This window comes from Nomascus leucogenys, chromosome 8 (genome assembly GCF_006542625.1).
Source record: "Nomascus leucogenys isolate Asia chromosome 8, Asia_NLE_v1, whole genome shotgun sequence".
Taxonomy (NCBI): domain Eukaryota; kingdom Metazoa; phylum Chordata; class Mammalia; order Primates; family Hylobatidae; genus Nomascus; species Nomascus leucogenys.
This window is the reverse complement of record NC_044388.1, coordinates 82,383,565-82,526,739: the sequence shown is the minus strand read 5'-3', so window position 1 is coordinate 82,526,739 and position 143,175 is coordinate 82,383,565. Positions and strand designations below refer to the sequence as shown.

Genomic DNA, 143,175 nt, shown 5'->3' with positions numbered 1-143,175 from the left:
TTCAAAAAATTAATGAATCCAGGAGCTGGTTTTTTGAAAAGATCAACAAAATTGACGGACCGCTAGCAAGACTAATAAAGAAGAAAAGAGAGAAGAATCAAATAGATGCAATAAAAAACGAAAAAGGGGATATCACCACCGATCCCACAGAAATACAATCTACCATCAGAGAATACTACAAACACCTCTATGCAAATAAACTAGAAAATCTAGAAGAAATGGATAAATTCCTCGACAAATACACCCTCCCAAGACTAAACCAGGAAGAAATTGAATCTCTGAATAGACCAATAACAGGTTCTGAAATTGTGGCAATAATCAATAGCTTACCAACCAAAAAGAGTCCAGGACCTGATGGATTCACAGCCGAATTCTACCAGAGGTACAAGGAGGAACTGGTACCATTCCTTCTGAAACTATTCCAATCGATAGAAAAAGAGGGAATCCTCCCTAACACATTTTATGAAGCCAGCATCGTCCTGATACCAAAACCTGGCAGAGACATAACCAAAAAAGAGAATTTCAGACCAATATCCTTGATGAACATTGATGCAAAAATCCTCAATAAAATACTGGCAAACCGAATCCAGCAGCACATCAAAAAGCTTATCCACCATGATCAAGTGGGCTTCATCCCTGGGATGCAAGGCTGGTTCAACATACGCAAATCAATAAATGTAATCCAGCATATAAACAGAACCAAAGACAAAAACCACATGATTATCTCAATAGATGCAGAAAAGGCCTTTGACAAAATTCAACAACCCTTCATGCTAAAAACTCTCAATAAATTAGGTATTGATGGGACGTATCTCAAAATCATAAGAGCTATCTACGACAAACCCACAGCCAATATCATACTGAATGGGCAAAAACTGGAAGCATTCCCTCTGAAAACTGGCACAAGACAGGGATGCCCTCTCTCACCGCTCCTGTTCAACATAGTGCTGGAAGTTCTGGCCAGAGCAATCAGGCAGGAGAAGGAAATAAAAGGTATTCAATTAGGAAAAGAGGAAGTCAAATTGTCCCTGTTTGCAGACGACATGATTGTATATCTAGAAAACCCCACTGTCTCAGCCCAAAATCTCCTTAAGCTGATTAGCAACTTCAGCGAAGTCTCAGGATACAAAATTAATGTACAAAAATCACAAGCATTCTTGTACACCAATAACAGACAAACAGAGAGCCAAATCATGAGTGAACTCCCATTCACAATTGCTTCAAAGAGAATAAAATACCTAGGAATCCAACTTACAAGGGATGTGAAGGACCTCTTCAAGGAGAACTACAAACCACTGCTCAATGAAATAAAAGAGGATACAAACAAATGGAAGAACATTCCATGCTCATGGGTTGGAAGAATCAATATCATGAAAATGGCCATACTGCCCAAGGTAATTTATAGATTCAATGCCATCCCCATCAAGCTACCAATGACTTTCTTCACAGAATTGGAAAAAACTACTTTAAAGTTCATATGGAACCAAAAAAGAGCCCGCATCGCCAAGTCAATCCTAAGCCAAAAGAACAAAGCTGGAGGCATCACGCTACCTGACTTTAAACTATACTACAAGGCTACAGTAACCAAAACAGCATGGTACTGGTACCACAACAGAGACATAGATCAATGGAACAGAACAGAGCCCTCAGAAATGATGCCGCATAGCTACAACTATCTGATCTTTGACAGACCTGACAAAAACAAGAAATGGGGAAAGGATTCCCTATTTAATAAATGGTGCTGGGAAAACTGGCTAGCCATATGTAGAAAGCTGCAACTGGATCCCTTCCTTACACCTTATACAAAAATTAATTCAAGATGGATTAAAGACTTATATGTTAGACCTAAAACCATTAAAATCCTACAAGAAAACCTAGGCAATACCATTCAGGACATAGGTGTGGGCAAGGACTTCATGTCTAAAACACCAAAAGCAATGGCAACAAAAGCCAAAATCGACAAATGGGATCTCATTAAACTAAAGAGCTTCTGCACAGCAAAAGAAACTATCATCAGAATTAACAGGCAACCTACAGAATGGGAGAAAATTTTTGCAACCTACTCATCTGACAAAGGGCTAATATCCAGAATCTATAATGAACTCAAACAAATTTACAAGAAAAAAACAAACAACCCCATCAAAAAGTGGGCAGAGGACATGAACAGACACTTCTCAAAAGAAGACATTTATGCAGCCAGAAAACACATGAAGAAATGCTCATCATCACTGGCCATCAGAGAAATGCAAATCAAAACCACAGTGAGATACCATCTCACACCAGTTAGAATGGCCATCATTAAAAAATCAGGAAACAACAGGTGCTGGAGAGGATGTGGAGAAATAGGAACACTTTTACACTGTTGGTGGGACTGTAAACTAGTTCAACCATTGTGGAAGTCAGTGTGGCGATTCCTCAGGGATCTCGAACTAGAAATACCATTTGACCCAGCCATCCCATTACTGGGTATATACCCAAAGGACTATAAATCATGCTGCTATAAAGACACATGCACACGTATGTTTATTGCGGCACTATTCACAATAGCAAAGAGTTGGAACCAACCCAAATGTCCAACAACGATAGACTGGATTAAGAAAATGTGGCACATATACACCATGGAATACTATGCAGCCATAAAAAATGATGAGTTCGTGTCCTTTGTAGGGACATGGATGAAACTGGAAAACATCATTCTCAGTAAACTATCGCAAGGACAAAAAACCAAACACCGCATGTTCTCTCTCATAGGTGGGAATTGAACAATGAGAACTCATGGACACAGGAAGGTGAACATCACACTCCGGGGACTGTTGTGGGTGGGGGGAGGGGGAGGGACAGCATTAGGAGATACACCTAATGCTAAATGACGAGTTAATGGGTGCAGGAAATCAACATGGCACATGGATACATATGTAACAAACCTGCACATTGTGCACATGTACCCTAAAACCCTAAAGTATAATTAAAAAAAAAAAAGAATTGGAGGAGAAGGATATATTCGCTATATGATACAAAATGGAAAACACAGACATTAAATCAACATTATTAAACAGATCATTTATACCTTTATCATTTATCTGACTTAGCAGTACTAATAAAGATGTTTTATAATTCTCATATTTCTTGACATTTTCTAATATTTAATAAGCAAAGATTTATGTGTACCAAATCTTCACTGTGATATCTCAATACCTTTATCATTTTATCTTAATACTTTCCACTAGTGCAATTTAAGTATAATTCTTGCTTTCTTTTTGTATGCATTTATTTAATATATCTTTGTCCCTTCTTTATCTCTTTTTTATTTATGTATTATTTTTGAGACAGGGTCTTGCTCCATTGCCCAGGCGGAAGTACAGTGGCATGATCATAGCTCACCATAGGCTCAATTTTCAGGGCTCAAGCAATCCTCCCACCTCAGGCTCCCAAAGTGCTGGAATTACAGGCATGAGCCACCAAGTCTGATCCCCGTTTTTATTTTTTATGTTATTAGACTTTACATGGGTCTCTGGCAGATGACCAAAACCTGGATTCTGCTTTCTGACTCATTTACACCTATTTAAAAAATGTTTGACCTAATTACATGGCCATAGCTGATATAACTAGCTTTCCTTGTGTTATCTTGTTTATATTTCCCTTTCCTATGTTTTCTGGTTAGCTTAAATTACTAGTTTCTTTTCTCTTCTCGAGAACAACAAAACATATATAACCTCATTTAAATTGTATCATTATCTGTAACCATTCATATAGCTTTTTAAAACTACAGAAGCAAGTGGAAAATGGTAATATTTTAAGTCTCCCCCTTTTGAGGCAAGGGATTTAACTCTTATTTATCATAATTTTCCCTAGCTTCTTACAGACTCAATCTAAAATTTTAAACCAAAGTATTTACTTAATTTTTTTTTTTTTTTACTATATGAAAATCCTCTTAAAAAATGCTTGACTAGGAACCAGGGCAAGATGGCCAAAAAGGAACAGCTCCAGTCTGCAGCTCACAGAGAGATCAACACAGAAGGCGGGTGACTTTTGCATTTCCAACAGAGGTACCTGGTTCACCTCACTGGGACTGGTTAGACAGTGGGTGCAGCCCACAGACAGCAAGCTGAAGCAGGGTAGGGTGTCACCTCACCTGGGAAGCACAAGGGGTCTGGGAACTCCCTCCCCTAGCCAAGGGAAGCCATGAGGGACTATGCCATGAGGAATGGTACACCCTGGCCCAGATACTATGCTTTTCCCCCACAGTCTTCGCAACCAGCAGACCAGGAGATTCCCTCCGGTGCCTATGCCACCAGGGCTCTGGATTTCAAGCACAAATCTGGGTGGCCATTTGGGCAGACACCGAGCTAGCTGTAGGAGTTTTTTTCATACCCCTGTGAAACCTGGAATGCCAGCAAGACAGAACCATTCACTCTCCTGGAAAGGGAGCTGAAGCCAGAGAGCCAAGTGGTCTAGCTCAGCAAATTCCACCCCTACAGAGCCCAGCAAGCTGAAATCCACTGGCTTGAAATTCTCGCTGCCAGCACAACAGTCTGAAGTTGACCTGGGATGCTCAAGCTTGGTTGGGGGAGGGGCATCCACAATTACTGAGGCTTGAGTAGGCTGTATTCCCCTCACAGTGTAAACAAAGCCACTGGGAAGTTCAAACTGGGTAGAGCCTACCGCAGCTTGGCAAAGCCACTGTAGCCAGACTGCCTCCCTAGATTCCTCACTCTGGGCAGGGCATCTCTGAAAAAAAGGCAGCAGCCCCAGTCAGGGGCTTATAGATAAAACTCCCATCTCCCTGGGAGAGGGCACCTGGGGAAAGGGGCAGCTGTGGGCACAGCTTCAGCAGACTTAAATGTTGCTGCCTGCTGGCTCTGAAGAGAGCAACAGATCTCCCAGCACAGTGCTTGAGCTCTGCTAACGGACAGACTGCCTCCTTAAGTGGGTCCCTGACACCCGTGCCTCCTGGCGGGGAGACACCTCCTACCAGGGTCAACAGACACCTCATACAGGAGAGCTCCAGCTGGCATCTGGCAGGTGCCCCTCTGGGAGGAAGCTTCCAAAGGAAGGAACAGGCAGCAATCTTTGCTGTTCTGCAGCCTCCACTGGTGATACCCAGGCAAACAGGGTCTGCAGTGGACATCCAGCAAACTCCAGCAGACCTGCAGCTGAGGGGCATGTTAGAAGGAATACCAACAAACAGAAAGGAATATCATCAATATCAACGGAAAGGACATCTACACAGATAACTCATCTGAAGGTCACCAACATCAAAGACCAAAGGTAGATAAATCCACGAAGATGAGGAAATGCCAGTGCAAAAAGGCGGAAAATTCAAAAAACCAGAACCTCTCTTCTCCTCCAAAGGATCACAAGTCCTCGCCAGCAAGGGAACAAAACTGGACGGAGAATGAGTTTGACAAATTGACAGAAGTAGGCTTCAGAAGGTGGGTAATAACAAATTCCTCTGAGCTGAAGGAGCATGTTCTAACCCAATGCAAGGAAGCTAAGGAAGCTACAAACCTTGAAAAAAGGTTAGAGGAGTGATAACTAGAATAACCAGTTTAGAGAAGAACCTAAATGACCTGATATAGCCGAAAAACACAGCACGAGAACTTTGTGAAGCATACACAACTATCAATAGCTGAATCAATCAAGCAGAAGAAAGGATATCAGAGATTGAAGATCAATTTAATGAAATAAAGCATGAAGACAAGATTAGAGAAAAAAAGAATGAAAAGGAATGAACAAAGCTTCCAAGAAATATGGGACTATGTGAAAAGACCCAACCTATGTTTGATTATTGTACCTGAAAGTGACGGGGAGAATGGAACCAAGTTGGAAAACACTCATCGGATGCTATCCAGGAGAACGTCCCCAACCTAGCAATACAGGCCAACATTCAAATTCAGGAAATACAGAGACCACCACAAAGATACTCCTCGAGAAGTGCAACCCCAAGACACACAATCATCAGATTCACCAAGGTTGAAATGGAGGAAAAAATTTTAGGTGCAGCCAGAGAGAGTGGTTGAGTTACTCACAAAGGGAAGCCCATCAGACTAACAGCGGATCTCTCTGCAGAAACCCTACAAGCCAGAAGACAGTGGGGGCCAATATTCAACATGCTAAAAGAAAAGAATTTTCAACCCAGAATTTCATATCCAGCCAAACTAAGATTTATAAGCGAAGAAGAAATAAAATCCTTTACAGACAAGCAAATGTTGAGAGATTTTGTCACCACCAGGCCTTCCTTACAACAGCTCCTGAAGGAAGCACTAAATATGGAAAGGAAAACCAATACCAGCCACTGCAAAAATGTACCAAATTGTAAAGACCATTGACACTATGAAGAAACTGCATCAACTAATGGGCAAAATAACCAGCTAGCATCATAATGACAGGATCAAATTCACAGATAACAATATTAACCTTAAGTGTAAATGGGCTAAATGCCCCAATTAAAAGACACAGACTGGCAAATTGGATAGAGTCAAGACCCACTGGTGTGCTGTATTCAGGAGACCCATCTCACATGCAAAGACACACATAGGCTCAAAATAAACGGATGGAGGAAGATTTACCAGGCAAATAGAAAGAAAAAAAAAAAAAGCAGGGGTTGCAATCCCAGTCTCTGATAAAACAGATTTTAAACCAACAAAGATCAAAAAAGAGAAAGAAGGGCATTATATAATAGTAAAGGGATCAATGCAACAAGAAGAGCTAACTATCCTAAATATATATGCACTCAATACAGGAATACCCAGATTCATAAAGCAAGTTCTTACAGACCTACAAAGAGACTTAGGCTCCCACACAATAATAGTGGGAGACTTTAACACCCCACTGTCAATAATAGATCAATGAAACAGAAAAGTAACAAGAATATTCAGAACTTGAACTCAGCTCTGGACAAAGCTGACCTAATAGACATCTACAGAACTCGCCATCCCAGATCAATAGAATATACATTCTTCTCAGCACCACAGGAAGAAGTCAAATCCCTGAATAGACCAATAATAAGTTGTGGCAGTAATAGCCTACCAACCAAAAAAAGCCCAGAACCAGATGGATTCACAGCTGAATTCTACCACAGGTACAAAGAGGAGCTTATTATAGCATTCCTTCTGAAACTATTCCCAACAATAGAAAAAGAGGGACTCCTCCCTAACTCATTTTATGAGGCCAGCATCATCCTGATACCCAAACCTGGCAGAGACAAAACCAAAAAAGAAAATTTCAGGCCAATATCCCTGATGAACATTGATGCAAAAATCCTCAATAAATACTGGCAAACGGAATCCAGCAGCATATCAAAAAGCTTATTCACCATAATCAGGTCTGCTTCATCCCTGGGATGCAAGGCTGGTTCAACATATACAAATCAATAAACATAATCCATCACATAAACAGAACTAATGACAAAAACCACATGATTATCTCAATAGATGCAGAAAATGCCATTGATAAAATTCAACAGCCCTTCATGCTAAAAACTCTCAATAAACTAGATATAGATGGAACGTATCTCAGAATAATAAAGAGCTATTTATGACAAACCCACAGCCAATATCATACTGAATGGGCAAAAGTTGGAAGCATTTCCTTTGAAAACTGGCACAAGACAAGGATGCCCTCTCTCCCCACTCCTATTCAACATACTGTTGGAAGTTCTGGCCAGGGCAATTAGGCAAGAGAAAGAAATAAAAGGTATTCAGTTAGGAAAAGAAGAAGTCAAATTGTCTCTGTTTGCAGATGACATGATGGTATATTTAGAAAACCCCATAGTCTCAGCCCAAAATCTCCTTAAGCTAATAAGCAACTTCAGCAAAGTCTCAGGATACAAAATAATGTGCAAAAATCACAAGCATTCCTATACACCAATAACAGACAGAGAGCCAAATCATGAGTGAACTCCCATTCACAATTACCACAAAGAGAATAAAATACCTAGGAATCCAACTTACAAGGGACGTGAAGGACCTCTTCAAGGAGAACTACAAACCGCTGCTCAACGAAATAAAAGAGGAACCAAACAAATGGAAGAACATTCCATGCTCATGGATAGGAAGAATCAATATTGTGAAAATGCCATACTGCCCAAGGTAATTTATAGATTCAATGGTATCCCCATCAAGCTACCAATGACTTTCTTCACAGAATTGGAAAAAAACTACTTTAAAGTTCATACGGAACCAAAAAAGAGCCCACATAGCCAAGACAATTCTAAGCAAAAAAGAACAAAGCTGAAGGCATCATGCTACCTGACTGCAAACTATACTACAAGGCTATAGTAATCAAAAGAGCATGGTACTGGTACCAAAACAGATTATCAGATATATAGACCAATGGAACAGAACAGTCATCAGAAATAATGCCACACATCTACAACCATATGGTCTTTAACAACCCTGAGAAAAACAAGCAATGGGGAAAGGATTCCCTATTTAATAAATGTTGTTGGGAAAACTGACTAGCCGTATGCAGAAAACTGAAACTGAACCACTTCCTTACACCTTATACAAAAATTAACTCAAGATGGATTAAAGGCTTAAATGTAAGACCTAAAACCATAAAATCCCTAGAAGAAAACCTAGGCAATGCCATTCAGGACATAGGCATGCGCAAAGACTTCATGACTAAAACACCAAAAGCAATGGCAACAAAAGTCAAAATTGACAAATGGAATCTAATTAAACTAAAGAGCTTCTGCATAGCTAAAGAAACTATCATCAGAATGAACAGGCAAACTACAGAATGGGAGAAAATTTTTGTAATCTATCCATCTGACAAAGGGCTAATATCCAGAATCTACAAGGAACTTAAACAAATTTAAAAGAAAGAAACAACCCCATCAAAAAGTGGGTGCAGGATGCGAACAGACATTTCTCAAATGAAGACATTTATACCACCAACAAAGATATGAAAAAATGCTCATCATCACTGGTCATTAGAGAAATGCAAATCAAAACCACAATGAGATACCATCTCATGCCAATTAGAATGGCGATCATTAAAAAGTCAGGAAACAACAGACGCTGGAGAGGATGTGGAGAAACTGGAACGCTTTTACACTTTTGGTGGGAGTGTAAATTAGTTCAACCATTGTGGAAGACAGTGTGGTGATTCCTCAAGGATCTAGAACCAGAAATATCCTTTGATCCAGCAATCCTGTTACTGGGTATATACCAAAATACTGTAAATCATTCTCCTATAAAGACACATGCACATGTATGTGTCTTGTGGCATTGTTCACAATAGCAAAGACTTTGAACCAACCCAAATGCCCATCAATGATAAACTGGATAAAGAAAATGTGGCACATATATACCATGGAATACTATGCAGCCATAAAAAAGAATGAGTTCATGTCCTTTGCAGGGTCATGGTTGAAGCTGGAAACCATTATTCTCAGCAAACTAACACAGGAACAGAAAACCAAACACTGGATGTTCTCACTCATAAGTAGGAGTTGAACGGTAAAAACACATGGACACAGGGAGGGGAACATCACACACTGGGGCCTGTCAGGGGCTGGGGGGATAGGGGAGGAATAGCATTAGAAGAAATACCTAATGGAGATGATGGGTTGATGGGTGCAGCAAACCACCATGGCACGTGTATACCTATGTAACAAACCTGCAAGTTCTGCACATGTGTCCCAGAAGTTAAATTAAAAAAAAAAAATGCTTGACTATTGCACTTACTTTTGTGGACAAATTTATAAAATTATTTAAAATCAACTCTACATGCCTAGTTTCAACATTCACGACCAATCCTTGCATTACAGGAACTCCTGTTTTTAAGCTAATTTTTTTCAGTTCCCATTGTTTGGAATCACATTTCCAGTAATTTCTGTAAGAAATATATGTAAGACCCCACATATATAATAATGTTTTCTTCTTGCTTACATACATAAATACCTGGCTAAATATAAAATAGGGGCAACTTTGTTTTACCTTTTAAATGCTGCACACAGTTTTACTCTTTAGTTACATTTGAGTTGCACAGAAGTCAGAGACCAACTTGATGTTGATTCCATTAGAGGAAACCTGAGTAATCTTATTTGTGGCCAGGTGTGGTGGCTCACGCCTATAATCCTAGCACTTTGAGAGGCTGAGGCATGTGGATCACAAGGCCAGGAGTTCGAGACCAGCCTGACCAACATGGTGAAACCCCATCTCACTTGAACCCGGGAAGTGGATGTTGCAGTGAGCCGAGATCACACCACTGCACTCCAGCCTGGGTGACAGAGCAGGACTCTGTCTCAAAAACACACACACACACACACACATATTTGTTTTTCCTGGATGCTTACATGATTATTTCTTCATCTGAGAAAAATGAAAATCCTACTAGTGTATTCCCTTCTCATTAAACTCACATACAAAGTGCTGTTTCTTTCCTAGACAAGTAAAATTTTCTATTTTTTCCATTTATCTTTGCTTCTGTCTTCTTTCTCTCTCCTTTCTTGGAACCCACATTGTAACCAAATTGTATAGACTGAATTTGTGTGAAGATACTATTAAGCACTACCTCCCGTGTAATTTTTAATTCGTGAATCATATTTTCAAAAGAACTGCCTACATTTATCTTCTCCACTTCCTTGCCCTCTATTTATTCCTGAGTCTACTCTTGCAGTTAGTTTCCCAACCATCTTATACCTTTACCTTCATCCCTGCTCCACAGAAACTAGTCCTGTGGGTGGCCCCAAAAGTCAATAATGCCAAAGTAAAGGGAATGTTTTTTTAGTTCTGACAGAGCTTGGGTTCTCAGCATCATTCTCCCTTGGTTTCCGTGATGCCTCCTTGCCCACATATGTGGCACTCTTTCCCAGTCTCTTTTCCTCCTCTGCTCATCTCTTAAATGAGGGCTGGCACAGGATTCCATCCCAGTCTCTTTCTACTCACCCTCCAAAAAGCAATCTTGAAACTGACTACAGGCCCATAGACATTTATTCCAGAAAAACGGAAACTGACCCTTCTGATCTTTAAGCTTGAAGCTTACGCTTGTTTTATCTGAGATCCTTTCTCAGGCAAAAGACCACCAGGCCTCTCAAAAAGTATCAAACTGAAATTCACCAGATTGTCGCATCTCACACAGACAATCAGAGGCCAGGCCCCTCATTCATCATGATTGCTTCCTGAGTTCCTGTTTTCCCCCACAGTTACATTTCTTCCCTGCTATATAAATCCCTCATTTTAGTGGGTCAGGGAGACAGATTTGAGACTAATCTCTCATCTTCTTGGCTACAGCTCCCAATTAAAGCCTTCTTCCCTGGCAATACTCGTTGTCTCCCTGTTCGGCTTTCTGTGTGGCTAGCAGGAGGACTTTGGCCAAACCCCTGGTGCTTCAGTAACACATTTTTGTGGCTGGGTTGCTGTGGTCCAAGGAGTCTCAGAAGCCCTCCTAAGCAACTGCCCACCAATTTTGGCTGGAAGTGAGTTTTGGTCTCTGTGGCCCTGCTGCTGCCAGCCCCAGCTGAGTTCCTGATTGCTAGGAAGAATAGCCTTTGAAATGTGACATTGGCATCTGGATAAGTGAGTGTCCTTTCTTGGCCCAGACAGCAAGACCTGCTCCTCTCAATTTGGGAAATTTTAAAAGGAGCTTCCATTTGCAGGTTAAACAAGCCCGACTGACTAAGAAAGGGAAGCACCCTGACTCTTTCAATATGATACTCTAGGGAGCATGTTTGCAATTTCTGTGTTTGTGTCTGGCCAAGTTAGTGTCTTTTTTGGGTACCAGACAGTAGGATTGGGTCCTCTCAATTTGGAAAATTCCTAAGAAATTTCTGTTTGCAGGTTAATAAAGCCCAATTGAGAGAGAAAAGCACCTCGACTATTTCCGTCTGGACACTGTTAGGGCTTGTCTATTGCTACAGCAGTTGGATTGTGTTTTGGTGATTGTGTGGAAATTAGAATTCAACAAACAAATATTCTTTTGTACTACGTTTGCCCCAATATTCTTTGGAATCTGGAGTTGGCTGTTGAATGGGAAAGCCAGGTAGAGTCCCATGTATTCTGGCTTTTATGCCACTGTTTTAAGCAGGGTTGGGCCTGGGGAGTAGTTTCCACATGACGTTCTTCTGTAGTGCTGTTTGGCCCCAGGGTTCTTTGGAATCTAGCTTCTAAAAATTGAACTGCCATGGAAACTGCTTTACCCCAAATTGTGATTCACAGCCTTCATTGGATTACCGATTGGAGCAAACAAAGTTTAGCCATGTGGACTTGGTTGCAGATTGGTGAGTTTGTATTGCTATCTCATGGCTAGAGTTCCAAGATAAAAGCTGTTGGATCTTTGTGTGTGTATACATGTTTAGATGTGTTTATCTCGATGTACATTAACTATGTTATACACTATACCTATCAAATTGGCTTATAAATAAGAGTGCTCATAAATTAAGTCCAAAGTGTTTTTCAAGTTCACATGACTTAAGTAAATCTTTAATAAACAAGCTGTCTTTAAAATTATTGATAAAGGCCGGGCGCGGTGGCTCACGCCTGTAATCCCAGCACTTTGGGAGGCCGAGACGGGCGGATCACGAGGTCAGGAGATCGAGACCATCCTGGCTAACACGGTGAAACCCCGTTTCTACTAAAAATACAAAAAATTAGCCGGGCGTGTTGGCGGGCGCCTGTAGTCCCAGCTACTCGGAGAGGCTGAGGCAGGAGAATGGCGTGAACCCGGGAGGTGGAGCTTGCAGTGAGCTGATACCGCGCCACTGCACTCCCACCTGGGGGACACAGTGAGACTCCGTCTCAAAAAAAAAAAAAAATAATAAAAAAAATAAAATTATTGGTAAAATAAAAATAGAAATGTCTTCAGAGTTGTCAGCATACATTTTTGTCTCGGTTTTATATTTGTCTCAGCTAGATAATTTGAGGTATCAGAGTTTGGCAGAAGGTTATACAGCTATAAACCCAGTGAATATTTGTGTGAATTCTTTATAAGACTAATTTAATGCTGTTAGTTTAATGAAAACAGCTGAATCTTCTGAGTTATTGATAAAAATGCCCATGTATTAATTTTAAGGTTCTTATTTAGGTGAACACCTGACATTCACAGGTTATAAAATAGTTAAGAAGGAAATGATGCAGAAATAATCTAGATAAACTACTAAAAATAAATAAAATGTAAATGGTCAAATGCTGTAAATGAACTTTTGGCATAATCAGAAATATAATCATTGGATGTTTGAGTCATTTCCAATTAAGAAAAGGTTATGACATGATGAACATGTTTCTAAAAATTGTGGAATGATTCTCATCTATAAAATACTAATATCTGCTAGGCAGCTCAAGATTTCTTGCTTCCTAGGTTTTTACTGAAATTTAAGGTTGTTACTAAGGATAAGAATTCTAGTTCATAGGTAATTCTATATATAAAATGTGCAAAAGACAATGTGTTTTTATTCAGAAAAAGTAATTTTATCTAACTCAGAAGTTATCTAAAGTTTATTAATAATTCAAATTATAGACTTGAAAGGTTACTTATGAAACAAGGTAGAAAAGAACAAGTAGATGAGAGAGATGTGGAGAAAGTTATGAATATGAAGATGTATTTTTGGTAAGGAAGTTTGTAAAGAAAATAATTTTGTATGACAAAGCATCTTATAATGGTAAATTTTTTGTCCTAAAGTAAAATGACTGTTAAAAAAAAAAAAAAAAGAAGAAGAAGAAGAAGAAAAAGAACGAAAATCCAGGACAAATCAGAAAGTCTAAGCACATCATAGGTGGTGTCTGTAAGTCATGTAGTTTATTTCCTGTCTCTTTGTGTGTCTACCTTTATGCACAGACAGAGAAAATACAAAGTTTAAAAGGCTTAAATAATATTCTCTTAAAACCAGATAGAATATTGGAGAAATTTGGCTAATTAACACTGCTCATAATTAAAGCTCTTAGTCTTGATGAAAGTAAAATAAGAAATATTGTAAAGAAACACATTGGCAGTTTGGCAATTCTTTCTTAATATAGTTAACCATGAAGCCAGATAGAAGCCAGATATAGCAACAACCAAATTTCACCTACATGCTTGCATTGCTTCACACTGTATTTGCTCTTCTGCATAGATATACTATCATTAAAGTATCATACTTACTGGTCACATACCTAAAGTGATTTTTTTTTTTTGACACAGATTCTCGCTCAGTCACCCAGGCTGGAGTGCAGTGGCATGATCTCAGCTCCACCTCCCGGTCATGCAATTCTCATGCCTCAGCCTCCTCCAGAGTAGCTGGGATTATAGGTGTGTGCCATCATGCCTGGCCAATTTTTGTATTTTTAGTAGAGATGGGGTTTTACCATGTTGGCCAGGCTGGTCTCAAACTCCTGGCCTCAAGTGATCCATCCACCTTGGCCTCCCAAAGTGCTGAGATTACAGGAATGAGCCACCACACCCAGCCTACAGTGAATTTCTTAATTGCACAAAATATATAGTGGTACTGGTGAACTTAAAGACATCAAATTGTGCATCAGGAACAAAGTATTCATCATGTGTTTTTTTGGCTCTAGGTAACACTATAGCCTCCAAGTTAAACTGAGTAGAAAATTTTCAGGTTGGTTTCCTGTTTGTTTTTTCTTTTAATTTGCATTTATTTGCTGTTTCTTCTTCTTTAGGTTTTACTTATATATACATATTAATAAAACCATTGATGGTTTTTAGTTTCTAACGTAAGGAAGGCTTTTATTTGGTCCCATGAATAGTCATTTTGTTTCCTATGCATTTCCAGTAACTCATCATTTGCTCTACTTATCCAAAGTTCCTAAGCTACCTTTTTCAAGCTTCCAAAAATTGATGGTGGACACCAGCATTTAAAATTTGTTTGGTTTTGCTTACCTCTAATGAACTAGAGAGCTATAAAAAGGTTAAAGTTCCTGGCAAAAAATAATAAAAGGTTTATTCTTCTAAGTTCTGAACTGAAATAGTACATTATTATTGGTTATTTGCAAAAGTAGGTGAGAGAAATGTTTAAATGGTATTTATTTCCAAGGTAATTCAATTCAATCAACAATAGCGGGAGGGGGGAGCCAAGATGGCCAAATAGGAACAGCTCTGGTCTACAGCTCCCAGAGTGAGCGAGGCAGAAGACGGGTGATTTCTGCATTTCCATCTGAGGTACCGGGTTCATCTCACTAGGGAGTGCCAAACAGTGGGTGCAGGTCAGTCAGAGCAGCGCACCCTGTGGGAGCCGAAGCAGGGCTTCACTCGGGAAACGCAAGGGGTCAGGGAGCTCCCTTTCCTAGTCAAAGAAAAGGGTGACAGACGGCACCTGGAAAATCAGGTCACTCCCACCCTAATACTGCGCTTTTCCAACGGGCTTGGAAAATGGCACACCAGGAGATTGTGTCCCGCACCTGGCTCGGAGGGTCCTATGCCCATGGAGTCTCACTGATTGCTGGCACAGAAGTCTGAGATCAAACGGCAAGGCGGCAGCGAGGCTGGGGGAGGGGCGCCCGCCATTGTCCAGGCTTGCTTAGGTAAACAAGCAGCCAGGAAGCTTGAACTAGGTGGAGCCCACCACAGCTCAAGGAGGCCTGCCTGCCTCTGTAGGCTCCACCTCTGGGGGCAGGGCATAGACAAACAAAAAGTCAGCAGGAACCTCTGCAAACTTAAATGTCCCTGTCTGACAGCTTTGAAGAGAGTAGTGGTTCTCCCAGCATGCAGCGGGAGATCTGAGAACGGACAGACTGCCTCCTAAAGTGGGTCCCTGAACCCCAAGCAGCCTAACTGGGAGGCACCCCCCAGTAGGGGCAGACTGACACCTCACTTGGCCGGGAACTCCTCTGAGACAAAACTTCCAGAGGAACGATCAGAGAGTTGAATTTGCAGTCTCACGAAAATCTGCTGTTCTGCAGCCACCACTGCCGACACCCAGCCAAACAGGGTCTGGAGTGGACCTCTAGCAAACTCCAACAGACCTGCAGCTGAGGGTCCTGTCTGGTAGAAGGAAAACTAACAAACAGAAAGGACACCCACACCACAAACCCATCAGTACATCACCATCATCAAAGACCAAAAGGAGAAAAAACTATATAGATGGGGAGAAAACAGAGCAGAAAAACTGGAAATTCTAAAGAGCAGAGCACCTCTCCTCCTCCAAAGGAATGCAGTTCCTCACTAGCAATGGAACAAAGCTGGACGGAGAATGACTTTGACGAGTTGAGAGAAGAAGGCTTCAGACGATCAAACTACTATGAGCTACGGGAGGAAATTCAAACCAATGGCAAAGAAGTTAAAAACTTTGAAAAAAAATAGATGAATGTATAACTAAAATAACCAATGCAGAGAAGGGCTTAAAGGAGCTGATGGAGCTGAAAGCCAAGTTTCGAGAACTACGTGAAGATTGCAGAAGCCTCAGTAGCCGATACGATCAACTGGAAGAAAGGGTATCAGTGATGGAAGATGAAATGAATGAAATGAAGCGAGAAGGGAAGTTTAGAGAAAAAAGAATAAAAAGAAATGAACAAAGCCTCCAAGAAATATAGGACTACGTGAAAAGACCAAACCTACGTCGGATTGGTGTACCTGAAAGTGACGGGGAGAATGGAACCAAGTTGGAAAACACTCTGCAAGATATTATCCAGGAGAACTTCCCCAATCTAGCAAGGCAGGCCAACATTCAGATTCAGGAAATACAGAGAACGCCACAAAGATACTCCTCGAGAAGAGCAACTCCAAGACACATAATTGTCAGATTCACCAAAGTTGAAACGAAGGAAAAAATGTTAAGGGCAGGCAGACAGAAAGGTCCGGTTACCCACAAAGGGAAGCCCATCAGACTAACAGCTGATCTCTCAGCAGAAACCCTACAAGCCAGAAGAGAGTGGGGGCCGATATTCAACATTCTTAAGGAAAAGAATTTTCAACCCAGAATTTCATATCCAGCCAAACTAAGCTTCATAAGTGAAGGAGAAATAAAATACTTTACAGACAAGCAAATGCTGAGTGATTTTTTCACCACCAGGCCTTCCTTAAAAGAGCTCCTGAAGGAAGCACGAAACATGCAAAGGAACAACTGGTACCAGCCACTGCAAAAACATGCCAAATTGTAAAGACCATCGAGGCTAGGCAGAAACTGCATCAACTAATGAGCAAAATAGCCAGCTAACATCATAATGACAGGATCAAATTCACACATAACAATATTAACTTTAAATGTAAATGGGCTAAATGCTCCAATTAAAAGACACAGACTGGCAAATTGGATAGATCAAGACCCATCAGTGTGCTGTATTCAGGAAACCCATCTCACGTGCAGAGACACACATAGACTCAAAACAAAGGGATGGAGGAAGATCTACCAAGCAAATGGAAAACAAAAAAAGGCAGGGGTTGCAATCCTAGTCTCTGATAAAATAGACTTTAAACCAACAAAGATCAAAAGAGACAAAGAAGGCCATTACATAATGGTAAAGGGATCAATTCAACAAGAAGAGCTAACTATCCTAAATATATATGCACCCGATATAGGAGCACCCAGATTCATAAAGCAAGTCCTGAGTGACCTACAAAGCGACTTAAACTCCCACACAATAATAATGGGAGATTTTAACACCCCACTGTCAACATTAGACAGATCAACGAGACAGAAAGTTAACAAGGATACCCAGGAATTGAACTCAGCTCTGCACAAAGTGGACCTAATAGACATCTACAGAACTCTCCACCCCAAATCAACAGAATATACATTCTTTTCAGCACCACACCACACCTATTCCAAAATAGACCACATAGTTGGAAGTAAAGCTCTCCTCAGCAAATGTAAAAGAACAGAAATTATAACAAACTGTCTCTCAGACCACAGTGCAATCAAACTAGAACTCAGGATTAAGAAACTCACTCAAAACTGCTCAACTACATGGAAACTGAACAACCTGCTCCTGAATGACTATTGGGTACATAATGAAATGAAGGCAGAAATAAAGATGTTCTTTCAAACCAATGAGAACAAAGACACAACATACCAGAATCTCTGGGACACATTCAAAGCAGTGTGTAGAGGGAAATTTATAGCACTAAATGCCCACAAGAGAAAGCAGGGAAGATCCAAAATTGACACCCTAACATCACAATGAAAAGAACTAGAAAAGCAAGAGCAAACACATTCAAAGGCTAGCAGGAGGCTAGAAATAACTAAAATCAGGGCAGAACTGAAGGAAATAGAGACACAAAAATCTCTTCAAAAAATTAATGAATCCAGGTGCTGGTTTTTTGAAAAGATCAACAAAATTGATAGACCGCGAGCAAGACTAATAAAGAAGAAAAGAGAGAAGAATCAAATAGACGCAATAAAAAGTGATAAAGAGGATATCACCACCGATCCCACAGAAATACAATCTACCACCAGAGAATACTAAAAACACCTCTATGCAAATAAACTAGAAAATCTAGAAGAAATGGATAAATTCCTCGACATATACACCCTCCCAAGACGAAACCAGGAAGAAGTTGAATCTCTGAATAGACCAATAACAGGCTCTGAAATTGTGGCAACAATCAATAGCTTACCAACAAAAAAGAGTCTAGGACCTGATGGATTCACAGCCGAATTCTACCAGAGGTACAAGGAGGAACTGGTACCATTCTTTCTGAAACTATTCCAATCAATAGAAAAAGAGGGAATCCTCCCTAACATATTTTATGAGGCCAGCATCATCCTGATACCAAAGCCTGGCAGAGACACAACCAAAAAAGAGAATTTCAGACCAATATCCTTGATGAACATGGATGCAAAAACCCTCAATAAAATACTGGCAAACCGAATCCAGCAGCACATCAAAAAGGTTATCCACCATGATCAAGTGGGCTTCATCCCTGGGATGCAAGGCTAGTTCAACATACGCAAATCAATAAATGTAATCCAGTATATAAACAGAACCAAAGACAAAAACCACATGATTATCTCAATAGATGCAGAAAAGGCCTTTGACAAAATTCAACAACCCTTCATGCTAAAAACTCTCAATAAATTAGGTATTGATGGGATGTATCTCAAAATAATAAGAGCTATCTATGACAAACCCACAGCCAATATCATACTGAGTGGACAAAAACTGGAAGCATTCCCTTTGAAAACTGGCACAAGACAGGGATGCCCTCTCTCACCACTCCTATTCAACATAGTGCTGGAAGTTCTGGCCAGGGCAATCAGGCAGGAGAAGGAAATAAAGGGTATTCAATTAGGAAAAGAGGAAGTCAAATTGTCCCTGTTTGCAGATGACATGATTATATATCTACAAAACCCCATCATCTCAGCCCAAAATCTCCTTAAGCTGATAAGCAACTTCAGCAAAGTCTCAGGATACAAAATCAATGTACAAAAATCACAAGCATTCTTGTACACCAATCACAGACAAACAGAGAGCCAAATCATGAGTGAACTCCCATTCACAATTGCTTCAAACAAAATAAAATACCTAGGAATCCAACTTACAAGGGATGTGAAGGACCTCTTCAAGGAGAACTACAAACCACTGCTCAATGAAATAAAAGAGGATACAAATGGAAGAACATTACATGCTCATGGGTTGGAAGAATCAATATCGTGAAAATGGCCATACTGCCCAAGGTAATTTATAGATTCAATGCCATCCCCATCAAGCTACCAATGACTTTCTTCACAGAATTGGAAAAAACTACTTTAAAGTTCATATGGAACCAAAAAAGAGCCCCCATCGGCAAGTCAATCCTAAGCCAAAAGAACAAAGCTGGAGGCATCATGCTACCTGACTTCAAACTATACTACAAGGCTACAGTAACCAAAACAGCATGGTACTGGTACCAAAACAGAGACATAGATCAATGGAACAGAACAGAGCCCTCAGAAATAATGCCACATATCTACAGCTATCTGATCTTTGACAAACCTGATAAAAAGAAGAAACGGGGAAAGGATTCCCTATTTAATAAATGGTGCTGGGAAAACTGGCTAGCCATAGGTAGAAAGCTGAAACTGGATCCCTTCCTTACACTTTATACAAAAATTAATTCAAGATGGATTAAAGACTTACATGTTAGACCTAAAACCATAAAAACCCTAGAAGAAAGCCTAGGCAATACAATTCAGGACATAGGCATGGGCAAGGACTTCATGTCTAAAACACCAAAAGCAATGGCAACAAAAGCCAAAATTGACAAATGGGATCTAATTAAACTAAAGAGCTTCTGCACAGCAAAAGAAACTACCATCAGAGTGAACAGGCAACCTACAAAATGGGAGAAAATTTTCACAACCTACTCATCTGACAAAGGGCTAATATCCAGAATCTACAATGAACTCAAACAAATTTACAAGAAAAAAACAAACAACCCCATCAAAACGTGGGCGAAGGACATGAACAGACACTTCTGAAAAGAAGACATTTATGCAGCCAAAAAACACATGCAAAAATGCTCATCATCACTGGCCATCAGAGAAATGCAAATCAAAACCACAACGAGATACCATCTCACACCAGTTAGAATGGCCATCATTAAAAAGTCAGGAAACAACAGGTGCTGGAGAGGATGTGGAGAAATAGGAACACTTTTACACTGTTGGTGGGACTGTAAACTAGTTCAACCATTGTGGAAGTCAGTGTGGCGATTCCTCAGGGATCTAGAACTAGAAATGCCATTTGACCCAGCCATCCCATTACTGGGTATATATCCAAAGGACTATAAATCATGCTGCTATAAAGACACATGCACACGTATGTTTATTGCGGCACTATTCACAATAGCAAAGACTTGGAACCAACCCAAATGTCCAACAACAATAGACTGGATTAAGAAAATGTGGCACATATACACCATTGAATACTATGCAGCCATAAAAAAGGATGAGTTCATGTCCTTTGTAGGGACATGGATGAAGCTGGAAACCATCATTCTCAGTAAACTATCGCAAAGACAGAAAACCAAACACCGCATGTTCTCACTCGTAGGTGGGAACTGAAAAATGAGAACTCATGGACACAGGAAGGGGGACATCACACTCCCGGGACTGTTGTGGGGTGGGGGGAGGGGGGAGGGACAGCATTAGGAGATATACCTAATGCTAAATGACGAGTTAATGGGTACAGCAAAACAACATGGCACATGGATACATATGTAACAAACCTGCACAGTGTGCACATGTACCCTAAAACCTAAAGTATAATAATAATAAAGAATAAATAAATAAAAGAAGACATTTATGCAGCCAAAACACACATGAAAAAATGCTCATCATCACTGGCCATCAGAGAAATGCAAATCAAAACCACAATGAGATACCATCTCACACCAGTTAGAATGGCCATCATTAAAAAGTCAGGAAACAACAGGTGCTGGAGAGGATGTGGAGAACTAGGAACACTGTTACACTGTTGGTGGGACTGTAAACTAGTTCATCCATTGTGGAAGTCAGTGTGGCGATTCCTCAGGGATCTAGAACTAGAAATACCATTTGACCCAGCCATCCCATTACTGGGTATATACCCAAAGGAATGTAAACCATGCTGCTATAAAGACACATGCACACGTATGTTTATTGCGGCACTATTCACAATAGCAAAGACTTGGAACCAACCCAAATGTCCAACAACAATAGACTGGATTAAGAAAATGTGGCACATATACACCATGGAATACTACGCAGCCATAAAAAATGATGAGTTCATGTCCTTCGTAGGGACATGGATGAAACTGGAAACCATCATTCTCAGTAAACTATTGCAAGGACAAAAAACCAAACACCGCATGTTCTCACTCATAGGTGGGAATTGAACAATGAGAACACGTGGACACAGGAAGGGGAACATCACACTCCGGGGACTGTTGTGGGGTGGGGGAAGGGGGGAGGGACAGCATTAGGAGATATACCTAATGCTAAATGACGAGTTAATGGGTGCAGCACACCAACATGGCACATAGATACATAGGATACATATGTAACAAACCTGCACATTGTGCACATGTACCCTAAAACTTAAAGTATAATAATAATAATAATAATAATAATAAAAAGAAAGAAATATAAGAAGCCAAGGGAAAAAAAAAAACAAAAAACAATAATGGTTTCAAATCTTTTCCTTTAATGAGGCAAAACTGCTATATGGGTACAAAGTTTTAATATTCAGAAAAAAATTGGCTTTTTCTTTAAGGAAATTATATTGATTGGGCTTTCTCTCAAACTAATTTAGTTGTGCTTACCATTATTAAGATTAAATAACATTTACTTGGATTAAGTTGTAAAAAAAATTATAAGACTTTCTAGTGTTTTTTAATCCTAAGCCATTTATCACTGATGGGCCTTCACGTGTATACTTGAAAACAAAATATGTACATACAAGTGTTACGCCAGTTTGAAGATTCTAGTGGTGTAAGTCACCTAAATCAGTTGTCAGTACTGTATCCAGAAACCAATCTTGGAAATGTATGATGAGGCTCTTGTAAAATAGCTGAAAAGAAATTACTGTGTGCTGATTGTCAGTTTGTCCTTGTTTTGCTGTATACTTTTTAAATGAATGATTTATCCTCATACTGAATTTCCAAAACTGATACTTGCAGTTACCATTTTTTTTTTAAATGATGGAAAGAAAAGTTAACTATCTTACTTTGGTAAGTTTGGCACAGGACCTACCACATTTTTGAGGCTCTAGGTCACAGTTTTGTCACTAGAATGCTAGCAGATAAATGCAAGGAGCAACCTAACCACTTTAATACAATGGATTGTATATTGGGTTGAAGTGTTTCAGACAGTAACTACTGGACACCAAATCCCAGGGTTTTATTTTGTGACATATTAGAGAGAATGATGGGGTTTCCTGCAGTATAAATACACTATTAAATAATTCTTAGGAAACAATTATTTAATAATTCAAAGGCCTTTGACTCCTGGGTCCGAAAAAGACACCAATACCTGCTAAATCTTGAGCACTGACACCAAATGAAGCCTCGTCTTCAGACTCAGGAGAAGGTGACAATCAAAATGAACTGCTTCCATGAGACATAGGGCTAGAAATTAAAACATTCAATCCCTCTATGCCCAGGAACTATTGCAGAAAAGGTGAGCATGTGAGCTTGTAAGGGCTGATTTTGAGTTATAAAATTAGTTCAGGGTTTGTCTATAAATTAAACATTAACATCTAAAGCACACTGATGCAAGGCCAGTGTCTGGGCCCCTGTGTCATAACAGGGTTTTCTTGGAGCATTACTCTACTCTTTAATAGGAAATCGTAAAACGTAATAAAAAGATGGCTGAGTGTGGTGGCTCAGGCTGGGCATGGTGGCTCAGGCCGGGGGTGGTGGCTGAAGCCTGTAATCCCAGCACTTTGGGAGGCCGAGGCAGGCGGATCAGCTGAGGCCAGGAGTTGGATACCAGCCTGGCCGACATGGTGAAACCCCATCTCTACTAAAAATACAAAAATCAGCCGCGTGTGGTGGCATGGCCTGTAATCCCAGCTACTAGGGAGGTTGAGGCAGGAGAATTGCTTGAGCTCAGGAGGCAGAGGTTGCAGTGAGCCAAGATCACATCACTGTAGTCTGGGCAACAGAGCGAGACTCCATCTCAAAAAAAAAAAAAGTTTACAGAAATCCTATCTTACAGTCAAACTGATTAAAATTAGGTTTTTGAGGTTTTATTAAAATTAGCTTTAACATTAAAAATATACCATACAAAGGTAAAATTTGATGTTCTCTTTTGAATAAAATGTTTGTATAATATTGCGATAAAATATTTGTTTACCTTTTGAGTGAACTGTAGGCGGAAGAAAAGGAAGAGGGAGAGACTTTTAGTGGGCCTCATGCTGCCTTTATTAGGCCTTATTGTTTGGGAAACTGAGTCGCCTATCAAAGGGTAAATGTGCTTGTTTTATCTTTTTGGCTAAATGAATAACTATTTTATAGTGACCTGTGATCCTATTTTGTGATGTCAAGTGTCTTAAATCTTTGATAACTGACAGACTTCCCAACAGCAAAAATTTCAAGTTCTAAATTCAGGATTTTTTTTTTTAACCTCAAACTAACTTTTTTGTATATTAGCTTCCTTGAAGTCCAAGAGAGACTTCTTCAGTATGTTAGAATTATACAGGAAGCATTATCAAATGTGAGGTGGTATTTAACTTCCTTTGGGTTATATTTATATAGATGTGCTATTAATATGTGTTGCAGGACTATATGAGATTCCTAAAATTCTGATATGTCTTAATATATGGTGTCAGTTATGATGATTATTATGTTAAATTGTTGTATGCCAACAGAAAAAAAATTTCCTTGTCAACTGTGTCTTTATGGCTCTCCTAAGACTTTTGTCGTCACAATTGTTGTTTTGCATTGATTTGTTTCAAAAAGTGACTTATAATCAGATATAGTCCAGAGCTTGTTTATTTAGGGGACTTCATGAAAAGAAGTCTTGAATGCAGATTTCTGATAACTTTGGAGATTGTGCCACTGGAATACAGAAAACTTCTAGGACTCTTAGAGTCCTAGAAAACGTCCTACAGAAAATTTCTAGGACTCTTAATTAGAGTCCCTCTTAATTAAAAGGCTGACATGCTTATAAAGATTACTAACCCAATATGAAGCACAGCAGGAGTTGATTGCATGGACTGAACTAATGTGGGACTGAAATAATTTTTTATGGTTTTGTTTGAAAAAGTCTGGAGAATTTCGGTTTTTGGAATCTGGAGAATTTTTTCTTTTAAGCTCTTCATAACCTTTAAGAATACAGTATATTAAGTAGAGTATACCCTTGTAAACAGAATTTGAGGCATTTTCTCTCTCCCTAATTTCTCCAGAATTTATAAACTATTTGTGAATATTCTTAATTCATGGCAAAGTGTTTTCTTGCATACATTTAATAAAAATCTGTTTTCTTTTATAATGGGACACAGTTGGAGGAACAAGTTATTTTCCCAGGGCTTTGACTGAAATGGCCTTGTGAGAGCTTCCAGCAAAGCCAATTAGGAGAGCCCATATGGGCAATAATTTTTGCTGCACTTTGTGTGGGTAAATAAGCCAAGTATATGTAACTGAGGCTTATTTTGCAGGTAGGCCCATCCAGCTGTGATATGTCTTTGGTGGAAGTGGGGAACAGTAATGATACAGATTGTGTCTCAGAAGAAAACGATAGTATTAGATTAACTTTTGATTCCTGGATGGCCACGTGGTCACCCATAGTATAGAACTGCCCACACCATTCCTCAGCATGAAGCTGCCAGAAAGATTGAGGATCAGATTCCCCATGATCCAGGAATTGATAAATAGAAAGAGGGGGACTGAAACCAACACAATAGTCCCATATACAATTCTTTCAAATAAACACAAAAATCGACCCTCCTGATCTTAAAGCTGAAACTTATATTTGTTTTATCTGAGTTCCTTCCCCAGGAAAAGGACCCCCAGGCCTCTCAAAAGGTATAAAAGAACTGAAACTCATCCGATCATCACATCTAGACAATGAGACACCAGGCCCCTCATTTACATGACTGCTTCCTTACCCCTCCGGAGTCCATTTTCCAACACCTAGTTATATTTCTTTCCTTCTACCCATACCCCTAATTTCAATGGGTCAGGGAGATGGATTTGAGACTGATCTCCTACCTCCTCTACTGCAGCTCCCAATTAAAGCCTTGGCAATACACCCATAGAAGCCATAAAATAAAAGACTAATAAATTCAACTACATAAAATTCAAAAATTTACATGTGACAAAAACTCATCACAAATATCAAATGACAAACTGAGAAAAAGTATTTCTGATACATATATAAAGAGTTAATTTCTTAATATTAAAAAACACTTATACATCAATAAGTGATTTTTGCCCAATAATCTGTGAGCTACGAATAGGAAGAGATATTTCACAGAAAAGAAACAAAAAGGTGATTATCGTACATTCAAACAAATTTATAAATATATAAAATACAAATTTTCACTTCTCATTTCGACAAAGATCAAAAAATTTGATAATATTGAGTCAACAAGCATAGGAAGAGAGGCACCCTTACAGAGTTTTGGTGAGAATGCAAATTCATTCAATTGGTAGGCAATTATGCAATATCAACATTTAAAATACACATATCTTTTGACCCATTAATTCAACTCTTAGGAATTTCTCCTAGTTATATACTCATACCAGTGTACAAGAACTTATACACATGAGGTTCATGTCAGTGTTATTTGGTAGAACAAAAAAACTTTTAAAAAATATCCATGGATATGGCCGGGCGCGGTGGCTCACGCTTGTAATCCCAGCACTGTGGGAGGCCGAGGCGGGTGGATCATGAGGTCAGGAGATCGAGACCACGGTGAAACGCCGTCTCTATTAAAAATACAAAAAAAATTAGCCGGGCGTGGTGGCGGGCGCCTGTAGTCCCAGTTGCTCAGAGAGGCTGAGGCAGGAGAATGGTGTGAACTCAGGAGGCGGAGCTTGCAGCGAGCCGAGATTGCGTCACTGCACTCCAGCCTGGGTGACAGAGCGAAACTCCATCTCAAAAAAAAAAAAAAAAAAAAGAAATATCCATGGATATAGGATTGAAAATAAGTCATGTTATAGTTTTACCAAAGAAGACTGTACAAACATTAAAGAAAATTATATACAGAAGATATATTCATAATAATTAAAAGTAAAAGGGAAAACAGTATCTAGCATGTTTCCATTTATGAAGAAAATATATCAATTTATTTATGCTTCCCGTGCTAAATTAATTCTGAAAGATACACGAATATTGAGGAAACTCTCCAGGAAATTGGTCTGGGGGCAAAGATTTCTTTGTGGAGCAATACCCCATAAGCACAGACAGCCAAAGCAGCAACAGTGGACAAATGGGATCACATCAAGTTAAAAAACTTCTGCACAGCAAAGGAAACAATCAACAAAGTGAAGAGACAACCCCAGAATGGGAGAAAATATATTTACAAACTATTCATCTGGACAAGGGATTAATAACCAGAACATATAAGGAGCTCAAACAACTCATTAGAAAAAAAAATCTAATAATCCTACTGAAAAATGGACAAAAGATCTGAAAAGACATTTCTCAAAAGAAGACATACCTCAAAAGAAGACATACAAATTGCAAACAGGTCTGTGAAAAGGTGCTCAACGTCAGTGATCATCAGAGAAATGCAAATCACAACTACACTGAGATATCATCTCACCCGTTAAAATGGCTTTTATCCAAAAGACAGGCAATAATGAATGCTGGCAAGGATGTGGAGAAAAAGAGAACCCTTGTACACTGATGGTGGCAATGTAAATTAGTACAGCTACTATGGAGACCAGTATGGAGATGCCCCAAAAAAACTAAACATAGGCTCACGCCTGTAATCCCAACACTTTAGGAGGCTGAGGTGGGAGGATCACCTGAGCCTACGAGTTCAAGACCAACCCGGGCAATAAAGTGAGACCTCGTCTCTACAAAAAAAAATCCAAAAATTAGCTGAGTGCGGTGGTGCATGTCCATGGTCGCAGCTACCTGGGAAGCTGAGGCAGGAGGATTGCTTGAGTCCAGGAGGTTGAGGCTCCAGTGAGCCATGATCACGCCACTGCACTCCAGCCTGGGTAGCAGAGCAAAAACCTGTCAAAAAAAAAAAAAAAAGAAAACCTAAAAATACAACTACTATATAATCCAGCAATACCACTGCTAGGCATATAACCAATAACCAAAAGAAAGGAAATCAGTATATTGAAGAGATATCTGCACTCCTATGTTTACACAATAGCCAAGATTTGGAAGCAAACTAAATGTCCATCAAGAGACGAATGGATAAAGAAAATGTGGTACATATACACAATGGAGTGCTACTCAGCCATAAAAAAGAATGAGATCCCGTCATTTGCAACAACCTGGATGGAACTGAAGAACTTTACATTAAGTGAAATAAGCCAGGCATGACAAAATAATTTTGCATGTTCTCACTCATTTGTGGGAGCTAAAAATTAAAACAATTGAACTCACGGAGATAGAAAATAGAATCATGGTTACCAGAGGCTGGGAAAGGTAGTGGGGTGAGGAGTGGGGGTTTGGGTGGGAGAAGGGCAGATGGTTAATGTATACAGAAAATATAATTAGATAGAATAAATAAGACCTAGTATTTGATAGCGCAACAGGGTGGTTACAGTCAACAATAATTTATTGTACATTTTCAAATAACTGGAAGTATAATTGGAATGTCTGTAACACAAAGAAACGATAAATGCTTGAGGTGATGGATATCCCATTTACCCTGTGATTATTATGCATTGTATGCCTGTATCAAAATATCTCACGTACCCCACAAATATATACACCTACTATGTACAAAATAAAAATAAAACATTTTTTAAAAGAGAGATACATGAGGAAGAAAGATAGGAGGAGACAGGGATGAGAAAGAGACAGCTATACACCTCTTCTGCCTTTTAAATTTTGTGCCATGTATAAGTATGCTTACTTTAAAAAAAAAATAGTCTTACGGATTGAAATAAAATAGATACAAAGGCCCTCCCTCCATCAAGAGGCCTCTATCCTGATCCTCCAATCTTTCTCACAATTGCTCTCCAGTCCACCCTTCTATATTCTGCTAGAGATACACTGCATTTCTTACTGCCAAATGAACTCCATGGCCCATTCCCTAGTTTCAGTGTGAGCCGGTGAGTTTTTCTCCCACAGGGAAGAGTCATTTCACCCACAGCCTGCACTGTTAAACTTAACTTCAACTACCCAGGAGCCCTCTCTGATGACCATGATCCTCACTATGATTTCTCTTTTCTGAAATGGAATGTTTGTGGCCAGAGCCTTACAAATGAGTATATAAATCTATTTGTCCTGATTGTTGGCTCTTGCTTTGGATGAATTTGTCTTGTCTTTGAAACTACATTTTTAAGTATCTTGAAAGCAGAAAGCCAATGCGGCTCAAATGTCTTTGTATCCTCAGCACTCCCCAGCTTAGGGCTGAGCACATATTGGATGCTTGCCACATCTGCTGGGTGGACTGGATACTGAGGAAGGACCAAAGCCCCTTCGGAGATCTTGAGCCCAAAGGTTTCTTGGCCTGAGACCACCATTGCCAGAGCAAGACTCTCTCAAGGAAATTCAGGAATACTGAGGTATTGGTGGCATATCACAATATCTACAAAAGCTAGGCAGGTAAATCAATAGTCTGGCTATGGAAGTAATGGGTCCTGAAGCTGAATTGGAAAACACATGCCCTGCCTAAAAACTTACAAAATCCAGATTTGAGAAAAATAAACAAACCAAAAAGCATCCTCAGGCAAACAGCATACATCCAACCATGAACAGCAACTAGTCACTTGTGACCCACAGTCAGAAGTGGCCGCTAACCTATCTCTGCAGGCATTCATCTCCCTGAGCATGAATGTGCCTCCATGGAAGGTAGCATTTACAATCTCTCCTAACCCATCTGCAAGCTTGAGGCCACACAGACCGGATATGTACGACTACCTTGGCCTCTCCCTACCACCCTACCACATCAGCCATGGTCCCCTTCCTGCACCTCTGTTACCAATCACCCATTGCCTGAAACATCAAAGATCTCCATTTCCAAGCCATAACAAGACTCCGCCCTCCCTAAATTCATGTGTGTTTCTCAGGTATATTTCTAAAACTAGTGGGAGAGTTAGTGGAGGTTCCTCCGGCCTAACCACCCCTTCTCATGAGGTGACCCCTGTGCCAAAGCACTCAGTTTTCTGAGGACAGGTGACCATACAGTTGTGACGGAGAGAGCTGAAACATCAGGCTGGTATAGGGAGTGGAAAGTGAAGACAGACTAGGAAATAGACACTGCTTGTGGCACCTTCAGTCCCAGGCTCACAACACCCTCATCTACAGATTGAATCACCACATGAGCTTCCCTACTACATGTGCCTTATGACACAGGAGGGCTTTGTGATGCAGTCTGGTGGCCTAGTTCCATCCTCTGTGAGGTGGACATGACAAGGCCTAGCACTGGGAGTCATTAGGCACCAGAACCCTGAATGCCGAGATAGAGGGATCGCTGATCTCAGGCTAATGAGGTTTAGACCATGTTCAGCCCTACTTTTGTTCCGTGGGATGTTGGATATCCCTTATACATCTATGGCTCCATCTTCATCATTATTCTAATTATCTGGCAAGTGAAAAGGAGCCACCATAAATTGAGTCCGGAGCCTAAAAGGAGCTGCTGCCGGGTAGGGCTATGATCCTAACTGAACTAATTAAGCCTCAGATAAGAAGCTTATAAGTTCTTAGCATGCCCCCTTATAATCCCCACCCCAGAATTTTTATAGCATACCTTCAGTTCCCTTTGTGTAATACTTTTCCTCTCAGAGACTATAATTCCTTACCAGGCCCTTCCCGCAACATATTCTGATTGAAAAGCCAAGAACCTCTCTATTTGGCTTGGGTTGAGAACTAGATAATAAGAAGTCTATCTTGCTGGATCTCGGGAGATCTCTGAATATGGGGGATTTTTCTGGTTGGTGGGCTTCGTAAGCAGAAGTCCTTTGGTTGTTAGAACCATTTACCCTTTTGTCTGTTCTGCTTTTCCTCCTGTATCATACTCAGCACCCAGCAGGACTTATCTGGGAATCAGATGGGAGGTATAGAACTTGGAAAAGCCTCCAAGTGAATCCGAAATAAGCAGAGAAGGAAAATGGGGTAAAAAGGTGGAATAGGCAAAGGAAATCCAGGAGAGTGTATAAAATACAGATAGATATATAGAAAGGGAGTGGAAAATGTATGTAAGTTTTGTCTCATTTTGGACATGAGAAAGAAAATGGTGTCCTGGCTTCACATTCTAATGTTTTTGTCTTCTAAGTGTCACCATAAAGTCCGGCAAAGAGCTAGAGGTGCAGCATCAACAGGTAAAGTCCCAATCTCTCCTGTGACTCCCTTCCACTGCGGGTGTTTCCCATGAATCCTGTCCCTCTGTGACCTCTGGAGCCAAAAGCCAGGTTCTCTGCCACTGAAGACTCCAGTTCCCCAGACTGAAACTTCCATGGGTGGGAAATCATAACTTGAGAATGTTCCAAAATCCTGTACCTCAATGCCCTGGAAATGAAGAATTAAGAAAGTAGAGCAGATGTTCTTAATTGTATAACTTACTAGTTTTATGACCCTGTGGAAGTCATTTCATCTCTCATTCTTATCCACAAAAAGAGCAAAACACTGATAATCCTGCCTCACTCACATTGTGGTTGTAAAAATCAAGTGAAATTAGATATGGGACACTGTGTTATAGTGATGCTGTACTCAGACATGCCTTAGAGTACGGACTTTTCAGGATTGTAGTCTTTTCCTGATGAGAGTAAAGGCCTTACTACTCAGCTTCCTACAGGATGCCTATGAAATTATCCCATGCCATATAACACTGTCTCCCCGTTCCTCAGCTAGGAGATGTTCCCGGAAAGAAGCTGAGAAGCCACAGAAGCTGCTCTCCATCATTAAAAGGTGATCTATCGCTCTTTGCACTCTTTCAACAACCAGACTGGCCTATGATGATTTCTTGGCTTGGCCTGGGGCAGGACTAAGGAGAAAGATAATGGCTGGGAGGGAGACATACACAGTGGAAGCAGGGACACTGGTTGAGAGGGTTGCCAGGGAAGAGTGGGGTTCACATGTCTCAGGAGAGATGAGCCACCCAGTTCAGTTCTGTGCTAGGATAACAGCAGTTCTACAATTCAGGATTTTACTAGTGCATAATTCATAAAACATATTACATGGAGCTGCACTCAGCCATGAGATAAGTTACCCAGTTAAGAGAATGGGATTTGAATAAAGAAGTCATCCTTGTCTTATTCTCTTCATACTCTTTCAAGGGAATAAAGCCATACCTTTTCAAGGGAAAATACCTGACTCTGGCTAGACTCTGCTGACATGGCCTCCTCCGGTTCTATCTTCAGTGAGGCCAGTACTTGGGACACTCCTTAGACAGGAGTCTATTATATTATCCTCTCCTTAAGAGCTCTAGAGAACAGGACTGGTTCCCGAGAGATGCTGGGTATAATATTAGGGGTACCAAATACCCCAGAATGCAGAAGTCCCACAAGGACCTCATTTTCTACAGCTTGGAAGTACTGAATACAGGCTTTGGATTTCTTAGCCTCAAATGAGACTGGTCTGGGTTCTAACTGGTGATGTTCCTGGTGATGCCCCATCACCTAACCGCCTGGCTCCGTTCTCCTAGTTCAGCTTTTCAACAAGGTCAACAGAGAACTGACCCTAGCTCCCAGCCCTCTCTGAGGGCCATGCCCTCCCATGGGTTGTCTGAAGCCTTGCCCAACAAGCTCCAGACCATCAGCCCAGCCCACCACACCTTGCCAAATGGCATTTTCTTAGCAAGGAAGGCAGACAGGTAGACAACAAGATGGTATAGGCCCCAGGATTTTCAGGACTGGGAAAGGAGAGTGCCAACTCCAGCCCACACTCTTCCAAGAAGGCAGATGTCACTCCATCATTAATTTTGCCATGTTTCCCTTCCCAGCCAGGGCTGGCTTCCTCCAGAGGGAAGTGTGCGGCGAATCCTGTGTGCAGATCCCTGCTGCCAGATCTGCAATTCTGTGGCTCTGGAGATTCAGCAATTGCTGGCGGGTGAGAACAACCAGATCTCCCTGACTTTATCGGGGCCATTGCAGGGCTCCTCTTGCCTAGAGACGCTGTCTATGTCCAGTATGTCTTTAGATCAGAGTCTGGAATTTCATTCCTGGCACACCGGAGAGCTTTCACCGGCATCTGTAACGCCAACACCGTCACAATTAACGGATCAGAAATCTTTAACCCAGTCAGCTGCCCAGTCAACATATACACATGGCATACGAGATCACTGGGCTGATCACCTCCGCCTAGGGCCGGAATTTCAACTGCCAGATGTACTCACGGGCCCAAACACAATGGCTTCTTCAAGGCTTGAGAAGCTAAGGGCTCCACTGAACCAGGAGGAGATGATGCAGAGCAACCCCAGCTCTGTCCAGGGAAACCAAGGCCAGCATCACTTGAATTCCCAGGTCTCCTTGCTGTCCCTGAACCCAGAAACCCTGAACCTGATGCATCCGATGGCGTCACATATGGTCCTCCCTGCCCACCTGCCATTTCACTGTCCTGAAGTGATGAGGCTTCTTGACGTACATGTTAAAAAATGGATGCATTTCCAGAGGTGGGGGCTGCCCAGACGTGTGGAGGAGTCCCTGAGGCAGCTTATGCCAAACCCACCAGTGTACTACCAACCTGGAAATGCCCAGCCAGTTTCTTTCAAACTGAATAATACTTCTCAGGTCTCTCTTCATAGATTTGAGACCGTTTCCCTCCAGACCTGGTGTTCATGTGTGGCTGGCCAGCCCACCCAGACCTTCTGGGTTTCTGAATGGTCCATTATGAACCCAGAACAAAGACACCACTGTCAGCAAAGTCCACACCCTATGGCTCTAGCCTTGCACTCTCCAGCCCTTAAAGCCCTAAGTGGCCCCCATCCACTGTCTGGGGGACAAGATAATGACTCAAGGAGTGATCTCCAGCAGAAATACAGCCAGCTATTCTGTGGGCTCCCTTCTCTGCACAGTGAGTCCCTGGTTGCCACTTTCATGAGATCTCAAGGCCGCCCCAAGAAAGAAAAAGTGCCCAAGCCCGCCTTGAAGGATCCTTTTCTCTTCAATGAGCTCTCCTTCCCCCAGCTGCTCCCTAAAACTTCACCCCAGTCAGCCCCACCCTCTTCCCCACTTTCCCCAAATTGGGTGTCTCCATCTGAACATCAACGAGCTCAGATCAATGTCCCATTTCTGACTCTGGCCGAGTATGAAGCCTTGGAGTGGCACCTGCTACAGAGGCAACTCCAGCTTCAGTGGGGCTGGCCAGCTGCCCTCCAGAGGTCTCAGCACACCCAGTGCCTCCTGCAGCATGAGCCCTGTGGCAAAGCTCAGCCTCCTGAGACCATGACAGCTTCCCAGCCAGGGAAGTCCATCTCAGTGCTTACCAGGGAACCACTCTTCTTCCCGGAGCATGCCCGGAAGCTGCTGGAATTCCACATCCAGAAACAGTTGATTCACCATCGCTGGGGCCTGCCTCAGAAGATCCAGCAGTCCATCCAGTTGCTCCTTACTTCCACTGACCAGCAGATTGTGTCCTGCAGCAGCACAGCCCTAGCCAATGTGAGCATCCCCCAGACTGTAGCCCTAGAGGCCAACGGGGCTTGTGATGTGCTGTCACCCATTGTGGCCCCAGTGTCCATCCCCATGCCACACTTGTTAACCCAGGCCAAGGCAATATTGCAGAACCACTTCAACTCCAAATGTGAACAGATCCACCAGGGCAAGATCCCTGCCTGTGTACATAGGTCCTGGGACTGCAGAATTTCTGGGGGCCTGGCAGTGGCTCCTTTAACCTGCATTCCAGAAAGCCAGTTCCTGGTACTGCAGAGAGCAAGTGACCCAGACCTACATCACAAAGTTATGCCTTGGATGCCAACGGCCCTTGATCAGCAGCAACAGGCTTTACCAGGTGCTATCACTGAACACCCTAAGCTGCTCCGAGTCTTGTCTATGGAAGCCATTGAGAAACTGGAGACAACTTTACGGCACAAGCATCTGGCCTTCCTGTCAGGGCTGCCTGCTCTGTACTGTGTGGCGCTCCCCAGGGCCCTGGCCCCGGCAGTCACTAGCCAATCTATCATCACAGAGATGGTGCCTAGGCCTGTGGAGACGCTGCCTCTAGAAAGCCAGACACATCCTGCTATCCCCTACTCACTCCAGACACATACCTTGACAAAACTAAACTTCCACCTGAGAAAAAAGGTCCTAGAGATACAATGGGGAATTCCCATTAGGGCAAGGAAGTCCAGGGAACAAATTGCTGCAGCACCAGAGAACAAATCCACACAGAAGTCTCTTGAAAGTCTAAACCACCAAGGGGAGACATTGCTCCAGGAACTGCCCATCCCACCAGACACCCTTCCTGCCCCTAATCCAGAAGGGGTTCACCTTAAAGAACAGCTGGCCAATGACTTGAAGGCAGTGCAGCAGAACCAAAAGCAATCTACTTCCAAAGCTGTACCCCAGGGTTCTGCCCACTCGGTCTCCAAGATCTCACAGCGCAGTGGGGACATGACAAAGGCCCACATGCTTTGTGTTCGGGTGGACGCCAATGTGAACAACCCCAGCCTCGAGGAACCCTGGGGCCCTGAGCCCCAAAGCCCTGGCAAGAGCAAGGACCCAGCCCATGTCCCCAGGCTAGCAGGAAAGAGAGAGGACCCAGAGGAAACCAAAGCAGCCAGGGACCACAGAGAAGGGGATGCGGGGTTTGGGCGCTCCTCAACCAGAGAAGAGAGACGCCCTGCTGAAGACCAGAGGCCAGCAGGGATGCTTCCAAACAAGACACCCCGAGGGTCCTGGCGATGGAGCCGTAGCTTTCATCTTGCTGATCCCTGTCAACACAGCCCCCAGCACCACCCTCAGCTTAAGCTCCCACAGCTACCTCCACGAGTCCCTGCGGAGAAAGAATCTGACAGTGACCTGCAAGACAGTCAAACCGAGCTAACTGTCATCCTTGAACCAGCAACAATTCCTAAGAATGCCCAGACTGTGGTGCCCCAGGCTTCACAGGGTCAGCCTTTCCTGAGCCAACCAACTCAGGGTAAGCCTTTGCAGGGCCAAACTTTGCAAGGCCAGGTTTTGCATGGGCTGGTGATGCCAGCCCATACTCAAAAGAAGCCCAGCCTTCCAGAATCTAGCTTAACAAATAAAATTAAGCGTTTTCTGCAGCATATCATCCCCAGGACAAAAGGCAGAGGGCATGAGGACTCCATGTTCTCAGCTGCTGTGAAGGTGGCCAAAACGAGAAAAGAAAATGCTGCAAAGGTCCTGGCTCCAGCCAAGAGCCCTGTGGGGAGAAGTAAGACAGAGAAGCCAACGGGGTGCTCCAAGGCCCAATCTCATCCTGCTCAGAAGCTGGTGGGCCCAGCCTTCTTGGATGGTCCCCAGTCCCTAGACAATAAGCTCCAGCTACACTCCAGACAACCTGGCTCTGCCTCAGCCCTGGGCTACCCCCGCCACTGCCCTCGTCACTGTCCTCGAGAGGCTTGTGCCACCAAACCAGGGCACCCAACCTAGTTCCTGACCCTCACCTCAGATAGAAACTAAATTAGTCTGCTCAAGGAGAACACGCAGACTTTGGATTCAACTAATATAAGGTCTTACTATGCATTAGCCACTCTCCTAGGCCCTGGAGTTACGGGACAGTGGAAAATATTCTGGTGGGACGGATGGTAAATGTTCAGAAATCCAGCATGACCTTTAACTTCAGTGCACTCTAGATAAGGGCTTTTCTTTTTTGATGTGGAATGGTGACCCATCTGAAAGGTAAGTCAAAGCTCCTTCCCTAGAGAGGAAGGACTTTTTAGCCTCCCTCACACCTTCCCTTAACACAATAAAGCAGAGACAAGGAGCAGACAGACAATGTATTGCTGAGAAACATAGAGTGTATTTCTAGTAGCACCTGCCCCACCTGCACATTTATGGAAATGACAATACTGGTCCAAATGACAATACTGGTCCATAAATGTGCAGGTGGGGCAGGTGCCACTAGAAATACAGGTGGCTCCCCACCTGCTGCAGCCCTCCAGAGGACCAGTACTGTCATTTCCATAAATGTGCAGGTGGGGCAGGTGCCACTAGAAATACACTATATTTCTCAGCAATACATTGTCTGCTCCTTGTCTCTGCTGTATTGTGTTAAGGGAAGGTGTGAGGGAGGCTAAAAAGTCCTTCCTCTCTAGGGAAGGAGCTTTGACTTACCTTTCAGATGGGTCACCATTCCACATCAAAGAAGAAAAGCCCTTATCTAGAGTGCACTGAAGTTAAAGGTCATGCTTGATTTCTGAACATTTACCATCCATCCCACCAGAATATTTTCCACTGTCCCGTAACTCCAGGTCCTAGGAGAGTGGCTAATGCATAGTAAGACCTTATATTAGTTGAATCCAAAGTCAGGGCTGTGGAGACAGACAAAGCATTGATCATTGTAATGGGGCTATGAGGTGTGTGGTAGTGCCACAGGAGGAAGTAATCAGCTGGTGAGGAGCTGTAATCAAATTACTCTCAAAGTAATAAAATTTTATTACTCTCAAAATAATAAAAATTACTTTGAAAGCATCTTGTTTTCAACAATTAAATATTTGACTGTTTATTATGTGCCAAGAACTACGCAAAACACATCAATGAACATGACACAGGCCTTGACCCAGTGGAGCTCATGATCCCATGGGGTCGACAGTCTATTACTCCCAAACTGTCCAGTCAGATTATAAACTTGGAAGTCCAATATTCGTCTCAAACCATACAAAAATAAATGAACTAGTTTTCTACCCTTCACCACCACTCAATCACACATACCAAACCCACTCTATTCACGATATTTCTCACTTCAGTGAATGGCAGCTCCATCTTTCCAGTTACTTAGGACAAAAACAATGGTGTTATCCTTGATTTGTTTCCTAACCCACAGTAAATCCTGTTATCTCTACCTTCAAGCATGCATCGAGAAAATGCCCACTTCTCACCCTCTCTACTGCTACCATCACTCCAGTAGCATCATAACTAATCTCCCCATTTCATCCTGAGACCATTGGACCAACAGTTTATCTTCAACACAGAAGCCTGATGGTCCTCAGGGAGGGTCCTGGCTTCAGATAATACAGAGAGAGAGAGAGAGATAGAGAAAACCATGCAACTGGATAACACACCAAACAACTAAGTGTAAATGGAGACATCTAAGGAGTGGGCCCTGAGACTCTTCTATGTTAAGAAACTGGAAAGTAAAGGAGGGACTAGTAAATAGAGGAAACTGACAAGCAGTAGCCAGTGAGATGGAAGGAAAACAAGATGAGTGTGGAATACTAGAAGCCAAACAAGAAAGTTTTTCAAGGAGAGATTAACCGCATGAAAAGTTGCCAGTCAGCCAACTAAGATGAGGAGTGTTAGATTTAGCCACACAGAGATCATTCATGACCTTAAGAGGTGCAGCCTCAGGTGAATGATGGAGATGAAGGTGTGACTGGAGTGGATTCAAGAGAGAGTGGACAGCTGGGCGCAGTGGCTCACACCTGTAATCCTGGCACTTTGGGAGGCTGAAGCGGGTGGATCACCTGAGGTCAGGAGTTCGAGACCAGCCTGGCCAACATGGTGAAACTCTGTCTCTAGTAAAAATACAAAAATTATCTGGGCGTGGTGGTGCACACCTGTAATCTCAGCTACTCAGGAGGCTGAGGAGAATCACTCGAACCCAGGAGGCGGAGGTTGCAGTGAGCCCAGATTGTGCCATTGCATTCCAGCCTGGGCAACAGGAGCAAAACTCCGAGAGAGAGAGAAAGAGAGAGAGAGAGAGAGAGAATGGAAAGACAGCAATTAGTGTTAGAAAGGGTAATATAAACTCCTCAAGGAGGTCTGTTCAAATAAAGATACAGAAATATGAGGCATTAGAACCCAAAATGGCTTTTCAAAAAAGACTGGAGACATAGCATGGTGGATGTTAATGGAAAAAATCCAGTTGAGATGGATAAATTAACGACGCAGGAGCTCAAGGGGAGAACTGCTGGAACAATGTTGTGGTGCAGAAGTGAAGGAATGGGAGCAAGTCCCCAAGTTGACAGGCTGGCTTTGGCTAAAAATACAGAACTTCACTCGTGGTAGAGAGAAGGTAGAGTTAATGAGGGAGGACTTCATGGATTAGAAGAAAGGATTCCTCCACATATAAGGGAGTGTGGGCAAAGACCCAGAGGGATGAGTGAGGACCTGGGAAGGGACCATGTCTGTGGGAAGGGGGAACCGTATGGAGAACCAAAGCTGGAAAGCTGGAGGTGAAGAAAGATTCTGGAAGTTACCATGGAAAGTTTCTGTTAGGTCCCAAGCAGTTGGTTGTGAGTACATAGGTGGGTGAAAAGGTGATCAAAGCTGCTGCTGATATCTGTGCAGCAGGTGCTCTTGGAAGACTGTACCAGCAGAAGAGATCACAGAAAAAGCTCTAAATGCATGGAGCCTGCGTAAGAGCATGAGGCTGGAGATGGAGAAACAGGGCAGAGATGGCATCCTAGTGCTCAGTGAGGTGAGAGACCAGGGAGGTTATATGGGTGGGACGAGAGGATTGGGAAGCAGGAAGACAAAGAAGCTGCCCTGAGAAGATGGAAGGGACATCGATTTTGGACAGCTATTATCCCTCAGGAGGTGGCACCTCTGCATTCCCCTTCTGACCTACCACAGAGGAGCCAAGAGCTGGAAAAAGGGCAGGAAGTGCTGTGACTTCTTTATGACATGTTTGGAGGGACAGTGGGATGCCCCTGGTTCCTAAGGAAACCCAGGATCACTCGCCATCCCATCATCAGGAGGAGGTGATGGCAGGACTTGCTTCCTCTGATAGGACCCCAGCATTTAGCACAATGTGTCCACTGCTTGGATACAGAAGAGCCAGGATGGGAAGAAGCATGGATGTGTCCCTGCTCTCAATGCTGATTCTGTGCCTAAGGGATGGGGGCCCAGCCCATACATGGTCCCCAGGGCAGAGAGGCACAAGGCCCAAACCTGCTGAACCAACATTCAACAGATGTTTTCCTAAAGCATCCCCAAAGATCAAAGGAGGTCTTGTGACAGGCACATCCTCCCTGCCTGGTGGGAGCGGGGCAGGCAGCCACACAGCTAGAATGGAGGGAGGCCCAGAATGAAGGGAATTGACTCAGGAGGGTCACAGCAGCGTCAGGTAGGGAGCCAGGGGTTAGCGTGCATACATCCTGGTTTAGGGTGGAGCAGGTCCCTCCCATGGTTCCCTACAGGCTCCCACCTGCCTGAGGCCAGCATGGGCTCATGCCGCTAACTAAAGTCCCATGACACAGAACTGGGGGCAAAGATGAGCTGGAACTGATACCTTCAGGATTCTGAGTTCTCAGCAAAGTCGAGAGCTAAGCAAAGTCAGGGTCACAGCCTATGATTCATGCAGGATGCTGATGGCGGATGAAGCTTTGCTCATCCCATCCCATAACCCCAGCACAACCCCACCTTCCATCTTCCCCAGGGTGAAGAGAGGCAAGAAGCAAAATTCACATGTAGAGTACAAACTCAAGAATTTACTACTTCGGCCAGGCGCGGTGGTTCGCGCCTGTAATCCCAACACTTTGGGAGGCCGAGGCGGGTGGATCACTTGAGGTCAGAAGTTCAAGACCAATCTGGCCAACGTAGTGAAACCCCTGTCTCTATGAAAAATACAAAAATTAGCCAGGCATGGTAGTGTGCGCCTGTAATCCCAGCTACTCAGGAGGCTGAAGGAGGAAAATCACTTGAATCCAGGAGGCAGAAGTTGCAGTGACCCAAGATCAAGATCGTGCCAGTGCACTCCAGCCTGGGCGACAGAGGCAGACTCCATCTCAAAAAAGAAAAAAGAAAATTTACTACTTCAGGTTTGAGGGTAGATGCTAGGAATACATCAGTGCTTGCTTGGGGTCTTTGGTGAATGGTGAATGGTGAATGGCCCTGACCTTCCAGAGCTCTTCTCTTGGGCACTCCAGAAGGGCACTTCAGAATTGGCTGGAGGGAATTTCAGGAAACCGACCACCAGCAGTGGGAGGAGGGTGGCTTCTCCACAACATCACTTGTGTTCAACGCTGAGTTGTTGAGGGCAGGGACCGTGGCTGCTTCACTTCTGTACCTGCTCACTGCAGCCCAGGCAGGGAGGGCAAGGAACACAGGATGAACACAGGAATAGACTCCATGGAGACACTGCTTCCTGCACCATGTGGGAGGTGGCTGGGCCTCTGCTGCTTAACCAGCCAACCAGGGCCGAATACTCTACCTGGCCTCTGGAGCCCATGGTCTAGGCCAGGCCTGCCATAGATGGAAGGGCCAGAATAGCCCCTGTGTCCTCTGCAGGGACAGAAGAGAAGGAAGGAATTCCTTGAGCTCAGGTGGGAATATGAGAGGTAAGCACAATCCAGGCATGTAAAGTGCTTGGGGACACAAAGGACCAGATGCCTCACAGGGCTGACCAGTCTTGCAGAGGTCTGTGCATTCTCATGCCTGGAGACACTGAGGCCAGGACCCTGAGAGAGCATGAGGAGGGGGAGGGGTCCTGGGAAGGGGCCAGTGAGATCCAGTTTCCAGAAGGAGGGGTGGGTGCTGCCAACTGCCCCCCTTTCCTGCCTTATCCTCCACTATAAACACTCAGCTAGTGGCCAGGCAAGTAGCATATTAGGGGATTTCCAGAATGTGTCACTTCCAAGGTCAGGCCTACTACAAAGGCCACAGGGGCAGGTCCCTGGGCAGGCGGACTGACCCATGGGAATCCAGATGGCGGGAAGGGAAGCCCTCCTTGCGGTAAATAGTGCTAGCAGCTGGGGTATGTCAGGGTAGGTGGAAGATACAGTAAGGGGCCAGGGAATAATCACATACACACAGTCAAAGACACATGGACACAGACATCCCACCACACAGGTACATACAGAAAAAGACACAAGTCAACCGTGCCACTCAGAAACTAGTTCAGAGTAAGGACAAACACGTCAAGGAAGACAAACTCACATGGACCCATGAACACCCTGCGTCAGACATGCCCAAGCAGACACGGGCACAAACACACATGCAGACACAAAGACAGGTTTGCACACAGAACCCATCTCACAGACCCACAGACACAAATGCAGTCCAAATCCATCCTGCAAAGCCCCTCTCCTCCATAAATCCTCTAGGCCACCTCAGACCAGGCTCATCTCTCCTTTAAATTCTAGTTTGTCGTTTCTGTCCTATTGCTTGTCCTTTAATAGGATAGCTTTGGATTCACGTGCATACCCCTGGTCTCAACAATGTGGCTGTGTGCTCTTAAAGAATGCAGGGTCAGGAAGAGAGTCCACTGCCCTCTTCAGCAGCCTCATCCTTCACCTACACACGCATCTCCCCCAGGGCCCCCAATTTACTGCTGGCTCCATCCTTGAAGAGTCCTGACTCTCAGACTCTTTGACATAGCAGACACAAGGGGAGAACAAACCACATAGACACACTTAGTCCACATTATCCTCAGGAAACCATGAAGAACCAGGTCCCGGTTCCCCAGTTAGAAAACCCTTACACGAGACATGATCTCATATGTAGCTCTAGCCTAAACTTCATGTTAACCACAATCCCACCCCTATCGACCATACCTCTAAACCCAACTCCAACCCCATTCCCAAAGAAAACTCTAAACCATAGTTTTTCAAATAAGACTCTGGGAACAACTGTACGCAGACAGATAATGCTGGTGGGTGTGATCCAAAAATGTTTACATGGCCAAATAAGTTTGAGATAGAAAACTGATCTGCCCTCTCCCCGGGAGCTGAATGCCTCCCTCCCCTAGTTGGATCATAGCTGCAGGGGCCACTCTGTACCCCTCAACTGTGGAGGTCCTGGAAAACAGCCAACAACTTGTCATCTGTATCAGATCAATACCACACGTTATGCAGAAGCGTTAAGTCCCTCTCCACACTAGCTCGAAAGCTTAAAACCAGGCCGGGTGCAGTGGCTCACACCTGTAATCCCAGTACTTTGGAAGGCTGAGGTGGGCAGATCACTTTGAGCTCAAGAGTTCGAGACCAGCCTGGGCAATATGGTGAAACCCGCTTTCTACAAAAAAAAAGTACAAAAATAAAATAAAATAAAACAGCTGGGCATGGTGGGTCACATCAGTAGTCCCAGCTACTCAAGAGGCTGAGGCTGGAGAATAGCTTGAGTCTGGGAAGTGGAGGTTGCTGTGAACTGAGATTGCACCACTGCACTCCAGCCTGGGTGACAGAGTGAGACCCTGTCTCAACAAAACAAAACAAAGCAAAGCAAAACAAAACAAGACACCACAAACAAAAAAGGAGAGAGAGAAAACTTAAAAGCAACCTCCAACACAAAATTTATCTCTGTGGATTAAGATCATTTAGGATTTAGGTTAAGATCTCCTCACTCTTAACCCAAATCCTAAATGCAAGCAGTGCCCTACTCCAACCCTAACACAATCCTCATTTAAGATATGCCTATTTCTATCAACAGGAACCATAAACCCAATTCCAAATCCTGCTTTAACATCACCATGATTCCAGCCCTATCCAATTTGGAACCACAACATCAATGCTGTTCTAAGCATAATCCTAACTCTAACCCTAACCCTTGGTAGAGCCACACATTGATGAATGCATGCAACTACACTAGACACACACATTTTGCACACTTATGACTCCCAGAAACTGAGTAGCTCCTTCAGTAACAGCTGCACAGTCCACAGGTCATCTTATTTCTAGAGGGCTCAATGCTCCGCTGAGAACCCAGGAGCAGCAACGCACCCAGGCCCTTTGACCCTTGTTGGATATACAGGCCCATGGGCCCCAGCCCACCCCAATCCTATTCCAGGACTTGCCTAGCCCTTGAGCTGAAATTCCCGCCATACCCCTCCCTGGCTCTTGCCTGCCAAGCTGGGAGCATCTGCTGCCCTGGAAACCCCACCAGGCAAGAGCAAACGGGCCTGAGACTGAAGGGAATGGGGCCCTTTCCAATGAGGGGATTTCCAGACTCTTGCAACACCCACACCTAGGATGTCTACTCCAGGTGCCTGTCCTAGAGAGGTAGTGGGCCTGCTGAGGTAGGTGTGAATAAGCACAGTTCCTCTCCCCCTCCCAGGATCTCAGTCTGGTGATAGAGTGTGTTAGAGCGGAATTCATCATCACGGGTAGGGCTGAAGTCAGCCATGTGTACCTCCTTTATCCTTCACCCCGGGTACCAGTGAAGCACTCCTCTGCACCTAGGCCATCCCAGAGGTTGTCACAAAATAGCCAGGTTCTCTCAGGAGCTCACCAAGCCAACACCTTCACCCAGAGGACTGGAACTGTAGGTGGAGACCCATATCTCGGATGTGCAGCCATCTGAGTCTTTGTGTCCCCTTCCCCAAGCACTGCATCCAGCCTCGTCTGAGGACTGAGAGGAGCTTGGGTCAAAGCTGCAGGCTCCAAATCCCCAAACCCAGCTTAGAGTTCAAGTGGGGCTGTGGGGTACAATGAGCCCAGGCCAGCAGCTGAGGGCAGAGGAATGGCTCAGAAGACGTGGTCCCAGAAAAGGGTAATGGCTCTCTCATCATCCAAGCTCCTCACTCTCTTCTACCCTGCTTCAGTGCCTCCCTCTCACCACCCCCGCCAGCAGGTCCACTCACAGACTGGAGACGGGGTAGCGACTCGCTATCCCATCCTCACTCTCAGGGCAGCTGTTTTCTGCCCTGGATTTTGTCCAGCCAGTTTTCCACCTCCAGAAAAGCCCCTACTGCTTTCTTCATTTACCTTAGGGCTCCTAACCTTGATTCTAAGCTCCAGGACCAAGCAGACACACCTCAATATCTCCAGGATGGAACATCTGCCTGAGACTGCTCTACCACTGCAGGCTCAAGTTCACAGGTAGGGGCTTAGGCTTGATGCCTAATCAACCTAGATTCCTGCTTCTAGGAAGACCAGGCAGGGATGGGACCTAGGGGGCTGTGCACACCATCTGACACAACAAGCAGCTTCTTTGATGGCATGAATAAGGGTAAGGGAGACAGGCAGGTGTCTTGGAGAGACAGCAAGCCTGAGCTTTTAGGAAAGAAAAAGGTACAGCCCCCTCCTCTTCCCTGCCATCTCCCCTTTTTTTCTACAATCTGTGCCAGGCCAGAAAGTCTCCTCCTCCAGGGGAGGTAGGGGGGGCATCACTCCAGCTTTCCTTTCCCCAGACCAACTTTGTTCCCTTTCACTGGCTCTGTGTCAATCTAGAGTGTGGGACGGGGAGCAGAACAGGCCCAAGTGGCTCTCCCAGCCCCACCCCACCAAATGCTTAGAATTACCTGCAGAACTTGGTAAAAATACACATTCGTTGGCTCTATTCTGAGATTCTATTTAAGGCAGTCTGGCATGTTGCTTCTAATTCTGTGTTTTAACAAGTCACCCAGGTGATTCTGAAGTGCAGCCAAGTTTGGAAGCAAACTAATATAATATGACTTCGGAATTATCTGCATGCCCCCCTCCCAAGCCCATGCTATTCTATCTGTCTGAGAATTCTTCAGAGACATGCTGCTCACTGCTTTCTTAGTCACTTCCATGTAGGCAGGTGGGGAAACAAGGGAGCTGGGAATTTAAAACTTTCTGGTGCCAGGATCTGCCTCCAGACCAGGTGAAAGATCCAAGAAATCTTATCTCCTTGTTTTTGCCTAGTCTTGTTCCAGGAACGCCAGCTTCTTGCCAACAGAGTCACTCCCTGACCTGCTTAAGGTCTCAGCCTTAAGGTCTCTTGAGTCTGAAAACCTCAGACTCAAGAGCTCAATTATTTCTCCTCTAGGCCACCAAATTCCAGCCCCTCTACTCTGTGGACCTTGGAATGAAACACCACCTCTTTATCCCCCTCCCAACAGTACCTCCATCTTCAACCCCATGCCCTCTGCATCCCATCCTTCCCCAAGAGCAACCCAATATTTCTGTCTCTGGCCATCGCTGTACTGACTACATGTCTTCTGACACTCGTTTCCTCCTCTTCCTATGGTTTCGCTATCCTGTCATAAGCCATCCTTCAAAAAACAAGCTGTAAGGAGCTTGCTGCTGGGTTTAGCGCTCTGGAAACCAGACGGATTCTCCAGCTCTGACGTGAGGATTACAACTCTAAGGTCCCAATACAGTTTTAAACATAGATTCTAAGTTATGACCCAATAATCCTCATACATCATATACCACAATAAACTCCAAATGGATAAAAGATTTTAAAATGTTAAAAATTAAACTACAGAAACAACATCATACAAAACGGCAGAGTAAGAAGTTATAGGGGTTGGTCCCTCCACCAAAGCAACTACTGAGGTGGAAAGAGCAATTGGAATCGACTCTTTCAGAAGTCTGGAGCCTGATTGGACACTTATAACAAGCAGGGGGGGTGGTACTTGATGAAGGGAGAGGTTGCTGTTCTTTCAAAAGAGAGCATAATGCATGCACTAGCTACCAACCAACAGAGTTGGGATAGTAGCCCACATTCCTGAAGTGGCTGGGTGGTCACCGAGTGGGCAGGGGGAACCCTGTCCCCCAAAAATGAGGGGTTTGCATTTGGGACTGTCTTCTGCTTCCCTAAGGGACAGGCTTGCTTGGTTTCGGCCCTCTTCGGCTGCAGCATCTTTCTGAACCACATATATCAGATTTAAAGGGACAGAACCTTTTTGGGGGGAAGGAAGAGAACCCTTTGTCAGGTCATAAACAGAAGCTTCAGTAACCCCACAAAACAAAGAATACACACTTTGCAAAAAACAGTTTGAAAAACTCACCACATATTGATGGCACAGTTCTCAACAAGTGTATATCAGCAACCCCGAAGGAGTGAAAAAACTGAATTTCTAGAGATACCACACTGTAATATTCAGAATGCCCAGTTATCAACAAAAAATTACTAATACAAAGAAACAGGAAAGTATGGCCCATTCACAGGAAGAAAGGAATTTGACAGGGACTATCCCTGAGGAAGCCCAGATATTGGACATAGTAGATGAAGACTTTAACTGTCTTACTGTAAATGCTCAATAAATATTGATGCTGGGAGGTTTGATGATAAGGGTGAGAAGCTGAAATCTCAAATACTATTTTGTTGCTTGTTTTATTATGACCTCAAATTAAATTGGGAAATAATGGCCCTTTTGGAAAAAAAAATAACTGTCTTAAATATGCTCAAAGAGCTGAAGGAAACCATGGGCAAAGAGTTAAGGGAAATCTGAAAAATGGTGTATGAACAAAATGAAACTATCAAGAAAGAGATGGAAATTAGTAAAAAGAAAAAAGGACTCAAGCGGAAATTCTGGAGGCAAAAATACAATAACTGAAATGTACAATTCACTAGGGGCAATCAACAACTGATTTAAGCAGAAAAAAAAAAGATCAGTATTCTTGATGATAAGAATTAAAATTATCAAGTATGAGAAGAAAAATAAACAAGTCTCAGGGACACCATCAAATGTACCTCACCATAGGAGTCTCAGGAGGAGAATAGAGGGAACAGGGCACTAAAAAAATTGAAGAAATAATGATAAAACATCTGAAATCTGATGAAAAGCATGAATATATACCCAAGAAGTTCACAAACTCTAAGAAGGATAAACTCAGAGATACACACCAAGACAAATTATAGTCAAATTTTTGAAACCCAAAGACAAAATGATGATTTTAAAAGCAGCAAGAGAGAAGTAATTCATTATGTACAAGAGATTCTCAATAAGATTACCAGCTGATTTCAGAAACCATGGGAGGCCAAAAGACAATGGGGGATATATTTAAAGACTGAAGATAAAAAAAAGTCAAACAAGAATTCTATATATCCAGCAAAACTATGCTGCAAGAATCAAGGAGAAATAAGACATTTCCAGATAAACAAAACTTAGGAAGTTCATTAATAGTAGACCTGCCCACAAGAAAAGCTAAAGGGAGAAAGAAAAAACAAAAAAACAAACAAAGAAATGCTAAAGGAAGACCTTCAGAATGAAACAAAAGGACAAAAAATAATAACTCACAGCCACACAAAGAAACAAAGATCTCTGATAAACATAACATAGCAGGCCAGGCACAGTGGCTCATGTCTGTAATCCCAGCACTTTGGGAGGCCATGGTGAGTGGATCATTTGAGGTCAGGAGTTTGAGACCAGCCTGGCCAACATGGTGAAACCCCATCTCTACAAAAAATAGAAAAATTAGCTGGATGTGGTGGCAGGTGCCCATAATCCCAGTTACTCGGGAGGCTGAGGCAGGAGAATGGCTTGAACCCGGAGGGTGGAGGTTGCAGTGAGCCAAGATCGTGCCACTGCACTCCAGCCTGGGCGAAAGAGTGAGACTCTGTTTCAAAAAAAAAAAAAAAAAAAGTAACAACATTACCAGGTATGGTGCTTCACACTCGTAATCCCATAACTTTGGGAGGCCAAGGCGGGTGAATTGCTTGAGGTCAGGCATTCGCGACTAGCCTGGGCAACATAATGAGACCTCGTGTCTACAAAAAATACAAAAATTAGCCAGGCATGGTGGCCCTACTACTTGGGAGACTGAGGTGGAAGGATCACTTGAGCCCAGGAGGTCGAGGTTGCTGTGAGCTAAGATTGTGCCACAGCACTCCAGCCTGGGTGACAAAGCGAGAGCCTGTGTCAAAAAAAAAAGATAAAAGCTAGTATTGTATTTTTAGTTTGTAGCTCCACTTTTCTCTTTATAATTTTAAAGGAAAATGCATTAAACAATAATTATAAATCTATGTCAATGGGAACACAATGTATAAAGATGTAATCTGTGACAATAACAATATAAAGAAGGGACTAAAATGTATAGGAGCAAAATGTTTATATACTATTGAAACTAAGTTGGTATTATTCAAACTGGGTTGTTATCAGTTTAGAATGTTAATTATAATCACCAAGGTATCCGTTAGGAAAATAACTACAAAATATATAGAAAAGGAAAGCAAAGGGGAATCAAAATGGTTATGCTACAGACCAGGAGCAGTCGCTCATACCTGTAATTCCAGCACTTTGGGAGGCCACGGCAGGAGGATCACTTGAGCCCGGGAGTTCAAGACCAGACTGGGCAACACAGCAAGACCTCATCTCTAGAAAAAATAAAAATTAAAAATTAAAACAGCTGGACGTGGTGGCATGTGCCTGTGGTCCCAGCTCCTCAAGAGGCTGACGCAGGCAGATCGTTTGAGCCCAGGAGCTCAAGACTAGCCTGGGCTAGACATGGTGAAACCTCGTCTCTACAAAAAATAGAAAAATCAGCCTGGCGCAGTGGTGCTTGCCTGTAGTCCCAGCTCCTGGGGAGGTTGAGGTGGGAGGATCACTCGAGCCCAGGAGGCGGAGATTTCAGTGAGCCAAGATCAACCACTGCACTCCAGCCTGGGTGACAGAATTAGACCCTGTCTCAAAAAAGAAAAAAAAAGAACTCTTACAATTTAATAATCAGATTTGCTGGAAGGAGGGGAAGGGTATGGATCCTGGAGCGTAGTGAGGAGACAGTCATGGTGTACCAGGGGAGAGGCAGTGAGGCCTGCATGAAAGCAGTAGCTGGGAATAGAAGGAAGGCTCAGGCCCAGACATATTCAACTAATGAGGACATAAAATTTGGCAGCTGAGGACTGTCCATTTAGTTTGAGTAAATGGGGCTGGGTGCCAGCAGATCCAGCTTTCAGGAAGGAAAAGGAGTGGGGATACGTTAAGGGAAGTGAAAGTGTCTAGCTACATAAATAGCAGGCCAATCCCAGCCCACGCACAGACCCCCAACTTGCAGCTGCCCACCTCACCCTCAGCTCTGGCCTCTTACTCACCCTCTACCACAGACATGGCTCAGTCACTGGCTCTGAGCCTCCTTATCCTGGTTCTGGCCTTTGGCATCCCCGGGATCCAAGGTACCAAGGCAGGGAGGGGCCTTGGATGGGGCTAAGGGGATCAAGAGGCCTGGGTAGGAGCTTGCCAGCAGCGCCTGGCTCCCTGTGAATCCCACCCTGCAGGCAGTGATGGAGGGGCTCAGGACTGTTGCCTCAAGTACAGCCAAAGGAAGATTCCCGCCAAGGTTGTTCGCAGCTACCGGAAGCAGGAAGCAAGCTTAGGCTGCTCCATCCCAGCTATCCTGTGAGTGGACACAAAGGGGTGGGCACAGGCTGGTGATGGGGTGGGGAGGGCATGGTGGGCAAGACTAAGAAGGCTTACTAGCCCCCACCCGCAGGTTCTTGCCCCGCAAGCGCTCTCAGGCAGAGCTGTGTGCAGACCCAAAGGAGCTCTGGGTGCAGCAGCTGATGCAGCATCTGGACAAGACACCGTCCCCACAGAAACCAGCCCAGGGCTGCAGGAAGGACAGGGGGGCCTCCAAGACTGGCAAGAAGGGAAAGGGCTCCAAAGGCTGCAAGAGGTGAGGAATCTGAAGGGACGTGGGTAAAGGGGAGCCTCAGTCAGCCCCTCACACCCCTCTTCTGCCCTCACAGGACTGAGCGGTCACAGACCCCTAAAGGGCCATAGCCCAGTGAGCAGCCTGGAGCCCTAGAGACCCCACCAGCCTCACCAGGGCTTGAAGCCTGAACCCAAGATGCAAGAAGGAGGCTATGCTCAGGGGCCCTGGAGCAGCCACCCCATGCTGGCCTTGCCACACTCTTTCTCCTGCTTTAACCACCCCATCTGCATTCCCAGCTCTACCCTGCATGGCTCAGCTGCCCACAGCAGGCCAGGCCCAGAGAGACTGAGGAGGGAGAGTCTCCCAGGGAGCATGAGAGGAGGCAGCAGGACTGTCCCCTTGAAGGAGAATCATCAGGACCCTGGACCTGATACGGCTCCCCAGTGCACCCCACCTCTTCCTTGTAAATATGATTTATACCTAACTGAATAAAAAGCTGTTCTGTCTTCCCACCCAAGTACCTGTTCCCATGTGTTTATGTCCACCGAGATGCCAAAGTTCCTACAGGGTGGGGTCACACACTCTGAACCGAGAGCTCAGGCTGACAAACGCTATGTTCCCATCTACCCCAAGAGTCTCCTTGCCTCTCAGGTGCCTGCACCCCTGAGCAGTTAAAGGGAGGTTGATGGACTGGGTAGGACCCAGTCTTCTGAGGAATCCTGCCAATGGAGAGATGGTGGACATGGAGCACACGCCCCAACAGCTCTGCAGACCTCTGAGACCCTGATTCTGTCCTGCACTAACTCCAGGAGTGACCTTCGGATCTTTTCCATGACCTTCAGACCTTTCCCCAGATATCCTAGAGGCTTCCTCTCCTTTCCCTGGGAACTATTCAGTGAGACCCTCTAAGTAGTTCTTTGGAAGGGTCCCTAGGAGGGAAGCTGTGGCTTGGGCCCATCTATAACACAGACAAACACAAGTTATATTGAAACCTGCCCTAGCACAGTTCCAGCCCTGAGAGAGCCCCTGGGAGGCAAAGACCCAAGGGGACTTGCTTCAGCCCTATTCAGTGAAGCTCGGGCCTCGATCTCTCCTCTTTGTTTAATGGGGCTGTTGTGCTCTCCTTCTATTCCTATCTGGGCCCCTGGACTCACTCAGCCTCCTTCCAGATGGAAAAACCTCCTCCCTTCTTTTTTCCTCCTTTCTTTCCTGGCTAGGATCCAGACTACTTTAGCCCCTTAAACCCTTTGAAGTCAAGGAATAAGTCTCCTGGGGCAGGTTTTCAGAACCCCAGGATTCAGGTGTGAATCAGTCTCCTCTCCTGGAAGGCCTCAGATGGCTCTCCTCTACCTCTTCCTCCCCAGAGTGAAGACCCTTCTATTCCCCCACTCACCTCCAGGCAGGGAGAGAAGAGGCCATCAGATTGGGCCAGGTAATGTGAGAAAGAAGGGAACAGATCCTGGGGAAGGGCAAGAAAGGTAGAAACCTCAAGGCCAGGCGTGGTGGCTCACGCCTGTAATCCCAGCACTTCGGGAGGCCAAGGCAGGCAGATCATGAGGTCAGGAGTTCGAGACCAGCCTGGCCAAGATGGTGAAACCCCGTCTCTACTACAAAAATTAGCCAGGCATTGTGGCAGGCGCCTGTAATCCCAGCTACTCGGGAGGCTGAGGCAGGAGAATCGCTTGAACCCGGGAGGCAGAGATTGCAGTGAGGTGAGATCGATCATGCCATTGCACTCCAGTCTGGGCGACAAGAGCAAGACTCCATCTCAGGAAAAGAAAAAAAAAGAAGAAGAAGAAGAAGAAAGGTAGGAACCTCAGAAGCTAGAAGTGGCTGCTCCATCACCTTTTCCTTCTGTAGGAGCCTGAGTATGCCACAGCACTTACCACCTATCATAACAACCTCAAGTATTGGCTTGTCTGCTCCTCTTGCAGCAGGTGAAGACAGGGCCTCTCCCCTACCTGTCCTAGGGCAGCAGGTGTGAAATTAATCTATAAACTCAGATATGCGAGAAATACTACTTTTGAAATGTTCCTTAAAGGAACTTAATTCCTACTCCAAGCTACTGCACCAGAGTGCGGATGAGAAATTCAACATCAGGCACTCTTGGGGGATCCCATCTGCCAAGGGTTATGCAAAGGTCACAGAAACCTCAAGTCCCAAGGGAGGCCGCCTACCTGCCTCCTACACCATCCCATCATTGGACATCAGTCCCACCAGTGAGCGTTCTGACCCCTGTGGTTCCAGCAGGTATATCTCTTCAAGTCCTAGACTCCACATTTGAGACATAAGAATTCAGATATGACAGCCTCTGGGCTTGGACTTGACCTCCCCAGATACTCCCTGAAGCCATCTACTCAACAGTCCTGTCACTTGCCCCATCACAGACAGAAATTAGAGCCCAGTGCCCACTCTGGCTGGATGTACACACTAATCCCTTCACAGTCATAAAGAATTCTCTCCCTCTCCTCAGCCCCTCCAGGGCATAACCTCTTCCCCAAGTTTACAAGTTTACTTTTCTTTTTTTTTAAGACTTTTTTTTTTTTTAAGGCTTGCTTTGTGGTCCAGGCTGGAGTGCAAAGGTAGGATCATAGCTCACTGTAACCTCAAACTCCTGGGCTCAAGGGATCCTCCTGCCTCAGGCTCCAAGTTGCTGAGATTACAGGTGTGAGCCTCTGTGCCTGGCATTTTCCCCTGGTTTAAGACATTTACAAAAGGCCTTTGACATCAGGCTCACTTTGACATCAGGACATCACTCCCAGCCCTGCCAAAACTCTTGCCTACTCTATAGTGAAAAGAAAAACATAGGCAGAAAAAACAAAACTCTCTATTTCACTAAATTCTCCTGCCACACTTGCATGCCTGTTATCTGCCTCAAGCCCTGCTCTGAGTAAGCATGCAATATATTATTTATTCCATCAGATCATGAGTGGCCACTCTCCTTGTCTGCCTTCATTTTTGATAACATTGCCCAGTTCTTTCTCTTTTCTCTCTTATTCTCTTGATGCATAATTCAAAAAATATCACATAATACACACTCACAGTTAAAAAATATATCCAAAAGTACCAAAAGGTTTATTCTGAATAACATCATTTCCTACAACTTTAACTCTTATGCTATTTCTTAGTGCCATATGTCTAAGTACTTTGCCTATACCTCTGTTTCTTGATTTACCTATTTTAAACATTACCAGATGACTTTCTACTATAAAAAGTGAAGATTTAACTCTCTTGCCAACTCTCCTCTCCTGTCACTGCATCCTCTAAATACAGTCATACCATGATATTTAGATCATGATTATATTATCATATTTAGATCATAATTACAGTTTATATTATTGTGGATTACTATTATATAATATGTATTATCACATATTACATTATTTTGACTATATAAATGTTCTCTGCAGACAAAAGCAGCTCACTTTTCCTTTGTCACTCATCTTTTTGTTTTTCTTAAAGGTTCTAATGCCCTTCCCTTTTTAAAATACCTCTATCTTGAGCTTGCCTTTCAAATTCTTCATCATGTGAGATGGATTCAAAACATAATGTTTAAGATATACATAGAAGAAATATAGGTGAATGTGTTTATAACTTCAAGGTATAAAATAACTTTTTTCTTTTTAAATAAAATGGAGACCGGGTCTCACTATGTTGCCCAAGCTGGTCTTGAACTCCTGGGCTCAAGCGCTCCACCCGCCTCAGCCTTCCAAAGTGCTGGGATTACAGGCATGAGCTACTCTGCTTGGCCAAAAAGAGTTTCTTAAACAAGTCATAAAATCATAAAACATAAATCATTAAAGATCAACACCATTAAATTTTAAAACAAATGGGAGTTCAGGGTAGGGATGGAAAATTAATTACATGCCTTTATTTTCACTTCTCACTGAGCCCCGACTAAAACTACAGTAAATTTTTTTGGTGCATGTATGCGTGTAAAGGCATAAACCAAGGCCAGGTGCAGTGGCTTACGCCTGTAATCCCAACACTTTAGGAGGCCAAGACGCTCACTTCGGCTCAGGAGTTTGAGACCAACCTGGGCAACACAATGAGACCTCATCTGTACAAAAAATAAAAAAAGTAGCCGGTCTGGTGGTGTGTACCTGTGGTCCCAGCTACTCAGGAGGCTGAGGTGGGAGGACCACTTGAGCCTGGGAGCCATATAGCCTGGGCTAAAAAGTGACAGACCCTGTCTCAAAGTAAATAAATTAATTTTAAAAATAAAATAAAGGCATAAACCCACAAGAGCCCAAATGGGAGAGGAGATAAAGGTAACTTTCCAAAAGCCTACTGCTGAGACGCGTAAATATTTCAATAAAAATAGATACAAAGCATAAAATAAAATTATAAATATGAAGGATTTCTAATGTCTTATTCATGAATACAGTAAAAATTCATATTTACTGAATATTCATATGCCAGTATCCAACAGGGAAACAATTAATGACTTCTACTAGAAATGTAAAAAGAAAAAAAAATCCTAAAGATGAATTATCTCTAAAATCTACAAAATCTTAATTCCTTAAGCATGAAAACTCATTGTAATCCCTGTAATCCTGACTGTTCTTTATCACAGAACCACAGAAGCACTTTATTGCTTTAAAAGTGAGTTATCACTATTTTCTAACAATGAGTCCTCCTCAGTGTCATCCAGAAAATTATTAATACCATGTATTTTTGTTGTTTTTATTTGCTCCTTTTTTGAGATAGGGTCTTGCTCTGTCACCCAGGCTGAAGTGAGTGGCGCAATCTCAGCTCACTGCAGCCTCAACCTCCTGGGCTCAAGCAATCCTCCCACCTCAGCCTCCTGAGTAGGTAGGACTACAGGCACACACCACCACGCCCTGCTAATTTTGTTCATTTTTTGTAGAGACGAGGTCTCACTATGTTGCCCAGGCTGGTCTTAAAACTCCTGAGCTCAAGGGATCCTCCCACCTTGGCCTCCCGAAGTGCTGGGATTACAGGCGTGAGCCACTGTGCCTGGCCATACCATGTTTTTAAATAATTTCACCACTATCTCTTCCATGAAATGATAACACACACACACACACACACTAATGAAATCATGGGCTGACTCCCACTTGTCAGTGTTGCCTCAGAATCTCCTCCTGCTTCTCCTGGTTCACTCTTTCCCTGTCAATATGTTAAGGGCTTCTTTGATACAGATATAGAGGATAGGTGGGACTAGTAAAGAATTACAGCTAGCTAGGCATGGCGGCTCACGCCTATAATCCCAGCACTTTGGGAGGCTGAGGCGGGCAGATGGCTTGAAGCCAGGAGTTTGAGACCAGCCTGGGCAACGAAGCAAGACTCCTGTCTCTACAAAAATAAAGAAAAAGAAAAGAAAACATTAGCCAGGCACGGTGGCACATGCCTATTGTCCTAGCGACTTGGAGGCTGAGGTGGGAGGATCACTTGATTGCCTAGGAGTTCAAGGCTGCAGTGAGCTATGATCACACCACTGCAGCCTGGGTGACAGAGCAATACCCCATCTTTAAAAAACAAAAAATTAGAGCTAATAGATCTTCAGGCCAGGAGCCGTGGCTCATGCCGGTAATCCCAGCACTTTGGGAGGCTGAGGTGGGAGGATCTCTTGAACTCAGGAGTTCAAGAGGCTGCAGTGAAAAACAAACAAGCTTCAGTTAGTCCTATAAACCTGCGACCAATTCCAAAGTAAGCAGTTGGCCAGGCGCGGTGGCACACACCTGTAATCTCAGCACTTTGGGAGGCAGAGGTAGGAGAACGGCTTGAGCCCAAGAGTTTGAGACCAGACTGAACAACATGGCAAGACCCTGTCTCTACATTTTATTACAAGAAATTTTTTTAAGTGAAAGCAAGTTTATGAAGAAAGTAGAGGAATAAAAAAATAGTTACTCCATAGGCAAAGTAGCCTACAAAAAAACTTTTTTAGAGTAAGCAACTAGGTTTCTTAAGAAGCCCTCCCTTCAGGATACTTGGGCCACACTTTGGCTGGCCACAATTCCTACTCATTAATGATATCCTTTCAGAGGGCTGTGATTACCAACAACTGTTGGGTTCTTTCTTTTGATACCTTTCTTTTAAAAATTAAAAATTATGGGCTAGGGGCAGTGGCTCATGCCTGTAATCCCAGCACTTTGGGAGGCCAAGGCAGGTGGATCACCTGAGGTCAAGTGTTCGAAACCAGCCTGGCCAACATGGTGAAACTCCATCTCTACTAAAAATACAGAAATTAGCCAGGCATGGTGGTGGATGCCTGTAATCCCAGCTATTCGGGAAGCTGAGGCAGGAGAATTGCTTGAACCTAGGAGGTTGCAGTGAGCCAAGGTCACACCATTGCGCTCCAGCCTGGGTAACACAGCAAGACTCTGTCACACACACAAAAAAATTTAAATTATGGGGCTACCAGAACGACACACTAGGTATCCTCTACCATGCCAAATGACCTAGTGAGAGTCAGAGGGGTGGGGTCTCTCACTTGTTGTCTATGAAAGGTGATGTTAATTTGTTTCCCAGCTGTAATCACTTACCTGTGAACTACGTCTTAAGCTTCAGCTGGTATCCTTTGTGAAGTTCTTTTTCTTTCTCACATCCAGGCATTACTTCTCCTTGTATCTGGGGACAAAACAATGCTGTTTTGTTAAAGTCATCAACGTTTCTATCCTTTGCCATCAGTCTTGGGCTGGATTACCATTTTTATGGATGCTGAAATTGCCAACTCTCTTTTTTTCTAACGCCTATATCTGTAATTCTTTTTTTGAGACAGGCTCTTGCTCTGTTGCCCAGGCTGGAGTGCAGTGGTGCAGTAATAGCTCACTGCAGCCTCCAACTCTTGGCCTCAAGGGGTCCTCCAGCCTCATCCTCCCAAAGTGCTAGGATTACAGGCATGAGCCACTGTGCCAGGCCTATATTTGTAATTCTTCTAGTAGTGCCTACTTTAAGGGGACTTGTGTGACCTTAAGACCTTGGTGACCTACGTCTATTGCTATGTCAAGAGGCTGAAAGCTCTGTTTTCTTCAAGACAACCATTTCTCAGTTGGCAGCAAACTAAAACACCCCAGAGAAACTCTGTTACCATATTCTTTGAGACTTTTGCTTTAGAATCATGGGTTGTGGTAATAATAAATTTCAATCCAATATTAAGAGAATAACTGAACAGCACTTGTGAAGGCCTAAGCTGCCAGCGCCAGCTTCTGCTCAGAGTATCCCCTGCGCTTTGTGAGCCTCCGCCTGCTGGGAGGCGCTCACTGCCCTGCTCGGCCACCAGGAGGGAGCAGTCCTCTGTCTGCTAAAGGAAAACAGGCGTGGGGGTTGAATTTTCTATTCTCATTTCCTTCATCTTTCTAGGACCAATTTGTTTTCAATTATTTTTACGATTTGTTCTCACATGTGTCTCATTCTAGGCCAAAGGTTGCGCGTTTCTCTGTGTCCACTTATGAGCAAGACAAGTTCCTTTTCCGCCCACGTCAGGCTATAGCCCTTCATCCTCCAGCCCCAGCCTCGCGCCTCGCACACGGTTAGCCTCTCAATACATTTCCGTGGAATAAGGAAACCTTTCTTAGCGTTGGCCCCGTAATGAGTGCTGTAAGATATCTATCGGGTGTGAGGGAAGTGCCAGAGGTGATGTGAAGCCTCCTTCAGCCTTTAAGCCAAACAGTAATTATTTCAAGACTTCAACATTGGGCACCTTGGGCTCTGGGTAAATCGGGAATATTTGGGGCGGGGGAAGGAAAGATAAATGCTTCATATTCGCCGACAAACACGGGCCTTCCCCCGGCCACCGGGCTGGGCCGGCCCCGCAGAGGACCCCCGGGGCTCGGGGGCCTGGGTGGCGGGGGTTTGGCGGGACGGGGGGTGCCCTGCCCCGGGGTAACTGTCGTCCCAGGTCATCGGAGGCGCGGGCACCACCCACAGCCCGAGCCTCCCCCAATACGCCCGGCCCGCGCGCGGGGACCCCAGGGACGGCGGGGCCAGGGAGCCGGGAGGGCGCCAGAGGCTGTTCTAGGCCCAGGGACTTCGGACGCCCACGCACCGCAGCCTCTCTGAGGAGCTCGCGGGGTCACAGCCGCATGCGCCTACCCCTCTGCCGCAGCCGCGCCCCGCTCCAGAGCCTCCCTTCCCAGGCTCGGAGCGCCCCCTGCAGGCCTAGGAGGGGAGATGCATGGGCACGCTCACGGGCGCGGACACACATCCGCACACGTGCCCCAGTCGCGCACAGCCCCACAGACACAGTTCGGGATACGCACATTCATGCATGCGACATACACTAACCATCTAGTCAGAGTCCTCTCCCTACAATCATTCACCCACCCCGACCCCCATCACGGACTTGGTTGACTCCCCTGCCCCAATGGCTAGTACGCCCGCATTCAGGATCTCCTACCCCTGGGGCAGGGATTTGGCCAGACCTGGGAGCACGGAAGTTGGGCAGGCTCCTTGAAAGAGGGTAAGGCTAGGTTGGGCTGAGTGGGTTGATCTGCCCTGAGCTGGAACAAGATTCCCAGGGCTCAGGCTGAACCAAGAACCATGTATAGACGACTTGGCTGGGAAGAGGTTGAACAAGGCGAAGCACGTAGCGCTGATGCCTCTGTACCTGTGGTCAGAAACTGTTTCAAACATTTCCCTGACCTCCAGTCCCCCACCCCCACTGGATTATCTAAACCAACAGCTGTGGGTAGGTGTCTTAAACCCTTCACCCACCGGGCCTGTGCCCTTTCCCTTTTTGCCATGATAGTGGGTACCTTCGTAACACCCTGACTGCCACCTCTTTCTCTTCCTGATCTGTTCATGTTGGCGAGGTCCAGGACTTAGAACTTGGACCTCTTCTATCTACACTCACTCTCTTGGTGACCTCATTGTCTTATACCTTTAAATACCATCCATTTACTCCCACATTTGTGTCTTCAGCTAGAATCTCTTCCCTGAACTCCAGACTCATCCCAGCTACCTACTTCACATTTCCATTAATACGCCCAACATGCAGCTTCAACTTAAGTCTATACCAGGGTCCTGATCTCCCCACAAACCCACTCCTCTTCAATCATCTTCATCTTGTTAACTAAAATTATATCCAAGTTTCTTAAGTCAAAAACCTTGCAGTATTCTCTCCTCTTCTTTCTCTCATATCCTGTGCTGAACCCCTCGGCAAAGTCTATTGGCTCTACTTTGTTTCCAGAATCTGAGCACTTCTCACAAACTCCACGCACCATCATCTCCTCCCTGGATTGTTGCAACGGCCTCCACCCTGGTCTCCCTGCTTCCCTTCTTGCACCAGTTTGGTCTACTCTCCATTCAACAGCTAGAAAGAGTTTATGTCAGATCGTGTCACACTTGTTCAATACCTTCCAATAGCTCCCCATCTCACTCAGCAGAGCATAACAATGGCCTACAAAACCCTGTGTTATCTGGCCCCTGTTATTATCTGACTGTATATCTCCTACCACCCTCCCCTTTTGGCCTCCTTGATATTCCTCAGATATACTCTTGCCTCTTTGCCCTTGCTGTTTTCTCTACCTAGAACATCTTCCCACAGACCTCTGCATGGATTTCTCCCTCACCTTCTTCAGGTCAGCTCTCTGCTCAAATGTTATTAGTAAGGGTTTTCCTGACTGCCTTATTTAAAATAACACCCTCCCTCAATACTCCCTATCCCTCTTGCCTTCGTTATTTTTCTTCATAGCACTTATTGCCATCTGAGATAGTATAGATTTTTCTTGTTTGCTTATTGTCTGTCTCTTTCATTAGCATAACAATTCTGCAAGAGCAGGAACGTGTATCTGCTGTGCTTACTGCTGTATCTCAGTGCCAAGAACGGTGTCTGGCACATAGGAGGCCCTCAATAAATATTTATTGAATGAATGTGTAACAAATGCCTTGTTTATTATTATTTCATTATTTCACCCTTTCCTGCTGATTCTCAGGGTCCTTCCCAACAGGCACTCCAGGCAGATGGTGTTGAAATTGAATTAAAACCTCTCCGCCAGCTTTACACTATATGATTGTGTCATTTAGGATCTTGGCAGGAAACAAATGGCATGCTCAAAAAAGGTTAATGGAAAAGAATTTAGTGAAGGGACCACTTACAGAGGTGAGAGCAGGATTGTTGTAGGCAGCCCCTGCACATGAATTAGTATAGCTCCAAACCTCAGACCATCTATTCTTCTAGGCAAAGTGTACACTAAATGTACTGCCCCAAATTCTGCTCACTGAGAGGACTTGCCTTAACCACTGTATTTCAGGACCATCCCTGGCTGGGGCTGTAGTCAGCTGTCTCTTCCAGCTAATGCCAGCATACCTTACAGACCCTCTGTTAACTGTTTGTAGAGAACCTCTCCATGAAGCTGTGTAATCAGAGGAAGAAGCAGAAAACAACACTTGTAGGAGTCCGAGCCATCTGGCCATGCTTTTGTTCGTGCCTTCCGAAACTTCAAGGTCTGATCTCATATATACAATTCATTGCATAATAAATGCTGCTGTGCACATCCAACTATATCATTTGCTTAGATAGCACCCTTAGGTCACATTGTCACTGGATGAACTATAATCTGAGTTTTAGACCAGGGCCCCAAGGCCTATCAAGAGCTGCTTTTCAAATAGAAAAGAACTGTTAGCAGAAGAAGCATGGCCTTACTCCACTACACTAAGATTCTTTGCTTTAACTCTCCTACTAGGGCTCCTACAGCACACCCTTATCTGCCACAGACAACATGAGGTTCACTGGATTTGTGGGTCATTCAGCCAGAGCAGCAGGGCAACTTTCCCTGGAGCCTGGACCTCATTCAAAACTATCAGCTTCGGCTGGGCACGGTGGCTCACGCCTGTAATCCCAGCACTTTGGGAGGCCAAGGCAGGTGGAGCACCTGAGGTCCGGAGTTCAAGACCAGCCTAAACAACATGAAAAAACCCCATCTCTACTAAAAAGACAGAATTAGCCAGGTGTGGTGGTGCATGCCCGTAGTCCTAGCTACTCAGGAGGCTGAGGCAGGAGAATCCCTTGAACCTGGGAGCCAAGATGGCACGATTGCACTCTAGCCTGGGCAAACAAGAGTGAAACTCCGTCTCAAAAAAGAAAAAAAAAACTGTCACCTTTATGAGCCTTTATGCAATACCCAGTCGTTTTGCAGTAGTACATTTTGCAGTACATTTGGCAGTAGTACATATAAATACAGTATATATTGCCTCTAAAACCCAAAATGCTCTTTAACGTTATGCCCTAGATGACTATTTTTCAGCTCGTCCCCATCTCCATAGCCTGGAAATTTCACCACATCTTGAAAAACACCGACTAGGAGAAAGATTTATAGAATCCGCCTGTGAAAGAGATCCAGGATCTCCCAGCCCCCCACCCAATCAAGAGGATTCAGTTCTGGGAAACTGGCTTAAGTCTAGGAACTGGGTAAGACTGTAAATCCTTAATATAACCTGAAAATCAAGTTTCTGTTTACAAGGTCTAGAATTTTTCCACTTGTATGGGTCAAGTAGAACACCAGTAAGCGGTCCATCTATTTCATTACTAGGAGCACCATGATTAATTAGCTACCACCACATATTCCTATGGGGCAAAGCACATGATTACCACTCATCCCTACAGATTTCATAGTAATTTCACTCACCTTATCACTCATGGTTAGGTGGTAACACCTGTCCTCTACCGTGCAAGAATTCCATCATTCACCTTGAAATAAGGCTGCCCAGTCCCAAGAGAGCATCTCACAACCTCATTTCTAGCCTATTAAAGAAGTCACACAGTGCTTTTCAAAGAGTTGGCATTCCCCTCACTGATGTGTTCTTGCTGCCTTAAAGAAGAAAGTATCTTTCTGGACCTTTCGGAGGTGTACAAAATAGGTAATTTCAACATTCATTTCTAACCTTTGAACTTCTTCCTCTACTTTACTCTTCAAGATATAGTCCAAGGACCACAGCATCAGCATCATTTAAAAGTTTGTGAAACATGAAGGCTGGGCACGGTGGCTCAGGCCTGTAATCCCAGCACTTTGGGAGGCCGAGGCGGGTGGATCATCTGAGGTCAGGAGTTCAAGACCAGCCTGGCCAACATGATGAAACCCCGTCTCTACTAAAAATACAAAAGTTAGCCAGGCGTGATGGCGTGTGCCTGTAATCCCAGCTACTTGGGAGGCTGAGGCAAGAGAATCGCTTGAGCCCAGGAGGTGGAGGTTGCAGTGAGTAGAGATCATGCCATTGCACTCCAGCCTGGGCAACAGAGCAAGACTCCACCTCAAAAAAAAAAAAATTTGTGAATGTGAAACATGAAACATTCTGGGCTTCACTACAGACCTACTGAATAGAATCTAGTTTAATAAGATTCTCCCAGGTGAATCATGCACACATTAAAGTTTGAGGAGCAGTGTTCTACAACAGGCCAGCGAGGTTCTAGCACCTCAACCTCACTGATCACAGGCCACCGTCCAATCCAGACTTCCAGGAATCAACCCAACAGAATATTAGCACAACTCCCAGGTGCTCAGCTAATATTAACACAATGATACCCAAATCCTACATGAGAACACCTATAGCAATAAATTTGTCCTCACTGGTTCCTGGGATTCTCCCAGGACAAGTTGACAAGTTCCTGCAAATTTCCCAGCACCTACACTCTTGCTCTTGGAGCACATCCTGTACTTTCCTGTCTAGACAATGTTAGGATTAAACTTGTAGTACGGGCCTGGAGACTCTGAGGGCTGGTCAGGGTGGGTCCTGAGGAGAAAAGGCATGCCCTTTGCCAGAGAGTTATTATCTAATGGAAGGGAAGGTTGGATCCTTCATGGTTTACAGGGGAAGGGGGAATTATCTTCTACCACCAAGGAAGATTCAGGGGGATTTGAAGGTCCAAAGTTCTCAGCTTTGTTCATCTCTGCTCAAATGTCACCATTCCGAGTTTCAGAGTCCTATGCCTTCCCAACAGTGCCTTTATTCTAGGATAAGGGCATCATCACTCAGACATGAATCCAAGACACTCAGGTCTTGGATCTGATCCTCAGCCATATCTGTCATGTGGCCACATACAATAAACATTCCTTAAGACTTCCATTTGAGTTAGAAGTTCATGGTCTAACCTTTTTTGTTTTTTGAGATGGAGTCTCGCTCTGTCGCCAGTCTGGAGTGCAATGGCATGATCTCTGCACACCACAACTTCTGTCTCCCGGGTTAAAGCAATTCTCCTGCCTCAGCCCCCTGAGTAGCTGGGATTACAGGTGCCCGCCAGCGTGCCTGGCTAATTTTTGTATTTTTAGTAGAGACAGGGTTTCGCCATGTTGGTCAAGCTGGTCTCAAACTCCTGACCTCAAGTGATCTGCCCCCCTCAGCCTCCCAAAATGTTGGGATTATAGGCGTGAGCCACTGTGCCTGGCCTAACCTTATCTTTTTTATTGGAATTTTGCTAGTACAATCAGAAATGGCCAGTGAGGTTCTGGCCTCAATGTAGTACTATAGTAACAATATAGTAATCACCATTTGCAATCATCATTTGTAGCCATAGTAAGTAACTGCCTCAGGTACTTTATCTCCTAATGTCTTGACTTCCAACATTTCATCCATGCCTCACGAGTGATAGTCTAAGTGACTGTGATGCTTCTACGTCCTCCAGATTACTTGTGTCCTCTTTTCCCAAGCACAGAGACCACCCATGCCCTCATCAAGGGCAAGCCAATCCTAGAATCCCATTTTGGGAATCTATGTCCTGGTACTACCAATTATATCAGTGAGGACCCTGGCAGGAAACAGATAGCACACTCCAAGGATACAGGGAAAACCATGTTTCCCTACTCTCTACTCCCTCTCACCACTCAATACTTCTGTGACCTCTGGTTACCCACAAGTGTGGGGGGATTTCTCCCCACCAAGAAAAATTCAATTCAATTCTGACATCATTTACCTGGAGGTAGCATCAGATCCCACAAGTTGAGGGTTCAGTTCCACAAGACTGCTCCCTTACTTCAGATACCAATTGCAAGCACAGAGTGTGGCCCATGCTTCTGACTGACCAGCTATAAATAAGGTTTCCACAACCCACCTGGGGTTCAATTAATTTGCTAAAGCAGCTCACAAAAGTCAGGGAAACACTTGCTTATGCTTACCCATTTATTATAAAGGATATTACAAAGGACAGATAAACAGCCAGATGAAAGGGATGCACAGAGTGAGGTATGGGGAAAAAAAGGTGTGGAGCTTCCATGCCCTCTCTGGGCACCCTCCTCCAGAACCTCCATGTTTTCAGCTATCCAGAAGCCCCCACCCCAACTTAGTACTTTTGGGTTTTTAATGGAAGTATCAGTACCTAGGTATAATTGATTACATCATCAGCCATTGGTTTATTAACTCAAGCTTCAACCCCTCTTCCCCTACCCAGAGGTGGGGAATGGGTGGGACTCCCCACCACTAGAGAATGTTAGAGAATGTTCCAACTCTCTAACCATGTGGCTGGTTATTCTGCTGACTAGTTCCCATCCAGAGGCTGTCTAGAGGCCCCCAGCCACCAGTTATCGCATCAGCATAGAAAAGACACAATCTCTCCCAAGATTCCAAGGATTTTAGGAGCTGTATGTCAGAAAAGGAAAATGAAGACCAGGTATATATTTCACAATATCACATACACTCAAAAAAATTTAACTGGAAAGATTTTAATAAGGGACAATTTAAGAGATTGGGTCAGGATTAAGGAACCAACATGGGATGATAGGCAGTTGGGGTGTAGCAATGGTGAGAAGCCATTGAAGGGGCAAGAGGAGGGAACAGTGTTTCCAAAGCCTGTCATCCCAGCACTTTGGGAGGCTGAGGTGGGTGGATCACCTGAGGTCAGGAATTTGAGACCAGACTGGCCAACATGGTGAAATCTCGTCTCTATTAAAAATACAAAAATTAGGCCAGGCACGATGGCTCACACCTGTAATCCCTGCACTTTGGGAGGCCAAGGCGGGTGGATCACCTTAGGTCAGGAGTTCAAAACCAGCCTGGCCAACGTGATGAAACCCCATCTCTACTAAAAATACAAAAAAATTAGCTGGGTGTGTTGGCGGGTCCCTGTAATCCCAGCTACTCAGGAGGCTGAGGCAAGAGAATCGCTTGAACCCAGGAGGTGGAGGTTGCAGTGAGCTGAGATTGTGCCATTGCACTCCAGCCTGGGTGACAAGGGTGAAACTCCATCTCAAAAAAAAAAAAAAAACATTAGCCAGGCATGGTGGCGCGTGCCTCTAATCCCAGCTACTCGGGTGGCTGAGGCAGGAGAATTACTTGAATGTGGGAGGCAGAGGCTGCAGTTAGCTGAGATTGTGCCACTGCACTCCAGCCTGGGTGACATATTGAGACTCTGTATCAAAAAAAAAAAAAAGAATAGAGATAGACCCATGGAAGGGAGGCAACCCAAAAGGATCACTGTAGCCCAGTGGGCCTCAATCTGTAGACCACTTTGGGAGACCAAGGTGAGCCTTGGGATTCTCCTGCCTCAGCCTCCTGAGTAGCTGAGGAGTCAGGAGTTGAGATGGGGTTTCACCATGTTGGCCAGGCTGGTCTCAAACTCCTGTTCCAGATAAACAAAACTTAGGAAGTTCATTAATAGTACATCTGCCCATAAGAAAAGCTAAAGGGAGAAAGAAAAAACAAAAAACAAACAAACAAAGAAATGCTAAAGGGAGACCTTCAGAATGAAACAAAAGGACAAAAAGTAATAACTTACAGCCACACAAAGAAACAAAGATCTCTGATAAACATAACAACATAGCAGGCCGGGCGCAGTGAACTTCTTGGATATGTATATTCATACTTTTCATCAGATTTCAGATGTTTTGTCATTATTTCTTCAATTTTTTTAATGCCCTGTTCTCTCTATTCTCCTCCTGAGACTCCTGTGATGAGGTACATTTAATGGTATCCCTGAGGCTCGTTGGGATCTCAAACTTTAGCACATATCAGAGTCACCTGGAGGGTGTGTGAAAATGCAGTTTGCTGGACCCCATCCTCAGAGTCTCAGATGTGGTAAGTGAGAAGTAAAATCTAAGAATTCGTGTTTCTAACAAGCTCCCAAGTTATGCTGCTGCTGCTGCCCAAAGGCTACTCTTTGAGAACAACTGCCACAGGGGAAATTATTCACTGCCAAAACTGCATTGCAGCAAGATGAAGGATTTGGGGAATTAATACCCCAGCCTCTCTCCTTCCACCACTGATCTCCTGTTGCTGCTTCCCACGGGCCAGTCCCAAACAGAAGCCAGAGAGCAGGCGACCCTGAGTAATGCTATCTGCAGAGGTCAGCCTTCCAGGGAGCGGAGCAGGGCCGTGAAGAGTGGAGAATGGATAGGTTGGGGCAAACAGAATAACCAGAACCACCACGGACAGAAGAATGGATAGATCAATGGAAAGAGGGGTGGATGGATGAATTAATGAACGGATACCTGAATAAAAGGATAGAAGGCCAGGCATGGTGGTTCATGCCTGTAATCCCAACACTTTGGGAAGCGGAGGCGAGCAGATCACTTGAGGTCAGGAGTTCGAAACCAGCCTAGACAACAAGGTGAAACCTCACCTCTACTAAAAATACAAAAATTAGCCGGGCGTGATGGTGGGTGCCTGTAATCCCAGCTATTCAGGAGGCTGAGGCAGGAGAATCCCTTGAGCTCGGGAGATAGAGGTTGCTCTGGGCCAAGATCGCGCAATTGTACTCCAGCCTGGGTGACAGAGTGAGACTGTGTCTCAAAAAAAAAAAAAAAAAAAAAAGGACAAAAGAAGAACAATGGCTAACAGAGCTTATTGTGCATCAGGCTCTAAGCTAAGGGCTTTATTCAGGGTACCTCATTTAATCCTAAGAAGTAGATCTTCTGCCATTCCCATTTTACAAATAAGGACACTAAGATACAGAGACTGGAGAATTTTCACCTTGTCGCAGTTAGTAAGTGGTGGAATCTGAATCCCAAGTTGGGCACTCTGTCTGCAGAGTCTCCCTCCTCTGCACCGTGTACTACCCGCGCTGTGCCATGACCAAGTGGCAGACAGGCGGTGTGGGGTGGAGGTAAAGACTGCAAACCCTAGAGCATACCTGGGTCCAAATCATGCTCCAGTACTTACTAGCTGTGTGGCTTTGTGCTCTGAGCCTCATGTTCCTTATGTGTAAAATAAGAATAACAATGTGAAAATAAGAAAAACTACATCAATGGTATTGTTTTGGGAAAGTTAAGCAAGGTAATAGTGGTAAAGTCCTTGATATAGAGCCTAGCACATAGTAAACAATCAAAAATACCATTACTATTATTATGATTAATGAATGGAAAGAAGCTAAGTCAGAAATTTCAGAGGGAAATGCTCCCCCTCCCTCTCTGCATCCAAAAGAGGGTCTAGGGCTTGGGTGACGACGGGTGAATGGGCGTTTCATATTTAGTTTCTCTTTCGAGGCCTTCTCTTCTGACCTTTCTCATAGGGATGGGAAGTCACTTGTCCCCTCCCCCATCGGCCGATTCCTTGAAATTTTAAGATTGTCTGAATATGAGCTGGCCAGCCCCTCTCCTTAGAAATCCCCTCTTGGTTCCCAGGACTGAGAAAAGCGGGAAAATGAAGGGGGCTATTCCAAGCCAGGCTCCCTCCAGCTGTTCCTTTGACCCAGGTGTTGGACATAGGAAAACGGTAAATAGAGGAAGGGGAGGGTTTGCTGAGCCCCAGAGGCCTGAGATGTGGGATGGGGGTCCTAGGCCTCCTCCCAAGGTACCTGGTCTTTCAGCTCTGCTTGCCCCAAGGGAAGGACTGGTTCCCACATGGTGGGTGGGCAGGCACTGTGATGACTTGGAGGTCACCCCAGGCTCTCATGGTTGTCCTGAGGGTGCCAGGGAGCCTTCTTCACCACCAGCCTCCCAAGAAAGAAGCACCAGTAAGGACAAGGGATAAACCTAAAGAAGGGAGCACAGTTCCTCACTGTGGCCCCCACCTTTGACCATCACTTCTGACCCCCAGCTTCATGGTTGATGATGCAAATGCCACCATTTGACAGGGCAATCCCTCTCTCTGGAGAAACAGTGCACAGCCGCCTTTACTGGGCCAGACTGCAGACTTAAGTTCTCAGAGCAGGAGCCAAGGAAAGCAGAAGGAAAGGGCAACCGCAGGGGGAAGAAGGGGGGGCAGGGTGAGATTCTGCCAGAAAGAGGGGGTAACAGGGGAATCACAGAATGGGACATGAAGGGGAATTTCAGGCAGAGAAAGTGAAATGGCGCTGGCCATAAATAGGAGTCAGCTGCAGGGCTCACATTCCCAGCCTCGCATCACTCACACCTTGCATTTCACCCCTGCATCCCAGTCGCCCTGCAGCCTCACACAGATCCTGCACCCACCCAGACAGCTGGCGCTCACACATTCACCGTTGGCCTGCCTCTGTTCACCCTCCATGGCCCTGCTACTGGCCCTCAGCCTGCTGGTTCTCTGGACTTCCCCAGGTAAGGCTGAAGGGAGAGTCAGGGTCAGGGGCAGTGGGGGGCTGGCAGTGGGTAATGTCTAGATCTCAGATTGCTTGGCACTGGACGTAAGGGACACGGGGAGTTCAAGCGAATGCTTAGGTCTGCATGTTTTGGTGAGCCTGGCAGGTCCCTGCATGTGTGCCTGTAAGTGTGGGTGTCCCTGTGCCCCTGAATCCCAACGCAGGTGTGTCTCTTAGCACATCCTGGGGCCTATGGCTGTGGCTGTCTCTGCAAGCTCTATTTCCTGCTGCCTCTGTTTCCCAGGCAGAAGGAGATTTGCTTAAGGTAGGGAGAATGGCAGACACTAAGCCAAGGCTGATATTAAAAAATTTTAGCAATTAATAAGGCTCCTAACACCAGCCTACCCCACTCCACGCCCCTCCCACACTGTGACCTGCATTAACTCTTTACTTGCTGGATTGTCCTGGGAGAGAGGTTGGGGTGATCAGGGCAGCAGGAAGTCATTTGTGGGGCTCAGGGCAGTGGTTATTTACAAAACAGTTTAGAAGTATGACAATATATTTAGCAACCAGTAGAGCCAGAGCCATATTGGTGCATAATGGCTGAATACCAGGTCTAACTCCTCCCCCACCCCACCAGACACACAGACACACACACACACGCACACACACACACACACACACAGGTGTTCTCAATCCGAGCTAGGGCCATGGCCATGCCACCCTCAAGGGTCCCTGTGTCCTGTCACCTTCTTTCCCTATCCCAGCCCCAACTCTGAGTGGCACCAATGATGCTGAAGACTGCTGCCTGTCTGTGACCCAGAAACCCATCCCGGGGTACATCGTGAGGAACTTCCACTACCTTCTCATCAAGGATGGCTGCAGGGTGCCTGCTGTAGTGTGAGTTGTGGGGAGGGTGTCTAGCCTCATCTCCCGTTTTAGCCCCTGTTGAGACCCCCACCTTCTTATTCCCCTTCTCCATGCCAAGCCCAACCCCTTCAAGGAAATCCCTGAAACAGGTTCCCAGACATGCTGGATTCTGGGGCTCCATTCTCTCTGGCCTCTCACCCCAGGTTCACCACACTGAGGGGCCGCCAGCTCTGTGCACCCCCAGACCAGCCCTGGGTAGAACGCATCATCCAGAGACTGCAGAGGACCTCAGCCAAGGCAAGCCTGGCCCTCCCTGGCACTGTCTCCTCCCTCTGAGCTCCTGTCTAAGATTCCAGCCCATGACCCTTCCTCTCCTTCCTCCTCTAGATGAAGCGCCGCAGCAGTTAACCCATGACAGCGCCAGAGGGAGCCCAGAGTCCGAGTGAAGTATTGTGAATTATTACCTAACCTGGGGAACCAAAGACCAGAAGGAACGACCAGGCCTCCAGCTCCTCTGCACCAGACCTGACCAGCCAGGACAGGGCCTGGGGTGTGTGTGAGTGTGAGTGTGAGCGAGAAGGTGAGTGTGGTCAGAGTAAAGCTGCTCCACCCCCAGACTGCAATGCTACCAATAAAGCCACCTGGTGTTTACAACTAATTGATCACAACCCGTTACAGATTTCTTTGTTCTTTCTCCACTCCCACTGCTTGACTAGCCTTAAAAAAAAAAAAAAAAAAAAAAAAAGCCACCTGGCACCCATAGATCTGTCTGCTGTCTGTTTGCTGTCTAGCCAGGTGGACAGGATTAGGAAGCGGGAGGTGGAATGGCAGGATCTATTTTCTCTTCTGTGGCCTAGGGGGTCTCCTCGCTCACCTCCACTTAACAACCTGATGCTCTCAGGATCAGCCTCATTGCTTTCCATAGTTCAGCGACACTAAGCTTGGGTCAGTTCCCTGAATAAGCCAGCGTCTCATGCCTCCCAGTCTTTGCTCTCCAAGGCAGGTGTTCAAGCATCCAGGTGTCTGAGGGGTCCAGTGTCACTGGGGGGAAGGGAGTTGTGGGGAACCAGCTCTCACAGCTGGCGGAGGTGGAGTGGGGCAAAGGGCCCTGCTCTACTGCCTGGGGGGAAAATACCCATCCACCCATGCCCTTCCCTTGGTCTGGCACACTCTTCTCTCTCCTCTGCCCACCTGGCTTCCTATCTGGGTCCAGACGCCTCTTCCTCCAGGAAGCCTTCCCTGACCCCAGGCTGGGTTAGGTAGCCTCCTGCAGTGGCCCCCCACAGCATTCATCACACTGACTTATATTTGCTGGTTTGTCCAAATTTGTGCATGTTCTTGGACTGGGATCACATCTGTTTTGGGTTCCACTGTTTTTCTGGTGTCCAGCATGCTGCTTGGCACAAGGCAGTCCCTCAATAAATATTTGTTTAGAGAATGAATACATATGTGAGGAAAGGCTCAGCAGCCAGGGCTGAGGGTCCATCTGTTCATCCTGTCCATACAGAATCTGACCTCCAGGCCAGCCTTCCTCTCTCAGCCAAACTGAGCAAGGTCCAGCCCCATCTTTGCAATCCTGGGGCCATGCCTCTCAGGGACACTGACAGACAGACCTGGGAGTCAGAGGTCAGAGACAGGAGAGAGGCCCACGGGGTGGAAGAAGGAGTAGCCAGGGAAGCACAGGAGATTCCACATAGAGCAGCCCTACCACCACCCCTACAGTCTACATGGGCTCCAGGGCTCAAAGGCAACACTGAGACCAGAGACATCTCCCCAGATGAGACCAGAAAGGAATCTCAGCTCTAGGAGATGAGAGCCGTGTGACTCTTGGAGCATCCCACAGGGCTTCTCTGTACAGAGTGAGCGCCTTGTACTTGAGAAGTCCCCTGGGGAAGCAGACTAGCCTCCAGATGGTGTTCTCTAAGGGCCTCTCCAGCTGGGAGTGACAAGTCTGTGCCACTGGGGTCAGACGACAGCAAGGAGGCCAGATTGAGCACCCTTGCCTGGGAAGAGAGCTGTCATTATATCAGGTATACCTCAGCCAGCAACAAAACCAGGCCTGGGCAGGCCTTGAAAAGGGAGAAATGGTGAGGGAGTTGTGGCAGCCCCTCCTCACTGAGAGCATGACATCCTCTTCCTCTCCTCTGCTCCCAGATGCAGCTGTTCAAAACCTTGGGTATCCCAGGTCTCAGAATCACCTGGGATACCAGGTGGGTGGGAGGGATAGGGATAGTTTTCAAGAACAGCTGCAATAACCCATCCATTCATGCATCAATGCATCCATTCATTCAGCTGTTTCTGCATTCATCAGACCTCCATCCATCCAACTGTCCACTCACCCACTTCCCACCCAGCCATTCTTTCATCCATCCACCAAGCCAGCCAGCCATGGCATTCTAGGTCTCCCAGCTGTGGACCCCGTGCCCTGCATCCCAGCAGGCTGGTGTCTCAGAGGACAAACGCACATGGGAGGGGAGCACATCGCCTGAAATCCTTCTCAGTGCCAGTGACATTTAGAGGAAGTCAGCCTGCCACAGAAGCAACAAAAGTGATCTTTCTGGACTATGGGAGGAACACACAGAGTAGGGCAGGTGAGAGTGGGAGCCTTGAAGAAGATGCTACCAGGACAGGGGCCCCTGGACACTACTTCCATGACACTGCCGCCAAGAGGTACAGAGCAAATCCTGAATTCACTGCCTGGGCCAGAGTCCCATGATCCTGTCTCTGCCCCACTCATTGTGTGACTCTGGGCAAGTTCCTTTTCCACTCTGCACCCCGAGACCCAGTTTCCCCATTTGTCAGATGGGAGAGAGGCGCTTGATTTTTGAGACTCCTTCCAAACAAAGACTTGGCTACTGAATCTTTGGTTCTCATGCTAAACCCCCAGCATTTGCACAGACACCCCACAAAGTCTTGCACATCCAGAAAACTCTCCCTAGGGCCACCCTCTGAGATCAAAGGAGATGCCGAGGCTCATAAAAAGAGAAAATAATTTAGGAGCTAGTGAAGTGCCTTGGATTCACTTGACCCTGGAAGCCTGGGAAATGAAGAATTTGGAGGAAATCTGAGGGGGTGGACACCAGAGTCCCAGGGGAGCTGGCATGCAACCCTCCCCACCCCTTCTACAGCCAATGCTTTCCATCCTAGCTTTCTGCCTTCCTCTTTTTCCCACCACCCAACCACACCAACCCATCCTGGGCACTGAGTCTTACCCCCTTATCTCCCCGCCAGGTACAATTGCCCAGCAATCTGAGCAATTGGAGCAACGGAACATCCTGCCCCACTCTTAACATTCTCAGCACTGTGACTCCATTTAATCAACATCTGCTTCCTGTTTCACGGTGAGTCACTGACCATTGTTGCATTTTCATTTATCCAGAGTTCTGCTGGGCCAGGAGCCCATCAGAGATTGTCAGCTCTCGGAGGAGTGGTGTGGACTCCTAGCTTCCCAGTTAGGATGTGGAGGCCTTGTTGCCTGCCTCTAGATAGGCACCTTCTTCTCTAGGGCACATGGCATCTGTTACAGGTTCAAGGCCTGCAGCTGGGTGATACTTCCCATCCTAAAGGCCAATATCTCAGCAGCCAATATCTCCCTAAAATTATCTGACATCCCTGCTCAGGTTGCTCTTAGCCTTTGGGGGATGAAAAGTTCCCTTTCCTATTTGTTGAGAGAGCTCCCGAGGGAGAGGTTGGGCCTCATCCAACTCCATTGCTAACATTGCTCTGCCAGGGTCTGGCATGAAATAAGCCCCAATACACATATGATTAACCAAAATGGAACTGAACATGGTCTTTTCCCACCATGCCCTGCCCCCCACCAGGAGCATATCCAGTTCTCAAGACAGCTGGGGCTATATCTGTTGTGTGGTTGAGCGTTTGTTCAGAGCCAGCTTCATAGGGTTTTGATCATGTTTTGATCATCTCATATTCAACTTCTCGGCAGGCAAGCTCCATGTCACCCCCTCCTTCTAGGCTATGGGAAACTCAGAAACCACCAGAAAACCTTAGAAATAACAGTTTCATGAAGGCTCAGGACTCCCAGTTAGGAAATTTCCTCCAAGTGCCCCTCTGTAGGAATCAGCAGGCATTTCTCCAGTCAGATAACTTCCTAGGTGATCCCTGAGACTTTGTCCACATGGAAGGACATGGCTCTGAGTATCAGCTAATTCACCACTAATGCTTACCAGGTACTGGGCACTGCTTTAAGTGCTATTACCATTCTTATGCTGCAGCTGAGAAAACTGAGGTACAGAGGTCAAGTCACCTGCCCAGGATGGACAACTAGAAAAAAGGCAGAGCTGGGGTTCCTGTCTGGGCAGTTTGGCTCCAGAATATCTACTCTGAACTATTACACATGCCACTTCTCTGAGTTGACCTATCTCCTAATTACAAATGGAGAACAGTACAGCAAGGCCAGATGTGGAGAAGCGGCCCATGGAAATAGGGAAAGCCACTACTTTTGGGTGCTGGCCATGTGCGAGTCTCCAAGCTGAGTCCTTTCTTGGCACTACATCGCTGCATCCTCAAACAATCCCATGAGGTATCATTAGTACCATTCTATGTATAAGGAATTTGAAGCACAGAGGAGAATGACCTCCCAAGTCAACTCAACTGGTGAGTGGCAAAGCTGGGATTGCAGTCTAAGCCTGACTGATGGGCAGCACTTGGACTGAGGCTGGGGACTGGGAAGTCTAGTTGGGGTAGAAAAGCTCAGCTTGCTAGAAAGAGCTGGGGAAAAAACAAGAGAGGAAGCTGGTGGCCACAGGTGGGGTCCTAACACTTGAACCCAGACACAAAGACACACCCTAGAGGGCTTCCAGCGTCTTGGGCCTCTGCAGTAGAAGAGGCATCAGCTTCCCCAGAGCCTCAAAGAGGGAGTTTACTCAGACCTCAGTTTTCCCAACAACAGAGGAGTAGAGAAGGGGATTGGGCCACAGCAATGCCCACCCTACTCCTATTCCCAGGGGAGTATCAGATGCCAGGACCTGGTGATATTGAAAGGAAATGAGGAATGTAGGAACAGTGCTGGGGATCTGGAGGGTAGGGGTAGAGGCAGGACAAGGAACCTTGTGACAGGCAGGGCTCCTGGAAAGGAGTAGGACCAGGGGTCTGATCGGCAGGTGGCAGAGGACCTCTGAAGAGCAAAGCATCTGAGGGCAGCAAGGCAACATCAACTCTCAAAATGCCGATTTCTGAGGGACACTTCCATCTCCCAAGGGGCCAGGGGCAGGCAGGGCAGGGTTGGAGGAAAAGAGCAAGGACCTCTAAGGATCAGGGTAGATAAGGGAATCAGGCCTCCCCACCCTACTTCTAGGGCCTTTGGGTCTTCCCCGTGGCTCCAGGTGGATGCAGAAGATGTGAGCCGCCCTCGGCTCCAACCTGGCAGAGGTGGGAAACCTTTCACCTCAGCCTCAGGAACACTATCATTCTGGGACAACCAGATCTCCTAGGGCTTTTGACCTCAGAATCCCAGTCCCTGGAAATCTGAGCGTAACACCATCCAAACCCCAATCACCACGTCGACCTCATTCCTGTCAAACCATCATTTCAAGGGTCCTCTCCCAAGAGGAGGCCAGCCCTTCTGTCAGGGCCTCAACACTGTAAAGTGCTCATCAGTTGAGGAACCCCCATCCCTGACAGGATGTCCCAATACCTATTATGTCCTCATTGCTGACGGGACACCCATTAAGGTCAAGGTCCCCCCATTACTATCAAGCCACCATTCCTCTCAGGAAACCCTACCACTGTCAGGAACACTTAAACCTGTCAGGCAGGACAGCAACACTGCACAACTCCAGGGGGCACCATCCTCTCTGTAGCCTATATAAATGGCTCCGGGTATGGCAGCACTGAGTGCCAGAGTATCACTCTGCAGGGCCCCCAGGAGTCTCAGCGCTGCCATCACATAGGGTTCCAGCCCTGGGAAAACCCCTCATGTCTAAAGTGATGCCTCATCACTGTCTGCAACCCAGAACACTGATTCATTCCAGGCACTATTCTAGGTGCTGATAGTGAACAAGATAGATATGGTCTTGGTCTTCATGAAGCTTCCCCCTCTCCTCCAAAAACAAAAGGCAAATAAACAAAAGTGTTGATCAGGATTCTTACTTGCACCATTGAAACTCACTGGCTGATTCCAACAGAAAGGGAGTTTATTAAAAAGACCCTGGGAAGATGCAGAAAATAGCAAGAATAAGTGAGCCTAGGCAGCCAGAACCACTCCCAGAGCATACACTACATACAGATGGTCCAGACAGGCCTCTAAGACAGCATGGTGGCACCACCAAAAGGGGATGCCAAGTGGCCAGGATGACACTTATGTCCAGACAACTGGGGCCCTTGCCTTGCATCCCATGTTTTAGATGACCCTGATCTGGCCCTCCTCTAATCATATCTCTGGACACAGGAAAAAAAAGTCCACAGGACCAAGGGAGCACCCACCCAGAACTCATTCTTTTCTTCTAGACCACATTTCAGGAATTGAAAAACAGAGAATTTCCTGCCCAAATGCCCCCAAGTAGCTTCCAATATCATTATGGGCCTCTTCCTCAGATTTGTTCTTCCTAGGATAGACTATGTTACTGATATACACACTACCAGGTCCAGAGGGTAGCCAAGAAGTAGCTATTTGCAGGGAATGTAGAAGGAGCTTGTATGTATGGGGCTGGAATATTTACACCCAGACACATGAGACCCTTCATGGTGCAGGATAGAACTGTGGATAGGAAGAGGAGAGGGACAAGTGGAGGGCTAGTGATGGGCTCTCCCCTTACCACCTCATTCCATCATGGATCTCCAAGGAGTTCAAGAATTCTCAACTTGAACCTAGCCTCCAAGTTGTTTTGAAAGTATATTTTTTGGCCGGGCATGGTGGCTCACGCCTTTAATCCCAGCACTTTGGGAGGCCAAGGCAGGTGGATCACCTGAGGTCAGGAGTTCGAGACCAGCTTGGCCAACATGGCAAAACCCTTTCTCTACTAAAAATACAAAATTAGCCAGGTATGGTGGTGCATGCCTGTAATCCCAGGTACTTGGGAGGCTGAGGCAGGAGAATCTCTTGAACCCAGGAGGCAAAGGTTGCAGTGAGCTGAGATCGTGCCATTGCACTCCAGCCTGGGCAACAGAGCAAAACTCCGTCTCAAAAAAAAAAAAAAAAAAAAAAAAAAGTGTATTTTTCAAGGTAAGGAAGACAGACACATTTTTTATTTGACAACTTGTTAGCTTGATTTTTACCTTTTAAATATTTAGATAGTGGGCCTCCATTTGTACTATTGCCCCAAGCCTTACCAGTGTTAGGTGGTCAGCCTGCCAGATGCCACCTCTGGAATCATAGCTACAGCTGCCCCTGTAAAATAGACATCACTTTCACCACCACTGCTACCACCACCAACAATGGATTCTCTAATAACCCCATTCATTCGCATCACTACTAGTTTCCTATTCACAGTCCTATGATTAGCAAAGCCTAGGTCATGTGTCCAAGTCCTAGTGCAGAGGGGGCTGGGAAAATTAGTATGTCACCTTTGGGGATTCTATGATGGAAAGCAAAGTCTACCAGTAACCAAGAGTAACATAATAAGAAATTTCTCAAACACAGAAAGGGGCTAACTTTGTGGGCAATGAAAATAATAATAATAAATATCTCTATAGTCCACACTATGGCTATCCAAGATCAACATACATCCTTCTTCCCAAATCCTAGACTTCTTAGAAAATCAAGGGTATCACCTAACATAATATCACCTTTGTTTATGCAGCCAAAAAAAATTCACCCCTCCCCAAAGACAGACAACTCAGAACCTTAGAAATTACCACATTCATCTTAGTCTGTTCAGGTTGTCATAACAAAATACCACAGAGTGTGTAGCTTAAACAGCAGAAATTTATTTTCTCACAGTTCTGAAGGTTAGAAGTCCACGATCAAAAGTGCCAAGATGGGCCAGGCGCAGTGGCTCATGACTGTAATCCCTGCACTTTGGGAGGCCAAAGCAGGAGGATCATTTCAGCCCAGGAATTTGATACTAGTCTGGGCAATGGCTCTACACACACACACACACACACACAAATAGAAATAATTAGACGGGTGTGGTGGCAGGTGCCTGTAGTCCCAGTTACTTGGGAAGCTGAGCTGGGAGGAACTCTCAAGCCTGGGAGGTTGAGGCTGCAGTGAGACATGATCATGACACTGTACTTCATCCTGGGCAACAGCAAGACACTGCCTCAAAAAAAAGTGCCAAGATAGTCACTTTCTGGTGAGGGCTTTTTTTGTGGCTTGCAACCAGCCAGCCACCTTCTTACTATGTGACAGAGAGACACAAAGAGAGATCCCTTCCTCTTCTTCTAAGTCTATACTCCTGTCGAATTATGACCTCATTTAACCTTTTTTTCTTCTTCTTCTTTTCTGAGATGGAGTCTCACTCTGTCACCCAGGCTGGAGTACAGTGGCACGATCTTGGCTCAATGCAATCTCCACCTCCTCGGTTCAAGCAATTCTTCCTGCCTCAGCCTCCCAAGTAGCTGGGACTACAGGCACACACCACCATACCCAGCTAATTTTTGTATTTTTAGTAGAGACAGGGCTTCACCATGTTGGCCAAGCTGGTCTCGAACTCTTGACCTCAGGTGATTCACCCACCTTGGTCTCCCAAAGGGCTGGGATTACAGGTGTTAGCCACCACACCCGGCCTCATTTAACCTTAATTACCTCCTAAAGACCCCATCTTCAGATACAGTCACATTTAGGGTTAAGACTTAACATACGAATTTGCGGGGAACACAATTCATTCCATAGCAACATCCGATTCTAAATCCAAGATATTGGGGTGACGTTTTCCCCCTGCAGTTTTATTGTAATCTTACGTCTCTATTTTCTAACACCTGGTAACCACCACCAACACACCTGATTGGTCAGAATAGGCTAGGTAACGCTGTAATAACAAATGACATCCAAATCTGAGGAGCATAATGCAACAAAATTCTATTCCCCATGCATACCAAGCCTGCTGTGGGTCCAGGCAAGTCTCCAGCACAGCTGTAGTCCATGTGGCTGCTCAAGTTTTCAAGTGTTTTGATCTGTTGGCATGCTTCTTCATCTCAACACAGGCTTCCATGGTCGCTCCAGTCAAGAAAGACAGCCAGGGAAATTATTGCTTAAATGTTTTTGTCCACAAGTGACATATGCCATTTCTGTTCACATTTCATTGGCCAAAGTGGGTCACACAGCCATACCTAACGTCAAGGTGGTAACTCCCAAAATGAGAAGTAAAATCAGAATCTTGCTGAGTAGTAGTAATACCACCACAACAACCTATATTCAAGAATGCAATAAAGGAGGATAAAAGAAATGAGGAGTCAGTTAAAGAACAGAAAAATAGACACATTTCACAAGGAAGGGAATAGGGATAAAAGTTACAGTCAGTAGTTCTGCAACTGGTTCTGGGACTTAGCTGACATTTATTATTCTCTTCTCGTATTGGTTTTCTTTTGTTTTATTTTTTGAGACAGGGTCTCCCTTGGTCACCCAGGCTGGAGTGCAGTGGCGCGATCTCGGCTCACTGCAACCTCCGCCTCCCAGATTCAAGTGATTCTCCTGCCTCAGCCTCCCGGGTAGCTGGGACTACAGGCACCCCTCACCATGCTTGGCTAATTTTTGTATTTTTAGTACAGACGGGGTTTTACCATGTTGGCCAGACTGGTCTCGAATTCCTGACCTCAGGTGATCTGCCCACCTTGTCCTCCAAAGTGCTGAGATTACAGGCATGAGCCACTGCATCCAGCCTTGTATTGGTTTTCTATTGCTGTAAAATAAATCACCACAAATTCAGCAGCTTAAAATAACTCAAATTTATTATCTCACAGCTTCTGTGAGCCAGAAGTGTAGGTCTAGGTTGACTGAGTCCTCTGATCTTGGCCTCACTAGGCTGAACTCAAGGTGTCATACAAACATATTCAGACTGTCAGGCAAAAATAAAAATTAAAAATATAAAAGAAATGAACTCAAGGTGCCATCCAGCACTGCAATCTCATCTGAGGCTCAGAGCCCTCTTCCAAACTCACTGCTATTTTTGGTAGTTGTGCTTGTAGGACTGAAGCTCCCAGCTCCTAGAACTGCCTGCCGTTCACTGACACATCGTCCTCTCCACAATATGGAAGTTTTTTGAGAAGGAGTCTCGCTCTGTCACCAGGCTAAGTGCAGTGCCACGATCTCGGCTCACTGCAACCTCCGCCTCCTGGGTTCAAGCGATTCTCATGCCTCAGCCTCCTATTACAGCTGGAATACCTGAGTATTGAGCTGGAATTACAGGCACGTGCCACCACACCCAGCTAATTTTTGTATTTTTACTAAAGACGGGGTTTCACCATGTTGGCCAGGATGGTCTCGATCACCTGACTTCGTGATCCGCCCGCCACTGTCTTTCAGGATCACCCTGAACGGGGCCTTAATGCTACAGTGATCCACTCTAAACTAGTTCCAGAAAATTGTGCAGAATCATATATACACAGCTGAAAAATTGGCTTATGAGTCAATGGTCGTAAAGAACTCTCCATGAGGCTGCAGGTGCAGACTAAGGGAAAGGTGACAATGACCCAGGAGCAAGCATGCTGGAAATGTGAGCAACCTGCTCTTGGGCTTCATACTGCATGGCAATTGGCCATAGACACCTCAAACACCACTGGATCTGCTGAGTCAAAGGACCAAGTGAGAGACAATGGCACTGCCACCAATTCTACTGCCACCACCAAAATGGATTCCCCATGGTCCTTGCTTCTTTGCATCACTAGCACTTGATTCACAGCCCTGAGAAGGTACATCCAGATTGGCTGGACCTTCTTAGATGCAAGGGAGGCTAGGAATGTGAGTATCTGGCCTGTTGGGCTTTTATGCAGGAAGGGGGTTCAAATGCTGGTGGGTCAAAAATAACAAAGGTCTGTTACAATATAGAAATAAAATAATTTCAAATATGGTGTGTATATGAAAGACACAATAAAAGGGGTTAAGAAAGATAAAAACAGGATGAGATGGCAGTGACATGTTTTAAATAGGGTGCCCAGGGAAGGCCTCTTTGAGGAGACAATATTTAAGCTAACACCTGACAGGATACAGGCTGAGGCCTGTAATTCCAGCACTTTGGGAGGCCAAGGCGGACAGATCACTTGAGGTCAGGAGTTCAAGACCAGCTGGCCAACATGGTGAAACTCCATCTCTACTAAAAATACAAAAATTAGCCAGCCATGGTGGCCCACAACTCTAGTCCCAGAGACTCAGGAGGCTGAGGTGGAAGAATTGCCTGAATCCAGGAGATAGAGGTTACAGTGAGCCAAGATCACGTCACTGCACTCTAGCCTGGGTGACAGAGCAAGACTCCGTCTCAAAAAAAAAAAAAAAAAAAAAGAAAGAGCCGGGCGTGGTGGCTCACGCCTGTAATCCCAGCACTTTGGGAGGCCGAGGCAGGCAGATCACCTGAGGTTGGAAGTTCAAGACCAGCCTGGTCAACATGGTGAAACCCCGTCTCTACTAAATATACAAAAATTAGCCGGGCATGGTGGCAGGCACCTGTATTCCCAGCTACTCAGGAGGCTGAGGCAGGAGAATCACTTGAACCCAGGAGGCAGAGGTTGCAGAGTGAGCCGAGATCGCGCCATTGCACTCCAGCCTGGGCAACAAGAGCAAAATGTTATTCCGAAAAAAAAAAAAAAAAGAAAGGAAGGAAGGAAGGAAGGAAGGAAGGAAGGAAGGAAGGAAGGAAAGAAATATATAAAGGGGGGAAGTTTATTAAGTATTAACTCACACGATCACAAGGTCCCACAATAGGCCGTGTGCAGGCTGAGGAGCAAGGAGAGCCAGTCTGAGTTCCAAAACTGAAGAGCTTGGAGTCCAACGTTCGAGGGCAGGAAACATCCAGCACGGGAGAAAGATGTAGGCTGGGAGGCTGGGCCAGTCTCTCTTTTCACATTTTTCTGCCTGCATATATTGCCGGCAGCAATTAGATTGTGCCCACTCACATTAAGGGTGGGTCTGCCTTTCCCAACCCGCTGACTCAAATGTTAATCTCCTTTGGCAACACCCTCACAGACACACCCAGGATCAATACTTTGTATCCTTCAATCCAATCAAATTGACACTCAGTATTAACCACCAGGACAGCTAAAAGAGGAGAAGCCAGCCATTCAAGGAGGAATGACCAGTGTGGCCAGAGGACAATGGACGAGGAGGAGATGGCATAAGAAGAGGTAGGACACGGAGGCTGGAATCATAGGATCCAAGTCTTTGCAGGCCACAGGAAGGAGTGAGGATTTTGTTCTATAAGTGCTGTGAAAGATTTAATCTGAGGAGTAACATGATCTCAGTAACAGTTTACAAAGACCCTATCAGCAGTCTGGAAAAATGAATTGTACAAAGAATGGGGAAGTCAGAGGGCTTTTCCAGTAGTCTAGGAAAGAGATGATGCTGGCCTAACCTAGGTGGTGGCAGTTGGAATAGAGAAGAGGAATCCAATACGGACTTATAAGTAGAACAAGAGACTGAGCTGATGGATTATATTTGAAGCATAAGGGCAAGGGAAAAACCAGGGATGACAGCAGGCTTCAGGTCTGAGCCCCTGGAGGGATGGTGGCTTCCTTTTCTGAGATGGATAACTGGGGAGAAGACAAGCTAGGAGGGAGGCATTGAGAATCAGGAATTTGGTTGTGGAATAAGGTATCTGATACAGTTTGGAAATGTGTCCCTGCCCAAATCTCATGTTGAATCGTCATCTCCAGTATTGGAAATGGGGCCTGGCGGGAGGTGATTGGATCAAGGGAATGGGTGTCTCATGGATGGCCTAGCACCACCCCCTTGGTGCTGTTCTCCCAAAAATGAGTGAGTTCTCATGTGATCTAGCTGTTTAAGAGCATATGGCATCTCCTTCTGTTTCTTTCTTGCTCCTGCCCCTGCCATATGAGACGCCTGCTCCCCCTTCACCTTCTGCCATGATTGTAAGCTTCCTGAGGCCTCCTCAGAAGCAAATGCCAGTGTTATGCTTCCTGTATTGCTTGCAGAACTGTGAGCCAACTAAACCTTTTTTCTTATAAATTACCCAGTTTCAGGTATTTCTTTATAACAATGCAAAAACAGTCCAATACAGTATCTGTAAGAAAGCCAAGGAAATCCCAAATAGGCAGTTGGCTCTGTAGCCTGGAACCCAGAAGTAGATCTGTACACAACCCCTGGCTCTTCCAGGGTCTCACTCTCTTGCCCAGACTGGAGTGCAGTGGCATAATCATGGCTCACTTCGGCCTCAACTTCCCAGGCTCAAGAGATCCTCCACCTCAGCCTCCTGAGAAGCTGGGACTACAGGTGCCCGCCACCATGCCCAGCAAAGTTTTGTATTTTTTGTAGAGATGTGGTTTCCCCATTGTGCCTAGGCTGGTCTTGAACTCCTGGGCTCAAGTGATCCACCTGCCTTGGCCTTCCAAAGTGCTGGGATTACAGGCATGAGCCACCATGCCCAGCCCAACTTCCACCTCTTCAAGGTCTCTGGTATCTGCCCCACTTCTTCAGCCCTGCTACTACAGCCCAGCCCTGACTTCAGCCTCCTTCCTAAGGGCAATTGCAACATCTGGGCTAGGCCATCCCCATGGCTCCTTCCTCAGGAATTTTTCAAAATTATATATGACCAGAAATAACTCCCCTACTCCACCTCCCACACACATGTAGCCTCTCCCACCACTAGCCCTTTCCCCGCCCCACCTACATTGGGATTAATCACAAACTCTTATGTCCCTCCTCTGAGCCTTTGTGCTTGCTGTTCATTCTGTCTGGAATGTCCTTTCTCCATTCTTACCCATCCTTGAAGTTATTTTTGCAAAGCTCTCTCCTTCAGGCAGCCTCCCCTCCCTTCTTCCCTCTGACACCCCTGGGCTCCCCATCTCCAACCACATAGCAGACGTCACCCTTAGCTTTGCATCCAGAGGCCCTTGTTTCCTGAGCTTCTCCCAAGCAAATTCAGCCCAGGCCCAGGCACCCTGAGGTTCAGAGTGGCCCAAATTGTAGGGAATAGAGGAGAGAACTATTGAGGAAACCCCGGCAGTGGCGTTACTTCAAGCTCCAGGGGATAGTAGGAGGCAGGGAAGGGGTGTATGCTATTGCTCAAGACTTCCCCCTATCCTGATATCCCATCACCTCCAGAAGTTCTGTGCCATGTTCCACCCACAATCTGGGACTGCAGAGCCAAGCTCTGCCCCTCCAGCTGGACTGAGACCCTCCAGACATGAATAGAGGATTTGCAAAAGGATAGGAAGTGAAGCAGACCCCTTCCCAGGATCAGGGACTTTCAGAAGTTGAGTAATTTGGATTCTTGCTCATTTCCAGCCCCTTTCTGGAACAAGACACGACAGCCCACTTAGGCCAGATCCCCACTTCCACAGGCCAGGAACCACACACTCCATTTTCCCCGTATGCTAGACGCCCTCTGCAGGCCCCATGAGGTTGGAGTCCAGGCCAGGAGCCCCTATTCCCTAGGCACTGGACTCCCCCTGCAGGCCCTGCAGATTGAGAACCACAAAGAGATGGATTGAAAAAGCCAGAAAACAAACCCGCCCAGCGCAGTGGCTCACACCTGTACTCCTAGTACTGCAGGAGGCCAAGGCGGCGGATCACTTGAGCCCAGGAGTTTGAGACCAGCCTGGGCAACATGGTGAAACCCCATCTCTACTAAAAATACAAAAAATTAGTGGGGTGTGGTGGCGCGCACCTGTAGTCCCAGCTACTTGGGGGTGGGAGGATAGCTTGAGCCCAGTGGTGGTTACAGTGAGCCGAGATCACGCCACTGCATTCCAGCCTGAGTGACAGAGCGAGTCTCAAAAAACAACAACAACAACAAAAACACCATACACAAACACATAATTGCCGACACCCTTACCCACCTATGCGTCTCTACCCACACACATACATACACAGACACATAATCAATCACACAGCCAATCACTCACATACACCAAGGACACACTACAATCATTTAAGCATATAATCACAGTACAAACACAAGGGCACTCCCTGTTCATGTTCCCAATAATAGAACATAATATGTCTTCCCCATTGATCCAGACTAGGATTGGCAAACTATGGCCCACGGGCCAAATGCAGCCCGCCACCTGTTTCTGTAAATAGAGTTTTATTGGAATACAGCCATGCTTATTCATTTAAATATATCTATGGCTGCTTTTGTGCTACAACAGCAAAGCTGAGTAGTTACTACAAAGACTGTATGGCCCACAGAATCTTAAATATTTACTATCTGGACATTTACAGAAAGTTTACCAATCCCTGATCCAGACTCAGCTTCAGAATTGAAGTTGGCAAGTGAAACAAGACTAATTGCTTTCAGTGTCTTGGCATTGAAAGATGGTCAGAGAAATAAATGGATGGGATGGATGGATGGATAGATGGGCAGATGGACACATACAGGTAATAAAGCAAAGTTTTGCTCCAAATACCATTGTTCTGCTGGATATAAACTGGGAAATCTTGGGAAAGTTAACCTTTCTGGGTCTCAGTTTCCCCATCTGTATAATAGGGATAATACAGTCATTTTTACTGAGGGCTTTTTCGGTGGCAAATGGCAAAAACCCAATTCAAAGCAGCTTAAGCAAAAAGTTAAATTTGTTATATCAAAACTAGGTATGAGGCCAGGTGCAGTGGCTCACGCCTGTAATCCCAGCACTTTGGGAGGCTGAGGCAGGTGGCTTGCTTAACCTCAGGACTTTGAGACCTGCCTGGGCAACATGGCGAAATTCTGTCTCTACAAAAATTAGCCAGGCTGGCTGGGTGCGGTGGCTCACACCTGTAATCCCAGCACTTTGGGAGGCTAACGCAGGCAGATCACAAGGTCAGGAGATCGAGACCATCCTGGCTAACATGGTGAAACCCTGTCTCTACTAAAAATACAAAAAATTAGCCAGGTGTGGCAGCGGGTGCCTGTAGTCCCAGCTACTCGGGAGACTGAGGCAGGAGAATGGCCTGAACCCGGGAGGTGGAGCTTGAAGTGAGCTGAGATCCTGCCACTGCACTCCAGCCTGGGTGACAAAGCGAGACTTCGTCTCAAAAAAAAAAAAAAAAAAATTAGCCAGGCTGTGGCACCCACCTACTCAGGAGGCTGAGGTGGGAGAATCACTTGAGCCCAAGAGGCGGAGGTTGCAGTGAGCCAAGATCGCACCACTGCACTCCAGACTAGGCAACAGAGTGAGGCTCCATCTTAAAAAAAACAAACAAACAAACAAAAAACAATAACAACAAAAAAGCTTCTCATTAAGGAGAAGATTATCTGCAACCCTGGTTGGATCCAGGGGTTGAAATGTTGTTATCTCCCTCTCTTACCTTAATTCCTCTCTCTTTTTTTTTTGAAATAGAGTCTCGCTCTGTCGCCCGGACCAGAGTGCAGTGGCATGATCTCGGCTCACTGCAACCTCCCGCTCCCAGGTTAGAGAGTTCTCCTGCCTCATCCTCTCGAGTAGCTGGGACTGCAGGTGCATGCCACCACGACTAGCTAATTTTTGTATTTTTAGTAGAGACAGGATTTCACTAGGTTGGCTAGGCTGGTGTCAAACTTCTGACCTCAGGTGATCTGCCCGCCTTGGCCTCCCGAAGTGCTGGGACTACGGGCATGAGCCACCGTGCCCTGCCTAATCTTTTTGTGTAGGGATCTCATTCCTGTCATAGACAGTTTGCTATGGTTTGAATATTTGTCCCCTCCAAAACTCATGCTGAAATTTAATCCCTGGCTGGGCATGGTGGTGCACATCTGTAGCTGTAGTCTCAGCTACCTGGGAAGCTGAGGCAGGAGAACTGGCTGAGATTAGGAGTTCAAGGCTGCAGTGAGCCATGATCATGCCACTGCACTCCAGCCTGGGCAACACAGTGAGACTTCATCTCTTAAAAAATACATAACAAATTAAAAATAAATAAAAGAAATTTAATCCCAAATGTGGCAATATTGAAAGGTGGGGCCTTTAAGTAGTGATTGGGTCATGAGGGCTCTGCCTTGATGAATGGATGAATCCATCCATGGATTAATGGGTTATTATGGGTGTGGGACTAGGGGCTTCCTAAGAAGAGACATGGGCTAGGACACTCAGCCCCCTCACCATGTAATGCCCTGTGCCACACTTCAGGACCCTGCAGAGAGTCCCCACCAGCAAGAAGGATCTCACCAGGTATGGCCCCTCAGTCTTGGACTTCTCAGCCTCCCTAACTGTTAGAAATAAATTCTTTTTCTTTATAAATTACCCAGATTTAGGTATTCTGTTTTAAACAACAGAAAATGGTCTAAGATACAGGTGCTCTTCTAGTAGCAAGAAATATGGCCACTAGAAGCCTCAAGCCTAAATTTTTATATTGATTGATTTAAAAGAGACCCTCTTTCTCCTAGCATCCAAACATCCAATCTCATAGAAAGCTCTGGTTAACTGTACTTGTGATACATACTCAGTTCTTCAGTCTATCACAGTGGCCAGGAAAAGGGGTACTCTGATCAGAGCACTGTAGCTGACAGCCCCACCAAGACCATGTTAAGTGGGAAAGGAGTTTCCTACAGGAACCACAAAAAGGGGTATAGAAAAGTAGAAAAGTGGTCTGCATGAACGAAAACAGCCCACAGCAATCTACTTCATGGATTTGTCATGAGACAATGAATTTAAAGCATTTAGCATGGTGCCTGGCACTTAAGTATCAATAAATGTTAATTATTACCATAACTGAGAGACAAATAAATCAAGGGAAACAATAAATGAATAATGGTTGAACATACAGATGAACAGGTCACAATGAATATCTGAAAAAATAAATGAAAGATGAAAGAAGGAAGAATGGGCTGATGAAGAGACAAAGATGAGTGGACATATAGACACATGGATGGATGGATGGGGCAGAAAAATACAGGCAATTAAATCTGTTCCATTATATACTCTAGATCTGGAATGGGAAACAGAATAGCACTCCACAATAGTGTCTTCTGAGAGGTCTATCTCTTGGGTCTGGCAGAACAGTTCTCTGGGTGACCGTACACTGACCCAGGTCTCCTCCCTTTCTCACTTGGAATGCAAAATCTTGAGATAAGGAAGAGGTGACAGAAACAGATAAGGAACAGGCTCTGTTCTAGTCCCACCCCAGAAACAGAATATCCTTCAATGTTTTAGCCCAGGAATTCACATTGCCCTGGGGTATAAAACCCAAGGCAGGCTGCTTTCTGGAGTCCTTGGGTGCAGCAAGTGCAGCATAGGCAGATGAAACCATCTGCCCTGGACAGCTTTCCTGAGCCTCGGGGGCTGCCTCACAATTAATCCTGGGATTCTGTTTCCCTTGCTGCCTACCTGAAAGTAATAAATTCATTTCATATAACTTGTTGGATGTGTTCTCCCACTGGACTCAGACAAATTGGCAACCAGTACACAGTAAGCCTGCTTCACAGGACTCCCTCATTCCTTTCTCTCCCTGTTACTCTGTGAGCTGACCAAACCCTCTCCTCAAAAATCCCTCTCAATTCCCAGGATAGGGAGGCCACGGTAGAGAATGGGCATATTCTAGGCCAAGTTCTCCTCCAGCTATTCTAACTCAGCTCTGGGGCATAGGAAAATGGGTCAATAAGGGAGAGGGACAGTGCTGGCTGGGCCAGGAAGGTGAAGTCCTAGAGTCCAGAGATGAGAGATAGAGGAGCTGAACCTGCTTCCAAAGAATGTTCCCTTTAGCTTCACTTTCCAAGGGAGGAATGGATCTCAGATGGTGGATATATAGATACTGTGATGGGCCCAGGGAGGTCTAGAGAATCTGGGAGGGGACCTTCTCATCCTTACCCTGCTCCTGTGATTGTCCCTCAGGGAATCTAGGGGGTGGCTATGTCCCATCTTTCCCACTCCTCCTACTCCCAGGTGTCTTAGTACTACAGAGAAGAGCTGGTGGCAGTGAGGAACCTAGGGAAGAGACACATTCCTACCTCTGACCCTAATCTTGAACCAAATCCTGACTCCCAGCCTTGAGACTAATGGCTCAAATGCCTCCAAAGGAGCAACATCACAAACCTTGCAAATCTTCCCCTAATGGTAATAGTGCAAACTCTCCTCCCCTTGTCCAAACTGCTTATTGCTGAGATTCTCAGAGCTGAAGCCAAAAAGTGAAAAACAGGTGCAGTCTACTGCAGAGAGTTGTGAAAGAGAAAAGAGTTTCCTCCACAAAAAGGGAGAGAGAGGCGATGGGGAGCTATCCAGTGGGAAGGTATTCTGCTACCAACTCATGGACTGCAATTCACTTCTGACACTAGCCACGTAGAGTTAGCACCAGATTCCACAGGTTTAAGGGAAAGGCCCCCAATAAGACTGTCCCCAGTTTAGACACCAGCCACAAGGAGGGTCTCCAGGCCACCCACATTTCTGGCCAACTGGCTACAAGTCTGGGAGGTTCCCAAAACCCCTGTCAGTTTTGATAATTTGCTAGAGTGACTCACAGAACTCAGGACAGTGCTGTGTTTAATTAGTTTATTAAGGGTATAAATCAGAAACAGCCAAATGAAAAGACACACAGGATGAAGTCTAGGAGGGTCTCAAATGCAGAGCTTCTGTCAGTGGTTTCTCCTTGTGGAGACATAAGGTGCATCAGCCTCCTGGGACATCAATGTGTTCATCAACCAGAAAGTTTTATGAGCTTTGGTGTCCAGAGTTTTTATTGAGATTTCCTTACATCAGCATAATTGAATTACTGGCCACATACCCAAATTTAATCTTCAGCGCCCCCTTCCTCCCCAGAGGTCAGCCTGGCCCAAAGTCCCAACTCTCTAATCACATGGTTGGTCTTTACGGTGACCAACCTCTAACCTGAGTCATCTCATCTCTTAGCATAAACCCAGGTGTGTTCCAAGGGGCTCATGAGTAATAAAGACACTCCTATTACTTGGGAAATTCCAAAGGTTTAGCCTCCCCCTCAGGAGCCAGGGACAAAGGCCAGTCAAATTCTTTATTACACACCAGAAGGGGAGGAAGTTTCTGAACGTAGAAAATGAAAGTTTTAGGGGGCCATAAATAGGAGACAGCCACAGCCTCCTACAGATCCACATACACTCATGGACCCTCAGTCTTCCAAGGACTTCCTCGCCCTCATGATCATGATCCCTCTCCTGCTTGCTCTCCCCATCCAACCTTACACACAGTCTCACAGACTCCACACAAGCAGAAGGCCTCCTGCATACCTGCTGCTCCCAGGGACTCTCCTCATTTGTCCATCTCTGCTCATCCTCCATGGCCTCTTGTATGGCACCACTCCTCTTCTCAGCATACTGGTTTTCTTGCCAGGAGTGAGTAAAATGGGGCAGAGGTTAAACGGTAAGGTGAGGGGCATGGCAGGGATCAACGCGCAGGTCTCAGGGAGTCTGTAAAGGAAGCTGAGTTCATGTTGTGAATCCAAAAGTATCTGAGATGGGTCTCAATCAATTTAGAAAGTTTATTTTGCCAAGGTTGAGCACACACTCATGACATGATACAGCCTCAGGAGGTTCTGACAACACGTGCTAAAGGTGGTTGGGGCACAGCTTGGTTTTATACATTTTGGGGAGACATGAGACATCAATCAATACATGTAAGGTGTACACTGGTTCAGTCTGGAAAGGCGGGACGACTCGAAGTGGGGGCTTCTGGGTCATAGGTAGATAAGAGACAAAAGGCTGCATTCTTTTGGGGCTTTGATCAGCCTTTCACTGAACACACAATTTACATGGAGTGGGGAGTAAAGGAATAGTCACACTCATGCCTTAGTCTGGCTCAGTGGATCTGCATTTTTGCATAAACAATAGGGCAGAAGAAACAATCATTTGTCTCAGGTGAGCCGAGGGATGACTTTGAGTTCTGTCTATTGTCCTGCACCTGTGAAGATAAGCTATCAGTTTACATTGCCAGGGTGAAATTCAACACAACTGTTTTAAAGTAAAGATCTTGAGGCCCACAAGGAATTTCCCTGTGGACAAATTGTGAGGGAGGTATGTAGCTTTTTCTTTGTAGCTATCTCTCTTAGGAGTAAAATGAGAGGCAGGTTTGCCTGACACAATTCCCAGCTTGACTTTCCCCTTGGCTTAATGATTTGGGGGTCCTGAGATTTATTCTCCTTTCACAATGTCAACCTCCAGGTCCAAGTATGAACCCGAGACTGTACATATGCCCAATGGGGGTACCCTTGTGATGACTGTACGGCCTGTGTGACATGGGTATACCTGTGCATTGTGTGTATTCCTTTGCAGTCTATGTGTGTGCCTGTGTGGTGTGGGTATGCCTATGCCCTTTGTGTGCACCTGTGTGATGTAGATGTGCCTGTACCCCAGCTGTTCCTGTATGTATCAGTGCCCGGATGGGTTCTGGAGCCTCTGGCTGCTCTTCTCTTTATAGGCTCTGTCTCTCTAGCCTGGACTTCCCAGAGGAAGAATAGAACAGTGCATGTGGGTGGAGTAGAGAGCAACACTAAAGCTCTGGACACAGATATCCCAAGTTCCAGTCAGGGCTGTGGCCTTCCCATCTTAAGCCCTAAAGCTAATACTCACTTCCTAGCTCTGGGTGATACCAACAACTCTGAGGACTCTGCCTCTTAGTAAATCAACACCCAATTCCTGGGAACATTTTTGGTGCCTTCTGCTACCTCCTCTTCAGGGATGGCTGCAGGGCACTTTGTCCTATGAGTCGGGGTGGAGAATGTCCAGTCTCCTCCCCTCCCAATCACTTCCTCCATCATCCAGGCCTCCATTCACCATCTTACTTCCTTCACTTCTCCTTGCCCAATCCCTCCCACAAGGAAGCCCCTAAAACAGGTTCCCAGATCTGGTCCCCAGCATCCGCCCCTCACATCAGGGCCTTTAGGGAAGATGAGTTCTACGGCTCCATTCTCTCTGACTCCAGATTCACCACACTGAAAAGCAGCCTCTAGACCAGCCCTGGATGGATTGCACCATCTGGAGACTGCAGAAGACCTCTGCCAAGGACAGCCTGGCCCTCCCCAGTCTTGTCTGCCCCCTCTGAGCCCCATCTAAGATTACAGCCCATGGCCCTTCCTCTCCTTCCTTTCCCAGAGCAAGAGCCACAGCAGTTAGCCCATGAGAGTGCCAGAGAGAGCCCTGGCCTGGTGAACCAAGGATCAGAAGGGAAGACGAGGCCTCTAGTTCCTCAGCACCAGACCTGACCCAGCCAGGCCTGGAGTGTCAACATGAGTGTGAATGTGAGTGAAAGTGTGAACGTGGTGAAAGCATAACTTCCCAACTCCCAGACTGCAGTGCTTCCAATAAAACCACCTAGCACCCATGGATCTCTCTGTCTGCTATCTGTATGTGGCTCAGGCAAGGGAAGACAAGAATGAGACGGAGAAAGAGGGTGGGATGGGGGAGAGAAGAGGGGTATCCATTTCTCACATTTCACCCAGAGGAAACTTTCACCCCACTTATTTCTGGTCACTCCCTCCTATACAGTCAGCCCAGCCCCAAGACTGTCTTTCCCCTTACTCAAACCAACTACAGCTCAGTATTGGGCCTTGGCTGGGATGTCAGAGGTCTAGGGCAGCTATTTCCAACCTCCCACACTGGGTTAATTGCCCTTTCTTGGCACCTTCTACTTCTTCCAGCCAGCCTGCTCCATTTATAGTAAGAATCTCACTATTCTTTTGATCCACCCAGTTCTACCTCTACCTCTCAGAGGGCAGACAAGGTGCCTGTCTTGTTGGTTGTGTTTTTTGTTTTGTTTTGTTTTGTTTTGTTTTTTTGAGACGGAGTCTCACTCTGTCGCCCAGGCTGGAGTGCAGTGGTGCGATCTCAGCTCACAGCAACCTCTGCCTCCCAGTTTCAAGCAATTCTCTGCCCCAGCCTCCCGAGTAGCTGAGATTACAGGCGCCTGCCACCATGCCCGGCTAATTTTTGTATTTTTAGTAGAGACGGGGTTTCACCGTCTTGGCCTGGCAGGTCTTGAACTCCTGACCTCGTGATCCACCCACCTCGGCCTCCCAAAGTGCTCGGATTAAAGGCTTGAGCCACCGCGCCCGGCCACCTGCCTTCTTTACTACTACATCCCCATGTCCAGCACAGTGCCTGACACACAGGTGGTCATTCGGCAAGTATTTGATTGAATGAATGTAGCGAAAAAAAAAAAAAATCACAGGAAGATAGGTCTCAGGCCAGAGAGGAAGGGCAATGACCCTCCAGCCATTCAGTGACTTAGCCGAGGCCACTCAACCAGGTATTTCCGTAGCCTGGCCTTTTCTAGACTGGACTCTATCTGAGGACCTATTCCTCCTCAGCCCAGGGTCATACAAGGGGAGGGAGGCAGGCAAGAGAGGCACTTGGCAGGGCAGAAGCCCAGGGAGGAGTAGAGGAGACGTGGGGATTGGGAAAACGGTACTGGACTTAGCCCCAACCCTCTTTTCTTGCTGCCTGCTGCGGAAGCCTCGGCCTCCCAAGGTGTAGCTCCAAAACCTGACTCGACACCTATAAAAGAGGGTCCTTTGCCCGCATCTTAATCAACCGACTCCGCCCCTGGCCTCACCCCGTAAGATGACGTTTCGACTCCGCCTCCTCTGGGAGACATGCAGACCCCACCCCTTCCGGGGGACAGGCAAACCTAGTGCGCGACGGCATCCCTGTGACGTAATGGTAACGGTCCGTTTCCGGGGTGGAGCCAGGGAGGGCGGGAGTTTAGGCTGCGCTGACCCCTCTCAGCTCCCCCTTCAGGTGACCCCAGCTCCTGAAAATCCTCACCCAGGGCTCCAAATCTCCCAGCCCCATGACCGCCAAACCTCTCGCCCTGGCCCCCTAAATGCCCCAGGCCCCGGAGATGACCGGCCTCCTCACCCCTTAACTTCCAGTGCCTCCCAAATCTCCAAGCCCACCCTGTCCCGTGGTGGCAACTGAGGCTTCCTGGGGGTATCGGCCTCATATTACCTGAGAACTGGGCAGCCTCGTCCTGAGAATGACGGAGAAGGGGACCTGGGGCTAGGGAATCCCTGATTCAATCATGCCGCTCCCCAGGAGACGTTCGGAGCCCAGGACGTGTCGGGAATGAGGAGATACGAGGTGGCGCTGGAGGCGGAGGAGGAGTGAGTGGAGGCGGGTTCTGGGAGGAGGAACCAGGCGGCTCCGGGGTGGGGGAGGGTGGAGTTCTGCGGGGGCGAGGGGTGGGCGGGGCGAGCCTCCCAAGGGCGTGGGCGCGAAGGGAGCTGCTTTTAGGGGCGGGGCGGAGCCTTCCTCGAGGGCGAGGCACTGCGGGGCGGAGTCTGTAGGGTCAGCCCCGCCCCGCCCCGCTCCGCCCGGCTGTGCCCTCTCTCTGCAGGATCTACTGGGGCTGTTTCTACTTTTTCCCCTGGCTTCGCATGTGGCGGAGGAAGCGGAGGTGAGGGGGCTGCAATACCGCGGACCGCCCGCCGGGCATGGACGGGACTCAGTCTCTGAGGACCCATCGGGGGGAATCCGGTAGCTCCCGCCCCGCCTCATGCCACTGTCGGGTCGCCCCACAGCTCGGCGCACCCCGGGGAGCAGAAGCTGGAGCCTCTGCGAGGCCTGATGAGCTGTCTGTCCAGCGGCCTGGGTCCTGCTCCCCAGCGCTCGGGTCGTGGCCTCCCCCGCCGCAGCCCCACCGCCGCTGCCCAGCCAGCCAGCGCATTAAAGATTTAAACCGAAGCCCACCGTACTGACCTCCTGACTCTGCCGCCGCTGTCGCCATTCGAGCCGAACGCCCCTCCCCACACTGGCTCTGTTCCGTACTGACAGGGCGTCCCTCCCTGGAAGGGTGCCCTTCCACGTCAAAGCCCCTCATCAGTGTCAGGCCTCCTGTTACTATCAATGACTGTCTCCCCCAACCCCAACCCCCAAAAACCCATACTGTGAGTCGCCTATATGAAGAGAACTAAATAATCCTGCCTGTCACTCCCTTCCTCGGAGCCGGGACTTTGCCAGCTGTCTGAAGAATCTTCTCTGTTGGGAGTGTATCTAAAACGTTTCAAGCAGAGGTGTAGGATGCAGGCTGTAAATGAGAAGAGAGGGAGATTCCTAGAAGCTGCCTGCCACAGAGGAGTGACTTGGGTTGGCGACCTTTCCTACAGTTCATACCCCAACTTTTGGCTCCTCCAGTCTGATCCCAAGTTTAGAGATCCTTGGCATCAGCCTACCTAGCAGTTCTTGCTCCCTCCCTAGGAGACTCCAAGGGTCACTGCTCTCTGCTGTCCCCTTCTGTCACCCAATCAGCCTGGGACCCACTAACTCCTCAAGTGGTGAGAATCAGGGACTGCTATGTGGGCCTGCCTCCAGTTAGGGACTGGACCCAGCACCAGAAAGGGCACCACAAGATTAAGTTAAAGAAAGAGACGGCCCAGTTTCTGGCTGGGGTCAAAGCTACAGCAGATTGTGGCTGGGGAGAAGACTTGGTCTTAAAGGGGAGAGATGGGTGCACACCCAGAAGCATTTGTTTTCTGCCTTCCGAAGGCCTCTGGACCGACAAGTCCAGGAAAGACCAGAAAGTATGTAGCGCACAGCCAACTGATGAAGAAGGTCTATGACAAGACCGAGGAACCTGGGAGATTTCCTTGGGATTTCCTCAGTGGCTATACCCAAGCCTTGGGACACAAGAGAAAGGCCCAAGCCCTATCCCAAGAGAAAGCCTACTCCATGGAGAGTGGCTGACCCTACAGCAGACGACTGCAACAAGATAAGGGCTGGATTACTGCGTTATGACTTGGTTTATGTTTCAAATATAGAGCAGGACTTGCAGATTGAGATCCCTGGACCAGGAGTGAGAAATTCTTAAAGGAGCCAGGGGCACTGAACTTGGCAGCATACCCCCACCCTAGGCAGCTCCCAGCTTCCTGGAAAGGACTGGGTAAAGATGAATAGGAGCTTTGTATTGCGGGGAGGGGGTAAAGAACCGAGTGACGGCTGGGTATGGGATTAGGAGAGAAGCGGCTAGAGAAGCGGCTATAGCTGGAGGGTGGGATGCAGCACGTATAGCAGCTGGACATGAGGGTGTGACTGAACCCGGGTAGGGAGGGGGGATGTTCCTCCAGGCCCAGGCAGGAGGCTGGAATTTGAGTAAAACAAAGATGTAATTGAGTGCTTGAGTCTGATGTCTTCAACAAGTCAGGGACTGGATCTGGAGACCCTAGGCCCCTGCTGGCAAGAGGTTGGCATTCCTGGAACAGCACTAGACAAAAACAGGAAGGTAAGATTCATTGGGCCTTGTACCTGTTTTGACAACAGTAACCTAGCACCAAAGAGCTTTTATCTTCCCTCCTTATCTTTCCTCCCTGTCTCATCATCCTGGGGAAAGCTGCCCCACCTCAGCATCTCCAAAACACCCTTAATATTACCATAAAGGGCCTTCCCCCAGCTTCTCTGAATGTGGCTGGCCTCAGCCAAGAATCCTCCTCAGCCAGAAGGGCCCACTCCAGGGACCCATTCCCATCCGTTTCTTCTGATAAGACAGGCAGGCCAAGCCAGGAAGTGGGGAGGAGAAGGTGAAGGCAAGTTGGTGCTGGCCCGCCCTCTGCTCCCACCCCACCCACAACTCCCCTATCAGAATCTGTGTGTGCTAGTGTGAATTTGCTTGTGAATGGATGACCGTGAAAACACAACTGGGTGGGAGGGGGACTTTGAGTATAACTGGGGCTATCTAATTTTGTCTATGGTTGTCTGATCATGAGTATGACTTTGTGAGGTTGACCAAGTGATTGAGGAGTGACTTTGAATGTGTGGCTATGCGTATTTGAGTGTGAATGTCTATCATTAGATGCTGCTGTGGATGCTTGACTGCCCTTACTCACTGTTCCATCAGTCCCTACATCACACACTAATCCTTCCCCCAGCTTCACTGCCCAGAGGTTAGGAGCACACGGGAAATGGCTATCCTAGATGAGGAAGGAGTCTGTGGCAACAGGCCGAGAATTAGGGCCCAGGAGTGTCACAGGTTACACATATATCTCCAACTGCCTCTGACTCACCTAGTGCCCCAGGTAAAAGGCACCCAGATAAAAGGTAGGGGAGGAGGAGACAGAAAGAAGGAAGAGTTGAGGCTGAGCAACATGAAGGGGCCCTCAACATTCTGCAGCCTCCTGCTGCTGTCATTGCTCCTCAGCCCAGACCCTATAGCAGGTGAGTACTTGGGGGTATAGAAAGCTGGGGGTCTGGGTGAATGGGACGAAGTTGAAAAGACCCAGGAAATCCAACCTAACCTCCAGCTGTCTGGCAGAGAGGTTCTTGGTCAGGATCCCTCTGAACACATGGCCCTGTTGCCCCCTAGCATTCCTACTGCCACCCAGCACTGCCTGCTGTACTCAGCTCTACCGAAAGCCACTCTCAGACAAGCTACTGAGGAAGGTCATCCAGGTGGAACTGCAGGAGGCTGATGGGGACTGTCACCTCCAGGCTTTCGTGTGAGCTCCCACCCCTGATACCCCTGACTCTGACCTCAGTCCCAGCCCCTAATGCTGATCCCAACCCCAGCCCTAACTGCTAATTCTGATGCCAACTCAGGTTTTCATCTGGTCCTTGCTCCTAACCCCTGGACCCTAATCTCATCCCCAAGCTATGGTCATAGCTTTGGACCTTTCTCTACCCAGGCTTCACCTGGCTCAACGCAGCATCTGCATCCACCCCCAGAACCCCAGCCTGTCACAGTGGTTTGAGCACCAAGAGAGAAAGCTCCACGGGACTCTGCCCAAGCTGAATTTTGGGATGCTAAGGAAAATGGGCTGAAGCCCCCAATAGCCAAATAATAAAGCAGCATTGGACAATAATCTCTGAGTATAATCTCCAAGAACTTCCTTATTCTCTTTATTCACACCTGCACAACCCCTGCAAGGGGAAAGGCCAAGAGCCAAGGACCCACACACATTCCCCAGGCACCTACATACATGCCTGCAGAGAATACATGTTCCCTGCCTCACAGACACATGGTCACACATGGACACAGATGTACACATTACACACGTTCCTCGAGCAGAACTCCAACTCTGGGGTGAAATCAGAGGTACAAGCACCTTTCAGCTGCAAATTTGAAATATAGGGTCTCACAGAAATGGGCTCCAAACAGAACTTCCAGCTGAGACCCAACCATAGGGATCTACTGTCCTGCCTGGTTTCTATCTGTCCATCCATCCACACCAGCAAGACAGAATTATAGGTGGAAACTGCGGAAGCCCTCCTGGGTCCTCTACAGGTTTGGAGCTCCTAGAAGAAGCAGGAGGCAAATCAGGAGAGACAGTAAGACTGGATCTTGGCCCAGACACCCTGAGAATGAGGGAGGTGACTCAGTTCTAAGCTTAACACTCTGAAGATGAGTAGAGGAGCCCAGCTCTGAGGGAGCCTCTTCAACACACTGAAGATAAGGGAGTGGACCTAGCTCTGGGCCCAGGCACAACAAGAATGAAGGAGGGGACCTAGCACTGATCCAAGACACCTGGAAAAAAAAAGGATGAATATCCAGCTGAGTCTAATACCCTGGAAGAGTATTAACACTAATACTAATACCCTGAAGGGAAGTCCACCTGGGGTCCTTCCTCAGTACCCTGAGAGAAGGGGAAGAGACCCACTTCTGAGCCCAGGGACTCAAGAATGAAAGGCCCAGCCCTCAGCTTAGACATCATTAAAATGAGGAGACCCAACTTGGATTCCCAGCATGTTTAAAATGACTAGGGCAGCCAGCTCTTAATCTGGATACTCAAAATAGGGGCACACATCTCCAAGTCCAAATCTTCTGGATGTCCTACTCACCTGGATGCCTGTCCATTGGAATCATTGAGGCCAAGAACCCAGGCTTTGGGGATCCATCCTTCCCGCCCTGTCTCAGCCTCAGCCTGGGGCATAGAAAGGCAGCTGTCTCTCCAACAATGTGGGGTATCTCAGTCTCCTCCAAAGGGTTTATTAGTAAAGGGTCAGGAGAGGAATCAGTTAAAATCAAGTGGGGCATGGGGGATGGAGGTATGGGGAGGTAGTTCCAGAATCAGACAGGTTCAGCGGGCAGTCATGAAGGGTGGAGATGAATGTGTTCTATGGGCATCAGAGCATTTGTGAGGATCAGAGGCTGAGGGACCAATGGCAGTCACTTACCAGAGCCCCAGTGCCAGGGCCCCAGCCACCAGTCCCAGGAAAGAAAGGATTCCCAAAGACGCCAGCACAGCTACCTGCTCCACAGAGTCCCTGTGATCTGAGGGGGAGGGCCACATGTCACTGAGAGCAAGCCTGACCAAGCTCTGTGTCCCCTTTTCTCTGGGGTTTTCAGTCCTTTACAAGTCTTGCCCATCTGCCCAAGCTCACCAAGTAGCCGAGGGTGTGGTTGGAGGGAGGGCCTTGGAGGAGCAGGGCTGTCCACCTGAGGCTCCACCTCTGGCTGCGTGTGTAGCTGGCCCCAAGCTGGTATCTCCTTTGGTACAGTCCCTAAAGGAAGGCAAGACCCAATATGTGTCCATACGCTGGTGGGGACGGGGGTCACGTCCTGTGCTCAAGACCAAGGCCTAGGTTGGAAGTCAAGGTGCCTAGAAGGAGGAGCCTGATAGGGCATGGCCAGCTCCTAGGGAGCATGGCAAGCTCCAAGCTCGTAGAAGTGGAGCCTGTAACTGCAGGGGTGGAGGCCAAGGGGCAGGACTTAAGCTAAGACAGGGCTGTAGGCAAACAAGTCTGAAGTCTGGGACACCAATCGCCGTGCCTGTGTGGGCAGGGCATGTGCCACCCGGCTGTCTTTTGGAATTGGTTCAGCTGATAGATGCTTTGGGGTGGGGCCTCTGCCCTTTTCTTTGGCTTTGTCTCTCACCAGTGCTCGGAGTTCCCCAGGCCTCCGGGCTCCAGGTGCTCCAGGTGCCAGCATCTAGAAAGTCCCGGGCACTGACTCGTACAGCATGGGGCAGCCCAGCCACAGCATCTGTGATCACCTCCTCCAGTCCAGCTGGCTCCACCTGGGGGTAAACATGACTCACTGTTACCCAGCTTGTAAGTGCAGGGCCTTCCCAGCCACCATCTACAAAGAGCACCCCTTGCTCCCAGTCTCATCCTAAAGCCTAGTGGAGCTGTCTAGGTCTCATGTTGGGTGTCTGGTGGGGCTGAGTCTACACCTCGTGTTTGTAAGACGGCAGTAGTGATTACTTAGAGAGGCTGTGGCATCAGGCGGCCTGGGTTCAAATCTTTGTGAACCACATACTGAATGACCCTTTGGGCCTCTCTGTGACTCAGTTTCTTCATTTGTAAAATAGAAGTGAATATACCTAAACAAAACAATGTATGCAAAAAGTGTAGCCAGGTACCCCACAGGCAGGCAGCACTAAGTAAATATTAGCTATTATCTGATGCTGCTGCTCCCCAGTCCTGATACCAGCCAATCTTTAACATCTCCTGAGACGCAAATTCACTGCTATCCTCAGCTGGGTATATGAGTGTTTGTAGGAGAATGTGCCTCTAGGTGAAAGGCACTCCTTTTCCTAAGAGTTATTTTTAGGCCGGGTGCCATGGCTCACACCTGTAATCCCAGCACTTTGGGAGGCTGAGGTGGGCAGATTGTGAGGTCATGAGTTCAAGGCCAGCCTGGGCAATATGGTGAAACCCCATCTCTACTAAAAATACAAAAATTAGCCAGGCATGGTGGCGGGCACCTGTAGTCCCAGCTACTCGGGAGGCTGAGGCAGGAGAATTGCTTGAACCCGGGAGGTGGAGGTTGCAGTGAGCCGAGATCGCACCACTGCACTCCAGTCTGGGTGACAGAGTGAGACTCCCTCTCAAAAAAAAAAAAAAAGAGTTATTTTTTTAAAAGCCATTGCTATCTTCCCACAGATGGGCTTTACATCATAGTTATAGCCCCACAGCACAGACATTCAGTCTGTCAGTCACCACTGCAACCCAGCACCCAGTACAAAGCCTGGCCCACAGGGAAGTGTTGGGTCTTCAGTGACCTGCCAGCACTGGAAAGCTACACAGAACACCCAGGATCATGAAATCAGACACAGGACCCACAGCCGCGGGTTGGGACGCACTCCAGGCCTCACCGTGGACCAGGCTGGATGCTGCGCCGGACGGTACTGCAAACGGAACTTGAGCAGGAAGTGGGGCTGGCGCGGCCAGGAGGCAGGGTATGTCCAGCTGGCTCGCAGACGTCGGGGGTAACCTGGTACCGACTCTACCCGCAGGCCCTGGGGTGGGTCAGGACGCACTAAGGGCATCAAGACACAAAGTCAGGGTAGGCTATGGGTCTCCGTCACTTCCCCACCACTTCCCAAAGTGTGTGTTTAAAGGAGCCTTAGCCAGACACTCCTGAGAGGGGAGGGGAAATTTTAAAGTTGATCTTCCATTAGACTCAGACCGGTCATCTGTATTATGAAATGGGCTGAGGCCGGGTGTGGTGGCTCGTGCCTGTAATCCCAGCACTCTGGAAGACTGAGGCGGGAGGATCACTTGATGCCACGAGTTTGAGACCAGCGTGGGCAACATAGCAAAACCCTGTCTCTACAAAAAATTTTAAAAATTAGCCAGATATGGTGGCACATGCCTGTAATCCCAGCTACTTGGGAGGCTGAGGTGAGGGAATAGCTTGAGCCCAGGAGTTGCAGGCTGCAGTGAGCCAAGATCACGCCACTGAACTTCATCCAGCCTGGGCACAAAGTGAGGCCCTATCTCAACAAAAAAAGGAAGAGAAAGAAAAAAAGAAACCACCTGAGATCTGCGGGTGGACTTTTGAAGTGCTTGTTGAGTGAATAAAACAGCGATTCTTATTTTCATCCAAGGAAGATGAATTGGCCCAAATTCCAGCTAGAGTTTTAGTGTCCCACTCCCATGCACAGGTCAAGGAAGGAGGGGCCAGCAAAGGAGGACACGACATATGGCTGCATTCGGTGCAGAGCCTGCTCTGAGGCTAGGCAGCCAATCAGACAGTGTGAGTAGCAGCAGCAGCCTCTAGAGTGCGTGCTGAAATAACCAGGCCTCCTGGGCTCTGATCCCTTTGCCTTCTCAGGCTCCACAGGGCCTTCTCTGTGTGAAATGGAGTCTATGTTGGGAGGAAACTGGGAGCTCTGGGAGTGGAGAGATCTGAGTCCATTTGGGGTCTCTGTGATGGGGGTCCGGGGGAGGTCTGGGGTGGGTACTCACAGATGCTCTGCAAGCTCACATCCAGCAGGCGTGTGCTGGCACCCAGTGGGTTCACCTCAGTCGCATTAATCCGGTACTGGCTCCAGAACTCAGCCCCATGGACAACACAGCGGGCGGCCCCTAGGGGATCCTGTGGGCATGGCCAGGGCCCTGTGGATAGACTCTTCCTAGAAGGGAGGACGTGGTCTTCGGCTTTGAAAATGCCTACTGTGGGACCCAGCTGGAGCCCCCACATGCTCCCTCACGTCCTACCTCTGGCTATCAGCTCCTAGGACTGTCTTCTTCCTGGTGGGGAGGGGGCCATCTGAAGTCAGGAAGGAAAAGAGGGCCTTCTGCCCTCTGAGGCTTTCCTCAGAACCTACCTCCCTGCCTCCCACACCCACGTTGCGCCAGCATACCCAAATGTGTAGGCATCTACACCCGATCATGCACACACCTGTAGGAGGTGAGGTAGCGGGTGGGTAAACCGCTGATCTGGCTGGGACTCCAAGTGCAAGAGAAGTTCTCATAGTCGGCTGCTTGGCAGGAGACAACAGGGCGGGCTGAAGGGTCTAGAGGCAGAGGGTACACCTGGAGACTGAGCAGTCCTCAGGTCCTCCTGGTCCCAGAGGGCTTACTTAGGTCCCATACTCCCTCAGGATCCCCATGTGTCATCAGTGCCACTCTCCCCAACTCACAGCCCAGCTGCAGGGTCACTGTGCCCCCAAGTGCACCATCCAGGGTCCGGCAGATGTAGGTGCCCTCATCAGTGTTGTCTGCCTGGGCCAGGACCAGTTCATGCCCTAGCCCAGAGTCAAGTCCCTGGAGCAGTTTTGGCTCCCCGTCCCGAAACCAGGACACTGGTTCCCTGGAAGTAAGATGAGGTGACAATGGACAAAGACAAGATATCAAGCATAAGTCAGACCATGCCACAGCTCTCCATTGGCTTCTAACTGCATTTGCAATAGAACCCAAATTCCTTTTACTGGCTTTCAAAGCCCCTCGTGAGCCAGCCCTTGCCTTCCTTTCCTTCTTCAGCTCGTATCTCTCTCCCCCTCACCCACTGAAAACTCCAGCTACATTGGTCTTCTTTCTATTCCTCTGGGGTATTGAGCTCATTCCCATCTCAGGTCATTTTGCACTAGCTGTTCCCTCTGTCAGGAGTGCTTATACCTTAATGTGTGCATGGCTGCCTCCTTCATGACCTTCAGAAATCAGCTTCAACATCACCTCCTCAGAGAGACCTTTCCTAACCACCAATTAAAAAGTAACCACAGGCCAGGCACGGTGACTCACACCTGTAATCTAGCACTTTGGGAGGCTGAGGCGGGTGGATTACTTGAAGTCAGGAGTTCGAAGCCTGACCAACATGGTAAAACCCCGTCTCTACTAAAAATACAAAAAAAATTAGCCGGGCCTGGTGGCACCTGCCTGTAATCCCAGCTACTTGGGAGGCTGAGGCAGGAGAATTGCTTGAACCCAGAAGGCAGAGGTTGCAGTGAGCCCAGATTGCACCACTGCACTCCAGCCTGGGCGACAGAGTGAGACTGTCTCAAAAAAAAAAAAAAAGTAACTACTCAGTTGTCCTCTTCAACATCCCTCTCTGGTTTTTCTGCCCTGCAGGTGTTACTATCTGGCAAGATTCTCCTTTGCTTATTGTCTTCCCCACTAAGATGTAAGCTCTGTGAAGGCAGGCACCTTGCCTGGCATTAGCACTGCTGTATCCCAGAGCCTAGAACAGACCTGGCACTTGGCAGGTGCTCAAAACATACCTGTTGAATTTTCTGTTGAATAAGAATAATTAGAGGGTTAGGACAGATAGAGAGGTGAGGATTACGGACAGAGCGGGCAAGGATGGGAGGGGCGGGACATGAGGACTAGGCAGAGTCAAGAAAGGGTCATGAGTGTCAGACCAACAGGCAGGTGGGGCACTTACCCGGCAGTCACTCCAGGACAACACAGCTTCATGGACCTGCCAGGCTGCCCATACTGGACCCCTGTGGAGGGCACTTCTGAGGTGAGGCTCTTCCTTTACCCCCCTCCCCACTTTGTGAGAATGACAGATAAGAAGCAGACTGTTAAAAACTGGCTGGTGGGGGGCTCACTGGATCAAAGCATCATGTTATAATCTGGAGACAGATGTCAGAGTGGAGACAGAGGTCAGAGAACAGGGTAGAGAGGGGATCCAGGTTAGATGACAGGAGCAGGGGTGGTGTCACAAGTTAGGCATGGGAAGGGGCCACAGTGAGGGTGGCCAAGTCACAAGTCAGAGTTGGGGGGTTGTAGAGCAGGGTTCTTCTCACCTGGGGGGCCCCAGGCCTGGGGCAGGGGGAGGAGGCAGACACCAGGGCCGTAGCCACGGCCACCAGGACCCTGCTCAGCCCTGAGCAGCTGCTGCTCATCTGTGGGGAGAGGTAGAGTCAGAAATCCCCGACCCCTGAGATGGGAGGCTAAAGCCTGGCTCTTCCTCTCCAAAACTGAGGCTTCGTAGGAGAAAAACTGATGCACCAAGTGGGGTAAGGCTGTTAGAAATCACTGGGGGAACTGACCTGAGGTCCCCTTTCCCACTGTATACCCAGTGCTTCGCATGTGCACACACACACACACACACACACGGACACACACACCCCCTCACACCCTCCATCTCAGTCCTGGGCTTAGGGCCCAGAACAAAAGCCGGAGGCAACAGACTGTGCCAGCAACTCCTCCTCCACCGCCCTTGGCACCCACCCCTGGCACCAAGCACTGGCACCAGCTCAGCCACTCCCATTAACCCCTCCAGTCCAGCTGTTGGGAATTCTGGTATTTACCCCCACCTGGTCCAGGGCTTATCACTGCCTCTGATTAACCTGGGCAGACCTTATCACCCTGAGGGGAGGGCGTCATCATGGATCTGAGCCCATCCTGCACTCCTGCCCTGAGGCCTACCCCTGCTCTGGCTGCCAGGCTGCTCGCCTGAACCTGGCTCCTTGCTCTGGCTACTTGGGCCACTCAGCTGGGCCTGGCTCTTGACACTTCGTTGGTCTCAAGTCTGTGAAGCTGGATGGGGCTAGGGTGCAGGCTGGGGCTGTGTAGTTAAGCAGATCCAGATGCCCTGGCTGGTGCCAGAGGCTGGGGGTGGGCGAGGAGCCAGCAGATGGAAATGGAGACAGGGTGGCGGGGAGGGGAGGGAAGGGAAGGGGACGAGAGGCTGAGAGGAATTGGGAGCCTGCAGGGACAGGCATGGGGGCCACAGCACCAAGAGATACTCAGAGATCAGGACTAGGAGGTGATGGGGCAGTGTGGGAAGTGTTGGAAAGACTGGATTGGGGTCAGCGATAACTCAAAAAGCTAACAGTGTGTCTATATGGCAGGTGGGGGATGCTAGGAGAGAGAGATTTTGGACGAAGGGGAGCAGAAGGAGGAAGGCAGTGGTGAAGTGGATGGAGAACGAAGGGGCAGGCGGGGAAAGGGCCCTGGGAACAAGACCAGAAGAGGAAGAGCACGGACCCTTCAGGAGTAGGAGTAGAGCAGAGCAGGGCCTCCACGTGTCTGTGTGTCTGTCTGAGTCTGTCCAGTTGGCTCACCCCTGGCCACCCAGCCACACTTACCCTGCTTAGCCCCACCCTACCTCAGTGATCCCAGCAGCAGAGTGTCCATGGCCCCCAGGACTTCCTCTCACCAGCTACAGCCCCCGTCTCCTACTCCACTCAGTTCTGGGACCCCAGAGCCATCCCCTCCTTCCCCTTCCCTGCCCCGCCCCCTCTAAGCCCTGGAGCTCCGCCGCCCCTAGCCAGGCCCCCTCCCCGCTCCTGCCTCCTCCCTCCTTCCCTCCCACCCAAGGCCTCCCCCAAGTCTGGAAAGGAAGCCACAGACACAGCCAAGGCCAGCAAGAGGGAAAGGAGGGTGGCTAATACTTATGTCCCTGTCAGTGAGAGATGCCCTGTGTTTTCACACAGCCAGACATAGTCACATTCACACATAGACTCACGAGGCACAGTTAACAAAAGGGCATGCCTTTGAACACACGTGGACACAATCAAATGAAAAATCAGATACAAACTCCCCCTCTTTTCACTCCTCACCAAATGTTTCCTTAGGGTACAGCTGGCTGTGCTTCCAGGGGAAGGGAGGCCCCAGGTTGGGGGATATAAGGAGAGGCCAAAGAGTCCAGTTCCCCCTCCCCTGGAAGTTCCAGCCATTTCTCACCTCCCCCTCCATTCTTTGGGCCCCAGCACCAGGAAATGCCTTTGGCCCTTGGTGCCAAATACACAAGATCCACAGTTACCCTCAGACTCACACACTCTCACATGCGGTCACTCACAGTCACACGGGCACAGCCACACAGTCTCAGACTCAAACACACTTACACATATTCATACACTCACACAGTCACACACGCACCCAGCCCCTACCAGGGCTCACAGCGCCGCCTAAAAGCAACTCTTCATCATGGTCTAAGCCCCCTCTCTCAGGGAGCTCTTAGCAGTGGCAGACCCACATCTCATCACTGTTAGAGGCCCCCAACTAGCCAAAGAGATCAAGATCAGCAGGGAAGGCAGGCACAGGGGCACAGGGAGAGACGGAGAGGCAGGAGAGGCAAAACTGGAAATGCACCCACACAGAGAGACCAGGGGAACAAAGCTGTGAAGAAACACACAGAGGTATCTCTAGTAAGACAGCAATAGGGAGAGAAAACGGCACGTAAGGGAAACTGAGCCAAGCAGGGAAACAGAAAAGAAGGAGCAGTAGACCTGATGCTGGGGATTCTTGAGCAGAGGAAGAAGGAGGGGAAGCCACGTGTGTTGTGGGTGTGTCTGTCCATGCTGGACACTTAAGAGAAAGGTCAGTCCCATGGGCTCTTGAAGTAGGTCCCCCAATACATGAATACCGCTGTACTCCCACACGGTGTAAGTTAGGACCCAGGACACACACATAGTCACAAACCTCACTTTTGCTCTGCTACTGCTGAAGTCACACATTGGCACACACGAAGCCAGCCACCCACTCTCACGCTGGCAGACATGGTCTCAAACCCCACAGAGACCTTCCCAAAACACATTCCCTCATGTGGTCACAGTCCCTCTTACACGAACACACAACCCAGTCCCACCAAAAATGTGCATTGACAGATACACACGTCATCCCACACTTGCACAGCCACATGCACCCCCAGCTCCATGCACACTGACACACGCAGTCACATTAGCTGACAGCTGCACCAAGTGACACTCAGAATCGCACACAATGATACTGTCACACAGACACAGCCTCACAGGCACACAGACACTGACAGTCGCTAGTCACTCCCGGCCTTTCAGATCATACATCACCCTGCCCCGCCCACTCCTGACAAGACTTTGGCGTCTACACCAGGCCTCACCTTCCGCGGCCGCTGCCGCCAGCGCCCTCTGCCCTCGCCCTCTGCCCCGGCCTCTACTCCCTCCCGCCCTGGGCCCCCGCAGCGGGGGCGGCTCCGCCCAGGCGCCAATGGAAGGAGAGGAGTGAAATAGGGGGGCTCCTGGCCCATTGGAGACTCCAACTGCCAATCACCTCCACCCCCACCTCCGCCGGACACTTCCTGTCCCGTCCGGGACTGAAGAGGCTGCCTGGGACAGAGTCTGGAGCTGGATTCCTGGGTCTCCGCCTGAAGGCCTATCCACCCTGGAACAGCAGGACTGGAAACAAGAGCCACTGGCCAGGTGATTGGAGAAGGTGAAGGTGCCCCTGACTCCAGATAAGATAAAGAAGAAGGAGGGCTGTGTAGGGCAATGGTTCTCAAACTTTGCTGGATATTGTGGTTTGAAAACTGCAAAACCCCACCCCATACCAATTAAATCAGAATCTCTGGAGGTTGGACCTAGGCATCAGTATTGTTTAAAACTTCCCAGATGATTCCAAAATGCAGCCAAGTCAGAGGTGTAAGGTGTGTCGGGTATACGTATGCCTCAAGAAACCAGCCACCCACCCAGGGTTCTCATCTAGTCCCCAGTCATGGGAAGCTCGAGGGAAATGTGTGCATACTATGTCTATCAGATCTTCCAGACCAGGGCAACACTCCCAAGTTCCAGGTACTTCCCCTCCAGGATCTCAAGGAAGAAAAACCCTGGCCTGGAAGGCAGGCAGCCAAGTTTCTCCTGGGCCAGATTCAGTCACTGTCCAGCCTTAGTGTGATTTCCCTACCCACAGGCTTGGTTCCCCTGGGAAAAGAACGAAGGCAAAAACCATTCTGGCCAACCCTGTATCATTCACAATCCCTGCCTTCACCTTAAAATTTGGAGAACACCAGGTGGCATCAGATCTCCTGTGTCACATAGACTGTTGTTCCCACAGCATTGCCAGGGAAACAGGTCCAGAGGGGACTGAATAGACCCCAGGTCACTCTGAGAGCCATACCTTCCTTCCAGGCCCTAGGGTTCCTAACTAGCAGTCCCTTCTCTGTCAGAGCTGTTTCTGTTTGTGCAATGATTGGGGCACAAGGGCAGCAGGAGTATATGGTGTCCGCACATGTGAGAGTCTGGAGGAGCCAAGGACACAAAGCCACGTACACGCTCCCTACCCGCTCCCTACCCGCCCCTTTAGCCCCTGTGGGCTGGAGCAGAGCCAAGCTACAGCCACTCACAAAGCCAGGGTTCTGGCCAGCAGCCCAGGATCTGGCCACTGACCACGGGGATCAGGATCCAGCTCACCCGCTCCCCATAAATGTGCAGGTGGGGCAGGTGCCACTAGAAATACACTCTATATTTCTCAGCAATACATTGTCTGTCTGCTCCTTGTCTCTGCTTTATTGTGTTAAGGGAAGGTGTGAGGGAGGCTAAAAAGTCCTTCCTCTCTAGGGAAGGAGCTTTGACTTACCTTTCAGATGGGTCACCATTCCACATCAAAGAAGAAAAGCCCTTATCTAGAGTGCACTGAAGTTAACGGTCATGCTTGATTTCTGAACATTCACCATCCATCCCACCAGAATATTTTCCACTGTCCCGTAACTCCAGGGCCTAGGAGAGTGGCTAATGCATAGTAAGACCTTATATTAGCTGAATCCAAAGTCTGCGTGTTCTCCTTGAGCAGACTAATTGAGTTTCTATCTGAGGTGAGGGTCAGGAACTAGGTTGGGTGCCCTGGTTTGGTGGCACAAGCCTCTCGAGGACAGTGACGAGGGCAGTGGCGGGGGTAGCCCAGGGCTGAGGCAGAGCCAGGTTGTCTGGAGTGTAGCCGGAGCTTATTGTCTAGGGACTGGGGACCATCCAAGAACGCTGGGCCCACCAGCTTCTGAGCAGGACGAGATTGGGCCTTGGAGCACCCTGTCGGCTTCTCTGTCTTACTTCTCCCCACAGGGCTCTTGGCTGGAGCCAGGCCCTTTGCAGCATTTTCTTTTCTGGTTTTGGCCACCTTAGCAGCAGCTGAGAACATGGAGTCTTCATGCCCTTTGCCTTTTGTCTTGGGGATGATATGCTGCAGAAAACATTTAATTTTATTTCTCAAGCTAGACTCTGGAAGGCTGGGCCTCTTTTGAGTATGGGCTGGCATCACCAGCCCATGCAAAACCTGGCCTTGCAAAGTTTGGCCCTGCAAAGGCTTACCCTGAGTTGGTTGGCTCAGGAAAGGCTGACCCTGTGAAGCCTGGGGCACCACAGTCTGGGCATTCTTAGGAATTGTTGCTGGTTCAAGGATGACAGTTAGCTCGGTTTGACTGTCTTGCAGGTCACTGTCAGATTCTTTCTCCCCAGGGACTCGTGGAGGTAGCTGTGGGAGCTTAAGCTGAGGGTGGTGCTGGGGGCTGTGTTGACAGGGATCAGCAAGATGAAAGCTAAGGCTCCATCGCCAGGACCCTCGGGGTGTCTTGTTTGGAAGCATCCCTGCTGGCCTCTGGTCTTCAGCAGGGCGTCTCTCTTCTCTGGTTGAGGAGCGCCCAAACCCCACATCCCCTTCTCTGTGGTCCCTGGCTGCTTTGGTTTCCTCTGGGTCCTCTCTCTTTCCTGCTAGCATGGGGACATGGGCTGGGTCCTTGCTCTTGCCAGGGCTTTGGGGCTCAGGGCCCCAGGGTTCCTGGAGGCTGGGGTTGTTCACATTGGCGTCCACCCGAACACAAAGCATGTGGGCCTTTGTCATGTCCCCACTGCGTTGTGAGATCTTGGAGACCGAGTGGGCAGAACCCTGGGGTACAGCTTTGGAAGTAGATTGCTTTTGGTTCTGCTGCACTGCCTTCAAGTCATTGGCCAGCTGTTCTTTAAGGTGAACCCCTTCTGGATTAGGGCAGGAAGGGTGTCTGGTGGGATGGGCAGTCCTGGAGCAATGTCTCCCCTTGGTGGTTTAGACTTTCAAGAGACTTCTGTGTGGATATGTTCTCTGGTGCTGCAGCAGTTTGTTCCCTGGACTTCCTTGCCCTAATGGGAATTCCCCATTGTATCTCTAGGACCTTTTTTCTCAGGTGGAAGTTTAGTTTGGTCAAGATATGTGTCTGGAGTGAGTAGGGGCTAGCAGGATGTGTCTGGCTTTCTAGAGGCAGCGTCTCCACAGGCCTAGGCACCATCTCTGTGATGACAGAGTGGCTAGTGACTGCCAGGGCCAGGGCCCTGGGGAGCGCCACATAATACAGAGCAGGCAGCCCCAGCAGGAAGGCCAGATGCTTGTGCCATAAAGTTGTCTCCAGTTTCTCAATGGCTTCCATAGACAAGACTCGGAGCAGCTTAGGGTGTTCAGTGATAGTACCTGGTAAAGCCTTTTGCTGCTGATCAAGGGCCGTTGGCATCCAAGGCATAACTTTGTGATGTAGGTCTGGGTCACTTGCTCTCTGCAGTACCAGGAACTGGCTTTCTGGAATGCAGGTTAAAGGAGCCACTGCCAGGCCCCCAGAAATTCTGCAGTCCCAGGGCCTATGTACACAGGCAGGGATATTGCCCTGGTGGATCTGTTCACATTTGGAGTCGATGTGGTTCTGCAGTATTGCCTTGGCCTGAGTTAACAAGTGTCGCATGGGGAGGGACACTGGGGCCACAATGGGTGACAGCACATCACAAGCCCCGTTGGCCTCTAGGGCTACAGTCTGGGGGATGCTCACATTGGCTAGGGCTGTGCTGCTGCAGGACACAGTCTGCTGGTCAGTGGAGGTAAGGAGCAACTGGATGGACTGCTGGATCTTCTGAGGCAGGCCCCAGCGATGGTGAATCAACTGTTTCTGGATGTGGAATTCCAGCAGCTTCCGGGCATGCTCTGGGAAGAAGAGTGGTTCCCTGGTAAGCACTGAGATGGACTTCCCTGGCTGGGAAGCTGTCATGGTCTCAGGAGGCTGAGCTTTGCCACAGGGCTCATGCTGCATGAGGCACTGGGTGTGCTGAGACCTCTGGAGGGCAGCTGGCCAGCCCCACTGAAGCTGGAGTTGCCTCTGTAGCAGGTGCCACTCCAAGGCTTCATACTCGGCCAGAGTCAGAAATGGGACATTGATCTGAGCTCGTTGATGTTCAGATGGAGACACCAATTTGGGGAAAGTGGGGAAGAGGGTGGGGCTGACTGGGGTGAAGTTTCAGGGAGCAGCTGGGGGAAGGAGAGCTCATTGAAGAGAAAAGGATCCTTCAAGGCGGGCTTGGGCACTTTTTCTTTCTTGGGGCGGCCTTGAGATCTCATGAAAGTGGCAACCAGGGACTCACTGTGCAGAGAAGGGAGCCCACAGAATAGCTGGCTGTATTTCTGCTGGAGATCACTCCCTGAGTCATTATCTTGTCCCCCAGACAGTGGATGGGGGCCACTTAGGGCTTTAAGGGCTGGAGAGTGCAAGGCTAGAGCCATAGGGTTTGGACTTTGCTGACAGTGGTGTCTTTGTTCTGGGTTCATAATGGACCATTCAGAAACCCAGAAGGTCTGGGTGGGCTGGCCAGCCACACATGAACACCAGGTCTGGAGGGAAATGGTCTCAAATCTATGAAGAGAGACCTGAGAAGTATTATTCAGTTTGAAAGAAACTGGCTGGTCATTTCCAGGTTGGTAGTACAATGGTGGGTTCGGCATAAGCTGCCTCAGGGACTCCTCCACACATCTGGGCAGCCCCCACCTCTGGAAATGCATCCATTTTTTAACATGTACCTCAAGAAGCCTCAGCACTTCAGGACTGAGAAATGGCAGGTGGGCAGGGAGGACCATATGTGAGGCCATCGGATGCATCAGGTTCAGGGTTTCTGGGTTCAGGGACAGCAAGGAGACCTGGGAGTTCGAGCGATGCTGGCCTTGGTTTCCCTGGACAGAGCTGGGGTTGCTCTGCATCATCTCCTCCTGGTTCAGTGGAGCCCTTGGCTCCTCAAGCCTTGAAGAAGCCATTGTGTTTGGGCCCGTGAGCACATCTGGCACTTGAAATTCCGGCCCTAGGTGGAGGTGATCAGCCCAGTGATCTCGTATGCCATCTGTATATGTTGACTGGGCAGCTGACTGGATTAAAGATTTCTGATCCGTTAATTGTGACAGTGTTGGGGTTACAGATGCCAGTGAAAGCTCTCTGGTGTGCCAGGAATGAAATTCCAGACTCTGATCTAAGACATACTAGAGATAGACAGCGTCTCTAGGCAAGAGGAGCCTTGCAATGGCCCCGATAAAGTCAGGGAGATCTGGTTGTTCTCACCCGCCAGCAATTGCTGAATCTCCAGAGCCACAGAATTGCAGATCTGGCAGCAGGGATCTGCACACAGGATTTGCCACACACTTCCCTCCGGAGGAAGCCAGCCCTGGCTGGGAAGGGAAACACGGCAAAATTAATGATGGAGTGACATCTGCCTTCTTGGAAGAGTGTGGGCTGGAGTTGGCACTCTCCTTTCCCAGTCCTGAAAATCCTGGGGCCTATACCATCTTGTTGTCTACCTGTCTGCCTTCCTTGCTAAGAAAATGCCATTTGGCAAGGTGTGGTGGGCTGGGCTGATGGTCTGGAGCTTGTTGGGCAAGGCTTCAGACAACCCATGGGAGGGCATGGCCCTCAGAGAGGGCTGGGAGCTGGGGTCAGTTCTCTGTTGACCTTGTTGAAAAGCTGAACTAGGAGAACGGAGCCAGGTGGTTAGGTGATGGGGCATCACCAGGAACATCACCAGTTAGAACCCAGACCAGTCTCATTTGAGGCTAAGAAATCCAAAGCCTGTATTCAGTACTTCCAAGCTGTAGAAAATGAGGTCCTTGTGGGACTTCTGCATTCTGGGGTATTTGGTACCCCTAATATTATACCCAGCATCTCTTGGGAACCAGTCCTGTTCTCTAGAGCTCTTAAGGAGAGGATAATATAATAGACTCCTGTCTAAGGAGTGTCCCAAGTACTGGCCTCACTGAAGATAGAACCAGAGGAGGCCATGTCAGCAGAGTCTAGCCAGAGTCAGGTATTTTCCCTTGAAAAGGTATGGCTTTATTCCCTTGAAAGAGTATGAAGAGAATAAGACAAGGATGACTTCTTTATTCAAAACCCATTCTCTTAACCGGGTAACTTATCTCATGGCTGAGTGCAGCTCCATGTAATATGTTTTATGAATTATGCACTAGTAAAATCCTGAATCGTAGAACTGCTGTTATCCTAGCACAGAGCTGAACTGGGTGGCTCATCTCTCCTGAGACATGTGAACCCCACTCTCCCCTGGCAACCCTCTCAACCAGTGTCCCTGCTTCCACTGTGTATGTCTCCCTCCCAGCCATTATCTTTCTCCTTAGTCCTGCCCCAGGCCAAGCCAAGAAATCATCATAGGCCAGTCTGGTTGCTGAAAGAGTGCAAAGAGGGATAGATCACCTTTTAATGATGGAGAGCAGCTTCTGTGCCTTCTCAGCTTCTTTCCGGGAACATCTCCTAGCTGAGGAACGGGGAGACAGTGTTATATGGCATGGGATAATTTCATAGGCATCCTGTAGGAAGCTGAGTAGTAAGGCCTTTGACTCTCATCAGGAAAAGACTACAATCCTGAAAAGTCCGTACTCTAAGGCATGTCTGAGTACAGCATCACTATAACACAGTGTCCCATATCTAATTTCACTTGATTTTTACAACCACAATGTGAGTGAGGCAGGATTGTCAGTGTTTTGCTCTTTTTGTGGATAAGAATGAGAGATGAAATGACTTCCACAGGGTCATAAAACTAGTAAGTTATACAATTAAGAACATCTGCTCTACTTTCTTAATTCTTCATTTCCAGGGCATTGAGGTACAGGATTTTGGAACATTCTCAAGTTATGATTTCCCACCCATGGAAGTTTCAGTCTGGGGAACTGGAGTCTTCAGTGGCAGAGAACCTGGCTTTTGGCTCCAGAGGTCACAGAGGGACAGGATTCATGGGAAACACCCGCAGTGGAAGGGAGTCACAGGAGAGATTGGGACTTTACCTGTTGATGCTGCACCTCTAGCTCTTTGCCTGACTTTACGGTGACACTTAGAAGACAAAAACATTAGAATGTGAAGCCAGGACACCATTTTCTTTCTCATGTCCAAAATGAGACAAAACTTACATACATTTTCCACTCCCTTTCTATATATCTATCTGTATTTTATACACTGTCCTGGATTTCCTTTGCCTATTCCACCTTTTTACCCCATTTTCCTTCTCTGCTTATTTCGGATTCACTTGGAGGCTTTTCCAAATTCTATACCTCCCATCTGATTCCCAGATAAGTCCTGCTGGGTGCTGAGGATGATACAGGAGGAAAAGCAGAACAGACAAAAGGGTAAATGGTTCTAACAACCAAAGGACTTCTGCTTACGAAGCCCACCAACCAGAAAAATCCCCCATATTCAGAGATCTCCCGAGATCCAGCAAGATAGACTTCTTATTATCTAGTTCTCAACCCAAGCCAAATAGAGAGGTTCTTGGCTTTTCAATCAGAGTATGTTGCGGGAAGGGCCTGGTAAGGAATTATAGTCTCTGAGAGGAAAAGTATTACACAAAGGGAACTGAAGGTATGCTATAAAAATTCTCGGGTGGGGATTATAAGGGGGCACGATAAGAACTTATAAGCTTCTTATCTGAGGCTTAATTAGTTCAGTTGGGATCATAGCCCTACCCGGCAGCAGCTCCTTTTAGGTTCCGGACTCAATTCATGGTGGCTCCTTTTCACTTGCCAGATAATTAGAAATCAACATGGTCTAAAGAAATCTTTGCATAATCCAAGCTCATAGAGACATCCTCCTGCATTTTTCTTGTGCCTTATAGATTTATCCTCCTTATTTGTACAAGTCTAAGGTAAGGGTATGATTACTCCAGCACAATCTCTTGGAGTACTGGCATATCCTGTTTATTTATTCATCAACATGTAATTATTGAGAGCTTAGTATGTCAGATGTCAGGGAGATAGGTCAGTAAACAAGAAAGATACCACTTTTGCCATGTAATCTAGTAAGCAGTTTAACAAGTTAGATCTGTCAGCCCTTTAATTTCAGGAAATTCTTAATCTGAGGAAGGAGCTAAGTAAGATCTCTAACTTGTGTCCAGTATGTGGCAATCTGATTGTACTACATAAACTGGAAGCTCCGTGTTCTGTTTCCATTTTTCCAGATATCCTACAAATTGATGATAGTTGAAGGGAAGATTATGAAAACTCACTCCCTTTATTTTTTCTGATTATGAACATTCAAAAACTGAAAATTTTTAATTTATGGCAAAATATACATCATATAAAATGTACCATCTTAGCCACTGTTTTTTCGTTCTGTTTTGTTTTTGAGACAGAGCCTCACTCTGTTTCCCGGGCTGGAGTGCAGCAGCACGATCACAGCTCCCTGCAACCTCAGCCTCCCAGGTTCCAGCGATTCTCCCGCCTCAGCCTCCCGAGTAGCTGGGAATATAGGCACCCGCCACCACACCCAGCTAATTTTTGTATTTTTAGTAGAGACGGGGTTTCACCCTGTTGCCCAGGCTGGTCTCGAACTCCTGGGCTCAAGCGATCCACCCGCCTCAGCCTCCCAAAGTGCTGGGATTCTAGGCATGAGGCACTGTGCCCGGCCCATCTTAGCCATTTTTAATGTAGGGTTCAGCAGTATTAAGTACATTCACACTGTTCCAACCATCACCACCATCCATCTCTAGAACTCTTCATCTTGCAAAACTGAAACTCTGCACCCACTAAAAACAACAAAACCCTATTTACCACCCCCACCCCCTGGTAAATACCATACGACATTCTTTAGAAACACATTTTTTTTTAATATGGAAAAGTTTAAAGGCACCAGAACTGAAATGTAACACACATTTCCACCATCCAGAAGCAATTGGTGTTAATATCTGGAACATAAGATGGAATCACATCTTAGCTGAAAATTAGATTCTAAAGTTGTGTACAAAGTGAAAATTGTGTATGTCAAAACAACTATTGAAGGCCGGGCACAGTGGCTCACGCCTGTAATCCTAACACTTTGGGAGGCCGAGGTGGGAGGACTGCCTGAGCCCAAATGTTCGAGACCCACCTGGGCAACATGGCAAAACCCTGTCTCTACCAAAAAAAAACAAAAAATACAAAAAAAACAAAAAACTAGCCAGGCGTGGTGGCGTGTGCATGTAGTACCAACTATTTGGGAGGCTAAGGTGATTACCTGAGCCTGGGGAGGTCAAGGCTGGAGTGAGCTGTGATCATGCCACTGCACTCCAGCCTGGGCAACAGAGTAAGATACTATCTCAAAAAAAAAAAAAAAAAAAAAAAAAAACCCTGTTGAAATTTTCTCTAAAGAAACTTCCAGTTAGATATAGCAGCTTGAACACATAGTTCTGGTTGATTTTTGTCATCTTACACTTACATATTAGGAAGGACTCATGCCCAGAGATGCCCCAATCAGTTTTTTAGGGCCTCTGTCGTAAATACTGGATAGCCAAAGATCACCAGACATTTGATGGAAAATGGAAAACTTAACAATGAAAAAACAGGGCCAGGTGCGGTGGCTCACGCCTATAATCCCAGCACTTTGAGAGGCTGAGGTGGGCGGATCACAAGGTCAAGAGATCGAAGACCATCCTAGTCAACATGGTGAAACCCCATCTCTACTAAAAATACAAAAATTAGCTGGGCGTGATGGCAGGCGCCTGTAGTCCCAGCTACTCAGGAGGCTGAGGCAGGAGAATCACTTGAACCCGGGAGGTGGAGGTTGCAGTGAGCCAAGATCGCACCACTGCACTCCAGCCTGGCGACATAGCAAGACTACATCTCAAAAAAGAAAATGAAAAACAGCCATCCAAAAACAAACAAAAAAAGCTTGGAAGAAACAGAAATTAATTATCAGAGGAAAAAAAGTAATATTGCATCAATGAAACAAGAACAGAATGTGGGAAAAAAAAGGGAACACCCAGAGAAAAGAAAGAATTCTCATAAACACCTGAGAGCAGAAAATTATTCGATACCCAGAAAAAATATTGGAAGAAAAAATTATTAGAAGATAAAATATTAGGAGAAATTACACATAAAGTAGGGCAAAAAAGATAAAAGATAGAAAAGAAAATATATTTTCTTAAATACTTGAGGGTCAAGCCAGGACATCTACCATCCAACTATCGGGGTTCTAACAAAACAATATACAACACAAAAGAGAGGAAATTATTAAAGAAATAATACAAGAACATTTCACACTAAAAGACCCTCTCATGTACATTGCTGTGAAATTTCAGAATATGTAGAATAAAGACAAGTGGTAAAGCTTTCAGAGGGAAATAAACAGCTTGTATAGAAAGGATCAGGAATCAGAATGACCTCAGACTTTTCAGCAGCAACACAGGAAGGTAGAAAACAATGGACTATGTCCTCAAAATTCTAATAAAAAATCATTTCCAATCTAGAATTCTAAACCCAGCCAACCTAAAGATGAAATCATGAAGGCACACTAAAGATGTTTTCAGATACTGGATCTAAAAAAGCTTACCTCCCATGCACACCTTCTCAGGAAGCTACTGGAGGATCTGTTCTACCAACCCAAAGAAGCAATCCAAGAAAGACCACATGGAACCTGGAAGACAGGAACTCAACCACAAGATAGAGAAAAGGGTCTTCCCAGAGTCGTCAGGAAAGGCTGACAACTGGGGAACAGGTCTAGAGAGCGCAGTCCAGACTGCAGTGGGAGGGCAGGCAGAAGGCTCCAGAAACGGCACCAAGAAAACAGTAAGTTGCCTGATGTCTTTGATGGTGCTGAGGGGAATTTTACAGCTTGAGCTGAGTGAGGATTAATCAGTGATAAGTACACAGCTAAGCAATCTGCCCCCATCCCCAAATAGAGTCCATTAACTCTATGAAAAAAAACATTTTACAAAAGAGAAAGCACAACTATCACATACTTTATGGCTCAGTTGTAAAACATAGTTACATACTTTTCACATTCATTATAATTAGTATTCATGATTTTACTACAGTATGAATATTGCTTTAGTACTATAATGCTTAGAATTTGATATTTATAATATTAGCACTGTTTAGTATTTAATGCATCCGATACTACTAAAATAAACTAGATCTCCATCAATCTCTACTTCAAAGCCAGGCACAGTGGCTCATGCCTGTAAATCCCAGAACTTTGGGAGGCCAAGGTGGGCAGATCATTTGAGGTCAGGAGTTCAAGAGCAGCCTGGCCAATGTGGTGAAACCCCGTCTCTACAAAAAACACAAAAATTAGCAAGTTGTGGTGATGCACACCTGTAATCCCAGCTACTTGGGAGGCTGAGGTATGAGAGTCACTTGAACCCGGGAGGCGGAGGTTGCAGTGAGCCGAGATCATGCCACTGCACTCCAGCCAGGGCAACAGAGTGAGACTCTGTCTCAAAAACAAAACAAAACAAAACAAAAAACACTCTACCTTAATTTTTCCAAATGTCCTCAAATTCATGATGTCTGAGGGCATGAACATAAAGGCATGAACATGAACACAAAGGCATGAACAAATTCATCATCTCTGAGGGCATGAACACATACTTATGGCTATTCTGCTAACTGCTGGATAAAACAATGGCACATAGAATCTAGCACATTTAAAAAATACTACATTACAACTGGCTGGAATTCATGCTAATAATATAATTATGATTCACTGTTATCTATTAATATACCTTATCATATTATTAGATCAAAAGACAATAATTATATGATTATTTCTGTAAGTGATAAAGGACATTAGATATAATTCGATATCCATTCTTAGTAAAAACTCTAATACAATAAGAATACAAGAATACTTCCTGAATATGATTATCTGTTGGTGGGAGTGGGGGAGGGGGGAAGAGTATCTACTTGTGTATATGTGTTAGTGTCACTCTCCAAAACTGACATCATCTTTTATTAAAAAGATATAAAAGCATATTATTTAAAACCAGAAACGGGTCATACATTCACAATCATCAGTTTTATTTATCACTGTTCTGGAGGTATTTGCTGATGCAACTGGACAAGAAAAGTAGTAATAGATACAAGCAACAGAAAAGAAGAGGGGAGAGTGTTATTTACATATAGCACCTGGAAAAACTGACATGAATTAACATACCATAAACAACATAAGTATCTAGCTAGGTGTCAACATTCAAAATCAGTATGCAAAAATTGCTTTCAAATTAAAGAACTGGCTGAAAGACATAATGAAAGAATACATCCCATTCAAAGTAGTAACAAAAAAGATACATGGCTGGGTGCAGTGGTTCATGCCTGTAATCCCATACTTTGTGAGGCTGAGGCAGGGGTATCACTTGAGCCCAGGAGTTTGCGACCAGCATGGGCAACATAGTGAGACCCCGTCTCTACAAAAAATAAGAAAATTAGGCCAGGGGCAGTGGCTCACACCTGTAATCCCAGCACTTTGAGAGAATGAGGCAGGCGGATCACTTGACGTCAGGAATTCAAGACCAGCCTGGTCAACATGGCGGAACCCCTTCTCTACTAAAAATACAAAAATTAGCCAGGCGTGGTGGTGCATGCCTGTAATCCCAGCCACTTGGGAGGCTGAGGCAGGAGAATCACTTCAGTCTCCTGAGGTGGAGGTTGCAGTGAGCCGAGATCACGCCACTGCCCTCCAATCTGGGTGACACAGCAAGATTGTCTAAAAAAAAATCTTTATTTTTCATTTTTTACTCGGCAAGCTAATTTTGAAAATTATCTAGAAATAAGAATAGCCAAGAAAATTCCAAATAATTGAAAAAATGCTGAGGCAAAATTAATTTTAACAGATAATAAAACATGTAAGATAGTGTGACATTGGACACAAAGAAACATTTCAAGTGAACAGAGTACATCCAGATACATACAGGAAGTTAACATAGGATAAAGATTCATTGCAAATCAATGGAGAAAAACTGCAGAGATGGGAAACTACAGCCAGGGAGACAAATTTAGCCCATTGTCTATTTTTGGATGGCCTGCAAGCTAAGAATGGTTTTTACATTTTTTTAAAGTTAGGAGGAAAACTAAGAATTTAATAATACATGAAAATTACATGAAACTCAAATTTCAGTGTCCATAAATAAAGTTTTATTTCTCATTAGTTTATACATTGTCAACGGCTGCTTTTGTGCTACCACAGTGGCGATGAGTAGTGTTCAGAGACCATACAAATTGCAAAGCCTTAAAGTATTTACTATCTGGCTCTTTACAGAAAAAGTGTGTCAACCCTTGCAATAATGGATGCTAGATTATTTTATTAGCTGGAAAAAACTGAACTTGAATCCTTATACTCTATACACTGAAAATTCCTGATTACTTACCAAAAAAAAAACAACTTGAGGTTTAAAAAATAATACTGATGGCCAGGAACGGTGGCTCACACCTGTAATCCCAGCACTTTGGGAGGCTGAGGCTGGCAGATCACCTGAGGTCGGGAGTTTGAGATCAGCCTGACCAACACGGAGAAACCCCGTCTCTACTAAAAAAACAACAAAAACAAAAAACAAAAAAAATTAGCCAGGCATGATGGCACATGCCTGTAATCCCAGCTACTCGGGAGGCTGAGGTAGGAGAATCCCTTGAACCCAGGAGGCGGAGGTTGTGGTGAGTCAAGATCGTGCCATTGCACTCCAACCTCCAACCTGGGCAACAAGAGTGAAATTCCAGGTCAAAAAAAAAAAAAAAAGAAGTCATAAAAGAAATGACAGATAAATAAAAAAATTCTGCCTGGACAAAAGCATCATAAACAAAGTCAAGACAAATTTCAAACTAATAGCATATATTTGTAACACAAATCCAAGACATGGGGCTAATTTCCTTAGCATATAAAATTATAAATCAATTTTAAAACATTAATCTCCTAATCCCAAGAAAAGGTAAAATACATGAATAGTCAATTTGTAGATATGAAAAAATGGCTCTTAAGTTCAAAAGAGAAATTCAAATCAAAACAGCATTGAAAGGCTTTCTGCATCTAACCAAGACGAAATAGCTTGTAAAAGTTCAACAATACTGCTGAGAACAACTGAAAAACAAACTGATTGAAAGTACTGGGGAGCTGCCAAGGCAACCAAGACTTGAGAGTCCAAGATCTCAGTGAGAAGGGAACTGCAGAAAGGTAAGCAGATACCCTATAAGATGCTGAGGCAGAGCTTTTGTCCATCTTGAGATGGACTAGAGAGATATAAGTAAATAGACAGACATGTAAATAAATAAACAAATGGAGTTCACAAAGCAGAACTCCTGGGCTTAAGAGATCTTCCCACCTCAGTCTCCCGAGTAGCTGGGACTACAGGCATGTGCTACCACACCCATCTAATTTTTGGGTTTTTTTTGTAGCAATGAGGTTGCCCAGGCTGGTCTCAAACTCCTAGCCTCAAGCGATCCTCCTGCCTCAGCCTCCCAAGTAGCTGGGATTACAGGCTCAAGCCACTGCACTCAGTTACAATTTTTAAATTGAGTAAGGCTAGAGCTTAAGATCCAAAGTTGAGAATATGAAATTACAAATCCATTTTAAAACATTAATTTCCTAATCCTAAGAAAGGGTAAAATACATGAATAGTCAACTTGTAGATATGGAAATAAAAATGGCTCTTAAGTTCAAAAGAGAAATTCGAATCAAAACAGCACTGAGAGGCTTTCTGTGTCTAACTGGGATGAAATTGCTTGTAAAAGTTCAATAGCAGTAAACAAAAATTAGGGTTCACCAAGGAAAAGGAGCCATGAAGAACTTCAGGTTCTTTGCTGGGACCCATAGAGGGCTATACCCTAGGAACATGGATTGACCAGGGGAAGACAGACTTATTTTCTAAAACCCTGCAACCTGACTCAGGTCAAATCCTGATTAGATCAAGGTCATAAGTCCCACTTTACAAAAGCATAAAGTAAACTTCAGAGGAAAATAGTATCTTTCAGAGCTTCTCAATTATTCACTGTCATGCAATAAAATACTTTAAGATATACAAAAAAGACTGGGTGCAGTGGCTCACGCCTGTAATCCCAGCACTTTGGGAGGCCAAGGCGGGCAGATCACAAGGTCAGGAGTTTGAGACCAGCCTGGTCAATGTGGTGAAACCTTGTCTCTACTAAAAATACAAAAATTAGTCGGGTGTGGTGGTGCATGCCTGTAGTCCCAACTACTTGGGAGGCTGAGGCAGAAGAATCACTTGAACCTGGGAGGCAGAGGTTGCAGTGAGCTGAGATCGTGCCACTGCACTCCAGCCTGGGTGACAGAGTAAGACTCTGTCTCAAAAAAAAAAAAAAAAAAAGATATACAAAAAATAGGACCAAGGGGGGAAAAATGAATTTAAAAAACCCAAACTCATTGATAGCCCAGTGTTAAAATTTATCAAAGACTTTAAAAGAACTAATTAATATATTCAACGAAACAGGTGACAAAACAGAGAAGTTTACTAGAAAACTAAACTTAAAAGGCATCACGTCAGGCATAGTGGCCCATGCCTATAATCTCACGACTTTGAGAGGCCAAGGCAGGTGGCATCACTTGAGCTCAGGAATTTGAGACCAGCCTTGGCAACATGGCAAGGCCGTCTCTACAAAAAAAAAAAAAGAAAAAAAGAAAAAGAAAAAGAAAAATCAGGCCAGGTGTGGTTGCACACACCTGTAGTCCCAGTTACTTGGGAGACTAAGGTAGGAGGATGGCTTGAGCCTTGATTGTGCCACCACACTCCAGTCTGGGCAAGACAGTGAAATCTTTGTCTCAAAAAAGAAAAAAAATGCAAACAAGGTAATTGTAAAATGCAATAATTAAAATTAAGAGCTCAACAGATGGGTTTAACAGCAAACTGGATACAGCAGAAGAAAGGATTAGTAAACTGAAAGATCAGTAAAGAAAAAGAAAAGCGGATGGACAATGTAGAATAGAGCAAAAGACATAAAGAACATGGAAAGAAGGTCTAACACAATTACAACTGGAGTCCAAGAAAGAGAAGAGAATGAGAACAAGACAGAACAATATTAAAAGAGATAATGATTAATAATTTTGTAAAACTAACGAGGCAATCAGGCTGAATATTCAAAGATTCTGTGTTACATAGGATAACTACAAAGAAAACCACCTCAGGAACATCACATAGGAAAACTACTTTTGAAAAAAACACCAAAGATTGAGAAAAAAATCTAAAAGCAGCCAAAAGATAAAAACATGTTTCATCTTCTTCAAAGGAGCAATAACAAGACTGAAAGATGACAAGAGAAGCCAGAAAATAACGAAATAACTTTTTTTTTTTGAGACAGAGTCTTGCTCTGTCGCCCAGACTGGAGTGCAGTGGCGCGATGTCAGCTCACTGCAAGCACCATCTCCCGGGTTCACGCCATTCTCCTGCCTCAGCTTCCCGAGTAGCTGGGACTACAGGCTCCTGCCACCGCACCCAGCTAATTTTTTGTATTTTTAGTAGAGACGGTGTTTCACCATGGTCTCAATCTCCTGAGCTCATGATTCGCCCGCCTCGGCCTCCCAAAATGCTGGGATTACAGGTGTGAGCCACCGCACCTGGCCCAACTTTTTTTTTTTTTTTGAGACAGAGTTTTGCTCTTGCTGCCCAGGCTGGAGTGCAATGGCGCTCAGCTCACCGCAACCTCCACCTCCCGGATTCAAGCGATTCTCCTGCCTCAGCCTCCCGAGTAGCTGACAGGCATGTGCCACCATGCCCGGTTAATTTTGTATTTTTAGTAGAGATGGGGTTTCTTCATGTTGGTCAGGCTGGTCTCAAACTCCCAACCTCAGGTGATCCGCCTGCCTTGGCCTCCCAAAGTACTGGGATTATAAGTGTGAGCAACCACGCCTGGCCTGAAATAACATTTTTAAAGTGTGGAAATAACTGCCAATCTAGAGTTCTATACCAGCAAGAATACATTTCAGTAGTAAGAGGATTAGAAAATCACCATTCAGCGGCCGGCCGCCGTGGCTCAAACCTGTAATCCCAGTACTTTGGGAGGCTGAGGTCAGTGGATCACAAGGTCAGGAGTTCGAGACCAGCCTGACCAACATGGTGAAACCCCGCCTCTACTAAAAAAAAAAAAAAAAAAAAAAAAAAATTAACCAGGCGTGGTGGCACGCACCTGTAATCCCAGCTACTCAGGAGGCTGAGGCAGGAGAATTGCTTGAACCCGGGAGATGGAGGCTGCAGTGAGCCAAGATCATGCCATTGCACTCCAGCCTGGGTGACAGAGGGAGACTCTGTCTCCAAAAAGGAAAGAAGGAAGGAAGGAAGGAAGGAAGGAGAAAGAAAAGAAAGAAAGAAAGAAAGAAAATCACCATTCAGCAATCCTCATAATAACTGATATGAGGATTCAGCAATCTTCATAATAATTGATTCAGTGAGGAATCATTAGCAATGTTCATGAAGCTCATAAAAACAGGCTACTCACATAGTGTCAAAGTATCGAAGTACCTCCTCAAAAGGTACTTATTAATTATAAAGGGAAAAAATATAACTGCAGTGGAGAAACTTGGCAGATACCACTTCAACAAACAGATCAAAGTGAAATCACAGAACAAATCAAAATCAATGTCCTTTTATGATGCTGCAAAGACACAATACCACTCCTGTGTATTCTTACCAAAAATGCACAAATGAAATCTAGTCATGAGGAAACATCAGATAAATCCAAATTAAGTACAGTGTACAAAACTGGCCTCTATCCTACAAAAATGTCAAGGTAATAAAAGACAAAGGAAGACTGCAGGACATTGTTCCAAATTAAGGGGGGTAAAGAGATAGGACAATCATGCAACTCACGATCATGGATTAGATGGTGGACTAGAAAAAAATCTTTTTCTTTTTCTATAAAGGGCATTATTAGGACAACTGACTAAATTTGAATATAGTCTGTACATCTGATAATAGAATTTTATAGTTATCTTCTTGATTTTGATACCTACACATGTGTTGGGGGTGGGTGGAGAAAAGAAGACAAGAAAAGAGAGAAAAAGAAAAAGAGCTGGGCCTCATGGCTCACGCCTGTAATCCTGGCTACTGGGGCAGTAGGGGGCAGTGTGCAGGGGAGGTGAAGGGATTGCTAAAGTCCAGGAGTTCAAGACCAGCCTGGGCAACACAGTAAGACCTTGTCTCTAAAAAATTAAATAAAATAAAAAATTATTCTTAAATTAGCCAGCAGTGGCACACACCTATAATCCTAGCTATTCAGGAGGCTGAGGCAGGAAGATAGCCACAGAGTGAGACCTTGTCTCGGATAAAAAGAAAGAAAAATGACAATAATAGATTATAGCACTCTGAACTAAAGAGTATATAATAACACTCAAATGAAAGTGAGAAGAGAAAGAAACAGAAGAGGAAAGATGAGAGAGCTCTTTATAGAAAAATAATAGATAATAAATGAGTAATAATGCAGTTACATAATCACAACTGTTAAAGTTTCAGAGAAACAGTCAGCTGAAACAAGAATCTCCAATGGATACTAAAACCACTGAATGAAAGGTTGTTGAGTAACCAGATAACATGATCTCAAAAAAGCACTTCTCAGATTACTTGTTAATTACAAAAGGGAAAATGTACCTTTAATATGGAGACTTCCTGTAGTCACCTCATTAACCAATCAAATTAGCATCACAAATACTGGAGGAATCTGTTCTCACCTTTTACTATGATGCAATCATAAGCACACAACGTTACTTACTAACTGTTTTTGCCAAAAATGTTTAATCTTAATCTTACCAAGAGGAAACAATGAGACAAATGCAGAATGTGTGATATTATATAAAACAATTGATTGGAACTCCTCAAAAAAAGTTAATGACAAGTAAAATGAGAACAGACAAGAGGGCAGTTCTAGATAAAGAGACATGGCAGTGAAACGCACAGCACAAGCCCCGACTGTCCCCTGAATCTGAGATACAAAAGAAATGTGGGGGCAACTGGGAAAATGTAAATATGGGATATATAGCAGACGATCTTATGGAAGTAGTGTTAATTTTCTTCTATGTGGTATCATGGTGTGGTTATGTGTGGAAGAATGGCCGTATCTGAGGAGGTATATGCTGAAGTAATTACAGGTGAAGTGTCATGATATCTACAATTTATTTTTACGTGGTCAGATTAGGGTTTGTGTGTGTGGGTGTATGTGTGTGTGTAGAGAGTGAGACAAAGTAAAAGTGGCAAAATGGGCCAGGCACAGTGGCTTACCCCTGTAATCTCAGCACTTTGGGAGGCTGAGGCAGGCGAATCACAAGGTCAGGAGTTCAAGACCAGCCTGGCCAATATGGTGAAACCCCGCCTCCACTAAAAATACAAAAATTGGCTGGGCGTGGTGGTGTGCACCTGTAATCCCAGCTACTTGGGAGCTGAGGCAGGAGAATTGCTTGAACCTGGGAGGCAGGGTTGCAGTGGGCTGAGATTGCACCACTGCACTCCAACCTGGGCAACAGAGCAAGACTCCGTCTCAAAAAAAAAAAAAAAAAAAAAAGGTGGCAAAATGTTAACAACTAAGAAACTGAATAAAAGGTATCTGGGAGGCTGGGCGTGGTGGCTCATGTCTCTAATCCCAACACTTTGGGAGGTTGAGGCAGGCAGATCACCTGAGGTCAGAAGTTCGAGACCAGCCTGGGCAACATGGCGAAACCCCATCTCTACCAAAAAACAAACAAAAAATTAGCTGGGTCTGGTGGTACACACCTGTGGTCCCAGATCACACCACTGCACTCCAGCCTGGGTGATAGAGTGAGACCCCATCTCCAAAAAAGAAAGAAAGAAAAGGTAATTGGGTGTTCATATACTATTCCACTTTTCTGGAAATTTGAAGCTGTTAAATATAAAAGATGGAAGGCCAGGTGTGTTGGCTCATGCCTGTAATCCCAGCACTTTGGGAGGCCCAGGCTGGCAGATCACCTGATGTTGGGAGTTCAAGACCAGTCTGACCAACATAGAGAAACCCCGCCTCTACTAAAAATACAAAATTAGCTAGGCATGGTAGCAGGCGCCTGTAATCCCAGCAACTTAGGAGGCTAAGGCAGGAGAATCGCTTGAACCCGGGAGGCAGAGATTGCAGTGAGCCGAGATCGTGTCATTGCATTCCAGCCTGGGCAACAAAAGTGAAACTCTGTCCCAAAAAAAAAAAAAAAAAAAAAAAGATGGAGGAAAAAAATCAGATTAGAAAGAATATAAGCAGACAAAAGGACTTGATCCTAGGAGCAATAGAAACTACCCAAAGGAGTGCAGGGAAGACACACGCCGAAAGCAGAACTGGAATCTTATCATCTGGCAGCAACGCAGAGTGGACCAGGGGAGGCGAGACTGAAAACGCAAGAACTCAGCCTCGCAGCTCCCCAGGCCTAAGATCATCAAATGACCCCCTGTTCCATCCTTTACCACAATCTGTCGCAGGGTGAGGGCAGCAGCCTGATGATACAGAAGCTGCTGTCAGTTGTCCTCTGAGAGAAGTCTCTAATTCTGTAGACTAAATTATCACTTCTGATGATGTCCTACAGCGTCCATGTTTCATTTACTCTTTCGGCCAAAAACTTGCCCTTTCCGCTCAGGCTGTACACTGTTGAGTGGTGGTGAGGGGAGGCTGCCATGGTGTTGAGAGCTGCAGCAGCCGTGGCAATGGACCGCCAGCCCCCGCACCGTCCTGTCCAGGCAGTGGCTTTGTCTCACACAGGGGTCTACTCACTGATCTGTTTGCCAAGGCACTGGGAGTTATTTCCAATGTCTTTCAGCTTTTCTGCTTGACAAAATAGAAATAATGTTTATTTTCTTCTCTAAAATAAGGTGGTTTTCAGCATGTCAAGCCATTTTTGGCCAAAGAGTAAATACTGGACCAAATAGGTGAAAAACGGAAAATAAAATAGATGAAAAAGTCCTGCAAAGCAAGGACTTTGAAAAGTCTAGGAATCATCATGGCTCTGTCTCTTATATTCCTATGCCCTTCATCTCTAAATTAATGCTTTAAAGAAAAGGGGGTGACTGTACCTCCCAATGTACCTCCTTGTGCACTCATATTTAATTAAAGCTGTTCTAGAAGGGCCAGTCAAAATAATAATAATAAAGTCATACGATATTGGAAAAGGAAAATGTTATTTTCATGTGATATGCTACTGAGAAAATCTAAGAGAACCAACAAAAACAATTAGGACTATTAAAAATAAAATAATTTTAAAAACACAGAAATCAATAGCTTTCCTAACTATTGGCAAAGATCAATTAGAAAATATAATGGAAATAAATATCCTAAAGCAAGAACAATAAATTAAAAATACAGGTACTCAGAATTAAAGGAAATATGCAGGAACTATGCAAGAACTTTACAAAACCATCAATGAGGGGCATTACATATTTTACTTGAAGGATACCCCACATTCGTGGATGTAAAGAGTGTGTACTGCAAAGACACCAATTCTTTCCAAAGTAATTTCTTTCCTTTTTTTTTTTTTTTTTTTTTTTTTGAGACAGGGTCTCATTCTGTCACCCAGACTGGAGTGCAGTGGTGCAGTCTCAGCTCACCACAGTCTCTCCCTCCCAGGCTCAAGCAATTCTCCTGCCTCAGGCTCCCGAGTAGCTGGGATTACAGGCGTGTACCACCATGCCCAGCTAATTTTTGTATTTTTAGTAGAGAGATGGGGTTTCACTATGTTAGTCAGGCTGGTCTTGAACTCCTGACCTCAAATGATCCACCTGTCTCAGCCTCCCAGAGTGCTGGGATTACAGGCATGAGCCACCACGCCCAGCTTCCAAAGTAATTTCTATGTTGAATGTAATTATCATCAAAATTTCAAAGGAATCTTCTTTTTTGATTCGCAGTGGGTAGTGGTGGGGTGGGATCAAGAAGAAGATGATAAAAGTGATTCTAAAATGTCTTAAAAAGTATACAAGGGGGCCAGGCGCGGTGGCTCACATGTATAATCGCAGCACTTTGGGAAGCCGAGGCGGGCGGATCACCTGAGGTCAGGAGTTCAAGACCAGCCTGACCAACATGAAGAAACCCCATCTCTACTAAAAATACAAAATTAGCTGGGCGTGGTGGAGCATGCCTGTAATCCCAGCTACTTGGGAGGCTGAGGCAGGAGAATCAGTTGAACCTGGGAGGCTGAGGTTGCGGTGAGATGAGATCGTACCACTGCACTTGCAGCCTGGGCAAGAAGAGTGAAACTCAGTCTCAAAAAAAAAAGTATACAAGGGCCAGAAAAGCCAGGGATATTCGCAGAAAGAACAATAACAAAAGAGTACAACGAACACTAACAAATAAAATGTGTAACAAATCTATAACAATAAAAACATTGCAGTATTAGCGTAACAACAGACAAGTACAGCAATGAATGAGAATAGAATGTCCCTGACCACACATCAGTATATTTAAGAATTTAGTAGATGAAAAAGGTGACATGTCAAATGAGTGGGGAAAGAAATAAATCGTTCTATAAATGGTGCTGAGACTATCCAGTTGGTCAACAGGAAAAAATAAAGTCATATTCCCTGTTACTCAACTAACAACAACACAAATTCCATAAAAGAAAACTAAAATCATTAAAAAAAAAAAAAAAAAAAAAAGGTAGGCAAATAGTTCTATGCCCTTGCAGTGGTGGAAGGGTTTTCAATGCTTAGACAAAGGAAGAAACTGTGAACTTGACAATGTGGAAGTTTGAGACTTGTGCTCGGGGCACTGGCCAACTGGTGTTGAGGCTGTAGGCTGAAATCACCTTTTTAAAGCACAGGTTAGCAATGTACATTAAAATGAAAACAAGTCCATTTTCTTTAGCCTAGGATTAGCAGCTCCGAGGTTTTTTGTTTTTTTGTTTTTGAGACAGAGTCTCACTCTGTTGCCCAGGCTGGAGTGCAGTGGCGTGATCTCGGGTCACTGCAACCTCTACCTCCCGAGTTCAAGCAATTCTTCTGCCTCAGCCTCCTGAGCAGCTGGGATTACAGGCGCCCACCATCACAGCTGGCTAATTTTTGTATTTTTAGTAGAGCCGAGGTTTCACCATGTTGGCCAGGCTGGTCTCAAACTCCTGACCTCAAGTGATCCGCCCACCTTGGCCTCCCAAAGTGCTGGGATTATAGGCGTGAGCCATTGCGCCCAGCCTAACTCTGAGGTTTTTACCCCACAAAGGTAATCACAAAAGTAATACCTATTTCCCAAGGATATTTAAAGAAGAGTTGCTGTAATGGTGAAAAATGAAGATAATCAAGGGGACTGGTTACAATAAATTATGGCATATATTTTCAGCAGAACACAAGGCAGTTACTAAAATTGATGCTAGAGATCCGTATCGATGGATACCAGTTACATCCAAGACCTAGTATCAAGTGGAGAAAAAAAAAGAAAGATGAAAGACGAGGCAAAATCTAGGGTGACTGGCTTTACTTAATGACTTACTCAAATGACTTTAAGGTAAGACTCAACAGTTCCAAGACAGGCCAAAAGGCAAAGCACTCTAAACTCAGCTTCCAGATTTGTGCCCTCCCTCTGGCCCAAGTCACAGATTCTTCCAGGTGCCTCAGTCTCTCAGTCTATAAAATGGGGATAAAAATCACCAGTGCCATTACCATACTCTCCCCTGTCCCCAGGGTGCTCTGAGGATTAATTAGCTGGTATTTGTGAAGTGTGTTCCTGTACTGAGTTATTACTGAAAAGTTTCCATTAGGCTCATCAACTCTTTAAAGTTCTTAAGCAAAACTAAAGAAGTTTTGATGAAATGCCCCAAAGACAAGCATGCCTGCTAACAATGAAGCCGTAGAAGAAACAGCCCAGCAACCCTGTCCCCTAATCCTCCACATCAGGCGCAGTGCTCAGGCAGTAAGGCCAAGCCAGAGTTTCATCAGCAGTCCCCCAGGATGAGGTCAGCGCACACCGACTGCCTCTGGCCCTCCGAGGGGATGATTATCCCACTGTTGCCAGCGTCCCCAGTGCTCCTTATTAGCGTAATAGAAACCCTGCACAGAGACCGACAGAGAGCATGAGCGGAAAAAGAACACGTGCAGATAGGCACCCCCCAACCCAAGTCCCTAATGAGGGGTACAGGGACGGATGTGCATGGATCCTCATCAGCCCCACCCTGTGGAATTCTGATCACAGCTGCCATGCTCCGGGGATACAGGGAGACATGGAGCAGCTTCCAGAGGGGCAGCATGTTCACAGTATCACCAGCTCCAGCCAGGAGTCCAGAAAGACAAAGGCTATGCTGCTGAAGGGGCAGGCAGGACATTGTGAACCCCTGTCACCCCAACCCCTCATCCCAGCAGAGAAGGAGCCCTGCTGACAGCGCTGAGCACTGGCAGAGGGTGCCTGCAGAAGGGGGTTTCAGTGGCAGGCCTCTGGGCTGTCCCTTTCGCCTCGTGCACAGTGGAATGTCCACGCTGGCTCCGCAGTGCCAGCCCACCGAGATGGACTGCTTTGTCCAGCAGTGCCTGCACCAAGGACATGCTCCAGGATCATTCGGCTTTCTTCCTCCCCTAATGCTTGTGTCTTTCTCTGTATGTCTCATCCTGTCTCTCAAATCTATTCCTGTGTGTCCCAGAGGGCCAGAATGAAGCAAGTTCTGCTGTTATGATGCAACGCCCGGCCACAGGTGAGGCCTGGACTCTTCTGAAAACCTAATGAACAGGCAACAGCAGCCTGTGTGCTTCTTGACAGCACACAGGTGCTGATAAATATCGACCTCCAGGGTATTCTTGGTAAACACAGGCACCGCGGCCCCTCACCCTCACGGGTGCATACACACACACACACACACACACACACACACACACACACACACACTCACTCTCTCACACCTTGCCGGCTCTGCTCTCACACCTCAAAAACAAATTATTTAACTATTCTCTTCCCTGAGGATTAGAGCTCTAATTTCAAACACAGAGCTCCCTGGCTTGTCTCTCACATATGCAGCACATTCTGATAGGTTAAATGCTGCGGTTTAATTACTGTAATGAGAGGTGCTTTTTTTGGGTTTCCTCAAACATTCGTTTTTCCCTCCCTTATTTTACGTTGAAAATCATTTTTAGCATGTTTTCCTCTGTCATTTTCCCCATCTCTCCCCCCGACTCTGTATGTAGGGAAGAAGGAAGGCTCTTCAAGTCAGTGTCTTGAAGAGTCACCAGAAGTGAGTGGGTAACAATACTCAATGTCCAAACCTTTCATTTAAAATTTTTTTTAATTTAAAATTTGTAAATTAAAAAAAAGCAGATAGGAGAGGTAAAAGCCCACCAAAGTAGACTGCTACAGTGACTATCCCGGACAGGAATGGTCAGTAAAAGACACGGCAGGTTGGTGTAAGGTGTTATTGGGGGGTAGGGTCAGTCCTGCGGGTGGTTTGGGGAAGGGATGGGATGTGTTCCCATGATGGCCAGCATGTGATTTGCTGCAGCACCAGATCAAGAAGAAGGCTGCTTTCCACGGGAAGGCTGGACAAAAGCAGACTGAGGAAGATGCCTCTGGTGTATGGTGTATGGTGGTACGCCTCTGTAATCCCAGCTACTCGGGAGGCTGAGATGGGAAGATCGCTTGAGCCCCAGGAGATGGAGGTTGCAGTGAGCCAAGATCGCGCCACTGCGATCCAGCCTGGGTGACAGTGTGAGGCTCCGTCTTAAAAAAAAAAAAAAAAAAAAAAAAAAAAAAAAAAAGCATACAGCCTATATGCTTTCAAAGCTGTGGATCATAATTCACCGCCAAACCAGGTCCACCTTCAGCTGCAGGCATTAGATCTGGACTGTACTGCGTGGGCATCTGAAGGCTGCAGTCATTTAAAAGGAAAACCTGACCACAGCTGCAATGCTAAGAGAGCTCTAAGATCAGGCTGGACCAGCAGAGGAGCAGAAGCTTCAAGAAGCAAAAACGCCCTTCTCCCTGCCTCTTCGAGGTGACCTGGAATGAGTATCATGGAGTTCAATGACTCTGCGTGTGCTCTGGGATCTCCCAGGAAGTCAGTTAATGTCCTGATCATTTTTATCCCCCCTTTTGGAGTCTGCCCTTTAGGCTTTCTGCCTCAGCTCCACACATTTTGTAAACTTCTCTTTTTTTTTTTTTTTTGAGACGGAGTCTCGCTCTGTCACCCAGGCTAGAGTGCAGTGGCGCGATCTCAGCTCACTGCAAGCTCCGCCTCCCAGGTTCACGCCATTCTCCTGCCTCAGCCTCCCGAGTAGCTGGGACTGCAGGCGCCCACCACCACGCCCGGCTAATTTTTTTTTTTTTTTCTGTATTTTTAGTAGAGACAGGGTTTCACCATATTAGCCAGGATGGTCTCGATCTCCTGACCTCATGATCCGCCCGCCTCGGCCTCCCAAAGTGCTGAGATTACAGGCATGAGCCACCGCGCCCAGCCCACATTTTGTAAACTTCTGACTCCACTGATTTGTAGGAGTAAAGGTACCACAAGGACCATCTGCTACCAGAAAACCGAGGTGCATGCAAGGTGAGGGAACTAACCATCACATCATAGGTGTGCAGGGAAGCCCTGAAAATTGCCGAGGCCAGATCAGCAAACAGGTTGACTGTCACAAGCAGATCAGTGGAAACACATGCAGATATAACAGAGAAGGACAAACTCAGGGAAGAGCAGATGAGGAAACAGACGACAAAGGAGGGGAGAGGAGCTTTCTGGAAGCTGAGTTTTCAGTGGAAGGTGGGAGTAGCAGCCCACTCTGACCATGACCCGAATCAGTGGGACCTTCTCTTCTTGGAGGGAGAAGCAGACTTTACCAGGAGGCAGAGTGACAGGCTTATCCCTGAGAAATCATTTCCAGATAAAATAACACTTGCTTCATAAATGCCATCTTCCCTTTCTTCAGAGAGTCTCAAATTTCAGTGAAACCACTTAACAATGTCCGCGTCAAAGAACAAGCCTAACGGTCACCCTGTGGAAGCGACTTTGAAAGGCAGAAGCCAGAGCCACTGCCTGACTGTGGGGCATCCGCTAACCACATGACAGGGTCCCCCGCACCTCCCTCTGGGCCTTCTCTCCTCACAGCGTCTCTCACTTCTGGTCCACTCTTTCATCTGCTATCCTCCACACCAGCTCCCTAAGCCAAAAATCTGGACAGTGAGCCCAGACTCTTCCCTCTTCTTCACTCTTGCATCCATTCAGCCACCAATTCCCAAGAGATTCTACTTCCTCACTCTCTAATCCATCCTCTCCACCCCCATGATAACTGCCCTGGTTCATCCATCATTCCCCTCTCCTAAATGCCTGCCCTACCTTCAAGAGGGAGCTTTCTAAAACGCTGGTATGAAACTTCTTATTCCACATACAACTTTTCCGTGGTTTCCCCACTGTCCACATAACAAAATCTACACTCTTGAGGTAACACATGCCAGGTTTTGCCTGATTCTACCTTTGCCCACCTTTCCAAGCTGGCTCCTCGATCTCTCGCCTTAGTGGCTATGCCCCATTACATCCTCTGCATGGACAAAAGTCACCACTCCGCTTCAGACCTTAAAAACAACTAATCCTCTTGCAGGGCTCGGATAAAGGGGACCTCCTCCATGAAGGGAGGCACCTTTTTAACCTCTTCCCCACCAGTTCTCCTCCTCTACCACAAAACTGACCGCTCTGCCCCCAGGCCTCCACTCAGATACCTATTATAGCACCTACAATATTTTATCACCCACACCACATCTGTTTATATATCATGGTACCCCACTAAACTACAAATATTAAATCTTATTTTTGTATTTTTAATGTTTAGCAAAAATGTTGGCACACGGAGGAAATGCATATTTAATAATTAGTAAATGGATAGATGATTTTTCCAGTGACTCATACTGCCTCTATGTGCTAAAATGGGAACCAACAATTGATACAAACATAGATATAAATATACAGATAAGAGGCATGAACAAACTTAGAGCAAATGAATTCAAAAAGCAGACTTTTTTTTTTTTTTTTTTTTTTTTTTTGAGACAGAGTCTTGCCCTGCCTCCCAGGCTGGGAGTACAATGGCGCGATCTCAGATCACTGTAACCTCTGCCTCCCAGGTTCAAATGATTCTCCTGCCTCAGCCTCCCAAGTAGCTGGGACTACCGGCATCTGCCACCACACCCAGCTAATTTTTGTATTTTTAGTAGAGATGGAGTTTCACTACATTGGCCAAGATGGTCTTGAACTCCTGACCTCGTGATTCGCCCGTCTCGGCCTCCCAAAGTGCTGGGATTACTGGCATGAGCCACCACACCCAGCCCGGAGATAGTTTTTAAATGTTTATGTTTCATCTAAGTATGCAGTATGCAGTATAACTTTTTTTTTTTTTTTGAGACGGAGTCTCGCTCCATCGCCCAGGCTGGGGTGCAGCGGCACGATCTCAGCTCACTGCAACCTCCACCTCCCAGGTTCAAGAGATTCTCCTGCCTCAGCCTCCTGAGTAGCTGGGACTACAGGCGCCTGCCACCACACCAGCTAATTTTTGTATTTTTAGTAGAGGCGGGATTTCACCATGTTGGCCAAGCTGGTCTCGAACTCTACACCTGCCTCAGCCTCCCTAAGTGCTGGGACTGTTTACAGGCATGAGCCACCGTGCCTGGCCATAACTTTCTGCTTATATTTTTGTTAGGCTAACATTAAAACTAGTTTGCATCCCTGATACCAAACTGGTTGGAAGGGAAGTAGAGCTGCAGAAAATTAAAGAAAAACTGGTATAAGATAAAACTTCTACAATGAATCATTCACAAGTGAATAGCGAGAACTAACTACACATGTATATTCTTGGTTCACCATGAAATCCTTTTAAACAAATACCTACCGTTTCCCCAAAACAGAGCAATTATGGTAAGGCCTTGTTAGTGTTCAGGCAGTATGCATGAAATACATTTACTGCCCTGGAGTCACCTCTAAAGAATCTCCAAGCCGAATCCGTGCTGCTGGGATAAAGCTGCCTAATGCACCAGCCTCCAGTGCTCTGTGTAATGACATCCGCGCTAATAGAGATGAGCTCAGCTTCATGGAGGTTCGACTCCTGAGAATGGATCTTAAAGGTGAGGCACGGCAGCTCAGGAGAAAGTCGATTTAATTTGTTTAACATCATAAAAAGGGACATTTCCACATGGACAGCAAGGACATGAATATCATGTGTGTATGGCAGAATTATAAACGCATTTTTGGCGAAATTCAATAAAGCTGATTCCGCTGCATAAGGTCAGCAATTTACTATAAAAAATGATATGATTGCAATTTTTAATATAACCCATGTATTTGCTGCAAGATGCTCTAGAAGATTGTGTAATGTAACCATTCGACCTCTCCACAGCAGAGATCACCCTATTTACCCTTTATTGTCCTGATAAAAGTGTCCATACAGAACAACAAAGTCAACAGCATTTACTTAAGAGCCACACTCAAGCCCAAGACTTCCTCTTCTCACACACAAGAATGGGGCTTGGGATGAAAGCCCTCATGGAAGGCAGCAGGAAAAACTCCAAATTAAATTCACTTCCTATGTAGCAAAATAATTACTGAAATGTATATGAAAATGTATAGATGAACTAAGTAACCTCTGTAGTCATTCTAGATTTCATTTTCTATAATGTGATTCTTCAAGGGGAGAGCACAGGTGCAGACTACACACTGAAATTCAACTCAGTGATGACAGAGACCCTGCTCCTCAAATTGGGTGGGCTTCCATATGTCTCATAAGCCCATGTTTACACTTTTTGAGGAAATGACTTAGGTTAGCATGAAAATTAAATGGGCAAATGTATGTGTGAATGCTTTTAAGCTGTAAAGCAAAATACACATGCCAGTGGCTATTATACAGTCTGTACCATATCATCTCAGGCTTGCTTGTAAATTAAAACATCTGTATTACTAGTAGCTTCTACAGCCTCATCACCAAGTTCTCTAAGGGTGTGGACCATTTATGTCCCCAGTGCACTTAGCATAGCACTTGGCAAAGAGCAGACGAGGAATGCTTGGTGAACAGAGCTAAACTTGGTCACAGCTGACATGGACAATTCTAGACTGGGAGAATAGAACTTTTATTTTCCATGGTGTCTCCAGATGGAAGCTATAAAATGTCACTCTCATTTTCACTCACTACTGCAGGAGTTCCTAGATCCAATCAAGCTCCTTTCCTGCCTTGGAGTCTTTGAGAGCTTGCTGTCCTTTCTGCCCAGGCACTCTCATTCTTCACAGAACCACTTCTCATTCTTCTGGTCTCAGCAACCTTCCCAATGCAAACCTACCCCACCCTCTCCATTATTCTCTCTCACAGCACCTTGCTTATCTGTATTTTGCTTGTTTGTTCATACTTCTGGGGAGTCTGCCTCCACCCCCGGCCTCTGTTTGTTCTAGTAAATGGTAACATTACATCTTCACTCCCAGGGCCAGCACCATGCCTTGTAAGATATACGCACTCAATAAATACTTGTTGGATGGAAAGATGGATGGATGGATGGATGGATGGATGGGTGGTGGATGAATGAATAGTAAAAATCTTTCTAAATAAGGTACTAAGATCTTCCAAAGAACAGTGCTATTTTATGTTATTTCTATTATTTTCTATTATTTCTGCCTGTTACAGGTTGAGCATCCCTGATCCAAAAATCTGAAATCCAAAATAATCCAAAATCTGAAACTTTTTGAGTACCGACATTACATTCAAAGGAAATGCTCATTGGAGGGTTTTGGAATAGGGATGTTCAACCAATACAATATTCTGCAAATATTCCAAAATCTGAAAAAATCCAAACTTTGAAACATTTCTGGTCCCAAGCATTTTGGATCAGAGATACTTAACCTTTATTTCTATTTCAGCACTGTGTCTCCTCTTTTCAGGACTGCCTAAAGGAGAGCCTTTGGGAAAAAAAAATTTAAGTAAATATCAGAAATAGACTCAAAGAGGACATCATGGAGCTCCATATTTATTCTCTTTCAATTACATTCTGTGCAAATTATCTTCATGTGAAAGTTACACCGATTTTTATAGCTGCCTCTTCTTCAAATTCCGCCTGTGTTCTTTCAGCCAAGACCCCAAATTTTGCAATTAGAATAATTTAATTCACAACTCCGCGTGTGACTTACAAAGCTGGGGAGAGTATGGCTTTGTTCTTTAGATTCATAGGTTTACTACTGTCAGTGTTAAAATATTTTTCTTACAGCTTAAAGCCAAAACCAGACTGGAAAAGAGTCCCATTCCTATGCACTTTCAGTTTCATTGAAAAGATGACATTTACGTGGTTGTGATATTTAATTTATCACAGAGGGTCATGATCTTTTTTTTTCCTGAAATACCATAATATAGTAAACTTCAACTTCATGAATGAAAGCCTCTGCAACCATTTAACAATCTGAAAATCCACACAAAATTTAAGACCACCATATTACTAAAGACAATCTACACAACAATCTAATTACAGAAAGATTACTTTAAAGGGCTTTAAAACTAAAAAGAATAATTAACAGTAAGAGATTAGAGCATGCCCAAGTCCTCTGTCTGATGAGAGGGGAGAGTTCTGAGGAGATAGGCTCCTATCAGGATGTTGAAGAAACTGAACAGGTATGTTTGAAGTTGGAAGGGAAACATTACTAGAGTTGTTCAATTCTCAGCACAATTTAAATGTAAGTCAGCTTGCCCCATCACTCTGTTTACTGAGGACCGTTAGTAAGTCACCTTTACTTCAAAAACGGAAAGAAGATCAAGCTGTGGAATGACCAACCTAGCAAGCCTATCTATAGTTAAAAATAAATTTAAAATAGAAGCACACTATCTTATACAAAGATGAGAATACTCCGTATTCATACAATTACAGATACACTAATTCATACACCACCCTCCAACAGATAAACTTATTTTTAAAAGACATCAGCTCAAAAGTGTTGAATATAACAATGGATTGGTAAATTAATGAATACTATCCAAAGTTATTTTTAAATCTTTGTAATTACAGTCCAATCAACATAAAATGTTTTTCAGTAGAGATTGCCTTATGTTATACCTTATGTTAAGTTTCAAAAATTCCTCCTTCTAACATTTTCCAACAGTTCCAATAAGCCCGCATATCGTGTAGTCCCTTCGGTGGAAACTCTCTTGTCTACCCTTAGCAGATAAATCTCATTAAAAGAACTTCCATCCCTAAGTGAGGCCAGATAAGAAAGAAAGTTTTCTTTTTGTTTTGTTTTGTTTGTTTGTTTGTCTGTTTTGAGACAGAGTCTCACTCTGTCACCCAGGCTGGAGTGCAGTGGCGTGATCTCAGCTCACTGCAACCTCCACCTCCGGGGTTCAAGTGATTCTCCTGCCTCGCCTCCCAAGTAGCTGGGATGACAGGCATGCGCCACCACGCCTGGCTAATTTTTTTGTATTTTTAGTAGAGACAGGGTTTCACCATGTTGACCAGACTGGTCATGAACTCCTGACCTCGGGTATCTGCCTGCCTCAGCCTCCCAAAGTGCTGGGATTACAGGCGTGAGCCACTGCACCTGGCCAACAAGTTTTCTTAAAATCATCTCGAAAGCCAGTGATGATACAGAATACATCAACATTTATCTCTTGGACAAACTGGAAATATATCATTACAGTTGTTAACAAAGGCCCAATTCTTCTAAAAAAAATAGACTAAAAAAGCATAAAAGTATCCTTCCATCACATATACACAGAAGTCTCCCTTTATCTGTGGTTTTGCTTTTTGCAGTCTCAGTTACCTGAAAATAAGATAATTTGGGAGAGGGGGTGAGCCCATTCACATTATTTTTATGACAGTATATTGTTTTAACTGTTCAATTTTATTATTAGTTAACACTGTTAATCTCTTAGTGTACCTAATTTATAAATTAAACCTTATCACAGGTATGCAAGCATAAGAAAAACAGTATATATAGAGTTCGGTACTAGCCGAGGTTTCAGGCATCCACTGGAGGTCTTGGAACGTCTCCTCCGTGGTTAAGGCAGGGACTAACGCACCCATAATTTGCTCTATATTGCACAAAATGCTTCCCTCCATGGCAGCTAGAATTCTGGATGGGAATTAGGTACCACCATTTAGGTGCACTCATGGACAATTTGGAAAGTGGAAATGAGGCAGAGGACTGCTGTTCTTGCTGCTTTTGATTGATGCAAATATCAGCAGATGGGCAGGCAGGATATTGGAAACACTGAGGTTTCCTATTGTAATGTCCAGTCTCCAGCTTCATGGGGGTCAAGAGCCAATCTTCACAGAAGTAGAAGCCAAGCCCACATTCCAATGTCCTGTCATTGCTTTTCCAGGTGTCACAAAACACTTCCAGTGGGGGCAGCAGCAACTTCTTGGTCCCTGGATCACAGCTGCAAGGACACGCACTTGAGCTCAACAGCTCCAGTGACAGCCTCTTGATTCCCCACTGGTTGATCAGGACAGAGGTAGCACCTACCCTGGCAAATTATCTGGAAGTCATTCCTGAGGGCCTAACCTTGGGTCTACTCTCCTAGCCTTTTCAATAAGTGAGTAAGTGCCTAACCATCTTGTTTTTGTTGTTGTTGTAGTTGTTGTTGGTTTTTTGTTTTTTTTTTGAGACAGAGTCTCACTCTGTCACCCAGGCTGGAGTGCAGTGGTGCAATCTCGGCTCACTGCAACCTCTGCCTCCCGGGTTCACGCCATTCTCCTGCCTCAGCCTCCCAAGTAGCGGGGACTATAGGTGCCCACCACCACGCACGGCTAATTTTTTTTTTTTTGTATTTTTAGTAGAGACAGGTTTTCACAGTGTTGGCCAGGATGGTCTCAATCTCCTGACCTTGTGATCCACCCCCCTTGGCCTCCCAAAGTGCTGGGATTATAGGCGTGAGCCACCACGCCCAACCTTTTTTTTTTAAAACAGAGTCTCGCTCTGTCGCCCAGGCTGGAGTGCAATGGCGCAATCTCGGCTCACTGCAACCTCCGCCTCCAGGTTCAGGCAATTCTCCTGCCTCAGCCCCCCGAGTAGCTTGCATTACAGGTGAGCGTCACCACGCCCAGCTAATTTTGTATTTTTAGTAGAGACAGGGTTTCGCCATGTTGGTCAGGCTGGTCTCAAACTCCTGACCTCAAGTCATCCACCTGCCTGGGCCTCCCAAAGTGCTGGGATCACAGGCGTGAGCCACTGCACCCAGCCCAACTGCCTGTATTAAATCCCTCTCTGCTCAAAATTCCTAGAGGTTCCTGATGCACAAATTCTTATGATACAATTACAGCAAACTGACTACAGCCCATTAAGAATATATCTTCTAAGAGAACATATACTATTGATGATTGTTGTCATCAATTAAGCCCTTATTTTGGTGCCAGGCACTCTGCTAAGCACTTTTCATATCATTTTCATTTAATTCTCCCCGCCCCCCATCTTTTTTTTTGAGACGGTGTCTTGCTCTGTCACCCAGGCTACAGTGCAGTGGCACAATCATAGCTCCCTGTAAGCTCAAACTCCAAGGTTCAAGTGATCCTCCTGCCTTAGCCTCTGGAGTAGCTGGGACCACAGGCATGCACCGCCACGCCCAGCTAATTTTTAATTTTTTTTGTAGAGACAGGATCTCACTGTGTTGTCTAGGCTGGTCTTGACCCTTCCATCTAAAGCAATCCTTCTGTCTCAGTCTCCCAAATTGTTGGGATTACAGGCTTGAGCCACCACACCCAGCCAATTTTCATTTAATTCTTACAAGAATCTTTTGCAGTAAATATTATCATTAATCCCATTTTACAGATAAAGAAACCAATGTACCACAAAGTTAAGTATTTTATGCAGGACCACATAGTTAAAGAGTGGTGAAGCTGGGATTCAAACCCAGATAGTTTATGCACTGTTGCCTCTAAAGCTGAAGTAGTGCAAGCATGACCTATTATTTAGTCACTCTTAAGAATATTTCCAAAGTCAAGTGGCTTCATTACTAGAAAATTTGTCACCTTCATCTTCCTATTCTCCAGGCTCAAAATGCTGGTACACTCATACATGACTGGTGAGAATGTAAAATGGTATAACAACTTTCAAAAACAGTTGAGAAGTTTCTTAAAATGTTAAACACACACCTATTATATGATCCAGCCATTCCATCCGAAAGTATGTACCCAAAAGAAATTATACGTCCCTACAAAGACTTATACACAAATATTGACAGCAGCTTTATTTTTAATATCTAAAATCTGAAAACAACCCAAATGTCCATCAACAAGTAGTATAGCCATATAATGGAATACTATTCAGCAATAAAAAGGAATGAACCACTAGTATATACAACACGGCCAAACTTCAAAGTAATTATGCTAAGTGGAAAAGCCAGAACAAAAAAGAGTACACACTGTATAATTCCATTTATATAAATTTCTAGAAAATGCAAACTAGGGCCAGGCACAGTGGTTTGCACCTGTAATCCCAGCACTTTGGGAGACCAAGGTGGGCAGATCACCTGAGCCCAGGAGATCGAGACCAGCCTGGGCAACATGGTGAAACCCTCTCTCTCCAAAACACAAAAAAATTAGCCGGGTTTGTTGGCATATGCCTGTGGCCCAGCTACCTGGGAGGCTGAGATCGGAGGATCACTTGATCCCGGGGAGGTCGAGGCTGCAGTGAGCCGTAATCACGCCACTGCACTCCAGCCTAGGTGGCAGAGTAAGATCGTGTCTCAGAAAAAGAAAAAGAAAAAAAAAGGCCAATCTATAGTGATAACAGATCAGTGCATACTTGCAAACCAGGATATGGGGGGTTGGAGGGACCACAGGAGGAAGGGATTACCAAGGGGTAGGAGGAAATTTTTGGGGATGCTGGGCATGTCCATTATCTTAATTGTGATGATAGTTTCCCAATTTTTAAAACCACACATTAAATATGTGTAGTTTACTGTATGTCAATTACACCTCAATAAAGCTGCTTAACACAAAAAAAACAACCCTGAGAGTCATCTTCAGTCCATCCCCTTGCCACACACACCCTTCTAAGCATGGCTTACTCTTTCTTCTGCCATGTCTGTGGTTCTGTCCTTCCTCTCCAGAAAGTACGTGGTATAGTTCAAAGAATCTTGGTCAGAAGACATATATTAGCCATGTATTAGCTCAACTTAGCCTCTCTAAACCTCAATTTCTTCATCTATGTAAAATGGGAGAAAAGAGCTACTCTGAGATTCATTAAATAATGTTTTCATTCATTTAACAAATATTCATTAACCTGCCCACTACATACTAGGGTCATAGTGAAAAAATCAACTAATATTCATTAACCTACCCACTACATACTAGGGTCATAGTGAAAAAATCAACTATGTGAGAGTGTTTTGTAAACTGTAGAACCATCTACATAAATATGCTGTCATTTCTATTTCCATCTCTACTGCTACCAACTCAGCCCAGATCCCCCACACCTGAAGACGGACTCAGCAGGACCATCTTTGTGGCTGGTCTTATTATTGCCAGGCCAAGTCAGTTTCAATACAGAGCCGAGAGTAAACTTCCTCAAACCGAGTTTCTCTGTGCTCCATGGGCCAAGTGCCGTGGTTCATGTCTGTAATGCTTTGGGAAGGCAAGGCAGAAGGATGACTTGAGGCCAAGAGTTTGAGACCAGCCTGGGAAACACAGTGAAACCGTCTCTACAAAAAAATTCACCAGGTGTGGTGGCATGTGCCTGTAGTCCCAGCTACTCGGGAGGCTAAGGCAGAAGGATCACTTGAGCCCAGAAGCTCAAGGCTTCAGTGAGCTATGATCGTGCCACTACATTCTGGCCTAGGCAATACTGTTATTTATTATAATATTGGGTCCTAACTCCAGCTCCTCCCTCACTTCCTATCTCACCAGCCTCAATTCTCTTCCCTTCTTTCTCCTC

General features: G+C 46.0%; 6 protein-coding genes and 1 long non-coding RNA gene across 9 annotated transcripts; 4 read left to right on the top strand and 3 right to left on the bottom strand.

Annotated features, from left to right (window-relative positions):
* The first annotated feature begins 29,973 nt into the window (after positions 1-29,973).
* LOC115836372 (protein FAM205A-like) lies at positions 29,974-36,144 on the top strand. Its single transcript, XM_030817591.1, has 4 exons — positions 29,974-30,117; positions 30,747-30,792; positions 31,318-31,378; positions 32,412-36,144. Exons 1-4 carry the CDS (start codon positions 29,974-29,976, stop codon positions 36,022-36,024), a joined length of 3,864 nt encoding a protein of 1,287 aa, XP_030673451.1. The 3' UTR covers positions 36,025-36,144.
* A 13,124-nt stretch (positions 36,145-49,268) lies between these two features.
* LOC115836374 (C-C motif chemokine 21-like) lies at positions 49,269-49,973 on the top strand. Its single transcript, XM_030817594.1, has 4 exons — positions 49,269-49,335; positions 49,438-49,558; positions 49,653-49,835; positions 49,909-49,973. The coding sequence occupies exons 1-4, from the start codon at positions 49,269-49,271 to the stop codon at positions 49,940-49,942; spliced, it is 405 nt and encodes a 134-aa protein (XP_030673454.1). The 3' UTR covers positions 49,943-49,973.
* An 18,008-nt stretch (positions 49,974-67,981) lies between these two features.
* Positions 67,982-69,731, top strand: LOC115836373 (C-C motif chemokine 19-like). Its single transcript, XM_030817593.1, has 4 exons — positions 67,982-68,215; positions 68,964-69,096; positions 69,270-69,363; positions 69,454-69,731. Exons 1-4 carry the CDS (start codon positions 67,990-67,992, stop codon positions 69,472-69,474), a joined length of 474 nt encoding a protein of 157 aa, XP_030673453.1. The 5' UTR covers positions 67,982-67,989; the 3' UTR covers positions 69,475-69,731.
* Positions 69,732-88,552: 18,821 nt separating this feature from the next.
* On the bottom strand, positions 88,553-93,076 carry LOC115836375. Its single transcript, XR_004031405.1, has 3 exons — positions 92,991-93,076; positions 89,277-89,371; positions 88,553-88,694 (listed from the first exon to the last, which is right to left on the bottom strand). It is a non-coding gene; the product is annotated as an uncharacterized LOC115836375 (long non-coding RNA).
* Positions 93,077-93,992: 916 nt separating this feature from the next.
* On the top strand, positions 93,993-96,852 carry LOC100581154 (C-C motif chemokine 27). Of its 3 annotated transcripts, XR_004031404.1 has the most exons (4): positions 93,993-94,030; positions 95,178-95,259; positions 96,337-96,469; positions 96,656-96,839. XR_004031404.1 is itself a non-coding variant. In XM_003282453.3 (3 exons), the coding sequence occupies exons 1-3, from the start codon at positions 95,936-95,938 to the stop codon at positions 96,789-96,791; spliced, it is 522 nt and encodes a 173-aa protein (XP_003282501.2). In that variant the 5' UTR covers positions 95,494-95,935; the 3' UTR covers positions 96,792-96,839. The 3 variants fall into 3 exon arrangements, 1 of the variants encoding a protein (XP_003282501.2); XR_004031403.1 differs by lacking the exon at positions 93,993-94,030 and having other exon boundaries at positions 94,725-95,259; positions 96,656-96,852; XM_003282453.3 differs by lacking the exons at positions 93,993-94,030; positions 95,178-95,259 and adding an exon at positions 95,494-96,188.
* A 140-nt stretch (positions 96,853-96,992) lies between these two features.
* On the bottom strand, positions 96,993-107,813 carry LOC115830375 (interleukin-11 receptor subunit alpha-like). The gene is given in 14 exon segments (XM_030818387.1): positions 96,993-97,048; positions 97,809-97,891; positions 98,145-98,241; positions 98,352-98,471; positions 98,845-98,986; positions 100,067-100,230; positions 101,163-101,329; positions 101,415-101,447; positions 101,599-101,713; positions 101,840-102,009; positions 103,078-103,138; positions 103,445-103,462; positions 103,465-103,543; positions 106,504-107,813. Coding segments are annotated over 14 exon segments (1,452 nt in total). The 5' UTR covers positions 106,651-107,813.
* Positions 107,814-108,224: 411 nt separating this feature from the next.
* On the bottom strand, positions 108,225-111,661 carry LOC100581816 (protein FAM205A-like). Its single transcript, XM_030817592.1, is given in 5 exon segments — positions 108,225-109,375; positions 109,378-109,404; positions 109,407-110,591; positions 110,594-111,643; positions 111,646-111,661. Coding segments are annotated over 5 exon segments (3,414 nt in total). The 5' UTR covers positions 111,647-111,661.
* Between the last annotated feature and the right edge of the window lie 31,514 nt (positions 111,662-143,175).

What these genes read in the sequence shown, in the direction of transcription:
- LOC115836373 (XM_030817593.1), top strand. Translation starts at nt 67,990, where the DNA reads ATGGCGCTGGCCATAAATAGGAGTCAGCTGCAGGGCTCACATTCCCAG. An exon ending in TGCAGGGTGCCTGCTGTAGT is followed by an intron (nt 69,097 to 69,269) that starts GTGAGTTGTGGG and finishes CTCTCACCCCAG; the next exon opens with GTTCACCACACTGAGGGGCC. An exon ending in TGCAGAGGACCTCAGCCAAG is followed by an intron (nt 69,364 to 69,453) that starts GCAAGCCTGGCC and finishes TTCCTCCTCTAG; the next exon opens with ATGAAGCGCCGCAGCAGTTA.
- LOC100581154 (XM_003282453.3), top strand. Translation starts at nt 95,936, where the DNA reads ATGGCTATCCTAGATGAGGAAGGAGTCTGTGGCAACAGGCCGAGAATT. An exon ending in CAGCCCAGACCCTATAGCAG is followed by an intron (nt 96,189 to 96,336) that starts GTGAGTACTTGG and finishes GTTGCCCCCTAG; the next exon opens with CATTCCTACTGCCACCCAGC. An exon ending in TGTCACCTCCAGGCTTTCGT is followed by an intron (nt 96,470 to 96,655) that starts GTGAGCTCCCAC and finishes TTCTCTACCCAG; the next exon opens with GCTTCACCTGGCTCAACGCA.
- LOC115836372 (XM_030817591.1), top strand. Translation starts at nt 29,974, where the DNA reads ATGTTCAGCCCTACTTTTGTTCCGTGGGATGTTGGATATCCCTTATAC. An exon ending in CTAAAAGGAGCTGCTGCCGG is followed by an intron (nt 30,118 to 30,746) that starts GTAGGGCTATGA and finishes TTGTCTTCTAAG; the next exon opens with TGTCACCATAAAGTCCGGCA. An exon ending in TAGAGGTGCAGCATCAACAG is followed by an intron (nt 30,793 to 31,317) that starts GTAAAGTCCCAA and finishes CCCGTTCCTCAG; the next exon opens with CTAGGAGATGTTCCCGGAAA.
- LOC115836374 (XM_030817594.1), top strand. Translation starts at nt 49,269, where the DNA reads ATGGCTCAGTCACTGGCTCTGAGCCTCCTTATCCTGGTTCTGGCCTTT. An exon ending in TGCTCCATCCCAGCTATCCT is followed by an intron (nt 49,559 to 49,652) that starts GTGAGTGGACAC and finishes CCCCACCCGCAG; the next exon opens with GTTCTTGCCCCGCAAGCGCT. An exon ending in GGCTCCAAAGGCTGCAAGAG is followed by an intron (nt 49,836 to 49,908) that starts GTGAGGAATCTG and finishes CTGCCCTCACAG; the next exon opens with GACTGAGCGGTCACAGACCC.